Raw genomic sequence first — 140,765 nt, 5'->3', positions numbered from 1 at the left:
AGGGTCTGAGACCAGTTATTCCCTTAAAGGTACATACACAACAGGTACCAGTGATGAAAGACTTAAGTTATGTGCAGAGACTAGAGAGGCTGCGTTGTTCTCGTTAGAGCAGAGAAGCTTAAGGGGAGATTTGAGAGAGGTGATTAAAAAGTTGAAGGATTTGGGGAGATTTAAGAAGAACAATCTGTTTCCGGTGACCAGAGGGCAGGTTACCTGAATTCACAGATTTACAGTATTTGGATATGAAGCAGAAGTGACAGGAGGAAGCATTAATACAGTGAATTTTTTATGATCTGTAATGCACTGCCTGAAAGGGTAGAGGAAGCAGATTTAGTACTAACATTTAAAAGGTAATTGGATAAACACTTGGAAATAAAAAAATATGCTGGGCTATGGGGAAACAGCAGGAATGTGGGATTAATTGGTTCATTCATTCAAAGGCTTGATGGGCCGAATGCCCCCTACTGTGCCGTAATATTCTATGATTCTATGATCTCGACCTCCATGGCGTCACCTATAGGCGAGAGATGCAAAGGTCTGCACAGCTCTGCTTCAGTGGGATCTTGTTCCCCAGAGATGGGCTGTAATGCCCTGTCTGAGGCCACATTCGCTGCTATTTGCCAGCAGCGGGTTGTTGAAGAGAGCTGCTTTTCGCGGCCTCACTCATTCTGGGCTCTGGAAAACAGCAACAAAAGGATAGATTTGTTGCCGTGTTTGAAATGCAGCTTAAAACAGTTGTTATTAACCGAGGCAGCCCTGCAAGATCTTATAATGATCTCTCACAAATCAACTGAAACCAGTCAGAATGTAAATATCATTCTACATTTCCAAAATAAACGGTGTGAGTTTCATTATGGAAACATGGAGAGTGTCTGGTGTGGCTCTCTCCTGAAATATCCATGTTACAGCGAACCAACTCTCCTGCAATCAGTGCAGCCTCCCATCCGGCCTTTCGGGGTCTTGTCTGTTAAGACAAATTCTGATTTCCGTGAAGCCCGTCTCAGGTGTTTATATATTTTTGATGTGCCTGCTCTCCGACCACAGGGTACATGGTGGGAATACCAGCCGGGCCCAGCTGGCAATGTTTGCGGCACATTTGTCTTCAGTCATTTAAACCTGAAACTAAGACATTAAGGTGAAGATTACCCGATCGGTAATGGAACCATCAATTATTTGAGCTGACAGTTGACAGTGTCAACTGATTGTGTCACAGAGACCCAACCTTTCCAAACTGTAAAACCATTTCACCAAGCTACAACCTCAGCTTACAGCGACCAATAAGGATCGATGATGTATTGCAAATTACTTTCGGTCTGATGTCGATAAGCGGAGCACTGGAAACTGCATTTTATACATTCCGAATTCTAATGTACTGTCACCTCAGCCCACAGTTCTTTGCCCGTTTCCAGCCCTCTTTTAAATTTTGATGACATCCATCGTATATCCAAGTTTGCTGATGGCACTAAGTTAGGCGGCACAGTAAGTAGTGTAGGTGTGAGCAGAAAATGCAAAGGATAGATGAACTGAGTGGGCAAAACTGTGGCCGAAGATGTTCGACGTGGAGAACTGTGAGATCATCCACTTTAGACCTGAGAAATACAGATCAGAGTATATTGAGAACGCTGAGAAGTTAGGAACTGTGGAGGAGCAGTAAGTATTAAAAGTCCACGGAGATTAATTAGTTCAAACTACTGGACAGGTACAAAAGAAAATGAAAGGTTCATGGAATTGTAGCCTTCATCTCAAGTTAACGGTAATACAGGGTGGTGGAACTTCTGCTGGATGTCTGCAGGAAAATAGGGAAATGGTACAGGGGGAGTAGTAGTCTTAGTGATTAAGGGTGAAATCACATCAATGCTAAGGGAGGATATAACGAGAGATAAGCAGGCAATGGAGACTTTATGCGTAGAATTAAAAGCTAGGAAAAGATTAAAGACTTTAGTGGGAGTTCTGTAGAGGCCCCCTGGTCGCAGCTGTGAAAAGCTAGATTTTATAAATACAGAATTTGGACAAGCGTGTAGCAAAGGCAGAGTGGTCTTAACGGTGGATTTTAATTTTCATATATATTGAGATAAGCAGACTAGCACCAATCATAATGTCAGTGAATTTATTTCGTTCGTCCAAAATAGCTTTCTACAACAATATGTCCTAGAACCAACAAGGGGGCTGGCCATATTAGATTTAGTGACGCGTAACAAGTCAGATTTATTAAACAGAGTAAAAGTGCGTGAACATTTATATTATAGTGATCATAACATGATTGCGTTCAATGTAGTGTTTGAACGGGAGAAACGCGAAACAGTTACTAACATTCTAGATTTGGATGAAACCGATTTCAACGGAATGAGACAGAGACTGTCCACATTAAACTATACAAATCTGTTAATAGTTAAAATGAGAGAAGATCAGTGGGAGGTGTTCATAATAAATTGAATATGGTACAGAAGCAGCTTATACCCCTGAGGGGCAAGAAATCTACTGCCCAAAAGACAGGCATGGATGAATAAAGAGATAAGAAACCGCGTTAAAATAAAATAAAAAGCATACATAAATGCAAAACAGAGCACAGATCCTGGCGAATGGGAAAGATACAAAGAACAGATAGTAAGAGCAGACAGTAAGAGCTACAAAGAGGGCGTATGAACAGAAAGAGACTGGTGAAATGGGCAGACACATGGCAGATGAATGTTAACGCTGAGAAGTGCAAAGTGATATATTGTGGTCGGAAGAATGAGGAGAGGCAATATAAACTAAATGGTACCATTTAATGGGGCCGATTATTTCCTTTTATCGGCTCCCTCTGGAGATCACTGGCCCCGAAACTGCTCACAATGCTCTCCACTGCAATTTGTTAACCAGCTCTAAATGATACAATTTTAAAGAGGGTGCAGGAACAGGGACACATGGGGTGCGTGCACACAAACCTTTGAAGGTGGCAGGTCAAGGTGAGAAGGCTTTTAAAAATAATTTGGGATCCTTTCTTTTATTAATAGATGAATAGAGCATAAAAGCAAGGAAAGTATGCTACACATTTAAAAAGCACTGGCGAGGCCTCAGCTGGAGTATTGCGTTCAATTCTGGGCACCACGCTTTAGGAAAGAAGTCAAGACCTTCGAGTGAGTGCAGAATTGATTTACTGGAATGTTACCAGGGATGGGGCACTTCATTTATGCCAAGATACTAGAGAAGCTGGGATTGTTCTCCTTAGAGCAGAAAACTTCAAGAGGAGATTTCATAGAAATGTTCAAAATTATGAATGGTTTTGATAGAGATAAAAAGGAAAAATCTTATAAAGTCTCATTAAAAGTGATGAAATTTTGCCAGGTGCAGATGAGGATCGAACCTGACCCCAAGACCGCTTGATTTCTCGATTCAAACCTTTTAGTTCCTTGATTCGAAAGTGGGCGGTGGACACGCGAAACTGTTGCCTTATCCTAACTGTGCGTGGTATTTAAAAGTACTCACGTTTTTGGCTCAGCTTCACTCGTATGTGCCTCCCGTCCGTGTGGATCCTGTTCGTGATGCCAATTGTTGTGGACTATTTTAAATCAACGCCCGTCACAAGGTTTTAGATTGATGGTCAAGTCGTCTTTATTGCACGCATGGGGAAACAGTCTGCTCTGTCTTAGCCTGACCTTTCCAGATTGTTACAGAGAACACTACGATTTTATACATCACAATAAGCATGGCCACCTCATGTTAAATTCATTCCTGCCACCTGATCGGATCTTGACCTGCATGCACCTTCAAGGATTGGTTACGAATCTTAATATAAACATGTATAAGCTGCCTCTTCAATGAATCATTCAAACTGCTGAATGCCAATTAAAAGATACGTTGGAATGTAACCTAAGTAATAACGTTCTTATGGGCAGTTGAAATGCTGGACGTTTGTCTCCATTTAATTGTTTTATATGTCTCCAAAGGTCAGCTATCTTTGACCGCATCTTTATGAATGTGGTCTTTCATGGTAGTCCCTGTCTTCCTTATACTATTCAGTGAAACTACCAGCGATGTCAGTTTAACTCTTTCCCAACTGCAATGGGTACAGGGTTATTGACTATGGGAATTGTGTGTAATCTGTCAATGACCCTGCATTGTGAGTATAAGTCACTGACCTTGGGCCTTGTGTGTATAGAATCACTGACCCCGGGCATTGTTGGTACACTGGGCATTGTGGGTAATGGGTCACTAACCCTGAAATGTAGGTATAGGTCACTGACACTGGGCATTATGGGTATAGAATCACTGACCCGGGGCATTGTTGGTACAGGGTCAGTGACACTGGGCATTGTGGGTAATGGGTCACTATCCTTGAATTGTGGGTATAGGTCACTAACCGTGGGCATTGTGGGTATAGAAACACTGACCCGGGTCATTGTGGGTACGGGGTCACTGACCATGGCATTGTGGGTACAGTGTCACTGACGTTGCGCATTGTGGGTAGATAGACACTGACGCTGGGCATTATGGGTACAGGCTACTGACCATGGGCATCGTGGGTTTTGGTCACTGACCCCGGGCATTGTGTGTACAGGGTTACTGACCCTGGGCATTGTGGATACAGAGACACTGACCCTGGGCATCGTGGGTTTAGGGTCACTGACCCTGGGCATTGTGGGTGCAGGGTCAGTGACACTGGGCATTGTGGGTAATGGGTCACTTCCCCTGAATTGTGGGTACAGCTCACTGGCCCTGGGCACTGTGGGTACAGGTACACTGACCATTGGTATTGTGGGTACAGGGGCACTGCCCATGGGCATTGTGGGTACTGAGTCACTAACAATGAGCATTTTGGGTACAGGGTCACTTACACTAGGCATTGTGGGTACAGTTTCATTGGCCCTGGGAATTTTGGGTACAGTTTCACTGGCCCTGGGCATTGTGGGTACAGGATCACTGACCCTGGGCATTGTGGGTACAGAGTCACTGACCCTGGGCATTGTGGGTACAGGATTACAGGCCCTGAGCATTGTGGGTGCAGGGTCACTGACACTGGGCATTGTGGGTACAGGGTCACTGACCCTGGGCACCGTGGTTACATGGTCACTTACCCTGGGCTTTGTGGATACAGCGTCACTGTCCCTCAGCACTGTGGGTACAGGGTTACTGCCCCTGAGCATTGTTGGTTTAGGGTCACTGACTCTGGGCATTGTGAGTTTATTGTCACTGAACGTGGGCATTAATGGTTTAGTTTCACTGGATAGACACGAGGGGTTGAATAGCCTCCGCCTGTTCTTCTGCTTCGATGTTTTCAGATTTGCAACAAATCTGTACATTTTGACTGTTAATGTTAATTGCACCGCTCGCTCCATAAATAAATGTTAAAGTGCAGGAACTGAAAAGAGCTCCCATCATTTTTCCAGCCCACGATCTCTTTAACTGTTAATGTTAATTCCACCGCTCGCTCTGTTAATAAAACTTAAAGTGGGGGACTGACAAGAGCTCCCGTCCTGTTTCCAGCCCACGATCTCTTTAACTGTTAACAATCTCCCGGGCTGGAAAATAATCCCACCCAGGCCTCAGTAACTGCTGCAGAGATTTCAGCAATCCTGTCCCTCGTGTATTTCCCACATTTTAAAATTTCCCAATTCTTCGAGGGGTGTTTGGGAACAGGGGTGAAATCCTTGGTTAAAACCCGACCATTTAATTCTGGAGAAATCCATCTGTTGTTCCTATTTCCTGGTGTTTTTTGTCAGTAATAACTTGTGGGAGCGGAATTGGAATCCAGTCCGCTGTTTGTTCCATCCGCTGTTCCTGTTCTCTCTCGATGTCTCTAAAAGATGATTCACTGTTTGTATCGGGAATCGAGATCCGATCAGTCCTGTGATGGACAGGCCTGTTGAGTATTACAAGCATTATCTATTTTTATTTCACGTTAGAATCCGTCTCTGAAACACGGAGACACAGGGACTGCTGCTCAATCTGCTACAGGGACACTTCCATGAGCCGCTGAAACGTTTGACAAATAACTAACCTCAGACAGAAGCAAAATACAGCAGATGCGGGAAATCGGAAATAAAAAAAAAAATGCTGGAAACTCTTGGCAGCTCAGGAAATGTGTTCTGATGAAAGGTCATGGACATAAATCGTTAACTCTGTTTCTCTCTCCACAGATGCTGCCTGGCCTGCTGAGTATTTCCAGTATTTTCAGTTTTTATAAATAATTAACCTCCCGGTCTCCCGAAGTGGAAACATTGTCCGTTCTGAGTTTCGAGCTGCAAAACTGACTCAAATGTCGTCCGAATCCCTGTCTGTAAAAGTTGTGTAATAATGTTCATAAAACCAATCATTAGAAAGGCTTAAAGCCTTGGTTCACGTTAACTCTGATTACCCTAAAGAGCAAAGAGATTAAAAGAAAACCGCCGAGAGCCTCGTCAGAGAATCATACAATAATACAACAACAGCAGCTTGCATTTATGTAGCGCCTTTAACAAAGTAAAACATTCCAACTCGCTTCACAGGAGCGGTTTCCAACACAATGTGGTACCGAGCCACATAAGGAGATATTGGGGCCGATGGGCAAAGGTTGGTCAAAGAGGGGGTTTGAAGGAGCGTCTTGGAGGAGGAAAGAGAGGTGGAGAGGCGGAGAGGTTTAGGGAGGGATTTCCAGAGCTTAGGGCCGAGGCAGCTGAAAGCACGGCCGCCAATGGTGGAGCGATTAAATTGGGGATGTGCAAGAAGCGAGAATTGGAGGAGCGCAGAGATCTCGGAGGGTTGTAGGGCTGGAAGAGGAGAAAACTTAAAAATGTCAAATTAAATGTCACAAAATCGCCCCAGGCGCAGTTGTGGGTCGAAACCCATGACGTTTAGTTTACAAGACAGATGCCTTACCACTTGGCCACCACGCCGTGTATCAGAATTTCACTTGAGCTTCATTGGTACCGAACCCCGAATTATTTCAATCAGCTTGAAACAGAACAGGCACTTGTATACAGAAATAAAATTAGATAGTAGAGCCGCCAAATAACTGCCTCATTTACATGAATCATTTAATAAAACCTTTCAGAGAATCAGAGAGTCATACATCACAGAAGGAGGCCATTTGCCCCGTCGTGCTCTTGAAAGAACAATCCAATTATTCCCAGCTCTTTCCCCATACCCCTGAAAATTTTTCCAATTCAAGTATTTATCCAATTCCCTTTTGCAAGTTACTACTGAATCTGCTTCCACCACCATTTCAGGCAGAACATTACAGATGATAAGAACTCGCAATGTTAAAAAATCTCCTCATCTCCCCTCTGGATCTTTTGCCAATTACATTCAATCTGAGTCCTCTGTTGTCCTCTGGGTGTTGCCAGGAATGGAGAATTTTGGCCCTGAGGAAAGATTGGATAGGCTGGAGTTGTTTTCTTTGGAACAGAGGAGGTGGAGGGGAGACTTAATTGAGGTGTATAAAATAATGAGAGGCCGAACTAGAGTGGATAGGAAGCACCTATTTCAGTTAGCTGAGAGGTCAATAACAAGGAGGCATAGATTTAAAGTAATTGTTAGAACGATTAGAGGAGAGTTGAGGAGAACTTTTTTCATCCAAAGGCTGGCGGGTGTCTGTAACTCATTGTCTGAAATGCTGGTAGAGGCAGAATCACTCACCATATTTGAAAAGTACTTCGATATGCACTTGATGTGCCGTAAACTGCAAGGCTATGGGCCAACAGTTGGAAAGTGGGATTAGGCTGGATCGCTCTTTCGACCCGAGCCGATGCCCTCCTTCTGTGCCGTACATTTCTAAGGTTCTATGATTCTAACAGGTAATGAGTTCTCCGAGGTGTCCTGGGCATATCTGTGTCCAACAGCCAACAGCACTAGTGGGATCTTGCTGTGTAGAAATTGGCTGCCATGTTTTCCTACATTATAAGCAGTGAGTATGCTTCAAAAAGTACTTCATTTTCTGTAAAGCAATTTAACAAAATTGCCATTCATGGGATGTGGGTGTCGCTGGAAAACCATCATTTATTGCACAGCCCTAATTGCCCTTGAGAAGGTGGTGCTGAGTGCCTTTTTGAACCACTGCAGTCCGTGAGGTGAAGGTACGCACAGTGCTGTTAGGGAAAGTGTTCCCGGATTTTGACCCAGCGACAATGAAGAAACATCGATATATTTCAAGGTCAGGATGGTGCATGCCTTGGAGGTGGTGGTGTTCCCATGCACTAACAGCTTTTGTCCTTCTATGAGATACAGGTCGTGGTTTTGGGAGGTGCTGTGGAAGAAGCTTTGGCACTTGTGTAGCGCGATTGTAACTTTCCACGTATCAGCCCAAGCCTGAATGTTGTCCACGTCTTGCTGCATGCAGGCCAGGATTGCTTCATTATCTGATGAGATGAGAATGGAACCATTGCTGACCATCCCCACTTCTGATCTTATGATAGAGGGAAGGTCATTGATGGAGCAGGTGAAGATTAACTCCTGGAGTGATGTCCCGGTGCTGACATGATTGACCTCCAACAACCACAAGCATCTTCCTTTATGCTAGGTATGTCTCCAGCAGTGGCGTTTCCACGCCCCGCCCCCCGCGTCCCCGCAGAAATTACATTGACTTCAATATTACTCGGGCTCCGTGATGCAACACTTGGTCTAATGCTGTTTTGATGCTAAGAGCAATCACTCTCAGCTCGCCTTTAGAATTGAGCTCCTTTCTCCATGTTAGGATCAAGGATGTAAAGAGGTCTGGGACCTAGTGGTCCCGTCGGGACACAAACTGAGCATTGGTGAGCAATTGGGATGTCCCAAAGTCGTGAAAAGTGCTTTAGGAGTGCGAGTTCTCTTTTAACTATTTAGAAACGACTAACACTTGCGTGATGATTATTTGTAGGAACAGATGGTCATCGAGCTGGGTGCTCTTGTGCACCAGTCGCTGAAGGTAAGCATGCAGGTGCAGCAGGCGGTTAAGAAGGCAAATGGTATGTTGGCCTTCGTAGCAAAAGGGTTCGAGTACAAGAACAAGGATGGCTTGCTGCAGTGGTACAGGGCCTTGGTGAGACCGCACCTTAAATATTGTGTGCAGTTTTGGTCACCTTACCTGAGGAAGGACGTTCTTGCCATGGAGGGAGTGCAGCGAAGATTCACCAGGCTGATACCTGGGATGGCAGGAATGGCGTACGAGGAGAGATTGTGTCAATTGGGCTTATACTCACTGGAGTTTAGAAGATTGAGAGGGGATCTCATCGAAACCTATAGCATTCTGTCAGGTCTGGACAGAGTAGATGCAGAAAGGATGTTTCTGATGGCCGGGGAGTCCAGAACCAGGGGTCATAGTCTAAGGATAAGGGGTAAGCCATTTAGGACTGAAATTAGGATGAATTTCATCACCCAGAGAGTGGTGAACCTGTGGAATTCTCTGCCACAGAGGGCGGTGGAGGCCAGTTCATTAAATATATTCAAGAAAGAGTTGGATATATTTCTGGAGGCTAAAGGGATCAAGGGATATGGGGAGAAGGCAGGGACAGGTTACTGAATTTGGATGATCAGCCATGATCTCATTGAATGGCGGAGCAGGCTCGAAGGGCCGAATGGCCTACTCCTGCTCCTATCTTCTATGTTTCTATGTTTCTATGTTAACCCCACCTTCCCCTCCCCACAGAACCTGCCAGGGTGTACCAACATGGCCCGTTTATAAATGTTGATATTAAATAAATGGTTCCTTCTATACTCATTAATGACTTAGAAAACACAATACAGAGCCAAATATCCACGTTTGCCAATGTTGCAAAGGTTGGTGGTACGGTAAGGCGTGTAGGGAGCAGCATATAATTACAAAGATAAATAGATAGATTAAGTGAATGGGCAAAACAGTGGCTGATGGATTTCAACGCAGGTAAGTATGCAGTCATTCATTTTAGACCAAAATAGCAGACCCGATTATTAATTACATGGTGCACAGCTCGGAACAGCGGAGTTCCAAAGTGATTTCGGCTCCATGTTCACAGACCACTAAAATGTAGCAGTAAGGTACAGAAATAATCAAAAAATCTCACAGCATGTTAGGCTGTATAACGAGGGGCTAGAAAATATAGGAGAGGAAGTTATTCTACGGGTATACAGAGATCTGGTTAGACCACATCTGGAGTTCTGTGTACAGCTCTGGGCACCGTCCGATAAAAGGATAGATTGACCTTGGAGGAAGTGCGGTGCACATTCACCAGAACGTTACCAGCGCTCCAATGGTTAACATATGAGGAGAGATTACATAAACTGGGCTTGTATTTCCTGGAATATAGAAGGTTGTGGCATTTGATTGAGGTTTTTAAGGTTTTGAAACGCATTGATAAGGTAGATAGAGAGAATACTTTTTTTGCCATTGGTGGGGGAGGCTAGGACAAGGGGACAGAATCGAAAAATCAGAGGCAGGCCATTCGGGAAAGAAGTTAGGAAGCATTACTTCACACGAAGGTTGGTAGCAGTGTGGAACTCTCTCCCACAAAATAGCAGTACATGCCATCTCTGCTAAACCTGCGTTAAAATGATATGCAGTCAGTGCAGATGGATGGAGTTAAGACGCAGCTCAGCCATGAAGTAATTGAATGGCGAATAGGCTCGAGGGGCTGAATGGACTCTTCCTGTTGCTATGTTCAGAACACCAATGTAAATGAAGAAACGCTGTTTGAAGGGTTCAATTGGCTTCTTATCAAAATATGCATTGGTTTTACTTTCAATCGCCATTGGCTAAGCATCTACCTGAAGTGGAAGATCGAACCTACGCTGACAAACGTCCATTAGATACTAAGCCCAACACGTTAGCTACGCGGTGTCTTCGGCTGAGAGGCAAATAATAGGCGAGGAATCTTCGTTCTTTTCGGCATACTCTCATGGGATCCGAAGCCCCGGTTTAAAGTCTTACTAGAAAGACGGCACCGCCGACAGTGCAGCACTCCCTCAGTACTGCAATGGAGTGTCAGCCTGGATTATGTGCTCAAGCCTCTGGATCATTCTGTGTCTGTTTAAACCGGCAGCACTCACAGTCCCGGATCTTTCCCTTTTTTGAAAAGTAGAGCGATTTCAGCTTGGATGACCGAATTGTTCAGTTTAACAAAATGCGGCGTGGTTCGTCCGGGGTTTGAACGTGGTACCGCTCGCATTTTAAACCGTGAAAATCCCAAAGCAACAATCAATGCCCCTAGACCAATGAGCCGCCGATGCTAATCATCTATTTGCATTGAGTTTCACTGCGCTGGTCCGAACCCAGCTCGCAGAGGACTTGTTTATTCAGTTGAAATATGTTTATCCTTTACTCAATCCACTTCATTTTTCGAACAGCTTCCTTGAATCTGATCACAATTCTCCCCATAAAAAGAGATTTAGTAGCATCAGCAGCCGTGTGGCCTCATGGCTAAGGCATCTGACTTCGGCTGCGAATTCTTCAGTTATCAAAAGATTGCAGGTTCGAGTTCTGTCACGGTCATTTAATTATCTGGGCACACTTTTTCCATTCTGAATCTGGCTTCAAACCGACCATTTTTGAAAGTCCCTCACCTGAAGTAACATTAAGCTAATTGTACATTTTCAACATTGTAGATATGTGTGCACGGACAGGATAAGTGGTGAAGTTGACTTTCTTTCAGGGTATTTCTGCTTAGATGCAAAAAGCAGGAAATGGAATGTCTGAGAGCGCTGCATCGGTGAGACGGGTTGGCCGAGAGGTTAAGGCAATGGACTGCTAAAACAGTAGGTGAGACGAGATTGGGATTCAAAGCCCCGCGTGCAGCGCAAAATGGCATTAGCAGTCCATTGCCTTACCCTCTCGGCCACCTCGTTGCAGAAATGCACCGCGTTCAGCCTTTCCCTTTCCTGCGTTTTGCATCTAAACAGAAATACACTGAAAGCACTTTGCGTCCAAGAATAAACCGAGCATCGTACATTTTCTGCATTGCAGATCTGTGTGCACGGGCAGGATAAGCGGCGAAGTGGACTTTCTTTCAGGGTATTGCTGCTTAGATGCAAAAAGTAGGAAATGGAACGCCTGAGAGCGGTGCGTGGGCGCGACGAGGTGGCCGAGAGGTTAAGGCGATGGGCGGCTAATCCATTGTGCGCTACACGCGTGTGTTCGAATCTCATTCTCGTCGTAACTGGGGTACATGTTTGATGCTGATACACTTTCACAGCATTTCACTGAATCTTGCTTAAAATAGGCTTTGAAAGACAAATCCATCAAAACTGCACTGGTGCTTCTGGTGTGTGCCCTTGCATTGCTCACATCTTGTTAAAATTATAAGAGACCACTGGAATTCTTCAACTATTTGAATGAAGGTGGAGCAAAGATCGAGAATTGGAGATTGGGAACCCTCTCTTCCTTCCTCTGAGATTGGCACCGAATGAAAGACTAGCGGCAACAGAGACAAATGATTAGGGAGCTGAAACATAAATTTCTCCTTTAGGAGGCAAGGTAATTTCAAAAATATTGATCAAACTATATGTCGAGATTTTCTGTTTTAGCATCTTTGGTTGAGAGATAAATAATGGGCGAGAAATCCTTGCTCTTTTCGTCATTCTCTCATGGGATCCGAAGCCCCGGTTTAAAGTCTTACTTGAAAGACAGCACAGCCGACAGTGCAGCACTACCTCAGTAATGCACTGGAGTGTCAGCCTGGATTATGTGCTCAAGTCTCTGGAGTGGGGCTTGAGTTTGCTACCGCTGAGCCACGGCTGACACCAAAACTCAGTTCATTTGGCTGGAGTGAAATGACGGAGATAAAGGGAAAAATGATAATGGAGTAAACTTTCAACTTGGCACCGTAGAATAAACCGGGCATCATAATCGGCCACCATTTATAGAAACTGCCTGATTTATGTTTCCAGCGATTTCAGAAGGAATGATAATCAGGTGCATCGGTGAGACGAGGTGGCCGAGAGGTTAAGCCGTTGGACTGCTAATCCATTGTGTGCTGCACGCGTGGGTTTGAATTCCAACTTCGTCTTTACTGTGTTACATGTTTGATGCTGATACACGTTCCAAGTATTATCACTGAATCTTACTTGAAATGCAATTTCGTGAAAACTGCACTGGTGTTGCTGGACTGTGCCGCTGCATTGCTAATATCTTGTTAAAATTGAAGCATTCCAATGGAATTCCTCAGCTACCTTGAAATAAGGTGGAGCAGAGATCGCGAATCGAAGATTGAGAACCCTCTCTTTCTTCTTCTGAGATTGGCACCGAATGAAAGACTAGCGGCAACAGATGCAAATGATTACGGAGCAGAAACATAAATTTTCTCATGGGATCTGAAGCCCCAGTTTAACGTCTTACTAGAAAGACGGCACTGCCGACAGTGCAGCACTACCTCAGTACTGCCCTGGCGTGTCAGCCTGGATTATGCACTCATGTCTCTGGAGTGAGGCTTGAGTATGCTACCGCTGAGCCATGGCTGACACCAAAACTCAGTTCATTTGGCTGGAGTAAAATGACGGAGATAAAGGGAAAAATGATAATGGAGTAAACTTTCAACTTGGCGTCCAAGATGAAACCGGGCATCTTTTCCTCAATCCACTTCTTTTTTCGAGCAGTTTCCTTGAACCTGCTCACAATTCGCCCCATAAAAAGCGATTCAGAGGCAGCAGTGGCCGCATAGACTAATGGATGAGGCGTCTGACTTCGGTTGCAAATTCTTCAGTTATCAGAAGATTGAAGGTTCAAGTCCTACAAAGGTCGTTTAATTATCTGGGCGACACTTTTTATATTCTGAATCTGGCGTGAAACCGGCCATTTTTGACAGTCCCTCATCTGAAGTAACGGAAGGCCTGTTGCTTACATTAAGCTGATTGTACATTTTCAACATTGTAGATCTGTGTGCACGGGCAGGATAAGCGGTGAAGTTGAATCTCTTTCAGGGTAGTTCTAATTAGATGCAAAAAGCAAGAAATGGAATGTCTGAGAACATTGCGTCAGTGAGACGAGGTGGCTGAGAGGTTAAGGTGATGGCCTGCTCATCCATTGTGTCTCTGCACGAGAGAGTTCGAATCCCATTCTCGTCGTTACGGCATTACATGTTTGATGATGATGCACTTTCTACACATTTCACTGAATCTTACTTGAAATGCAATTTCGTGAAAATTGTACTGGTGTTGCTGGTCTGTGCTCCTGCATTGCTCATATCTAATCAAAAAATTTCTCAAGCCACCTTGAATGAAAGTGGAGTATGAGATCGCGAATCGGAGATGGAGAACACTTTTTCCCTTCCTCTGAAATTGGCACCGAATGAAAGACCAGAGGCAAATGATTAGGGAGCAGAAACATAAATTTCTCCTTTGGGGGCAATTTAATTTCAAAAATATTTATCTAACTTAATGACGAGATTTTCTGTTTTTGGGGCTTTGGTTGAGAGATAAATAATGCGTGAGAAAGCCTCGTTCTTTTCAGCATTCTCTCATGGGATCTGAAGCCCCAGTTTAACATCTTACTAGAAGGACGGCACTGCCGACAGTGCAGCACGACCTCAGTACTGCCCTGGAGTGTCAGCCTGGATTATCCACTCAAGTCTCTGCAGTGAGGCTTGAGTATGCTACCGCTGAGCCACAGCCGACACCTAAACTCAGTTCATTTGGCTGGAGTAAAATGACGGAGAGAAAGGGAAAAATGATAATGGAGTAAACTTTCAACTTGGCGTCCAAGATTAAACCGGGCATTGTTTTAGAAACAGCCCGATTTATGTTGCCATAGATTTCATAAGCTTTGAAAATCAGGACTGTCTGTAATGGGCGGGGTCGCGGTCAGTTGCGAATCATTCTGGGTCTGTTTAAACCGGCAGTGCTCACAGTCCCGGATCATTCTGTGTCTGTTTCAAATGGCAGAGCTCACAATCTCCGATCATGCTGTTTATTTAGAAGCAGAGCGATTTCAGTTTTGATGACCGAGTTGTTGAATTTAACAAAATGTGTCAGGGCTCGTCCGGGATTTGAACCCGCGACCTCTCGCAGTTTAATCGTAAAATACCCAAAGCGAAAATCATACCCCTAGACCAACGAGCCGCCGATGTCATTTCCCATTTGCATTGAGTTTCACTGCGCTGGTTCGAATCCAGCTCACAGAGGACCTGTTTATTCAGTTGAAATAGTTTTATCTTTTCCTCAATCCACTTCTTTTTTCCAGCAGTTTCCTTGAACCTGCTCACAATTCGCCCCATAAAAAGTGATTCAGTAGCATCTGCGGGCGCATAGACTAATGGATAAGGCGTCAGACTTTGGTTGCAACTTCTACAGTTATCAGAAGATTGAAGGTACAAGTCCTATAAATGTTGTTTAATTATATGGGCGACACTTTTTATATTCTGAATCTGGCGTGAAACCGGCCATTTTTGACAGACCCTCATCTGAAGTAATGGAAGGCCTGTTGCTTACATTAAGCTGATTGTACATTTTCAACATTGTTGATCTGTGTGCACGGGCAGGATGAGCGGTGAAGTTGAATTTCTTTCAGGGTAGTTCTAATTAGATGCATAAAGCAAGAAATGGAATGTCTGAAACCATTGCATCGGCGCGACGAGGTGGCCGAGAGCTTAAGGCCGATGGACTGCTAATACATTGTGCTTTTCACGCGTGGGTTCGATTCTCATTCTCGTCGTTACTATATTACACGTTTGATGCTGATGCATTTTCCAAGCATTTCACTGAATATTACTTGAAATACAATTTCGAGAAAATTGCACTGGTGTTGCTGGTCTGTGTCCCTGCATTACTCATATCTTGTTAAAATTAAAATATTCCAAGAAATTCCTCAACCCACCTTGATTGAAAGTGGAGATGAGATCGTGAATCGGAGACTGAGAACACTCTCTTCCTTCTTCCTTCCTCTGAGATTGGCACCGAATGAAAGACTAGCGGCAACAGAGGCAAATGATTAGGGAGCAGAAAGATAAATTTCTCCTTTGGGGGCAATTTAATTTCAAAAATATTTATCAAACTTAATGACGAGATTTTCTGTTTTAGGGTCTTTGGTTGAGAGATAAATAATGCGCGAGAAATCCTCGTTCTTTTCAGCATTCTCTCATGGGATCTGAAGCCCCAGTTTAACATTTTACTAGAAAGACGGCACTGCCGACAGTGCAGCACGACCTCAGTACTGCCCTGGAGTGTCAGCCTGGATTATGCACTCAAGTCTCTGGAGTGAGGCTTGAGTTTGCTACCGCTGAGCCACGGCTGACACGTAAACGCAGTTCATTTGGCTGGAGTAAAATGACGGAGAGAAAGGGAAAAATGATAATGGAGTAAACTTTCAACTTGGCGTCCAAGATTAAACCGGGCATCGTTATAGAAACAGCCCGATTTATGTTGCCATAGATTTCATAAGCTTTGAAAATCAGGCCTGTCTATAATGGGCGGGGTCGCGGTCAGTTGCGAATCATTCTGGGTCTGTTTAAACCGGGAGTGCTCACAGTCCCGCATCATTCTGTGTCTGTTTGAAATGGCAGAGCTCACAATCTCGGATCATGCCGTTTTTTTAGAAGCAGAGCGATTTCAGCTTTGATGACCGAGTTGTTGAGTTTAACAAAATGTGTCGGGGCTCGTCCGGGATTTGAACCCGGGACCTCTCGCATTTTAATCGTGAAATGCCCGAAGCGAGAATCATACCCCTAGACCAACGAGCCGCCGATGTCGTCCTCCCATTTGGATTGAGTTTCACTGGGCTGGTGCGAATCCAGCTCACAGAGGACCTGTTTATTCAGTTGAAATATTTTTATCCTTTCCTCAATCCACTTCTTTTTTCAAGCACTTTCCTTGAACCTGCTCACTCGCCCCATAAAAAGAGATTCAGTGGCATCACTGGACGCATAGACTAATGGATAAGGCGTCTGAATTCGGTTGCATAATTCTTCAGTTATTTGAAGGTTCAAGTCCTACAAAGGTCGTTTAATTATCTGGACGACACTTTTTATATTCTGAATCTGGCGTGAAACCGACCATTTTTGACAGTCCTCACCTGAAGTAACGGAAGGCCTGTTGCTTACATTAAGCTGATTGTACATTTTCAACAATGTAGATCTGTGTGCACGGGCAGGATAAGCGGTGAAGTTGAAAGTCTTTCAGGGTTGGGATCGCATCCTCGTTGTTACTGTGTTACATGTATTTAAAAAAAAAAAATTAATCATTGATGGTATTTGGGCGGCGCTGGCTAGGCCTGCATTTAGTGGCCATCCCTAATTGCCCTTGAGAAGATGGTGGTGAGCAGTCTTCTTGAACTGCTGCAGTCCATATGGTGTAGTTACACCCACAATGCTGTTAGGAAGGGATTTCCAAGATTTTGGCCCAGCGACAGTGAAGGAACGGCGATACAATTCCAAGTCAGGATGGTGTGTGGCTTGGAGGGGAACTTGTAGGTGGTGATGTTCCCATGCGTCTGCTGCCCTTGTCCTTCTAAGTGGTAAAGGTCGCGGGTTTGGAAGGTGCTGTTGAAGGAGCTTTGGCGAGTTGCTGCAGTGCATCTTGTAGACGGTACACACTGCAGCCAAAGTGCGCCAGTGGTGGAGGGAGTGAATGTTGAAGGTGGTGGATGGAGTGCCAATCAAGCGGGCTGCTTTATCCTGAATGGTGTGGAGCTTCTTGAGTGTTGTTGGAGCTGCACTCATCCAGGCAAGTGGAGAGTATGCCATCACACTCCTGACTTGTGCCTTGTAGATGGTGGAAAGGCTTTGCGGAGTCAGGAGGTGAGACACACGCCGCAGAATTCCCAGCCTCTCGCCTGCTCTTGTAGCCACAGTATTTATATGGCTGGTCCAGTTCAGTTTCTGATCAATGGTATCCCCCAGGATGTTGATAGTGGGGGATTCAGCGATGGTAATGCCATTGAATGTCAAGGGGAGATGGTTAGAGTGTCGCTTGTTGGAGATGGTCATTGCCTGGCACTTGTGTGGTGCGAATGTTACTTGCCACTTGTCAGCCCAAGTCTGAATGTTGTCGAGGTCTTGCTGCATATGGACACGGACTGCGTCGGTATCTGACGAGTCTCGAATGGTGCTGAACTGTGTGCAATCATCAGCGAACATCCCCACTTCTGACCTTATGATGGAGGGAAGGTCATTGATGAAACCGCTGAAGATGTTTTGGCCTAGGACACTGCCCTGAGGAACTCCTGCAGTGATGTCATGTGATTGAGATGAATGACCTCCAACAACCACAGTCAACTCCGTTTGTGCAAGGTATGATTCCAACCAATGGAGAGTTTTCCCCTTGATTCCCATTGACTTCAGTTTTGCAGGTTTCTCTGGTTGTGTTTATCTTTCATTCTTCATCTATGAGCTGTTTCTGAATCCGTGAGTTTGTGCTGCTTTGTGGGTGAGCGGCAGACATGTAGACATGTGCTGTTCGCTCTCCCAGATTGAGAATGTGGAAAATGTGGAGCAGTCTTCTGAAAACAAGCGGATTTACATATTTACCTCACAGTTTCTGCACATCTGGGACTGAATTCCCGCTTTTAATTATAAAATCGCGGAATTTTTAACAGTTATTATTTTAAATCTTCTGCAATGTCGCCAAACTGAGGGAATTGGGGATTTTTGATTCAAGAGCGGGGGCTCATCCGGGATTTGGGTCCTCGCCTCTCGCTTTTAAATCAATGGATTTTTCTGTGCGAGAATCATACCGCTAGACGCTATCTTTCAATGTCTCACGTCTCTGTGTCTTGTCTCTCTGTGTTTTCCACTGATGGACGTCTCAGGCTTCCTTCAACTGCCAAGTCTGATCTAACCTGCCGCACCAGCAGGAAAGGGTAAAGAAAGAAACAATGACTGAGACGGCAGGGAACGTCTTTAAAAAGTGAAATTCGAATTTTCAGACCGAAACCGGTGAAGTAAGGATGATATTGTTGACTTGAAATATTTCGGGTACCACTTGATATTGCGGTACATTATATAGGAACTCGAGATTGGAAGGACAGAAGCAGTCTGAAAGAAATCATACACCTTCGTTTACCAGCGGCTTGTTTGTCTCGGAGTTTGAATCTCGTTCGAGGGGTTTCATTGGTTTCTATGGGAGAGGTTCCCAGGTTCAAATGATGTCTTTGTACAGTTGCAGAATGTGCACAGATTGAAGCTGACATGATAATTGTTTACAACTCAACTGACCTCATTGGCGATTCTCAGTCCTTGAAAGACATCAATGTGGTTTTGCTTTAAAAGTTCATCACCAAAACCTGACTGAACAGCGACTCTGGCGGGACTCAAACCCTCAAATTTTAAATGACCTTTCACAACCATTACACTAGAAGTCCAATGCGCTACCCATTGTGCAACAAAGCCGATTACAGCTAGTGATTCTGAATCGGTGAGATTGAGCTTCTTTGTGGGCGACCGGGAGACTTGAAGATATGTTCAGATGATTTCCCTGTTAATAATTTCCAGCTCCGTCTTTTCCCAAAGTTTATACAAACGAATTAATGAGAGGATCAGATGCATCGCTCGGGGAAAATCGTCCACTAAACATTGAAAGCTGACAGTATTTATTGTGAGCGGTTTAGATTTACACTGGTATAAAAGTCGCTGCGATCTGGGCGTGATTCGAGCAGGCGGTCTTATGATCTGGAGTCAGCCGGGTTACCGAAATTCGGATTTCCAGCATCTGCAGTATTTTGCAATCGTCCCGAAATCCTGTTGCGTCTCAAATGTACACTCTCGGGAGCCACAAGCCTACATTTCGTTGTACTGCACTTGTGCACTAACAATGACAATAAAAGTTGATTTGATTTTGATTTGATTTGATTGATATAGGGTGGTATTTTAAGATACCACGTCATCAATTCTAATTGTGTGACACATGAAGGCTTTCAAACCCCCACCAGCTCCCGCGGGTTGTCGGACAGCCTTGAGAAGCAGCATTCCCTATCAGCACCCGTATCCCACTTGCTTCTGCCGCCTGCTGCCAGGAATCTGCAACAAATCCAATTGCAGAGACAGGGCGCAAAGAATCATCAGGGAAACAGGCATGAACTCCAAATCCAAATTAGCGGGACACGATCAGAGGGACAGCTAATGTTCTGGGGTGTGAACTTCGGTCAGAGCTGCAAACAAATAGGTGTAAGAGAGAGCGAATCTATTTCCTCTGTTGGGAAGGTCCAGCACAATGGGGCATAACCGTAAAATTAGAGCAACCCCGTTCTGTGATGATGTAAGGAAGCGCTTCTTCACACAGAGGGCAGTGGGAATCTGGAACTCTATTCCCGAAACACCTGTTCAGGCTGGGGGTCAATTGATAATTTCAAAATGAAATCGGTAGGTTTGTGTTCGGCGAGGATGTGAAGGTTTATGGAATCATCGCAGGTAGATGGAGTTCAGATACTGATCTACCATGATCTAATTCAATAGGGGAGCATGCTCGAGGGCCTGAATGGCCTCCTGCTGATTCTATGTTCCTATGACAGTAACAGGACAAAAACATCAACAGCTGCAAACATACGGCGCATTTTATTCATATTTAACAGCAAAAATATCCGTGTCGTGCGCAACTATGCTGTGGTCAGAAAAAATACGCGAAGCCGACGTGTGGCGCTGTGATCGTATCATGGTTAGTGCCCTGCATTCTGGCCGCAGTAACCTCGGTTCAAACTTAAATCACATCACAGCTCGCTTTGCATCTTCTGTCCTCTGCGGCACCTGCTAATGGAACAGACTGAAAAATCAATCTTTACGACATGAAAAATGATGTTTTGTTGGCGGTGAAAACCTATTCACTCCTTTTAAACCCCACGCTCTCACATGCCTGAGCTTGATGCTCCATAATTGAAACCCGCCTCTTCTCCCAGCTTTCCCTTCTTCAACAATCAGTAGCCGTTCTTTACTTGCCTCCTTACATTTCATTGTCACTTGCCTGCGGTATTACCTAAATCTAATATTCACTTTCATGTGGTTACGTGGTTAAGTTCTCTCTGCTACCACCGCGGTTCATGTGGGCACATGTCCCATTTGCACCAGTGTACAACCAGTCGATACACTTAGATCTGTGTGACCACTTGACAGATAAGTGCTGCGAAAGCAGGACTGGACTTTAGAAGGACAGCGGCCGGATTGTTCACGAAATTTCCTTAGAGAATCTTGTGATATCTTGTTAACTGAAGAAGTGGGTTTTGTTTTGATGCTGGCTGGCGCTTTTCCCAAATCTTTTGCAGTGCATGAGCGACAGGCAGCGCTACCTAGCTGCCAACGGGGGTTTAAATATGAGCTATTGGCCTGCTGTTATGTTGCAGTTAGATCGGAAGTGTTCTGTCTTAATCTTAACAAGTCTTTTGAAGTGTGTAATTGAAATAAATAGAGGATAAATGGAAAGATCGCTAGAGGGTGAAAGCAGCGATTACAGGAGGTTGGCCATAATTGAAATGTTTTTGAATGCCCGTGGCACGGGACCCTGTGTTCTTTATGAAGAGTGGGAGCAGGGATAAAGATTAACAGAAATAAAATGTACTGACTTGTTGCGAATCAGAAAACTGCACTGGTCTGTTATCGGTAAATGTTTGAAATTAAATTCATTTCCAAAGGATAAAGTTAACCCTTTCTTCCAGCTCCCTCATCATTTGCTTTTTCCGTTAATCTTTCAAGTGGTGTAAGAACATAAGAAGGTAAGAAATAGGAACAGGAGTAGGCCATTCGGCTCTTCGAGCCTGCCCTGCCATTCATTGAGATCTTGGCTGATTTCTGCCTCAAATCCATTCACCGGCCCTATCGGCATATCGCTTAATGCCCTTACTAGTCAGAAAACTATCGAATTCTATTCTGAATATACCCAATGAAAGAGCCTCCACATCCAACTGGGCTAGAGAATTCCAAATATCCACCACCCTCTGTGTGAAGAAATGTCTTCTCACCTCATTCCTAAATGGCCTACCCTTTATCCTGAGACTGTGGCCCCTGGTTCTAGACTCCCCAGCCTTGGAAAATATTCTCCCAGCATCCACCCTATAATAATATTGCATGCTCCAAAGAGATCCCCTCTCATTGTTCTGAATTCAAGAGAATATAGGCCTAGTTTACTCAATCTCTTCTCATAGGATGGTCCTGCCATCTGAGGAATCAAGTTCATGAATCTTCGATGCAGCCCCTCTATGGCAAGTATATGCTTCCATAGGAAAGGAGATCAAAATTGTACACAGTACTCCAGGTGTGGCCTCACCAATGCCCTATATATTTGGAGTAAGACTTCTTCACTCCTGTACCCAAACCTTCTTGTAATGAAGGCCCGCATACCAATTGCCTTCCTAATGACTTGCTGCACCTGCACATTAACTTTCAGTGACTGGTATACAAGGACACCCACGTCCCTTTGATCATCTGCATTCCCCAATTGTTCACCTTTCTGTTTTTTCGAACAAAGTGGATACCCTCACATTTATCCACATTATCTTCCATCTGCCATGTTCTAGCCCACTCACTGAGCCTGTATAGATCCCCTTGAAGCCTCCTCACTTCCTTTTCGCAATCGACCCTGTCACCTAGCTTTGTATCACCAGCAAATTTGGAAATGTTATATATAGTCCCCTCATCCAAATCATTGATATAGATGGTGAATAGGTGGGGCCCAAGCACCGATCCTTGTGGTACCCGACTAGTCAATGCCTGCCATCCTCAAAACGACCCGTTTATCCCTGCTCTTTGATTTATGTCTGTTAACCAGTGTAAAGCCCGTGTAGATTGGAGTTCGCTCTCAGATTTTCCCATCAACGTGAAAATGAAAAACGAGGAGGCGAGGATTGCCCTGAACAGCAGAGCTGGGCACTGACTCTATTTCGATTGGTGCAGGAGTTGTTCTGTTCCTCTAATATTTCCTTCACCTTGAAAAAGCCTGTTATAACTCACAGGCATTAATGGGCGGTTTTATTAAATGTTGGAGAGTTTCCATCAAATAGACTGGAATAAATCTGCAAAAAGACGAGGTTAGGACTGGAACTGATAAGATGTCGATCACAGAGTTAAAATCAAAGTCAGCCTCGTTGTCCAATGAGGCCGGAAGCCACGAACAAGGAGGAAGGGAATGAAGCAAGGAGGGAAGGAAGGGAGGAAGGAGGAAGGCGCTCTCGATTCCATCTTCTTTCCATTAGAGCTGGGTGAAGCATTAGGTTGAGAAATTGGGAGAATTTTAGCAAAGGGAGAGAAAATATCGTCTAACTTGGGGACTGTAACATTTTCAGGCCACGTATCTTCCAACTGGATTAACAGTCCTGGGACTTTAACCTCTCACCAACCTCGAACTAACATTATTATCCAAAAGGAGTCATCCAAAAGTCCTTTTTATTTCAGTATTTCTGTTTCCAAACGGTAGAAACAACCGTTAATAAAGGCCCTTTACAGCACGCATGTCCTGCCCGTCCTCCCAGATTGACAATGTGGAAAATGTGGAGCAGGCTTCTGGAAATAAATGGATTTACATATTTACCTCAGAGTTTCGGTACTTCTGGGACTGAATTCCTGCTTTAAATAATAAAATTGCCGTTTTCTTGCGATGTACTGAACACACGCTGATTTTCAGGCAGTTATTATTTGAAGACTTGTTGAAAATCTCCTGGCCGAGGAAAGTGCTTCTATTAAAGTATTGGGGCGCGTCCGGGATTCGAACCAAGTACCACTTGCACTTTAATTGATGTGAAGTCCCAAAACGTAAAACACACTTCCAAAGCAAAGAGCCACTAATCCTGCACAGAATGGTTAATCTCAGCAATGATAATTTCACATACATAAAGCAGATATTGTAGATCAGAGACAGCGTTAAGGGAAATTAGAGAAGCGTGCAATAAGGGCACAGCAGTTATCATGGGTGACTTTAATCTACATATAGATTGGGCTAACCAAATTAGTAACAATACTGTGGAGGAGGAATTCCTGGAGTGTTTACGGGATGGTTTCCTGCACCAATATGTCGAGGAACCAACCAGAGATCAGGCCATCTTAGACTGGGTATTATGTAACGAGAAAGGATTAATTAGCAATCTTGTTGTACGAGGCCCCTTGGGTCGGAGCGATCATAATATGATAGTCTGAGGCGCGAGTTGGGTAGGATTGATTGGAGAATGTCACTCAAATGTTGACGGTGGATATGCAATGGCAAACATTCATAGATGAACTACAGAATTTGTTCGTCCCAGTTTGGCATAAAAATAAAACAGAAAGGTGACTCAACCATGGCTAACAAGGGAAGTTAGGGATAGCATAAGATCCAAGGAGAGGATATATAAATTGGCCAGAAAAAGCAGTAAACCTGTGGATTGGGAGCAGTTTAGGATTCAACAAAGGGGGACAAAGGGATTAATTAAGAAGGGGAAAATAGAATATGAGAGTAAGCTTTCAGGGAACATAAAAACTGACTGTAAAAGCTTTTATAGATATGTGAAGAGAAAAAGATCGGTGAAGTCAAGCGTAGGTCCCTTGCAGTCAGAATCAGGGGAATTTATAATGGGGAACAAAGAAACGGCTGACCAATTAAATACATATTTTAATTCTTTCTTCACAAAGGAGGAAACAATAACATCCCAGAGATGTCGGGGAACAGAGGGTCTGACGAAAGGGAGGAACTGAAAGAAAGCAGCATTTGTAGGGAAATGGTGTTAGGGAAATTGATGAGATTGAAGGCCGATAAATCCCCAGGACCTGATAATCTACATCCTAGGGTACTTAATGAACTCGCCCAAGAAATAGTAGATGCATTGCTGATCATCTTCCAACATTTGATGGAATCTGGAACAGTACCCATGGATTGGAGGGTAGCTAATGTTACCCCACTATTCAAAAAAGGTGGTAGAGAGAAAACGGGGAAGCCTGAAATCGGTAGTGGGGAAAACGCTAGAGTCCATTATAAAAGATGTAATAGCATGGCACTTGGAAAACAGTGGCAGGATCGGACAAAGTCAACATGGATTTACAAAAGGTAAATCCTGCTTGACTAATCTACTGGAATTTTTTGAGGATGTAACTGGTAAAATAGATCAGGGAGAACCAGTGGATGTGGTGTATTTGGACTTTCAGAAGGCTTTCAATAAGGTCCCGCATAAGAGATTAGCGTGTAAAGTTAAGGCACATGGGATGGGGGCAAGGTATTGACTTGGATAGAGAACTGGTTGGCAGACAGAAAGCAAATAGTTGGAATAAACAGGTCTTTTTCCGAGTGGCAGGCAGTGTCTAGTGGGGTACCGAAGGGATCAGTCCTTGGACCCCAGCTATTCACAATATATATCACTGAGCTAGAAAAGGGAATTTGATGTAATATCTCCAAATTTGCAGATGACAAAAGCTGGGTGTGCGTGTGTGCTGTGAGGAGGATGCCGAGTAACTCTAGGATGATTTGGACAGGTTGGGTGATTGGCCAGAAGCATGGCAGATGCATCAATTCGTGGATAATTGCGAGGTTATCCACTTTGGTGGCAAAAATAGGAAGGCAGATTATTATCTGAATGGCAATAGATTGGGAGAAGGGGAAGTGCAACGAAACCTGGGTGTCCTCGTGCATCAGTCGCTGAAGGTACGCATGCAGGTGCAGCAGGCAGTTAAGAAGGCAAATTGTATGTTGGCCTTCGTAGCGAGAGGGTGTGAGTACAGGAACAAGGATGTCTTGCTCTAGTTGTACAGGGCCTTGGTGAGATCACATCTTGAGTATTGTGTGCAGTTTTTGTCAAGTTGTCTGAGAAAGGATGTTCTTGCCATGGAAGGAGTTCAGCGAAGATTCACCAGGCTGATACCTGGGATGGCAGGAATGACGTATGAGGAGAGATTGGGTCGATTGGGCTTATACTCGCTGGAGTTTAGAAGAATGAGAGGGGATCTCATTGAAACTTATAAAATTCTGACAGGACTGGACAGACTAAAGGCAGGAAGGATGTCCCCGATGATCGGGGAGTGCAGAACCAGGGGTCACAGTCTAAGGATAAGGGGTAAGCCATTTTGGACAGAAATGAGGAGGAATTTCTTCACCCAGAGTTTGGTGAACCTGTGGAATTCTCTACCACAGAAGGCAGTAGAGGCCAATTCAATAAATATATTCAAGAAGGAGTTGGATATATTTCTTAAGGCAAAAAGGATCAAGGGGTATGGGCAGAAAGCAGGGACCGGGTACTGAATTTGGATGATCAGCCATGATTGCATTGAATGGTGGAGCAGGCTCGAGGGGCGGAATGGCCTACTCCTGCTCCTATCTTCTATGTTTCTATGTTAAAACTCAAATATTGCTCAAATGCTTCAAAATGTGAATATGACATTAAATGTGTTTAAATACAGTGGGGGATTTAAATCAGATTCGGTGCCATTGGATTCCAAGGTGATCTTCCCTGTACGATAACAACTTCTCTTTTGACTCCACTCATTTCCTCCAAATCAAAGGTGTTGCTATGGGTACCCGCATGGGTCCTAGCTATGCCTGCCTTTTCGTGGGACATGTGGAACACTCTTTGTCCAGTCCTACTCGGGTCTCCTCCCTCACCAGTTTTTCCGGTACATTGATGACTGTATTGGTGCCGTTTCTTGCTCTCGCCCTGAACTGGACATTTTCATTCATTTTGCCTCCAATTTCCACCCTTCCCTCACCTTCACATGGTCCTTCTCCGAATCTTCCCTTCCCTTCCTCGACTTCTCGGTCTCCATCTCTGGGGATAGGTTGTTGACCAAAATTCACGACAAGACCATTGACTGCCACAGCTACCTGGACTTCAATTCCTCCTCACCCCGCCTCCTGTAAGGACTCTATTCCATTCTCCCAGTTTCTCCATCTCCGCCGCATCTGCTCCAATGGTGCCACCTTCCACCCCAGTACTTCCGACATGTCTTCCTTTTTCCAAAACCGAGTAATCCCCTCTACCTTGGTTGACACGGCCCTCGACCGTGTCCATTCTATCTCCCGCACTTCTGCCCTCACCCCTGCCCCTCCATCCCGGAACCATGATAGGGTTCCCTTGTCCTCACCTTTCACCCCACCAGCCTCCACATTCAATGGCTCATCCTCCACCACTTCCGCCATCTCCAACGTGATCCCACCACCAAACACATCTTCCTGTCACCTCCCCTTTCAGCATTCCCTAGGGACCGCTCCCTCCATGATACCCTAGTCCACTCCTCCATCACCCCCAACAACCCTTCCCCTTCACCCGGCACCTTCCCGTGCAAGTGCAGGAGATTCAATACCTGCCCTTATACCTCCCTCCTTCCCACTGTCCAGGGCCCCAAACACCCCTTCCAGGTTAACAGCGATTTACTTGTACTTCTTGCAATCTGGTATACTGTATTCGCTGCTCACGATGTGGCCTCCTCTACATTGGGGAGACCAGATGCAGATTGGGTGACTGCTGTGCAGAACACCTCTGTTCCATCCATAAGGATGACCCCGAACTTCCAGTCGCCTGTCATTGTAATTCACCGCTCCATTCCCACTCAGACCTCACCATCCTCGGCCATTTGCATTGTTCCATGGAAGCAAAGCGTAAGATCGAGGAACAGCACTTCATCTTCCGATTAGGCACTTTACAGCCTTCCAGACTCAACATAGAGTTAAAAAATTTCAGATTATAACCTCGGCCCCATTACATTTTTACTTATATTTTTTATCCACACCTTTATTTTTGCCCTCCCCCCTTTTTTTCTCTTCCACATGGCAGCTGTCTCCCATTCTGCCAGCGCATTTCACACCTAATCTCGAGCCATCTTTTGTCTCCACTACTCCTATCAGCATCTCGTCCCGATTTTTATATCTCCTAATGTCTCTTCACTTCTCTTTTGTTCTCTCCCAACCTGGCATTTTAATAGAGAAACAGCTCAGAACAACAATTGTAATCTATAAATACTCTTACCCTGCGATACCGATTCCATTCCATGTCGAAGAGTTAAAATTAAGAAAACTGTTTATTTATTATATACATCTCATTAGACTGTGTGAGAAGTTTGTTGTTATCGTCATTAATCAACCAGTAAGCCACATGGTTAACGAATCATGGGCAACATTTTAAAACGTTTTTTTGTTTTGCATGTGATGAATTTTCATCGGTTCTCATTTTGCAGACTGTATTTTAGGAGTTGGGTAAAAATGTTCAGTGTTTATGACACCAGGATCTGCTGCAGCCTTTGATAAATTCACCAGCTCGCTAACACATGAGAGTAACTCCTGCTTCACTCTTTCATTTAAACCCAGCCAATGCACCACAATTAAACAACATTGCACCCCCGCACGATCAGACAACCTGAAATGTGCAAGTAAATGAGCACGGATAACTAATTCACATCAAGCGCAGCTCTAGTGGCGCAATCGGCTAGCGCGCGGTACTTATATAACAGTACAGGCTTGGAGAAATGCTGAGGTTGTGAGTTCAAGCCTCACCTAGAGCAGCTAATGTTTTTGTGGTGTGATACTTCGACCGGAGCAGAAGGTACAATGGTGTTTCCGCAAACCATCCACTTATTAGCTGTTCCACGTGGGCACTTCGGTTGCTCAGGCCCACCGTGTTCCAATAAGGGATTTGAGTATTAAAGGAGCCCTATATAAAGAAGTCGATTTAGGAAAAGATAAACATATTTCAAATTAATGAACTCGACCTCTGCGAACTGGGTTAGAAGAGAACTATTAGAGAAACCTAATGCAACTTCAGACAAAAATCGACGGCTCCTTGGTCTTGGGGCATGATTTTCGCTTAGGGATATTTCGCAAATTAAAATGCGAGAGCTTTTGGGTTCACATCCCAGATGAGCCCCGCCGCATTTAGGTAAAACTCCCCAACTCGGTCATCACAACTGGAATCGCTTTTCTTTAAAATAGACTAACGCACTAAATGATCCGGGATTGTGAGCGCACCCGGTTTAAACAGACACAGAGTGATCTTTGACTGACCACGACCCCCTCCATTAGAGACAGGCCTGATTATCATTGCTTATGAAATCGATGGAAACATAACTCGGGCGGTTTTTATAAAGGGCGGCCGATTACGATGCGCGATTTTTCTAGGGCGCCAAGTTGATGTTTGACTCCATTATCATTTTTCCCTTTATCTCCATCATTTCACTCCAGCCGAATGAACTGAGTTTAGGTGTCAGCCGTGGCTCAGCGGCAGCAAACTCAAGCCCCACTCCAGAGACTTGAGCACATAATCCAGGCTGACACTCCAGTGCAGTACTGAGGTAGTGCTGCACTGTCGGTGGTGCCGTCTTTCCAGGAAGACGTTCAACCGAGGCCTCAGATCCCATGAGAGTATGCCGAACAGAATGCGGATTTCTCCCCATTGTCCTGCCCATTATTTATCTCTCAACCAAAGACACTAAAACAGAAAATCTCCTCATTAAGTTTGATAAATATTTTTGAAATTTCATTTTCTCCTAAACGATAAAGTTATTTTTATGCTCCCTAATCATTCGGCTTTGTTCCCAGTAGTTTTTCATTTGGTGCCAATCACAGAGGAAGGAAGAGAGGTAGAGATGGTTCTCAATCTCCGATTCCCGCTCTACCTTCATTCGAGAACTCCAGTGGTCTGTTTTAATTTGAACAAGATATGAAGAGTGCAGGGGCACAGACCAGAATCACCAGTGTGATTTTGACGAGATTGCGATTACAAAGCCTATTTGATGCAAAATTCAATAAAATGCTCGGGATGTTTATCAGCAGCAAACGTGTAATGGAATAACGACGAGAACAGGATTCAAACCCACGTGTGCAGATCACAATGGATTACACTGCGCTCAACACTTGCCAGGGACATGGGGAGAAAGCAAGGACATGGTACTGAAATTGGATGATCAGCCATGATCTCATTAAATGGCAGAACAGGCTCGAGAGGCCGAATGGCCTACTCCTGCTGCTATCTTCTAATTTCTATTTCCTGCTATTTGCTTCGAAGCAGAAATACTCTGAAAGAAAGTCCCCTTCACCGCTTGTCCTGCCCGTGCACACAGACCTACAATGTTGAAAATGTACAAGCAGCTCATATAAGCAAATGGCCTTCCGTATCTTCAGGTGAGGGGCTGTCAGAAATGGTCGGTTTGAAGGCAGATTCAGAACAGGGAAGAAAAGGTTTCACCCAGTTACTTAAACGGCCGGGAGAGGACTCGATTCCGCAATAATCTGGCTAACTGGAAGATTCGCACCAAAGTCAAACCCCAGAGGTCTGATTCTCTCTCAGAGAATTTCGCTGATTAAATAAATGCGAGAGATCCCGGGTTCAAATCCCGGGTTCAAGTCGCGGACCTGAACCCCGCCAACCTTAACAACAGAGTTGTAGTGTCCATGTGTAGATAAAGACACTGAAGACAGGAGTTGGTTCATAGGTATTTACTAAGCAAGTCTGGGGGGGGTTTCTAAAGGATATACACAATACACAGGCTTATATAGCCCAAGTGGCAATTACCGGCATTACGCACACCTGGGGCTCTTAAAGGCACATACACCACAATTACACTTAAAGGCACATACACCACAATTCCTCCCCTTCTAGCTAACTAGTACATCATATTTTAAGTAATGATTAATTACATGTTATATGCAAAATAATATACATTGCTGTATTAATTAATTATAAGTTAGTCTCTCAGGAGGCTTCCTGACTCGGTCCAGATAACGCCTCGGGGGTGTAGTAGTTTCTGGTGGTGTAGTAGGTTCTTCTGGCAAGGCTGATTTGGCTTGAATGCCAGTGTCGGGTTCATCGGGTTCCAGTCTCACCGGATCGGAGGTAGATATGGGTATCTCTACTTCATCGTTAGATGTATAGAGTGGTGGTGTAGGTTGTCCCATTTCGGATGACTTGATGATTTGGTCAGCATGGCGCCTTCTTATGCTTTCTCCGATGTCCACGGTATACATCAGTGGTCCTAGTCGTGTGCAGATAGTTCCAGGCTGCCATTTCTTGGTACGGTAGTCCCAGGCCAAAACCGGTTGGCCTATCTGGAAGGCCCTAGTTGGCCTTTCATTCATACCATGAAACTGCCGGTTCTCCACGTCCCTTCTGATGTTGGGCTTGACCAAATCCAGCCGGCATCTTAGGTTTCTATTCACAGAATCACAGAATCACAGAAACCCCACAGTGCAGATAGAGGCCATTTCGGCCCATCGAGCCTGCACCGACACATATCCCACCCGATCCCCGTAACCCCTTCACCAACACATATCCCACCCTATCCCCACGTATTTAATCCCCCTTACACTAAGGGTCAATTTATCATAGCCAATCAACCTAACCCGCACATCTTTGGACTGTGGGAGGAAACCGGACCACCGGGAGAAAACCCACGCAAACACGGGGAGAATGTGCAAACTCCACACAGACAGTCACCCGAGGCCGGATTCGAACACCGGGTCCCTGGCGCTGTGAGGCAACAGCTGTAGAACATCATGGAAGGAGTTTGGTTGGTAACCATATGTGTTGCATTCCTATATGCAAATAAGAAGTTATCCACCTTGTGCTGAAGTTTTATGTCTTCATTACCCATGGCCTTTATGGCCTTCTTGAAGGCCTGGACAAACCTTTCAGCCAATCCATTGGAGGCGGGATGGTATGGGGCGGACGTGTAGTGCTTTACCCCATTGTTCTTTAAGAGCTTTCTGAATTCTTCGGACACAAATTGCGGTCCATTATCAGAACATATCTGTTCTGGCAGCCCATTCCTGGCAAATATGGTCCTTAATACTGTGATGGTTTTTTCCGTGGTGGTGGAGGACAACTTTATTACCTCCGGCCAATTGGAGTGTGCATCAACTGCGATTAAGAACATTGAGTCCATAAATGGAACAGCAAAGTCGAAGTGCACCCTTTGCAAGGGAGATGAGGGCCACTCCCATGGATGTAGAGGGGCCTGTGGTGGAGCATTTTGGACCTTCTGGCATCCTAGGCAGCTCTTGGTCATGTCTTCGATGTCTCCATCGATACCTGGCCACCATACAAACGCCCTAGCTAGGTTCTTCATTTTCACTTCACCCAGATGCCCCTCGTGAAGCTCCTTTAGCACTTTATCCTGGAGTTTGGGTGGAATCACCACTCTGGATCCACACCTCAAGGTTCCTCGGCACACTGACAGCTGTTCTCATCTTTGCGAGAATGCTGGCAACAGTGGTTCGCCATGTGCTGGCCATCCCTTCACTGTTAAATTGTGGACCCGTGAGAGAGTAAGGTCATTTCTTGTCTCCCTTTCAATGGCAGAATTTGTCACCGGTAGACATTCCACTATGGTAGAGTGGAATATCTCTACCGGGTCCACTGTAGGTGCCTCTTCCATCGTTGGCAATGGTAGGCGCGATAAACCGTCAGCATTCCCATGCTGTTTTGAACCTTTGTATTCAATGTTGTATTGGTGTGCCCCTAGAAAAAGGGACCACCTCTGTAGTCTTTGTGCCGTCATAATGGGGACACCTTTTTTAGGGCTGAATATGGAGATGAGGGGTTGATGGTCAGTCAGCAAGGTAAATTTTTGTCCGTGTAGGTAATGGTTGAATTTTTTCACTCCCCATACCAGCCTGAGTGCTTTCCTGTCTATTTGTGCTTGTTATGCTCAGCTGAGTTTAATGAGTGTGACGCAAAAGCTATCGGCCGTTCTGAGCCATCAGGGAATCTATGGGACAATACCGCTCCTCTGCCGTAAGGGGATGCATCGCACGCCAGTCTGATTGGTAGTGATGAGTTGTAATGAGCCAAAATTTTCTCGGATGTGATTAAGTCTTTACATTTATGGAAGGCACGTTTACAGTCTTCGTTCCATTTCCAAATCACTCCTGTCTGTAGAAGATCATTAAGAGGGTGTAGAATAGTTGATAAGTTCGGTAAAAATTTATGATAGTAATTTATTAATCCCAGCAATGACCTTAATTGTGAAACATTTTCAGGTGCTGGGGCTTTTATAACTGCTTCAATTTTTTCAGGTGACTTATGCAACCCTTCCTTATTAATTATGTGACCACAATATGATATCTGATTTTGGAAAAATTCGCACTTGGGGCGATTTGCTCATAGGCCCCGTTCTTTCAGCCTAGTGAGCACCTGCTCCAAATTGGCAAGGTGCTCGTTGTCGTTTTCTCCTGTTATAAGGATGTCGTCTAGGTAGGATTGAGTCCCTGGAATCCCTTGCGGGACTTGCTCCATAGCTCTTTGCCAGATAGCTGGAGCTGATGCTACTCCAAAAACCAGTCGATTGTACTGGTACAGGCCTTTGTGTGTGTTTATTGTGAGATACTTTTTGGAGGTCTCCTCAACCTCCATCTGTAGATATGCCTGTGCCAAGTCAATTTTTGTGAAACGTTTCCCTCCGGATAGTGAGGCGAAAATATCTTCTATCCTCGGAAGAGGATACTGTACCATGTGAAGGACCGGGTTTACAGTCACCTTAAAGTCCCCACAGATGCGAATTTTTCTCTGTTCCTCAGAGTTATTTTTCAATGCTTTTTTCATGACTGGAACGATGGGTGTTGCCATTCGCTCCAATCTATTTTGGATAATACGCCTGCCTTTTCCAAATTCTCCAGCTCTGCCTCGACTGCCGGACGTATTGCGTATGGCACCGGTCTTGCATTAAAAAATTTGGGAATTGCTGCATCGTCCACTTTTATTGAGGCGGTGATGCCTTTCAAGGTTCCTAGTTTCTCTTGAAACACTTCTTTGGCGTTGGCCAAGATGTCTTTTAATCGTTCAGGTATGATGTCATCATTGTTTTTTTCCTTACTGGTCACCGTCAGTGCCTGAATGGAGTGCCAGTCTAAACATATCTTCCTTATCCATTCACGTCCCAACAACGGTGGACCACCATCTTGTAGAATGTATAAATACAACTTTTGTATTTCTTTGCCGTTGTATACCACAGGCACACTTATTTTTCCTTTGGGGTATACTTTCTGCCCCGTATATGTTTTTAAGATAATGGATGTGTCTTTTAGAGGTATATGCAAAAATAGCCTCTCGTAATCTCGTCGATTTATTACGGTTAGGGCTGACCCTGTATCTAGCTCTGTAGTGTCCGTGTGTAGATAAAGAGACTGAAGACAGGAGTTGGTTCATAGGTATTTACTAAGCAAGTCTGGGGGGGGTTTCCAAAGGATATACACAATACACAGGCTTATATAGCCCAAGTGGCAATTACCGGCATTACGCACACCTGGGGCTCTTAAAGGCACATACACCATAATTGCTCTTAAAGGCACATACACCACAATTCCTCCCCTTCTAGCTAACTAGTACATCATATTTTAAGTAATTATTAATTACATATTATATGCAAACTAATATACATTGCTGTATTAATTAATTATAAGTTAGTCTCTCAGGAGGCTTCCTGGCAAGGTCCGGATAACGCCTCGGGGGTGTAGTAGTTTCTGGTGGTGTAGTAGGTTCTTCTGGCAAGGCTGATTCGGCTTGAAGGCCAGTGTCGGGTTCATCGGGCTCCGGTATCACCGGATCGGAGGTAGATATGGGTATCTCTACTTCATCGTTAGATGTATAGAGTGGTGGTGTCGGTTGTCCCTTTTCGGATGACTTGATGATTTGGTCAGCATGGCGCCTTATTATGCTGTCTCCGATGTCCACGGTATACATCAGTGGTCCTAATCGTGTGCAGATAGTTCCAAGCTGCCATTTCTCGGTACGGCAGTCCCGGGCCAAAACTGGTTGGCCTATCTGGTAGGCCCTAGTTGGCCTTTCATTCATGCCCTGAAACTGCCGGTTCTCCACGTCCCTTCGGATGTTGGGCTTGACAAAATCCAACCGGCATCTTAGCTTTCTATTGTAGAACATCATGGCGGGAGTTTGGTTAGTAACCATATGCGTTGCATTCCTATATGCAAGTAAGAAGTTATCCACCTTGTGCTGAAGTTTTATGTCTTCATTACCCATGGCCTTTATGGCCTTCTTGAAGGCCTGGACAAACCTTTCAGCCAATCCATTGGTGGCGGGATGGTATGGGGCGGACGTGTAGTGCTTTACCCCATTGTTCTTTAAGAGCTTTCTGAATTCTTCGGACACAAATTGCGGTCCATTATCAGAACATATCTGCTCCGGCAGCCCATTCCTGGCAAATATGGTCCTTAATACTGTGATTGTTTTTTCCGTGGTGGTGGAGGACATCTTTATTACCTCTGGCCACTTGGAGTGTGCATCAATGGCGATTAAGAACAGTGAGTCCATAAATGGACCAGCAAAGTCGATGTGCACCCTTTGCCAGGGAGATGAGGGCCACTACCATGGATGTAGAGGGGCCTGTGGTGGAGCATTTTGGACCTTCTGGCATCCTAGGCAGCTCTTGGTCATGTCTTCGATGTCTCCATCGATACCTGGCCACCATACAAACGCCCTAGCTAGGTTCTTCATTTTCACTCCACCCAGATGCCCCTCGTGAAGCTCCTTTAGCACTTTATCCTGGAGTTTGGGTGGAATCACCACTCTGGATCCACACATCAAGGTTCCTCGGCACACTGACAGCTGTTCTCTTCTTTGCGAGAATGCTGGCAACAGTGGTTCGCCATGTGCTGGCCATCCCTTCACTGTTAAATCATAGACCCGTGAGAGAGTAGGGTCATTTCTTGTCTCCCTTTCAATGGCAGAATTTGTCACCGGTAGACATTCCACTATGGTAGAGTGGAATATCTCTCCTGGGTCTACTGTAGGTGCCTCTTCTATCGTTGGCAACGGTAGGCATGATAAACCGTCAGCATTCCCATGCTGTTTTGACCCTTTGTATTCAATGTTGTTTTGGTGTGCCCCTAGAAAAAGGGACCACCTCTGTAGTCTTTGTGCCGTCATAATGGGGACACCTTTTTTTGGGTTGAATATGGAGATGAGGGGTTGATGGTCAGTCAGCAAGGAAAATTTTTGTCCCTGTAGGTACTGGTTGAATTTCTTCACTCCCCATACCAAGCTGAGTGCTTCCCTGTCTATCTGGGCATAGTTACGCTCAGCTGAGTTCAATGAGCGTGACGCAAACCTATCGGCCGTTCCGAGCCATCAGGGAATCTATGGGACAATACCGCTCCTCTGCCGTAAGGGGATGCATCGCACGCCAGTCTGATTGGTAGTGATGGGTTGTAATGAGCCAAAATTTTCTCGGATGTGATTAAGTCTTTACATTTATGGAAGGCACGTTTACAGTCTTCGTTCCATTTCCAAATCACTCCTGTCTGTAGAAGATCATTAAGAGGGTGTAGAATAGTTGATAAGTTCGGTAAAAATTTATGATAGTAATTTATTAATCCCAGCAATGACCTTAATTGTGAAACATTTTCAGGTGCTGGGGCTTTTATAACTGCTTCAATTTTTTCAGGTGACTTATGCAACCCTTCCTTATTAATTATGTGGCCACAATATGATATCTGATTTTGGAAAAATTCGCACTTGGGGCGATTTGCTCGTAGGCCCCGTTCTTTCAGCCTCGTGAGCACCTGCTTCAAATTGGCAAGGTGCTCGTTGTCGTTTTCTCCTGTTATAAGGATATCGTCTAGGGAGCGTTGAGTCCCCGGAATCCCTTGCAGGACTTGCTCCATAGCTCTTTGCCAGATAGCTGGAGCTGATGCTGTTCCAAAAACCAGTCGATTGTACTGGTACAGGCCTTTGTGTGTTTTTATTGTGAGATACTTTTTAGAGGTCTCCTCAACCTCCATCTGTAGATATGCCTGTTCCAAGACAATTTTTGTGAAACGTTTCCCTCCGGATAGTGAGGCGAAAATATCTTCTATCCTCGGAAGAGGATACTGTACCGTGGGAAGGACCAGGTTTACAGTCACCTTAAAGTCCCCACAGATGCGAATTTTTTTCTGTTCCTCAGAGTTATTTTTCAATGCTTTTTTCATGACTGGAACGATGGGTGTTGCCCATTCGCTCCAATCTATTTTGGATAATACGCCTGCCTTTTCCAAATTCTTCAGCTCTGCCTCGACTGCCGGACGTATTGCGTATGGCACCGGTCTTGCCTTAAATTTTTTTGGAATTGCTGTATCTTCCACTTTTATTGAGGCGGTGATGCCTTTCAAGGTTCCTAGTTTCTCTTGAAACACTTCTTTGGCGTTGGCCAGATGTCTTTTAATCGTTCAGGTATGATGTCATCATTGTTTTTTTCCTTACTGGTCACCGTCAGTGCCTGAATGGAGTGCCAGTCTAAATGTATCTTCCTTATCCATTCACGTCCCAACAACGGTGGACCACCATCTTGTAGAATGTATAAATACAACTTTTGTATTTCTTTGCCGTTGTATACCACAGGCACCCTTATTTTTCCTTTGGGGTAGACTTTCTGCCCCGTATATGTTTTTAAGATAATGGATGTGTCTTTTAGAGGTATATGCGAAAATAGCCTCTCGTAATCTCGTCGATTTATTACGGTTAGAGCTGATCCTGTATCTAGCTCCATTTTAACTGGGGACCCTGCTATTGTGAGGGTAACCCAAATGGTTTGGTAATCCTCTTTGGCAAGTACATTATGTAATTTGAGACAGCTTAGTCTCTTGTTTCCGGAGTCGCTATCGCTATTCTGGTCTTCGGAGCTATTGTCCGTCATCATTTGTACCTTCCTGTACTTTTCTTTATTGATTTTTTTGTTTTCTGTCAGTGGATTTATTTTGTCCAGATTGGCATACCCGTGCAATGTGTCCAATCTTACCACATTGTCTGCATGCTTTGCCCTTGAACCAGCAGTCCCTTTGGTTATGGGTGGATCTGCCGCAGCGATAACATCTTCCGAACTCCTGTGTCATTTTATGGGTGCCGAAGTCCTGTGTCTCTTGTTGTATCTCTGCAGCTCCTTTTGCTGCTGCTTCGTATGATACAGCCATACTGAAAGCTTTGTCCAATGTTAAATCTTTTTCAGAAAGCAGTCTTTTTTGTGTTCCTTCACTTAAGAGACCGCAAACAAATTTGTCTCGAAGATAATCCGATAGTCCTGCTCCGAATTGGCAGTACTTTGATAGCTTTCTTAATTCGGTTAGGTAATCAGCGTTACTTTCATTCTTGTGTTGATTTCTCTTGAAGGACTTGAATCGTTCCGCTATCAACAGCGGTGTTGGGTTTAAATGCTCCTGCAGGGTGTCAACAATTTCTTTAAAAGTCTTGTCCTTTGGTTTGGCTGGAGTGATTAAATTTCGTAACAGCCCGTATGTCTTCGCGCCCATTAAGTTCAGAAGTACTGAAGCTTTTTTTTCATCTGTTATTCCATTTGCAGTGCAATAAACCTCTACACTTTCCACGTATGTGGTCCAATCTTCTATTTCGCCATCTAAAGCCGCAATATTACCAGATTTAGGCATTTCAGAAAAGATATGGCGCTTCCCGCGCTTCTTTTTTTTTTTCTCTGTAGCAACGATATGGCACTTCCCGCGCTTTCCCGCCAATGCTACCGATAACAACGCTGTTTTACTGTGGTTTCCGTTTATTCACTGTTGGAGACTCGTTCCCGACGGAGGTCTAAACGCTGACCTGCTTGCCGCGCCGGCCGTCTCCCGAGTGCACCCTCCCAGTCCGTTATTGCTTGCCTCCGATTTCGCTGCCTGTCTCAGCTGTAGAGCCCGCCGCTAGGAGCTCCAGCCTGACGCCCAGGAAGGATTAGCGCAGTACCTGCCACCAGCTTGGCCAGCTGGTGAAACCACAGTTTCTTTTACTTCCTTGAATCTTCTGGATGCTGGAGGAATCGATGTCCTTGAGGTGCTGCCGAATTGCAGCTAAGTCCGTTTCCACTTCATCGCCACTGTAGTGTCCGTGTGTAGATAAAGACACTGAAGACAGTAGTTGGTTCATAGGTATTTGCTAAGCAAGTCTGGGGGGGGGGTTCTAAAGGTTATACACAATACACAGGCTTATATAGCCCAAGTGGCAATTACCGGCATTACGCACACCTGGGGCTCTTATAGGCACATACACCACAATTACTCTTAAAGGCACATACACCACAAGAGTCATCACAGCTAAATTCGCATTCCTGTTAAAAAGACTTATACAATTGATGATCCGTGACTGTGCACTCACCCGATTTAATCATAGGGTCGTAATCGCACAGACGGAGGTAATTCGGCCCAACGAGCCAGTGCCGGTTCTCTGTAGTGCAATCAATTCAGTACCATTCCCTCGCACTATCGCCGTATTTCTGCAAGTTTATTTCCCTCAAATGCCTATCCAGACTCCCCTTGAAAACATTCAGTGTCTCTGATTCCACCACTTCCAATGGCAGTGAATTGCAGGTGATCGCCAGTGCGTAATTTTGCTTCTTCACACTCCCCTGTATCTCTTGCCTATACTCTTAAGTCCCCTAGTCCTTGTACCATTAACTAGAGGGAAAATACATTCCCGGTCTCGCCTATCGAAACCCATCATTATCTTGTACACCTCTATCAAATCACTCATCAACCTCCTTTGCTCTAATGAAAACAAATCCAGCTTCTCCAACCTGTCCTTGTAGCTAAGATTCCCCCATCCCCAGAACCATTCTGGTAAATCTCCTTCGCACCCTCTCAAGGGCCTTCACATCCTTCTTAAAGTGTGGTGACCAGATGAGACGCAATACTCCAGTTGTGGCCTAGCCAGCGCTCCATAAAAACTCAGCATAACTTCTCTACTTTTGTACTCAATACCTCTATATATGAAGCCCAAGATCACAAATGCTTTGTTAACCACTCTCTCAATATGTCCTGCCACCTTCAGGGACCTATGCACATTAACTCCCAGGTCCCTCTGTCACTGCACACTATTTAAAACTGTGCCTTTAAGTGTATATTCCCTCTCCCTGTTCGTTCTGCCAAATAATAATAATTCAACTTTATTTTCATTGTACAATGCACAAGTACCTGAACAACGAAATGTGATCTTGCAAGCTCCCATGAGTCCAGTACAAATAACATTAAACGTAAATAGCACCATCCTGGGAGAAGCAAAGCCACTGTGTCTGTGCGCGCCGCCATTCCATTTCCACTATTCCTCCTGTCTGTCAATCTTCAGCCCAACGCCCGGGCCTGCTCACCAGCTGCCCCTCCCGGGGCTGTTTCCGTGACCTTCTCACCAACTGCCCCTCCTTGGGGCTCCTTCGGTGACCTTCTGCACCTGGTCTTCCCTGACGGTCACTCTTCCAGGTATTAACCAGGCCTGACTCTGCTTAGATTTCCAAGCTTTGCCAGTCCCCATTCCCATCTGCAACTTGTCTGCCCGTTCTGTTAGCCTTTTTATGTCCTGTTGTAGTCGATTGGCATCATCATCACTGTTTGCCACACCCCCAAGTTTGGTGTCATCTGCGAATTTAGAAACTCTACTCTGTATTCCAATATACAGGTCATTTATATATATAAAAAAAGGCAGTGGCCCCAGCACTGACCCTTGGGGAACACCACTGTCTACCATCCTCCAATCTGAAGTACAGCCATTTACCACAACTCTCTGTTTTCTGTCCTTAAGCCAATTCATTATCCAAGCTGCCACTGACCCACCTATTCCATGAGCCTCAATTTTGTTAACCAGCCTTTTATGTGGTACTTTGTCAAACGCCTTCCGAAAACCCATGTAGACAACATCCATTGCATTCCCTTCATCAATCCTCTCTGTTACTTCATCAAAACATTCAATTACATTAGTCAAGCATGTTCTGCATTTTACACATCTGTGTTGGCGCTACTTAATCAGCTTAAACTTCCCCAAGTGCCCGTCAAGTTTTTTCCTTGATTATTGTTTCTAAATCTTTACCCACCACTGATGTTAAACTGACCGGCCTGTAGTTATTGGATCATCCTTAAACCCTTTCTTGAAAAATGGTGTCACAATTGCCACTTTCAAGTCCTCAAGCACCTCCCCCGCATCTATGGAAGATTGGAAAATTATGGCAAGCCTTCCTTGTCTCTAATAGGCCGCACCCCGCCTCTTACTACCCGCTTACTGTTTACATGCCAGTAGATTTTTGGGTTCCATTTTATGTATCACGCCATTCTACTCTCATACTCCCTTTGCCATTCTTATTTGTATCTTCACATCCCCTCTCAACTTAGTATATTTGGTTTGATTTTGCCTTGAACAATTCGCCTGATATGCACCATAGTACATCTTTTCTTGTTTAAACAGAAAGGAGGTTGTATGATGCATTTAAAGTAAACATCCCCTTTAAACAGATAAAGAATGATCTAGGAATGCCAGCACATCCCTTTTAAACTGAAACAGAATGATCCTGGCCTGACAGAACATCACTTTTAAGCAGAGACAGAATGATCCTGGCCTGACAGCACATCACTTTTAAAGAGACACAGAATAACCCGGGACTGGCAGCACATCCCGTTTAAACAGATACAGAATGATCCGGTACTGACAGCTCATCCCTTTTAAACAGGTACAGAATGATCCGGGACTGACAGCACATCCATTTTAAACAGACACAGAATGATCCGGGACTGACAGCGCACCCTTCTAAACAGACACAGAATGATCCGGTACTGACAGCACATCCCTTTTAAACAGACACAGAATGATGCGGGACTGGCAGCACATCCCTTTTAAACAGACACAGAATGATCCGGGACTGACAGCACATCCCTTTTAAACAGACACAGAATGATGCGGCACTGACAGCACATCCCTTTTAAACAGACACAGAATGATCCGGGACTGACAGCACATCCCTTTTAAACAGGTACACAATAATGCGGTTTATTCTTGGGCCCCAAGTTGAAGATTTAATCCACTGCCATTTTTTTGTCTTCGCCATTTCACTCGAGCCGAATGAACTGAGTTTCGGTGTCAGCCGTGGCTCAGCGGCAGCAAACTCAAGCCCCACTCCAGAGACTTGAGCACATAATCCAGGCTGACACTCCAGTGCAGTACTGTAGGAGTGCTGCACTGTCGACCGTACCGTCTTTCTTAAAAGACGTAACACCGAGGCCTCAGATACCAGGGCACTATTTCGAAAAGAATGAGGATTTCTCCCCAGTGCACTGGCCATTATTTATCTCTCAACGAAAGAAAAAAAAAACCAGATAATCTGGTCATTAATGTTGATAAAATCTTTTGAAATTGCATTTGTTCCTAAACGTTAAAATTATGTTTCTGCTCTCTAATCATTTGTTTTCCCGCTAGCCTTTCATTTGGTTTCAATCTCAGAGGAAGGAAGAGAGAGGAAAAGGTGTATCTGTGATTCGCGATTTCTGTTCTATGTTTGTGCAATGAGTCCGTGTTTATTTTAGTATTCGCATGAACAGCGCAGAGGCACAGACTGAAAAGACCAGTGTGGCCAGCAATGATGAGAATGGGATTCGTCCCCACGAGTCCAGAGCACAATGGATTAGTCCGAATGGCCATCGGTTTCAATGGTCGGTTTTAAGCTGGATTCAGAGCAGAGAAGAACAAATTCCGCCCAGTGAGTTAACAGATCGCGCCCCACTCCGCTGCTCTGCCCCATAGTCCGACAAGATATTCCATTCCGCCTATATATTAGTAATTTAAGCCTTGTGATGAGCTAAATGTAGCATGCTTGGGAGGAAAATGTGCATCTGGACAGCAGGATCTGTAGGGTTTTTATTTTAGCTCTCTTCCAACAATTTAAATTCTCAAATCGCTGACCCTGTTTATTATTGGTGATGACGGTTTCGTGATATTTAATTTGCTGCAAGTTCAGCAAGACCAGAAAAATCGCAGTTATCATTACAATAAAACAAAACTTCCGATATTTAACGGTAATGTAAGATATTGAGAACAGTATGGAATATTCTGCAGGATAATGACAATAAACAGCTGGAACATTGTGTTCTGCTTCCACAAGACACAGATCAGCCTTAGCCTGTGCTCCCTGCCCGCCGGCTGCAGGAACCTTGTCTCCAGATTATAAACTGATTCTACGTTGCAGATAAATATTCAGGATAGAGACTAAATACAGCGGGTGGGATCAAATATATAAAGCAGTTATTTTACACCAGAGACAGCGATAGATGTCCTATATTGCTCAAATGCATCAATATGTGAATATGACATTAAATGTGTTTAAATACAGTGGGGGACTTAAAGTAGATTCGGGGTCAGTAATTTCCAAGGTGATCTTTCCTGTGTCTCTCTTGCCTCTCTCCCTCCTTCCTCCGTTGGGATCACAGGTGTTTTTGCACAGAATTGAACCTAAATCATTCAAGTTCGAATATTGTAATTGTTGCATCACAATAATCAAAATCTTGTTAGAAATGTTGGCTCATTAGTTCGCCAGTGTCAGAGCAAGAATAGTCTGACCCCTCATTTATTTCATGTAAGACACAAACACAGGTATTCATTCAGAATCAACCCACAGATTGAAACTGAGACAAACACAGTGAGATACAGACAACATCGGGATACATGGCGGAATAGACAGGAGAGGTGGATCAATAAAAAACGGCCTCAGCCTCAAACAGACAGTGACAGGTAGGTGATAGATATCAGTGAGAGGAGGCGACAGAATTGAGGTCGGATTTGGCTTCGTGGCTTAGCTGGTTAAAATGCCTCTTTAATAAATAGGTAGATCCGGGGTTCGACTCCCACCCGGGCCTTTTTCTTTGTCCGAATGACTCTCCAGGGGTGAGTTTCTTCTCGTGTGAAAGGGATACAATCCTTTTAACTGTAGCTGCGGCTGCACTAGTTCCCATTATGGATTAAGACTCCATTCGATGCGGGTCGTGGGTCGAATTTCACTGGTGTCAAAATTTCTGGCAGTGCTGATTTTGGGGTCTTCACCAAAAATCGATCTTTTCTAAGCAGTGCCGTGCGTGAGTTGGCTGTGGTTAGAGCAGAGCTGGCGCAGCTGATGTGTGATGCCAGGATCGTTCAGTGCTCAGTGCTCTGCGTTGTGGCCACAGCAACCTTACTTCGAATCTAAATCAATGTATAGCTCGCTTTATATCCTCTGTTCGCTGCGGCACCTGCTGAAAGAAGACAGCAAGAAATCAATCTTCTCTACATCAAACAGCATTTTTTTTATTGATGGTGAAAAGTTATTTACTCCTTCAAACCCTGCGCGCTCACATGCCTGAGCTTGATGCTCCATAATTCAAACCCGCCTCTTCTCCAAGCTTTTTCTTCCGTCCACAATCTATTGCCCTCCTTTACTTTCCTCCTTCCGTTTCTTTGTCACTTTCCTGCGGCATTACCTTAATCTAACATTCACTTTCACTACTTAAACCGTTAAGTTTGCTCTGCTACCACCGCTGTTCCTGGCGGCACATGTCCCATTCACAGCAATCTGAATTGATGCTTTGAAACCAGTCGATACATTTAGAACTGCGGGACCGCATGACAGACATGCATTTAGAAAGCAGGGCTGGCTTTTGGAAGCAAAACAACCGGATTGCACAAGAAATGTTCTTGGCCTAATGGAAAAAGCATCTGACGGTAATTGCTAACTGTAATTGGGATTGCTGTCAGTAGCGGATCATTCTATGTCTGTTTAAAACGGGTTTGCTCACATGCTTTGGTGTTTCATAGCTGCGAGAAGTCCCGGGTTGAAATCCCGGAACAGCCACCCTCGCTTTTAGTCAAAACTCAGCTTCTTACAGCTGATCGACATTTCAGAAAACATAAATACTTTCCATTAAAAACATGAGATTTCGTGTCATTTTTCCCATATATTTCGAAATCACAGAGCTTCATTTAAGCAACTGAAAACCAACCAACTGAGAAAAGTTAAAGGCTCCCAGGTGTATTCTGCTCGGTGTCTCATTGGAGTTATTACATCCGTGTTCGATTCCGGCCAATGCAGGACCTTTACATTTTGCTTTCTGCACCCATGAGCTCGACTGAATTGGGATAAACTTACATTCAGCGTCAATCTACTTGAAACACCCTCTGCCCTGAATATTAGTCAGTCCTGCTTCCTCTAGCGCTGAAAGGGTGTGACAAGCTTGCTTGTGAATTGGTCCTATGGGTGCCAAATTCAAACCATACAGGGTTCTGTACTGGCCGGGAATCAAACCGGTGTGTCCAGCCTGCCTGGCCTGATTAAAAGGGGTGTGCACCTCATCTTTCGATCAGGCACATTACTGCCTTCCTGAATTAATGGAATGCCTTTTGCTTACAGAAGCTGATTCTACATTTTCAGCCTTGTCGATCTGGGTGCACGGGCAGGACAAGCGGTAAAGGGGGCTTTCTTGCGGAATATTTCTGTTTGGATGCAAAAAGCAGGAAATGGAATGGCTGTGTTGTCGTAGACGGGAGACGAGAGGTTAAGAGGATGGAATGTTAATCCATTGGGCTTATTTATTGTGTTGAATGTTTGATGCTGATAAACCTTCCCAGCATTTGACGGAATCTTACGTAAAATTAGCTTTAAATTCTAATCGCGTCCAAACCACTGGTCTTGACCGCTTCATTGTTCATACCTTGTTTAAATTAACACGGAGCATTGGAATTCTTCACCTTCTCCAATGAAGGTGAAACAGAGACCGCGAATCGGAGATCTTTATTCCTTCTTCCTTCAGTTCGTTCGGCTGGAGTGAAATGACGGAGGTAAAAAAAGATGACATCCAAACAGAAACAATTTGCACGAAAGTCCTCTTCACTGCAAGTCCTGCCCGGATCCACAGCATTGAAAATGTACAGTCAGCTTCTCTGAACAAATGGAATTTAGATATTTCCGTTACATGAGGTCAGTGATTGTTAGAAATGGTCCGGTGTAAAACAGGTCCGATCCAGGTTGGAACCCTGTGTACAAACCGACCGTGGCAGACTGGAAACTACAATTTTCTGATAACTTTATAATACACATCAAACTTAAACACCTTATCCATTATGTGATGCGGTTTTTATTTTCTGATTTCTTATTGTTCTTGAAATTCCACTGAATTAACTGACGGCGGAATAGTGTTCACTCCACGTGATTGGCTCGGCTCATCCTTGGGCCGAGAGGCGAGTGGTGAAAACAAATTCTGCAACTGAATCATTAATATTCTTCAAGGATGGGAAACTGCCCCCTACAAGTCCGGTCACACAAGTGGCCGCAGTCCCATTCCACTTTCATGATGCTTAATCCCCTCTGAGCTGGACCGACGAACCATTGTCAAGAAGGAGGCTCATCGTCTGCTCAGCAGAAAAGTCAATCTGCTGGAGGTCCAGCTCTGCCGGACTGCATGTTCTTTCAGACAGCTTTCCAACTGGACACAGGCATCCAACTGCCGTGCGAGCATTGCTGACTAGTTCAAGTCAACAATATCAGACTCTCTTTACAAGACTAGTTTTGAATCTACTACCTGTATTATCAAATAAGATATTGCAAAATGAATAGCTCATCGTTGTCGTCTGTCTCCGCATCCTCTTATAATACACTCTAGAATAGTCAACTGTACTGAAAATATTGCGTTATTTTACTGTGACAGCGAAAAATCATTTGAGTGAAGATATTGGCCACGAGGTTTCACCATTTCTTGTCCTATATACGTGGCTGGAGAGATGGTGCAGGAGGGAGGGCTTTAGATTCCTGAGGCATTGGGACCATTTCTGGGGAAGGTGGGGCCTGTACAAGCTGAACGGGTTACACCTCAAGAGAGCCAGGACCAACATTCTCGTGGGGAGGTTTGCTAGTGCTGTTGGGCAGTGTTTAATCTAGCTTGCCAGGGGGATGTGCACCAGAATATAGGAGCAGAAAAGAGGAATAAGGTGCATAAAAGAGTGAGTGTGTTGGATAGTACTAGAGAAGAAAGTAGTACCAGAGTCGGAAGTAGTACAATATTAGATAGGAGCAGTATAAGAAAGACTACGAAAAATAAAAAAATGGGTTTAGAATGCATGTACGTAAACACACAAAGTGTGGTGAATAAGGTTGGTGAGCTACAAGCACAATTTCCTTGACCAGTATCTTCTTGGCCCAAGTAGGAAGGAGGCTTTGTTGGATCTGATGCTGGAGAATAAGGTGTGCCCGTTCGACCAAGTGCCTGTGGGAGAACGCTTGCGTACGAGTGATCATTGTATCATAAGATTTAGATTAGCAATGGAGAGGAGCAAGGAACAATCTGGAGTGGAACTTCTAAACTGGAATAGGGCTAACTTCAATGGGAAGCGAAAGGATCCAGCCAGATTAAAATGGAACCAAAGGGTGATAGGAAAAACTGTAAAGGAGCAATGGGTGATCTTTAAGGAGGAGATGTTCCAAGTACAGGCTAGATATATGCAAACAAGAGGGAAGGGTAAGGGAACTAAAGCAAGGGTTCCTTGGATGACGAGGGAGATAGAGAAGATGATGAAACCAAACAAGAGGCTGTATGATGAATGTCAGGTGCATTCTTCAACGGTGAATCATGGATTTATGGAAGGCGATTGACAAAGTACCACATAGAAGGCTAGTTGATAAAATTGAGACTCATGAAATAGGTAGTTCAGTGGCAGCTTGGATAAGAAATTGGCTTAAGGACAGAAAAGATCTGCAGTTCTCTTCCATTTTTCTTTTTTTCCTCCATATAACTTGATTCCCTTACCAAACAACACCGTGTAGGGCTCAGTTTGGAATCTACAATTGACCTCCAGCATCCAAAGCCTTTTCAGATAGAGAGTTCTGGATTTCTAAAAACCTTTGGGAGAAAAGTTGCTTTCGAATTTAATTTCTAAATGGCCCGGCTCTAATTTTGAGGTTATGACCGTTGTCTTTGATTTCCGAACCAGTGGAACTAGTTGAACTCTATCTACACTAATAATCCATTTATCATGTTCAACCGATCACCCCTCAATCTTTTAAACTCAAGTGAACAGAAAGCAACTTTATACAATCAATCCTCATAATTTAACGCTGTAAGTCTTGGTGTTAATCTGGTAAATCTGCACTGCACAACTCCAAGGCCAATATGCCCTTCCTGCGTGCCGTGCCCAGAACAGAACACAATACTCCAGATTTGGCCCAACTAGAACTTTGTAAACTGGAGAATATCTTCCTCCTCTTTAGTATTTCAGCCCTCTTGAGGTAAAGGCCAACCTGCTTTGGAAAGGGTGCAGAGGAGAACCACTAGACTAATTCCCAGTATAAAACAGCTTAGTTGTCAAGATCGGCTGAACGAGTTGCGTGTCGACACTTTACAGAAGCCTAGACTGAGGGTTGATATGATCGAAGTTTATAAGATGATGAAGAGTAGGTTTTGTTCCAGTTCACAATTTGTTCCAATTAAATATTTGAGAGAGGAGCAGGGGTGACTCTTTTAAGTTGTATAAGGCCAGATTTTGATCAGATGTCTGGAGGTAGTTCTTCTCCCAGAGAATAGTGGAACTCTGGAACAATCTCCAGGCTCGAGCAGTGGACACCGATTCGCTGAATTTCTTCATGTGAGAGCTGGACCTGTTTCTGGCTGTGGCAGATTCGCCTCGTACAACAGCTCTGTACTGCGAGGAATACAGGGCCAGAGTGATTTCCTCGACTAATTCCGCTCACCTAGATGCATCAGAGGAATTTCCCCGAATAGAAACTGAGATGGAATGGACACAAGCTGTCTGAAATGGTGGCAGATAAATTCTACACAGGCTGAACGGCTACTTTGCCAGCGGCTCGTTGTTTTGGTGGTGTGGTTCTCGCTAAAGGGTTTCACTGATTGATATGTGAGAGGTCTCATGTACAAATCCCGGAAAAGAGCAATATTTTCCCAATTTGTAGTGAAACACTATCAGTTTATGGCGCAGCGCAACCCATCTCGCCTCGTGCTTGCTGCAACATTTACATATTAAAAATGATGCACGCCTTTAATGCATCATTATTATGATTCGCGTTCCCATTAATGTCAGGTTCCATAATGATAATTGATCATACGCTGCCATTCAGCGATTCTGGTTTGTCTAAAGTTAGACTGATAATGAAAAAGTCCTCGTTGGCTCCGGGTTTCAATAGCCTGCCACGTGCCTATAATATCAGAGTCGCCCAGTTATTCACACAGAAATTGTTGCCCTGCCAATCCAGGTCAGTAAGCACAGGGTTAATGGCTGGACGGGACTCGTGCGAGTAAGGACTCGGGCAGGCAGGATTACCTCAGTTCTCCGAAGGATAGAACGTAGGAGGCCGGCCAGGCGTGCATTGGAACAGTCAAGTCTGTTGTGTTCTGTTCTAAGCACCGCACGCAGGATTGATATATTGCCCTTGGAGTGGTGCAGTGCAGATTTACCAGGTTAATACCGAGGTTTACAGGGTTATGTTTAAAGGATTAATTGTATAAACTTGGCTTCTGTTGTCTTTAATTTAGTAGATTGATTGGTGAGCTGATCATGGTGTTTAAAGTGTTAAATGGTTTAATAGTGTAAATAGAGTTAAACTAATTCCTCTGACTAGGGAATCAAGTACAAGGGGGGAAAAATTTAAACTGCAGCTGCTCCATTCAAAAGTCAAATCAGAAAGCATCTTTACACATAAAGGTTTGTAGGAATTTGAAACTCTCTTCCCGATAAGTCCATGGGGGTCAATTGTTGTTTCCAAGACTGAGATTGACACGTTGTTGTTAGGTAAGGGGATCAAGTTATATGGAGAAACGGCAGAAAAATGTAGCTGAGTTGAAGACCAGCCTTGGTCTAATGTAATGTCGGAGCAGGTACAAGGTTGAAAAGACTACTCACGCTCTAAGTTTGTGAATTCTGTTCTCTTCCTTCTCAGATAACTTTAGCCTACATTAGCTGTCAGCAGACTGGATCAAGAAATCGTCTTTTCACTCCTTCTACTCTTTAAGGTCGCATCCCCACCCTTTGTTCTCCTCTTCCAGTTCTGGCAGAGCTAGAAGCAGAGGAGGTCGAAGTTGCACTCGGTTCAACCGTACACAGCAGTACTGCGCAGCAGCCAGCAGAGGGAGCAGGTACTGCAATACTGAACAGCGGCCAGTGGAGGGAGCAGCAGTATCAGGTGGTGTAATACTGCACAGCGGCCATAGGAGGGAGCAGCAGTACCAGGTGGTGCAGTACTGCACAGCGGCCAGAGGAGGGAGCAGCGGTACCAAACACACCTCGATCCTTTCGAACAAACATACACGGGGGGAGGGATTTTACCCCTACCCGCTGGATGGAAATTATTAGCCTAGAACGGAGGCATGTGCGACATGGTAATGCAGAGATCTACAAGAATGTAACTCGTGTGGAATACCAGATTAGATTGTGGGAGAAATAACAAGAAGAAACAGCCTCAAAAGTAAAACTAAACTCATTAGGACAATGATCAACACTTAGAATGGACTCCAGGAAGAGCGGTGGCGGTGAAAACCCCGGAATGATTTAGGAAAAAACTGGATTAAACAATGAGGTGAAGACTACGAATGCTCTGGAGGGCTGTATTAGAATGGGCTGAATGGCCTTTCTCACGGGTAAGGATCTTGTGATCATTGTGGGTAGGTGTGAAAACTGTGTCCTTCCCAGTGTCAATCATTATTTATCTTAATGACTGTCTGTATACTGAATAAAGCTGGGACATCAATCATTCTGGCCAATTTTTATACCTCAGTCAACATAACAAAAAATACCAGATGATCTGGTCATTATCACATTGCTGTTTGTGGGAGCTTGCTGTGCGCAAATAGGCTGCCGCATTTTCTACATTACAACAGCGATGTACAACAGTACTTCATTGGCTGTAAAGTTCTTTGCGACGTCCGGATGTGGTAAAAGGCGTCCAATAAATGCAAGTCTTTCGTTCATTTATCTACTTCAGTGAGATGAAAATCCAGAACTGGTTGAGTATCGCATTCAACTTCCAGAAAAAACTCGTTGATAGAAAGTGTAGACCGTAGAGATTGCCTTTGATCTGAAATATTTGCCCTGATCTCTTCCCAAAACACTTGCGATTCACGTGGATTGATTTGGAAACTTCTCTTTTATCTTTCCAAATGTTACAAAGGGAATTCAAGTACAAAAGTCGCAAGCAAAGTGAGGCCTCGTCCCGGATTTGAACGCGGGCCCTCCCGCAAACTTTATATTCAGTCACAGCTAAAACAAGAATCATACCACAAGACCAATGAGCTGCTGGTACGCGTATGCATACTTAAAGCCTTTCCAAAATCAAGCCATGTGTTGGCCGTTCTTGATAAGCAGAGCACTTGAGACCGAGACAGCTCTGACATTGCCTTCTCTACCTGTCTTCTAAAGTGCCACACTGCTCCACTCAGTCAGTTAATGAGCTGTTAGGACGGTAATGTATCCAGGCAGCAGCTGCCCATCCCGAGAGCAGCAGCAGGTTTCTGCATTAGTTTGGCGCGAGGCCTCAGATTTGGGCAATGTTTCAGCAAAGGCAGTGAGAAGACATGCAGGCAGCGAGTGACGCAACAATCGCCCCGGAAGTGACCATTCGTTTCTGTGACTGTGGCAAGTTTTGTTTGGGCAGGGGGTTCAGTTCATAGCCCCACCCATTTCCTCCCCCACCCATCGTGATTTCTGCCACATTTGCACATTCAGGACCGGGCCCGGGCAGATTCATCCATGTCTCACCCCGGGGCGCTGAGGCTCCTACCACCCCTGATTATCAATTAACCCATCTGTAAATTAAAACCTAAAAAACTGCTTTACAAAGCACAGGTGCGGACGGAGACGCTGTGGTCTTCTGACAAAATCTCAGCCCCATCAGACAGATTTTTTTGTCTATAAAGATCAAAGCAGTTCCTATGTGTCCCAGACAGCTTCGATTCAGACCAATAAGCTTACTCAGACCTAGACTGTACCTACCCTGACATAGGGAGCATCATCACAGGCGCATACTTTCCTAGACGGGACCAGACAGCTCCTACCCTGACACAGGGAGCACCATCACAGGCAGAGATTTTCCTAGGCGGACCCAGGCAGCTCCTACCCTGATACAGGGAGCACCATCACAAGCACAGACATTCATACACAGTCCCAGGGAGCTCCTTCCTTGACTAAGGGGGCACCATCACAGGCACAGACTTTCCTACACAGACCCACGGAGCTCCTACCCTGACACAGGGAGCACCACTACAGACACAGACTGTCCTACACAGACCCACTCAGCACCTACCCTGATCCAGGGAGCGCCACCACAGGCACAGACTTTCATACACAGACCCACTCAGCACCTACCCTGATCCAGGAAGCACCATCACAGGAACCGACTTAACTACACTGACCCAGGGAGTTCCTACACTGACACAGGGAGCACCGACACAGGCATAGACTTCCCCACACAGAACCAGATAGCTCCTACCCTGATCCGGGGAGCACCTGTACAGACCAAATAACAGCTGCACTGACCCATTCGCTCCTACATAGAAAAAACAATTCCTACAATGACACAGCCAGCACCTGTACATGAGCCCCTACAATGACATTGACACTTCCTGCACGGGCATGGTCAGTTCCAAGAAAGGCACAGAATGTTCCTACACGGACCCAGACATTCATATGCAGACCCAGACTGCTCCTACACAGACCCAGACATTCCTACGCAGACCCAGACAGCTCCGACACAGACCCAGGCATTCCTACACAGACCCAGACAGCTCCTACACAGACCCACACATTCATACACAAATCCAGACAGCTCCTGCACAGACCCAGACAGTCCTACACAGACCCAGACATTCATACACAAATCCAGACAGCTCCTGCACAGAACCAGACATTCCTACACAGACCCAGACATCTTCTTAATAGAAACCAAAGCAAAATGCTGCTGTTGCTGGAACTCTGAAATATAAGCAGGAAATGCTGGATATACTGAGCAGGTCTGTCAGCATCTGTGGAGAGAGAAGCAGTAGATATTGCTGGTTGATTGCCTTTCGTCAGCTTCTTCATATACCCTGGTTACTCCTACAAAAACCTAGAAAGAACCTACACTGACTCAGGTATAACATACAGAGCCAAACCATTCCTACCCTGACACAGACAGCTCGTACACAGATTCAGATATAACATACAGACTCAGACAGCTCCTCTCCTGACACAGACAGCCCTTACATAGACCCATATATAATATACAGACCAGACAGCTCGTACCCTGACACAGACAGCTCTTACACAGACCCAGATATACATACAGAACCAGACAGCTCCTACCCTGACACAGCCAGATCTTACACAGACACAGATATAACATACAGACCCAGACAGCTCCTACCCTGACACAGACCGCTCTTACACAGACCCAGATATAACATACGGAACCAGACAGCTCCTACGCTGACACAGACAGCTTTTACACTGACCCAGATATAACATACAGACCCAGACAGCTCCTACCCTGACGCAGACCGCTCTTACACAGACCCAGATATAACATACGGAACCAGACAGCTCCTACGCTGACACAGGCAGCTTTTACACTGACCCAGCTATAACATACAGACCCAGACCGCTCCTAACCTGACACAGAGAGCTTTTACACACGTAAATACCTCTGTTTATAGAGTATGCTAAGTAAAGGGGGCAGTCCAGCTGTTGGGTCTGTAGCCACATCCCGATACATAGTAGGGGTGGAATACCCATTCGTCCGGTGGCCTTTAATGTGACTCAAATGCTAACATGGATGCACCACCAGAACCAGACTAACGTACCGTGTGAGGAGGCAGTTGGGAACAGTACTGCCATCAGGGGTGCGATCCGTCAGAACCCTTTTACTGGAATGAATTGTTCCGCCCTCAGGACGGCGGGTTATGAAATGACCGAGTTTGAGGGATGGTACTTTCCAACCTATAATAACAGTGTAAACCCCCCTTATCTGGTACTAACCAATACCAGCGGAATGGGAAACTCAAAGATGGGAATATGTATTATGCGTAACATAAAGAAAGGTGGTGTCCCGGTAGGAAACAGTAGCTGCTATAAGATCATTAACTGCAGTACCGGGCCCAATGGGACGAACCAAGCGAACAGGATTCTGATTCCCCCCCCCCGACCAGGGTACCAGGAATCCGTTATCGTAACGGGACCAGGCACATACAATTGGGAGCAGGATCCTGGTAACCCAAGCCCTGGGTTAGATAATTTAAAGGCATACAACGGCACATACTTTATATGTGGCCACAAAGCCTACCCGTGGCTGCCCCGGTCTTGGACCGGGTCTTGCTATTTGGGGTATGCGTGCTCACATATGTCTACCATCTGTCCTCCCTAAATGGACCACTATCAATACGGAGCCAAGCGTGACATTACAGAGACCGAGAGGTATTTCGCCATTTTATTCCCTGGTTATGGGGTAGGCAGAGTCATAAAGGAAATCCAGCTTGTGGCGTCATTATTAGAGTCAGTAACTAATGACACCGAGGAGGCATTCACATTTATAAGTGATGAGATGACAGCGATACGAACCGTTGCCTTACAGAACCGAATGGCAGTGGATTACTTGCTAGCAGAGAGGGGTGGTACATGTGCCCTGATAGGGCAGGAGTGTTGTACTTACATCCCAGATAGTTTAGAGAATATCACAAGCTTGGTAAACCATATGAGGGAGGAAGTGAAGAAACTCAATACTGATCCTGGAACAGGATGGTTGGAATGACTAGGACTAACAGGATGGGGTCCATGGATAATGCATACAATGGTAATTATCGTCACGATATGCGTTGCTATATGCTGCCTGTTAACCATTGTAAACGCTTGTTGCAAAATGGCAATGACTGAACTATCACTTATGGAAGAGGACAAGGCGGATGATCCTGAGCCGCCTGACGTCCCCGGGATGAGGCAGTGGTTGTAAGAACAACACTGTGAAGAAAGAAGATTGATGGTCAGCTGGAACAAGAAGATCGTGATCCAGGACCAAAAGGAGGGATTGTTAAGGAGAATTTCAGTATTAAGGACTTTGCAAAGACTGTCGGGATACTTGATATTAAAACTGGCTAACAAGGGGCCCCCGAGCTCGCACGTGGGCAGGGGTGAGGTAATTGTCAGCTGCAGTTTTATTGCTGAACATTTGTGGTCACCTTGCAACGATGAACAGTCTGGAACCATTGTTTACTTCTGCTTATCTCGTCTGCGGCCAGAGGTCCCAAAAGGTTTTAACCTATGGCCATCGCTTGCTTAAGAATAGATAACCGTTTGCTCAAGAATAGATAACCGTTTTAGATGTCACGGGGGATCGCTGTGATTATGTAATCAATCGTCTAAGTTGTTTTGACTCCTGTATAAAGGTAGGAGCCTTGTGTGTGTAAAACGAGAGACTTGGTGATCACACAAGGCGTGTGTAACGGTTTCTCCCAGAGCTCTGCAATAAAGCATTCTTTTACTTTGCCATCCAACTCGTAGTCGGAGTTTTATTGACTCTAAAAAGCTTCTGTTGGGTATCGCGTCGACCTCGAATATCACCTGGCCCGCTTAACCCCAAATTAGCTACAACAGTATTATGTAATGAGAAAGGATTAATTAGCAATCTTGTTGTGCGAGGCCCCTTGGGGCGGAGCGATCATAATATGATAGATTTCTTCAGTAAGATGGAGAGTGAAGCATTTGACTCAGAGACTAGGGTCCTGAATTTAAATAAATGAAACTACGATGGTATGAAGTGCGAGTTGGCTAGGATGGATTGGGGAATGTTACTTAAAGGGTCGACGGTGGATAGGCAATGGCAAACATTTAAACATCGCATGGATGAACTACAGAATTTGTTAATCCTGTTTGGCAAACAAATAAAACAAGAAAGGTGACTCAACCATGGCTAACTAGGGAAATTAGGGATAGCATAATATCCAAGCAGGGGACATATAAACTGGCCAGAAAAGGCAGCAAACCTGAGGATTGGGACCTCTTTAGGATTCAGCAAAGGAGGACAAAGGGATTAATTAAGAGGGGGGAAATAGAGTATGAGAGTAAGCTTCAGGGAACATTATAACTGACTTTAAAAGCTTCTATAGATATGTGAAGAGAATAAGATTGCTGAAGTCAAGCATAGGTCCCTTGCAGTCAGAATCAGCGGAATTTAAAATGGGGAGCAAAGAAATTGCAGACCATTTAAATACATACTTTGATTCTGTCTTCACAAAGGAGGCCACAGATAACCTCCCAGAGATGTCGGGGAACATAGGCTCTAATGAGAGGGAGGAACTGAATGAAATCAGTATTTCTAGGGAGATGGTGTTAGGAGAAATGACATGATTGAAGGCCGATAAATCCCCAAGGCCTGATAATCTACATCCGAGGGTACTTAAGGAAGTGGCCCTAGAAATAGTAGATGCATTGCTGATCATCTTGCAAAATTATTTATAGACGCTGGAACAATTTCCATGGATTGGAGTGTATCTAATATAAATCCACTATTTAAAAACGGTGGTAGAGAGAAAACGGGGAACTTTAGACCAATGAGCCTGACATCGGTAATGGGGAAAATGCTGGAGTCCATTATAAAAGATGTAATAGCAGAGCACGTGGAAAACAGTGAAAGGATCGGACAAACTCATCATGGATTTACAAAAGGTAAATCCACTGGAATATTTTGAGGATGTAACTGGTAGAATACATAAGGGAGAAACAGTGGGTGTGGTGTATTTGGCCCTTCAGAAGGCTTTCGATAAGGTCCCGCATAAGAGATTATTGTGTAAAGTTAAAGCACATGGGATTGGGGGTAAGGTACTGAATTGGATAGATAACAGGTTGACAGACAGGAAGCAAAGTGTTGGATTAAACGTGTCTTTTTCTGTGTGGCAGGCAGTGACAAGTGGGCTACCGCAGGGATCAGTCCTAGGACCCCAGCTAATTACAATATATATTAATGATCTAGACAAGGGAACTTGATGTAATATCTCCAAGTTTGCAGACGACACAAAGCTGGGTGGGCGGGTGTGCTGTGAGGAGGATGCAGAGCAACTCCAGGTTGATTTGGACAGGTTGGGTGATTGGTCAGTAGCATGGCAGATGCACATTAACGTGGATAAATGCGAGGTTATCCACTTTGGTGTCAAAAACAGGAAGGCAGATTATTATCTGAATGGCAATAGACTGGGAGAAGGGGAAGTGCAGCGAGACCTGGGTTTCAGTGTGCACCAGTCGCTGAAGGTATGCAAGCAGGTGCAGCAGGCGGTTAAGAAGGCAAATGGTATGTTGGCCTTCGTAGCGAGAGGGTTTGAGTAGAGGAACAAGAATTTGTTGCTGCAGTTGTACAGGGCCTTGGTGAGACCTCATCTTGTGTATTGTGTACAGTTTTGGTCGCCTTATCTGAGGAAGGATGTCATTGCCATGGAGGGAGTTCAGCGAAGATTCAACAGGCTGATACCTGGGAAGACAGGAATGACGTAAGAGGAGAGATTGGGTCGATTGGGCTTATACTCGCTGGAGTTTAGAAGAATTAGAGGGGATCTCATTGAAACTTATAAAATTCTGACAGGACTGGACAGACTAGATGCACGAAGGATGTTTCCGATGGTCGGGGAGCCCATAACCAGGGGTCACAGTCTAAAGATAAGGGGTAAGCCATTTAGGACAGAAATGCGGAGGAATTTCTTCACCCAGAGAGTGGTGAACCTGTGAAATTCTCTTCCACAGAAGGCAGTGGATGCCAATTAATTAAATATATTCAAGAAGGAGTTCGATATATTTCTTAAGTCTAAAGGCATCAAGTAATATGGTGAGAAAGCAGTGATAGGGTACTGAATTTGGATGATCAGCCATGATCGCATTGAATGGCGGAGCAGACTCGACGGGCCGAATGGCCTACTCCTATCTTCTATGTTTCGATGTAAAAATCTGTTCCATTTCCTGCTTTTTTCCAGTTCTCACAAAAGATCAGTGACCTGAAATTTTAACTCTGTTTCTCTGTTCACAGATGCTGCCTGACCTGTTGAGTATTTCCAGCATTTTCTGTTTTTATTCCTGCAACATTATCCAGTGATTTCCTCACTGAGGCAAGTAAAACGTTTCATTTCATTTGGTCCTCGCCAACTGTTGCTGGAAGGACGAGTGACCTGGATTCAATCTCCACGGATTTTACTGTCGCTGTGCTCGGTGTATGAGGAGGCTTCGCCGGGCCATATTGTATCTTGCTTCCTAAGGATGGAGAGTAATGCGCTGCATTCACTGCACTGGGGTCCCCCAGGGGTGGGTATTGTCACCATCGCTTGTCATCATTTTATATAACTGACCTGGACTTGGGGATTGGGATTAAATTCCAAAGTGTGCTGATGGTTTGGCAACGTCGTAAATATTGAGCAGGACAGTATTCAGCTTCGGGATCTTTGATTTTATTAATAGGGAAATAGAGTACACAAGCAAGGGATCTACGCTCAAACTTCATAAAACACCATTTAGGCACAAGCTGGTGTATTTAAAACAGAAATACACAGTTTCCTAGAAGTAAAGGGAATTAGGGGTTACGGGGAGCGGGCAGTGAATTGGACATGAGTCTAGGTTCAGATCGGTCATGGCATTGTGGGTAGTGGAGCGGGCCCAGGGGCCGTGTAGCCTGGTCCTGCTCCTACTTCTTGTGTTCTAATTCTGTGTTAGATTTCAGGAGGTGGTTCTATTCACAGGGATTAGTGGAGACCTCGGGAACAGGCTGCCAGCTAGGAGTCCTTCAAGAGTAAATTGGGCCTTATCCTGGCTGGAGTGGGGATCACCTTTTACAGAAGGTAAGTACTAAGAACATAAGAACATAAGAAATAGGAGCAGGGGTAGGCCAATCGGCCCCTCGAGCCTGCTCCGCCATTCAATAAGATCATGGCTGATCTGATCCTAACCGCCAATCCACTATCACAGAACCATCTCCTGAATCTAACAGAATTAGACACACGAAATAGGAGCAGGATCAGGCTACACGGCCCTGGGCCCGCTCCGCTACCCACAGGGCCATGACCGATCCGAACCTAGACTCATGTCCAAATTCCTGCCCGCTCCCCGTAACCCTTAATTCCCTTTACTTCTAGGAAACTGTCTATTTCTGTTTTAAATTTATGTAATGATGTAGCTTCTACAGCTTTTTGGAGCAGCATATTCCATGGACCTACCACCATCTGAGTGAAGAAGTTCCTCCTCATCTCATTTTTGAAAGAGCAGTCCCTTATTCTAAGACTATGCCCCCTAGTTCTAGTTGCACCCAGCATCGGGAACATCTTCCCCACATCCACCCGATCCAACCCCTTCACAATCTTATATGTTTCAATAAGATCGCCTCTCATTCTTCTGAACTCCAATGAGTAGAGTCCCAATCTACTCAACCTCTCCTCATATGTCCATCCCCTCATCTCCGGGATTAACCGAGTGAACCTTCTTTGTACTGGCTCGAGAGCAAGTATGTCCTTTCTTAAGTATGGACACCAAAACTGTACGCAGTATTCCAGGTGCGGTCTCACCAATACCTTGTACAACTGAAGCAATACCTCCCTATTTTTATATTCTATCCCCCTAGCAATGAAATCCAACATTCCATTGGCCTTCTTAATCACTTGCTGCACCTGCATACTAACCTTTTGAGTTTCGTGCACCAGGACCCCCAGATCCCTTTGTACTTCAGTACTTTCAAGTTTCTTGCCATTAAGATAATAACTTGCTCTCCGATTTTTCCTGCCAAAGTGCATAACCTGACACTTTCCAGTATTGTATTCCATCTGCCAAATCTCTGCCCACTTACTTAGCCTGTCGATGTCCCCTTGCAAGTTTTTTATGTCCTCCTCACTCACTACTTTCCCTCCCATCTTAGTATCATCTGCAAACTTTGATATGTTACACTCGGTCCCCTCGTCCAAATCGTTAATATAGATTGTAAAGAGTTGGGGACCCAGCACTGACCCCTGTGGAACACCACTAGTTACTGTTTGCCAGTCTGAGAATGAACCATTTATCCCAACTCTCTGCCTTCTGTTAGATAGCCAATCCTCTATCCATGCCAGAATATTACCCCCAATCCGGTGATATTTTATCTTAAGCAATAATCTTTTGTGTGGCCCCTTGTCAAATGCCTTTTGGAAGTCTAAATATACTACGTCCACTGGTTCCCCTTTATCCACCCTATACGTTACTTCCTCAAAGAACTCCAGCAAATTTGTCAAACTTGACTTCCCCTTCATAAAACCATGCTGAATTTGTCCTATTAAATTATGATTATCCAAATGTCCTGTTACTGTCTCCTTAATAATGGACTCCAAACTTTTACCTACCACAGATGTTAGGCTAACCGGTCTATAGTTTCCAGCCTTCTGTCTACTGCCCTTTTTAAATAAGGGTGTTACATTAGCAGTTTTCCAGTCTGCCGGGATCTTTGCTGAGTCTAGGGAGTTTTGGAGAATTATTACCAATGCATCCACAATCCCTACTGCCACTTCCCTCAAGACCCTAGGATGTAAGCCATCAGGTCCAGGTGATTTATCCACATTGATTCCCATTATTTTACGGAGTACCACTTCCTTAGTGATTTTGATCGTGTTAGCTCCTCCCCCCCTTGAGCCCCCTGTTTGTCCAGTGTTGGGATATTCTTAGTGTCTTTTACTGTAAAGACTGATGTAAAATATTCATTCAGTGTTTTTGCCATCTCCATATTTCCCACCATTAATTTCCTGGTCTCATCCTCTAAGGGACCAAAATTTACTTTAGCCACCCTTTTTCTTTTTATATAACTATAAAAACTCTTACTATCTGTTTTTATATTTTTTGCTAATTTACTTTCATAATCCATCTTCCCTTTCTTAATCAATCTTTTTGTTATTTTTTGCTGTCTTTTAAAGTTTTCCCAATCCTCTATCCTCCCACTAGATTTGGCTACCTTATATGCCCTTGTTTTTAGTCGAATAATATCCTTAATTTCTTTACTTAGCCACGGATGGCTGTCTTTTCTTTTGCACCCTTTTCTTCTCAGTGGAATATATATTTTTTGGAAGTTGTAAAATAACTCCTTAAATGTACACCACTGATCATGCATCGTCTTACCCTTTAATCTATTTTCCCAATCCACTCTACTCAATTCCGCTCTCATACCTTCATAGTCTCCTTTATTCAAGCTTAGCACGCTTGTTTGAGATCCAACCTTCTCACCCTCTAATTGAATATGGAATTCAACCATGTTATGGTCACTCATTCCAAGGGGATCCTTTACTAGGACATTTTTAATTAATCCCATCTCGTTACACAGGACCAGATCTGAGGTTGCTTGCCCCCTGGTCGGTTCAGTTACATACTGCTCAAGAAACCCATCCCTAATAAACTCAATGAACTCATCCTCAAGGCTGCCCTGCCCAATTTGATTTGTCCAATTAATATGATAGTTAAAATCCCCCATAATTATAGATGTTCCCTTATTACAAGCCTCAACTATTTCCTGATTGATACTCCGTCCAACAGAGTTGCCACTGTTCGGAGGCCTATAGATTACGCCCACTAGTGTTTTTTTCCCCTTATTATTCCTTACCTCCACCCAAACTGTTTCATTATACTGATCTTTTGACCCAATATCATTTCTCTGTATTACAGTGATTCCTTCCTTTATTAACATAGCCACCTCACCTCCCCTTCCTTCCTGCCTGTCCTTCCTGATCGTTAAATAACCTGGTATGTTTAATTCCCAGGCATTGTCACCCTGCAGCCATGTTTCTGTGATGGCCACAAGATCATACCCATATGTAGTTATTTGTGGCATTAAGTCATCTATTTTGTTACGAATGCTACGTGCATTCAGATAGAGAACTTTCAAAGATGTTTTGTGACACTTAGTTCCTGCTTTTGCCCTTTTTATTACTTTACCTTTTACTCCATACCTTCTGCCCCTTCCTGACACGCTCTGGTTTTTAATTTCCCCACTGCTACCTAAGTCTATGACCTTCTCTGTTGTCATTTTTATTATTTGCTCTCTAGGAACCTCCCCCCCGCCCCACTAGTTAGTTTAAAGCCCTCTCTACAGCCCTAGTTATATGATCCGCCAGGACTCTAGTCCCAGCACTGGCCGAGTGCAGCCCGTCCCAACGGAACAGCTCCCTCCTGCCCCAGTACTGGTGCCAGTGTCCCAGGAAGCAAAACCCATTTCTCCCACACCAGTCTTTGAGCCATGCATTTAACTCACTAATTTTATTTGTCCTAGCCAAATTCGCTCGTGGCTCAGTTAATAATCCAGAGATTATTACCCTTGTGGTTCTGGTTTTTAAATTGGCCCCTAGCTGCTCAAACTCCCGCAGCAGAACCTCCTTCCTTGCCCTATCAATATCGTTGGTACCAACATGGACCACGACAACTGGATCCTCCCCCTCCCACTCCAAATTTCTCTCCAGTCCAGAGGAGATGTCCTTAACCCTGGCACCGGGTATGCAACACAGCCTTCGGGACTCTTGCTCTCGGCTGCAAAGTACTCTATCTATCCCCCTAATGATACTATCCCCTACCACTACAACATTTATTTTAACTAACCCAACTTGAATGGCCATCTGCTCCACGGTACTGTGGCCAGGTTGCTCATCCTCCCTGCAGTCCCTGCTCCTGTCCCCACAGGGAGTAAGAGCCTCGAACCTGTTGGACAAGTGCAAGGGCTGCGGCTCCTCCAACACTACCTCCTGGATCCCCGTACCTGCCTCAATTCTAGTCACACCATCCTGACCCTGGCCACGGACTACATCTGAATTAATTAATCTAATTGGTGTGACTACCTCGTGATACACGGAGTCCAGGTAACTCTCCCACTCGATCTGTTCAGTACTTTATTTAAAGAGATACTCGGAGCTCTGCTTCACAGGGTGCCGACTGTTTAAGTCATTCTCAGTCCCACTGTTCCTATTAATAACACTTTTTGCTGTTAACTGCTGCTTGATACAAACTGACCGGGAAATAGGGAATTTCTCCTCGGTGCTGGGGATCCGACTTGGATTCGGCTGTACCCGATAAATCCACAATGTTATTGTCACTGCCGCTGCACTGGATTAAAGGAAGGGACCGGACCAGAAATGATTTTAAATTATTACTGACAAATCAGGGTAAAAAGTGAAAGGATACAACCTGCTTCTCTGCGGGGTTGACTCACAGCCAGCTCCAGTCTCTGTCTCTCACTTTGTCTCCCGCTTTATCCGTCTGATTGAGAGTCTGTCTTATTCCCCAGCCCTTCATTTGCTGAGTGCAGATCTTCCGACCCGCCTGACTGACTAACTACTGTGAATCAGGGTCAGCCTATTTATGGGCCTGAATGGCCACATTTGTGAGTTGCTGCCATCGCTCTGTGTCACGGGGCTGTCGCTGTCTCTCAGGATGTCAATACACCCACACCCTCGACACACCGCCTTTGATGGTCGGACGCAGGTTTGTTCAGTTTGTACTCGCAACTCCCTCGGCAGTTTAATGAGGACTTCTTCCCTGTGTGACTTGTGTAGTTTTGATCAGTGAAATGTTTGTGAAAGGGGTCGGAGGAGCAGGATTGAGATTTTCAGTGTGGGACACAAGTGATGGTGTTTAATGGAGAAGTAATACAATCTCTGTCGGTGCAGAGAGAGGCGACTCAGCGATTCACCTTTTCCCTGAACACGTCCTCTGACTTGTGGTTATTAAACCGGGCAGGGCTTTCCGTGGCGTAGTGGTTATCACGTTCACCACACACCAGAAATGTCCCTCGTTCAATCCCGGGCGTGAAACATTATCTGGGACTTGCTCTCGATGAATTTCCAGCAGCGAAGAATGAAGCCTTTGATTTCATCCCCACCACGAACTCTGTTCCTTAACACTAATTCCATCCCTCTCCCTAACATTTTTTGAGGCTGAACCACACTTTTCGCATCCTTTGTGTCATACTTGACCCTGAAATGAGCTGCCGACCACATATCCGCTGCATAACAGCGACTGCCTACTTCCACCTCCGTAACATTGCCCGTCTCCGCCCTTGCCTCAGCTCATCTACTGCATGAAACCCTCATCCATGACTTTGTTACCTCTAGACATGTCTATGTCAATGCACTCCTGGCTGGCCTCCCACATTCCACCCTATGACACTTGAGGACATCCAAAACTAGGCTGTCCGTGTTCTAATTCGCACCAAGTCCCGTTCGCCCATCAACCCTTTGCTCGCTGACCTACATTGGCTCCCGGTTAAACAGCGCATCGATTTCAAAAGTCTCATCCTCGTTTTCAAATCCCACCATGACATCGCCTCTTCCTATCTCTGTAATCACCTCCAGCCCCATAAATCCCCGCAATATCTGCGTTCCTCTAATTCTGCCCTCTTGAGTATCCCTGATCATAATCGCTCTGCCTTTAGTGGCCGTGCCTTCTGTTGCCTAGGCCCTAAGTGATGGAATTCCCTGTCTGAACCTGTTCACCTCGGTACTTCTCTTTCCCACTTGAAGACGATCCTTAAAACCTATCGCTTTGTGCATTCTTTGGGGCATGTGAAATAATTTACCCTTATGTGGATCGGTGTCAAATGTTTTGACTTAAAATACTCCTGTGCAGCGCCTTGGGACATTTAACTACGTCAAAGGCGCTGTGTAAATACAAGTTGTTGTTGTTATTGTTGATGAGAGCCACCGAGACCCGGATGTACTCTCCAGATAACGAAGCCCCTCGGTCCTGCTCCGAAATTTAGCTGATATTTTGTTGGAAGTTTGACGACAAGAATATGTGTGATACTGTCCATCAGGGCAATAGTAATTGAACATCCTTTATGGAAGGTCTCACTCCTGCAGTGTTGAAGTTCGGCGGTTATATTATTCTATATCTTTGTGTGCTCGGTCAGGATTTGGTCAGTGTGCCAATTTCTGTGCGATCAGTAAGGTTTTGGTCAATGGATCAGTTTCGTTGTGTTCGGTCAGGTTGTGGTCAGTGGGTCAGTTTCAGTGTGTTCAGTCAGTTTGTGGTCAGTGGACCTGTTTCTATAATTGTGGATATGATTGTCTGTACGTAATTCCCAACAACGTGTTCAGGTGCTTCCTTGTTTGTGTTCAATAATGTAGGAAGCATGTGAGATTACACATCTTCTCGTTTGTGCCAAAGGCTTAGTCACTGCCTTGAAATCGAATCTATTTCCTGCACATTATTCTTTGCCTGATAGTTGCTGGTTTAACAGTTAAAACTGGACCCAACATCCCTCCTCTCAATAAGTAATACTGTAAAGGCTCTTTTAAAACTCTCACCTGTTCTTGCAACACGATGGCCCTGAGTGCCCACAGGTAACAGCTATTTAGAAGAAAACACCAATTATACCTTCTGCTTCGGTCGAAATATCACACTGCAAAGGCATTGGCAGTTTTAGGGGAGGTTGGAACTCACAACCTCGGCATTTCTCAAGCCTGCACTGTCATATAAGTACCTCATACTGACCGATTGCGCCACTGGAGTCGCACAAGTGCTCATTTACTTGCACATCTCCAGTTGTTTAATAGTGCGGGGGGCAGGAGCCCTGGTTAATGTTGTTTATTGGAGGAGCATTGGCTGGGGTTATATGATAGCGTGCAGCAGAAGTTACTCTCATGCATTCGCGAGCTTGTGAACTTACCAAAGGCTGCACCAGATTTCTGGCGCCATAAGCACAGAATATTTTTACCCAACTTCTGAAATACAGTCGGTAAAATGAGAACCGATGAAAATTTATCACATGCAAAACACAAAAAGCTTTTTAAAGATTTGCCTGTGACTCGGAGTATTTCGGTCAGTCCGAAACAGAAAGTTATCGCTTCATTAATGGCGGTTACAACAAACTATTGCACGGTTTAATGAGCTTTGCGTATTTAATAGAATAAACAGTGTTCTAAAAGTTAATAGAACCAATGTCGCACGAATAAGAACATTTATAGATGACAGTTCTCTTCTGAGCTGTTTCTCTCCTTATTTAGAGAGCAACGGTTTCCGAAGTGAAGCGGTTATCACTTCCGTCTAAAGTACATCAGGTCCCCGGTTCAATCATTTCTTGCAGGTAGAGATCAATAAAATATATTAACAGCCGCGCGGTATTCTCCTTTTCTCGATACAGTTCTGTCCACACTCAAACCTTACAGAGACACCGAGAGTGTGAGAGATCATTGCAGGATCCTGCAGCGCTACCTCTGTTAATAGCAACAGTTTGGAGCCTCATTTCAGACGCGGCCACAATCCCATGATTTTGTTTGCTGTTCCCCAACTGCCGGAGTGACTGAGGCCGCGACAGCAGCGAAGTTCAGGCCGCCTGTCCGGCCCCGCTCTCACCCAGCGCCCGCTGCCAGCGAAAAGCAGCGATTGCAGCCTCAGAGAGCATAAACTGCCCATCGCTGCGAAACAAGATATCACTGAAGCAGAGGAGAGCAGAGATTTGCATCTGTAGCGTGTAGGTGAGGATGGTCGAGGTTGATATCGATCGACTCATTGGCCCAGAAATTCGGGTCAGGGGCTTCCCGCGGGTGTAAGCCCCCGACCTGCTCTTACCTTGCACGCCGGCCGTGAAGCTGTGGGCCCCCGTGGAATTCCGATCCGGGGCCTGCTCCAGCTTCCGGCGCGCAGTGCTTGTGTATCCCATGGGCGCAGTTAGTTCGAAGCATCCCCTGGGATCACGTGGGCCATGGGGAGCAAATGGGAGCAGGGAATGCTCCATTCATAAGATTGACAGGAAGACCTGTCAAAAGTTATAAATACTATGGCCCCAAAACAGCACTAAATCGTCAAATAAATTTGAAAAATCTTCACATTTTTTAAATAAACTATAATTTACATGAAATAACTATTTTATACACTAATTTAAATTTTTGAAAAAAATAATTTCATTTTCTAACGGGGCTAAAAATAAACTTACCTTGCTTTAAAGTATTTAAAAAATAATAAACCTGTGGAAAATATGTTTCAATTTTAATTAGTTCACCACTTCCCTTGTAAAAAGCAGGCCTTGTGACTGCTTTTTAAATGTCTAACTTCTGCAGGCTTCCCCTCCCGGGAAAACCTGCAAAAAAAGTAACTTCGCTGCGCACGCGCAGCCGCTCCTGCGCACGCGTTCGACCACTGAACCTCTTCGTTCAGGGGAACGGAAGTGCCGGTTTCCCGGGCATGCAGGAAACCGGCACTTCCATTGGGCTTACAGGTGAGTGCCCCGTGCATACTCACCCGTGGAGACCCGAATTTCTGGGCCACTGTTGTTGGAACCGATGAAATTGAATCTCTTTCTCCGGCAGTTGTTGCAGGTTTACGTATGCAAAGTGTCCTCGAGGTGCAATCGACAAATTTGAAGATGCCGTGTAGGGCAACAAGTTGAAGCATCAGCACAGTAAATGCCGAGAACAAATTAAACAGTAGCTCAAGCTGATGAGCCTTGCACTGACGGAAATCCTGGACGGAGATTTAGAGGAAGCGACAGTATGAAGGGCTGTACTGCGATTCTAACACTTCTCCAAACACATTCCGGCAAGTCATCGACAGTCAAAAGAGGGCTTGGAACGGGAATGGAACTGCGGCCACATGTGACAGAGCATTGGGAATGTAAAACTGCTGTCTCCAATCGTCTGTTTACCTGAATCAGACAAAATGTAATGGACAATACATGACAAATCCATTTGAATTTATGTTTGATAACCAGTTGATTGGATCTGTATTCTAGACAGAGTGACACTTAAGTCTACGGGTATGAATCTCGCTTTGGGGATTGTAGATGGAAATTTGCGCAAGGTCCCGCGTGAGCCCCTTTTTAACGTCGCCTTCTAAAATTTGACTTGTGCCCAAAACTTGTTCTAATCCGCCTAAGAAATAATCGGTCAGGACACAAATCATTCTCCAACAATCTCCAGCGTCTTTGGTGGAAGTACAATGCAAGCTGCCATGGAAATATCATGGCTTTAAAGACAATCAATTAAAGTATTTTTTAGCAAACAATCACCTGTGATGGTTGTAGGTATATTGGTGTGTGATGATATTAGATACCAATGTATTTGTGAGTTTATATTGTGTTAGATGTAAATGGTTTTGCACCTCTGTTCGTTATAAATATATTTAGATGTATCTGTATTATTTATTAATGTATTGGGTGGGGGAATCTGTGTCAGTTATGAATTTATTTTTGAGCGCTGCAAATGTCCCGTCCGGCCCCATTCTACCTTCTCATTGCCCCAAGTGGGACACGGCAGAACATCTGTTAGATTCGGATTAAACTTTTCATTTTATTGATACTTAGAAAATTTGAGGTTTTGAAAGTAATAACTCTGCATCCATCAGCCTCTCGGATACCTCTGGAGCGTCCTTTATTCTGTCTGATAGGCCCTGAGCATCCCTAAACCGCTCTAGAAACTCCTAAGCATCCCTTACACTGTCTGTTACTTCCGGAGTGTCCCTTACCCTGCCTGATACTTCCGGAGCGTCCCTTAACCTATCTGATATATCCGGAACGTCCATTAAACTCTCTGGTACTACTGGAGCGTACCTTACCCTGTCTGGTACATCCGGAGTGTTGCTTAGATATCTGATACATCCGGAGCCTCCCTTACCCTGTCTGGTACAACAGGAGAGTCCGTTACCCTCTCTGGTAAATCCGGAGTGTCCCTTAAACTGTCTGGTACATCCGGAGCGTCGCTTAGATATCTGATACACCCGGAGCGTCCCTTAGCCTGTCTGGTACAACTGCAGCGTACCTTACCCTGTCTGGTGATTCCGGAGCGTCCCTTAAACTGTCTGTTATATTCAGAGTCCCCCTTACCCTGTCTGTTACATCCGGAGCGTCCCTTACTCTCCTTCATAACTCCTGAGTTTCCATTATCCTTTTTGATAACTAGTTTGAAAACATTGCATATTTCACCCTTCATCCGCAGCTATGTAATGCTTCCCGTCGCTCATGCTCCTCAACTGTTTAGGGAAAAGCGCCGACTACCAGGTAAACAACCCGAGTTCTTCAGATAGCCTCCCCAGTGCACTTCATTTCCTTAGGAATTTTCTTGTATAATCGGGCAGCGTTGAATCCAAAGGCAGGCCCTGCTTTCGCAGAGCTTGACTGTCGAGCGGTCCCGCGGGTCTAAATGTATCGACTGGCTTCAAGGCACCAACTCAGGTTGGGGCGAATGGAACATGTGCCCCCTGGAACAGCGGTGGCAGCAGAGCACACTTGGCAGTGTAAGTTGGTGAAAGTGAATGTTAGATGCAGGTAATACCGCAGGAAACTTTCAATGAAATTGAAGGAGGAAAGTAAAGGAGAGGCTATTGATTGAGGAAGGAAGAAAAATCTGTGCCGTGTCTAGCAATCGAGCTGAAGTTGCTGCGGCCACAACGCAGAGTACTAACCAACTAAACGATCATTGCGCCACACATCAACCACTGCAACTCTGACCACAACAATGTAATGCACGGCACTGCTGAAAAAAGATGGATTGTTGGTGAAGGCCAAAATCAGCACCACCAGAAATTAGGACAGCGGTGAAATTCGACCCAGGCCCCGCAGCGACTGGAGCCTTCATCCAGATGGGAACTAGTGCAGACGCAGTGGCATTTAAAAGGATTTTAGCTTTTTCACACGAGCGTCTTAAATAAAACAAAGGCCCCGTTGGGAGTCGAACCCAGGGTTTCCTGTTTATTAGACAGACGCTTTGACCAGCTAAGCCACGTGACCGAATCCCGAGACCATGTCTCGCCTCCACTCACTGATGTTAATCAGCTACCGGTCACTGTCTTCTGGAGTCTCAGGCCGTTTTTGTATTTCACCAGCTCTCTTGTCTATTTGCCATGTCTCCCGATGCTGTCTGTATCTCCCGCTTTGTTTATCTCAGTGTCAATCTGTGAATTGATTCTGAATGAATACCTGTATTTCCGTCTTACATGAAATAAATGAGGGCATCAGTCAATTCCTCCTCTTACACTGGGGAACTAATGAGCCAACATTTATAACATGATATTGCTTATTGTGATGCAGCAAATAGAATATTCCAACGTGAAAGATTCAGGTTCAATTCTGTGCAAAAAGAAACTTTGACCCCAACGTGTTTGCAAAATGCCGCCTTTTAGTTTGACGTCACAAACGCCACCATTGCACCTCAAGGTGATTCATAACTAATAAACAGAGAAGTCAAGCAGTGAAACGGTATTTGTAAACAGGGTTGTGAGACTGTGGAAAGCACTGGCTCAGAGCAGCAGTTTTAAAACAAGGTTTAAAAACCGGCAGCGTGTGGGCGGAAGGGGAGAGAGAGGCAAGAGAGCCACAAGTGTGATCACCTTGGAAACCATTGGCCCCGAATCTGCTTTAAATCCCCCCTCTGGATTTAAACACATTTAATGTCATATTCACAAATTGATGCATTTGAACAATATATGAGATTTAACGCTGTCTCTGATGTAAAATAACTGCTTTATGCATGTGAAATTATCATTGCCGAGATTAAACACTCATTGCAGGGTTAGCGGCTCTTTGTTCTGGGGTGAGATTCTTGTTTTGGGAATTTACAAAAATTTTAAATGCAAAAGATCCCGGGTTCCAATCCCGGGCAGCGCCCTAACATTTTAATAGAACCAGTTCCCCCGGCCTGGAAACATTCCACAAGTCTTCAAATAATACCGGCCAGAAAATCAGCCTGTGTTCAGTACATCACAAGAAAACGGCAATATTATTCTTTAAAGCAGGAATTCAGTCCCAGAAGTGCCGAAACTGTGAGGTAAATATGTAAATCCGTTTATTTACAGAAGCCTAATCCGCATTTTCCACATTGTCAATCTGGGAGCTCGGCAGGACGTGCGGTAAAGGGGACTTTATTCAAGATTGGTTCTGCCGTTTGCAAACAGAAATACTGAAATAAAAGGGATTTTTGGATGACTCCTTTTGGATAATAATGTTAGATCGAGGTTGGTGAGTGGTTATATTCGCAGGACTGTTAATCTGTTTGGAAGATACGTGGCCTGAAAATATTACTTTCCCCAAATAAAAATCTTTTCTCTCCCTGTTTGTTAAAATTCCCCCACTTTCTCAAACTAATATATCACCCAGCTCTAATGGAACAAAGATCGAATCGAGAGCTAATTCCTCCTTCCTCCCTTCCTTCCCTCTGTCCTTCATTCCCTTCCTCCTTGTTCGCGGTTTCCTGCCTCATTGGAAAATGAGCCTGACTTTGATGTTAACTCTGTGATCTATATCTTATCATGGTGTGGAGATGCTGGAGTTGGACTGGGGTGGACAAACGTAAGAAGTCACACAACACCAGGTTATAGTCCAACAGCTTTATTTGAAGTCACAAGCTTTCAGAGCGCTGCTCCTTCGTCAGGTGAAGTGGAGAGACGCATAAAGACACAGCTTATATAGTCAGAGACTAATGTCAGATGTTTATAGGTAATCTTTCTAACTGCCATTTATCACAAGGTGATCACCAGCAGCAGCAACCAAACCACCCCCGGTACCACGGTTGAAACCACAGGGAGGTCCATCGTCAACCTATCGGACCTCACCCTTCAACCAGACGAAATTGAAGCTCTCAGCCGAGGGCTCAATTTCTGCCCCATCACCAAAATGGACTCTCACTTCCTCCTTCTGAGATTGGAACCGAATGCGGGAACAGGGGCAAATGATTAGGGAGCAGAAACATAAATTTCTCCTTTAGGAGGCAATGCAATTTCAAAAATATTTATCAACGTTAATGACGAGATTTTCTCTTTTAGTTTCTTTGGTTGAGAGGTAAATTATGGGCGAGAAATCCTCGTTCTTTTCGGCATACTCTCATGGGATCTGAGACCCCGGTTTAACATCCTACCAGAAAGACGGCACTACCTCAGTACTACACTGGAGTGTCAGCCTGGATTATGTGCTCAATTCTCTGGAGAGGGGCTTGAGTTTGCTACCGTTGAGCGAGGGCTGACACCTACACTCAGTTCATTTGGCTGGAGTGAAATGTCGGAGATAAAGGGAATAATTATAATGGAGTAAACCTTCAACTTGGCGTCCAGGAAAAACCGGGCATCGTAATCGGCCGCTCGGTAAAGAAACAGCCCGACTTATGTTGCCATCGATTTCATAAGCATTGAAAATCAGGCCTGTCTATAATGGGCGGGGTCGTGGTCAGTTGCGAATCATTCTGGGTCTGTTCGAACCGGGAGTACTCACAGTCCCGGATCATTCTGTGTCTGTTAAAAACGGCAGAGCTCCCAGTCCCGGATCATTCCGGTTTTTTTTAAAGAAGAGCGATTTCAGCTTTGATGACCGAGTTGTTGAGTTTAACAAAACGTGCGAATCCAGCTCACAGAGGACCTGTTTATTCAGTTGAAATATTTTTATCTTTTACTCAACCCACTTCTTTTTTCGAACAGTTTCCTTGAACCTGCTCACAATTCGCCCCGTAAAAAGAGTTCCACCGGCATCAGCGGACGCACAGATTAATGGATAAGACGTTTGACTTCCGTTCCAAATGCTTCAGTTATCAGAAGATTGAAGATTCGAGTCCAACCACGGTCGTTTAGTTATCTGGGTGACACTTTTTATATTCTGAATCTGGCGTTAAACCGACCATTTTTGACAGTCCCTCACCTGAAGTTGAATTTCTTTCAGGGTAGTTCTACTTAGATGCAAAATGCAAGAAATGGAATGTCTGAGAGCAGTGTATCGGTGAGAAAAGGTGGCCGAGAGGTTAAGGCGATGGACTGCTAATCCATTGTGCTTTACAAGCGTGGGTTAGAATCCAATCCTCGTCGCTGTTATATTACACGTTTGATGCTGATGCACTTTCTAAGCATTTTACTGAATCTTACTTGAAATACAATTTCCTGAAAATTGCACTTGTGTTGCTAGTCTGTGCCTCTGCATTGCTCATATCTTGTTAAAATTAAAATATTCCAAAAAATTTCTCAACCCACCTTGAATGAAAGTGGAGATGAGATCGCGAATCGGAGACTGAGAACCCTCTCTTCCTTCTTCCGTCCTCTGCGATTGGCACCGAATGAAAGACTAGCGGCAACACAGGCAAATGATTAGGGAGCAGAAGCATAAATTTCTCCTTTGCGGGCAATTTAATTTCAAAAATATTTATCAAACTTAATGACGATTTTTCTGTTTTTGGGACTTTGGTTGAGAGATAAATAATGCGCGAGAAATCCTCGTTCTTTTCAGCATTCTCTCATGGGATCTGAAGCCCCAGTTTAACATCTTACTAGAAAGACGGCACTCTCGACAGTGCAGCACTACCTCAGCACTGCCCTGGAGTGGCAGCCTGGATTATGTGCTCAAGTCTCTGGAGTGAGGCTTGAGTTTGCCACCGCTGAGCCACGGCTGACACCTAAACTCAGTTCATTTGGCTGGAGTAAAATGACGGAGATAAAGGGAAAAATGATAATGGAGTAAACTTTCAACTTGGCGTCCAAGATTAAACCGGGCATCGTTTTAGAAACAGCCCGATTTATGTTGCCATAGATTTCATAAGCTTTGAAAATCAGGCCTGTCTATAATGGGCGGGGTCGTGGTCAGTTGCGAATCATTCTGGGTCTGTTTAAACCGCGAGTGCTCACAGTCCCGGATCATTCTGTGTCTGTTTGGAATGGCAGAGCTCACAATCTCGGATCATGCCGTTTATTTAGAATCAGAGCGATTTCAGCTTTGATGACCGAGTTGTTGAGTTTAACAAAATGCGCCAGGGCTCGTCCGGGATTTGAACCCGAGACCTCTCGCATTTTAATCGTGAAATGCCCAAAGCGAGAATCATACCCCTAGACCAACGAGCCGCCGATGTCATTTCCCATTTGCATTGAGTTTCACTGCGCTGGTGCGAATCCAGCTCACAGAGGACCTGTTAATACAGTTGAAATATTTTTATCTTTTCCTCAATCCACTTCTTTTTTCGAACAGTTTCCTTGAACCTGCTCACAATTCGCCCCATAAAAAGAGATTCAGCGGCATCAGCGGCCGCATAGACTAATGGATTAGGCATCTGACATCTGTTGCAAATTCTTCAGTTATCAGAAGATTGAAGGTTCAAGTCCTACAAAGGTCTTTTAATTATCTGGGCGACACTTTTTATATTCTGAATCTGGCGTGAAACCGGCCATTTTTGACAGTCCCTCATCTGAAGTAACGGAAGGCCTGTTGCTTACATTAAGCTGATTGTACATTTTCAACATTGTAGATCTGTGTGCACGGGCAGGATAAGCGGTGAAGTTGAATTTCTTTCAGGGTAGTTCTAATTAGATGTAAAAAGCAAGAAATGGAATATCTGAAAGCAGTATATTGGTGAGACGAGGTGGCCGAGAGGTTAAGGCGATGGACTGCTAATCCATTGTGCTCTGCACGCGTGGGTTCGAATCCCATCCTCGTCGTTACTGTATTACACGTTTGATGCTGATGCACTTTCCAAGCGTTTCACTGAATCTTACTTGAAATACAATTTCGTGAAAATTGCACTGGTGTTGCTGGTCTGTGCCCCTGCATTGCTGATATCTTGTTAAAATTAAAATATTCCAAGAAATTTCTCAACCCACCTGTGGAGATGAGATCGTGAATCGGAGATTGAGAACCCTCCCTTCCTTTGAGATTGGCACCGAATGAAAAGACTAGCGGCAACAGAGGCAAATGATTAGGGAACAGGAACATAAGTTTCTCCTTTGGAATTTTAAAAATATTTATCAAACTTAAAGACGAGATTTTCTGTTTTTGGGTCTTTGGTTGAGAGATAAATAATGCGCGAGAAATCCTCGTTCTTTTCAGCATTCGCTCATGGGATCTGAAGCCCCAGTTTAACATCTTACTAGAAGGACGGCACTGCCGACAGTGCAGCACTACCTCAGTACTGCCCTGGAGTGTCAGCCTGGATTATGCACTCAAGTCTCTGGAGTGAGGCTTGAGTATGCTGCCGCTGAGCCACGGCTGACACCTAAACTCAGTTCATTTGGCTGGAGTAAAATGAAGGAGATAATGGGAAAAATGATAATGGAGTAAATTTTCAACTTGGTGTCCAAGATTAAACCGGGCATCGTTTTAGAAACAGCCCGATTTATGTTGCCATATATTTCATAAGCTTTGAAAATCAGGCCTGTCTATAATGGGCGGGGTCGCGGTCAGTTGCGAATCATTCTGGGTCTGTTTAAACCGCGAGTGCTCACAGCCCCGGATCATTCTGGGTCTGTTTGAACCAGGAGTGCTCACAGTCCCGGATCATTCTGTGTCTGTTTGAAATGGCAGAGCTCACAATCTCGGATCATGCCGTTTTTTTAGAAGCAGAGCGATTTCAGCTTTGATGACCGAGTTGTTGAGTTTAACAAAATGTGCCAGGGCTCGTCCGGGATTTGAACCCGGGACCTCTCGCATTTTAATCGTGAAATGCCCAAAGCGAGAATCATACCCCTAGACCAACGAGCCGCCGATGTCATTTCCCATTTGCATTGAGTTTCACTGCGCTGGTGCGAATCCAGCTCACAGAGGACCTGTTAATACAGTTGAAATATTTTTATCTTTTCCTCAATCCACTTCTTTTTTCGAGCAGTTTCCTTGAACCTGCTCACAATTCGCCCCATTAAAAGAGATTCAGCGGCATCAGCGGCCGCATAGACTAATGGATTAGGCATCTGACTTCTGTTGCAAATTCTTCAGTTATCAGAAGATTGAAGGTTCAAGTCCTACAAAGGTCTTTTAATTATCTGGGCGACACTTTTTATATTCTGAATCTGGCGTGAAACCGGCCATTTTTGACAGTCCCTCATCTGAAGTAACGGAAGGCCTGTTGCTTACATTAAGCTGATTGTACATTTTCAACATTGTAGATCTGTGTGCACGGGCAGGATAAGCGGTGAAGTTGAATTTCTTTCAGGGTAGTTCTAATTAGATGTAAAAAGCAAGAAATGGAATATCTGAAAGCAGTGTATTGGTGAGACGAGGTGGCCGAGAGGTTAAGGCGATGGACTGCTAATCCATTGTGCTCTGCACGCGTGGGTTCGAATCCCATCGTCGTCGTTACTGTATTACACGTTTGATGCTGATGCACTTTCCAAGCATTTCACTGAATCTTACTTGAAATACAATTTCGTGAAAATTGCACTGGTGTTGCTGGTCTGTGCCCCTGCATTGCTCATATCTTGTTAAAATTAAAATATTCCAAGAAATTTCTCAACCCACCTTGAATGAAAGTGGAGATGAGATCGTGAATCGGAGATTGAGAACCCCTTCTTCCTTCCTTTGAGATTGGCACCGAATGAAAAGACTAGCGGCAACAGAGGCAAATGATTAGGGAACAGGAACATAAATTTCTCCTTTGGAATTTCAAAAATATTTATCAAACTTAAAGACGAGATTTTCTGTTTTTGGGTCTTTGGTTGAGAGATAAATAATGCGCGAGAAATCCTCGTTCTTTTCAGCATTCGCTCATGGGATCTGAAGCCCCAGTTTAACATCTTACTAGAAGGACGGCACTGCCGACAGTGCAGCACTACCTCAGTACTGCCCTGGAGTGTCAGCCTGGATTATGCACTCAAGTCTCTGGAGTGAGGCTTGAGTATGCTGCCGCTGAGCCTCGGCTGACACCTAAACTCAGTTCATTTGGCTGGAGTAAAATGACGGAGATAATGGGAAAAATGATAATGGAGTAAATTTTCAACTTGGTGTCCAAGATTAAACCGGGCATCGTTTTAGAAACAGCCCGATTTATGTTGCCATAGATTTCATAAGCTTTGAAAATCAGGCCTGTCGAAAATGGGCGGGGTCGCGGTCAGTTGCGAATCATTCTGGGTCTGTTTAAACCGCGAGTGCTCACAGCCCCGGATCATTCTGTGTCTGTTTGAAATGGCAGAGCTCACAATCTCGGATCATGCCGTTTTTTTAGAAGCAGAGCGATTTCAGCTTTGATGACCGAGTTGTTGAGTTTAACAAAATGTGCCAGGGCTCGTCCGGGATTTGAACCCGGGACCTCTCGCATTTTAATCGTGAAATGCCCAAAGCGAGAATCATACCCCTAGACCAACGAGCCGCCGATGTCATTTTCCATTTGCATTGAGTTTCACTGCGCTGGTGCGAATCCAGCTCACAGAGGACCTGTTAATACAGTTGAAATATTTTTATCTTTTCCTCAATCCACTTCTTTTTTCGAGCAGTTTCCTTGAACCTGCTCACAATTCGCCCCATAAAAAGAGATTCAGCGGCATCAGCGGCCGCATAGACTAATGGATTAGGCATCTGACTTCTGTTGCAAATTCTTCAGTTATCAGAAGATTAAAGGTTCAAGTCCTACAAAGGTCTTTTAATTATCTGGGCGACACTTTTTATATTCTGAATCTGGCGTGAAACCGGCCATTTTTGACAGTCCCTCATCTGAAGTAACGGAAGGCCTGTTGCTTACATTAAGCTGATTGTACATTTTCAACATTGTAGATCTGTGTGCACGGGCAGGATAAGCGGTGAAGTTGAATTTCTTTCAGGGTAGTTCTAATTAGATGTAAAAAGCAAGAAATGGAATATCTGAAAGCAGTATATTGGTGAGACGAAGTGGCCGAGAGGTTAAGGCGATGGACTGCTAATCCGTTGTGCTCTGCACGCGTGGGTTCGAATCCCATCCTCGTCGTTACTGTATTACACGTTTGATGCTGATGCACTTTCCAAGCATTTCACTGAATCTTACTTGAAATACAATTTCGTGAAAATTGCACTGGTGTTGCTGGTCTGTGCCCCTGCATTGCTCATATCTTGTTAAAATTAAAATATTCCAAGAAATTTCTCAACCCACCTTGAATGAAAGTGGAGATGAGATCGTGAATCGGAGATTGAGAACCCTCCCTTCCTTTGAGATTGGCACCGAATGAAAAGACTAGCGGCAACAGAGGCAAATGATTAGGGAACAGGAACATAAGTTTCTCCTTTGGAATTTCAAAAATATTTATCAAACTTAAAGATGAGATTTTCTGTTTTTGGGTCTTTGGTTGAGAGATAAATAATGCGCGAGAAATCCTCGTTCTTTTCAGCATTCTCTCATGGGATCTGAAGCCCCAGTTTAACATCTTACTAGAAGGACGGCACTGCCGACAGTGCAGCACTACCTCAGTACTGCCCTGGAGTGTCAGCCTGGATTATGCACTCAAGTCTCTGGAGTGAGGCTTGAGTATGCTGCCGCTGAGCCACGGCTGACACCTAAACTCAGTTCATTTGGCTGGAGTAAAATGACGGAGATAATGGGAAAAATGATAATGGAGTAAATTTTCAACTTGGTGTCCAAGATTAAACCGGGCATCGTTTTAGAAACAGCCCGATTTATGTTGCCATAGATTTCATAAGCTTTGAAAATCAGGCCTGTCGAAAATGGGCGGGGTCGCGGTCAGTTGCGAATCATTCTGGGTCTGCTTGAACCGCGAGTGCTCACAGCCCCGGATCATTCTGTGTCTGTTTGAAATGGCAGAGCTCACAATCTCGGATCATGCCGTTTTTTTAGAAGCAGAGCGATTTCAGCTTTGATGACCGAGTTGTTGAGTTTAACAAAATGCGCCAGGGCTCGTCCGGGATTTGAACCCGGGACCTCTCGCATTTTAATCGTGAAATGCCCAAAGCGAGAATCATGACCCTAGACCAACGAGCCGCCGATGTCATTTCCCATTTGCATTGAGTTTCACTGCGCTGGTGCGAATCCAGCTCACAGAGGACCTGTTAATACAGTTGAAATATTTTTATCTTTTCCTCAATCCACTTCTTTTTTCGAACAGTTTCCTTGAACCTGCTCACAATTCGCCCCATAAAAAGAGATTCAGCGGCATCAGCGGCCGCATAGACTAATGGATTAGGCATCTGACTTCTGTTGCAAATTCTTCAGTTATCAGAAGATTGAAGGTTTAAGTCCTACAAAGGTCATTTCATTATCTGGGCGACACTTTTTATATTCTGAATCTGGCGTGAAACCGGCCATTTTTGACAGTCCCTCATCTGAAGTAACGGAAGGCCTGTTGCTTACATTAAGCTGATTGTACATTTTCAACATTGTAGATCTGTGTGCACGGGCAGGATAAGCGGTGAAGTTGAATTTCTTTCAGGGTAGTTCTAATTAGATGTAAAAAGCAAGAAATGGAATATCTGAAAGCAGTAAATTGGTGAGACGAAGTGGCCGAGAGGTTAAGGCGATGGACTGCTAATCCGTTGTGCTCTGCACGCGTGGGTTCGAATCCCATCCTCGTCGTTGCTGTATTACACGTTTGATGCTGATGCACTTTCCAAGCATTTCACTGAATCTTACTTGAAATACAATTTCGTGAAAATTGCACTGGTGTTGCTGGTCTGTGCCCCTGCATTGCTCATATCTTGTTAAAATTAAAATATTCCAAGAAATTTCTCAACCCACCTTGAATGAAAGTGGAGATGAGATCGTGAATCGGAGATTGAGAACCCTCCCTTCCTTTGAGATTGGCACCGAATGAAAAGACTAGCGGCAACAGAGGCAAATGATTAGGGAACAGGAACATAAGTTTCTCCTTTGGAATTTCAAAAATATTTATCAAACTTAAAGATGAGATTTTCTGTTTTTGGGTCTTTGGTTGAGAGATAAATAATGCGCGAGAAATCCTCGTTCTTTTCAGCATTCTCTCATGGGATCTGAAGCCCCAGTTTAACATCTTACTAGAAGGACGGCACTGCCGACAGTGCAGCACTACCTCAGTACTGCCCTGGAGTGTCAGCCTGGATTATGCACTCAAGTCTCTGGAGTGAGGCTTGAGTATGCTGCCGCTGAGCCACGGCTGACACCTAAACTCAGTTCATTTGGCTGGAGTAAAATGACGGAGATAATGGGAAAAATGATAATGGAGTAAATTTTCAACTTGGTGTCCAAGATTAAACCGGGCATCGTTTTAGAAACAGCCCGATTTATGTTGCCATAGATTTCATAAGCTTTGAAAATCAGGCCTGTCGAAAATGGGCGGGGTCGCGGTCAGTTGCGAATCATTCTGGGTCTGCTTAAACCGCGAGTGCTCACAGCCCCGGATCATTCTGTGTCTGTTTGAAATGGCAGAGCTCACAATCTCGGATCATGCCGTTTTTTTAGAAGCAGAGCGATTTCAGCTTTGATGACCGAGTTGTTGAGTTTAACAAAATGCGCCAGGGCTCGTCCGGGATTTGAACCCGGGACCTCTCGCATTTTAATCGTGAAATGCCCAAAGCGAGAATCATGACCCTAGACCAACGAGCCGCCGATGTCATTTCCCATTTGCATTGAGTTTCACTGCGCTGGTGCGAATCCAGCTCACAGAGGACCTGTTAATACAGTTGAAATATTTTTATCTTTTCCTCAATCCACTTCTTTTTTCGAACAGTTTCCTTGAACCTGCTCACAATTCGCCCCATAAAAAGAGATTCAGCGGCATCAGCGGCCGCATAGACTAATGGATTAGGCATCTGACTTCTGTTGCAAATTCTTCAGTTATCAGAAGATTGAAGGTTTAAGTCCTACAAAGGTCATTTCATTATCTGGGCGACACTTTTTATATTCTGAATCTGGCGTGAAACCGGCCATTTTTGACAGTCCCTCATCTGAAGTAACGGAAGGCCTGTTGCTTACATTAAGCTGATTGTACATTTTCAACATTGTAGATCTGTGTGCACGGGCAGGATAAGCGGTGAAGTTGAATTTCTTTCAGGGTAGTTCTAATTAGATGTAAAAAGCAAGAAATGGAATATCTGAAAGCAGTATATTGGTGAGACGAAGTGGCCGAGAGGTTAAGGCGATGGACTGCTAATCCGTTGTGCTCTGCACGCGTGGGTTCGAATCCCATCCTCGTCGTTGCTGTATTACACGTTTGATGCTGATGCACTTTCCAAGCATTTCACTGAATCTTACTTGAAATACAATTTCGTGAAAATTGCACTGGTGTTGCTGGTCTGTGCCCCTGCATTGCTCATATCTTGTTAAAATTAAAATATTCCAAGAAATTTCTCAACCCACCTTGAATGAAAGTGGAGATGAGATCGTGAATCGGAGATTGAGAACCCTCCCTTCCTTTGAGATTGGCACCGAATGAAAAGACTAGCGGCAACAGAGGCAAATGATTAGGGAACAGGAACATAAGTTTCTCCTTTGGAATTTCAAAAATATTTATCAAACTTAAAGATGAGATTTTCTGTTTTTGGGTCTTTGGTTGAGAGATAAATAATGCGCGAGAAATCCTCGTTCTTTTCAGCATTCTCTCATGGGATCTGAAGCCCCAGTTTAACATCTTACTAGAAGGACGGCACTGCCGACAGTGCAGCACTACCTCAGTACTGCCCTGGAGTGTCAGCCTGGATTATGCACTCAAGTCTCTGGAGTGAGGCTTGAGTATGCTGCCGCTGAGCCACGGCTGACACCTAAACTCAGTTCATTTGGCTGGAGTAAAATGACGGAGATAATGGGAAAAATGATAATGGAGTAAATTTTCAACTTGGTGTCCAAGATTAAACCGGGCATCGTTTTAGAAACAGCCCGATTTATGTTGCCATAGATTTCATAAGCTTTGAAAATCAGGCCTGTCGAAAATGGGCGGGGTCGCGGTCAGTTGCGAATCATTCTGGGTCTGCTTAAACCGCGAGTGCTCACAGCCCCGGATCATTCTGTGTCTGTTTGAAATGGCAGAGCTCACAATCTCGGATCATGCCGTTTTTTTAGAAGCAGAGCGATTTCAGCTTTGATGACCGAGTTGTTGAGTTTAACAAAATGCGCCAGGGCTCGTCCGGGATTTGAACCCGGGACCTCTCGCATTTTAATCGTGAAATGCCCAAAGCGAGAATCATGACCCTAGACCAACGAGCCGCCGATGTCATTTCCCATTTGCATTGAGTTTCACTGCGCTGGTGCGAATCCAGCTCACAGAGGACCTGTTAATACAGTTGAAATATTTTTATCTTTTCCTCAATCCACTTCTTTTTTCGAACAGTTTCCTTGAACCTGCTCACAATTCGCCCCATAAAAAGAGATTCAGCGGCATCAGCGGCCGCATAGACTAATGGATTAGGCATCTGACTTCTGTTGCAAATTCTTCAGTTATCAGAAGATTGAAGGTTTAAGTCCTACAAAGGTCATTTCATTATCTGGGCGACACTTTTTATATTCTGAATCTGGCGTGAAACCGGCCATTTTTGACAGTCCCTCATCTGAAGTAACGGAAGGCCTGTTGCTTACATTAAGCTGATTGTACATTTTCAACATTGTAGATCTGTGTGCACGGGCAGGATAAGCGGTGAAGTTGAATTTCTTTCAGGGTAGTTCTAATTAGATGTAAAAAGCAAGAAATGGAATATCTGAAAGCAGTATATTGGTGAGACGAAGTGGCCGAGAGGTTAAGGCGATGGACTGCTAATCCGTTGTGCTCTGCACGCGTGGGTTCGAATCCCATCCTCGTCGTTGCTGTATTACACGTTTGATGCTGATACACTTTCCAAGCATTTCACTGAATCTTACTTGAAATACAATTTCGTGAAAATTGCACTGGTGTTGCTGGTCTGTGCCCCTGCATTGCTCATATCTTGTTAAAATTAAAATATTCCAAGAAATTTCTCAACCCACCTTGAATGAAAGTGGAGATGAGATCGTGAATCGGAGATTGAGAACCCTCCCTTCCTTTGAGATTGGCACCGAATGAAAAGACTAGCGGCAACAGAGGCAAATGATTAGGGAACAGGAACATAAGTTTCTCCTTTGGAATTTCAAAAATATTTATCAAACTTAAAGATGAGATTTTCTGTTTTTGGGTCTTTGGTTGAGAGATAAATAATGCGCGAGAAATCCTCGTTCTTTTCAGCATTCTCTCATGGGATCTGAAGCCCCAGTTTAACATCTTACTAGAAGGACGGCACTGCCGACAGTGCAGCACTACCTCAGTACTGCCCTGGAGTGTCAGCCTGGATTATGCACTCAAGTCTCTGGAGTGAGGCTTGAGTATGCTGCCGCTGAGCCACGGCTGACACCTAAACTCAGTTCATTTGGCTGGAGTAAAATGACGGAGATAATGGGAAAAATGATAATGGAGTAAATTTTCAACTTGGTGTCCAAGATTAAACCGGGCATCGTTTTAGAAACAGCCCGATTTATGTTGCCATAGATTTCATAAGCTTTGAAAATCAGGCCTGTCGAAAATGGGCGGGGTCGCGGTCAGTTGCGAATCATTCTGGGTCTGCTTAAACCGCGAGTGCTCACAGCCCCGGATCATTCTGTGTCTGTTTGAAATGGCAGAGCTCACAATCTCGGATCATGCCGTTTTTTTAGAAGCAGAGCGATTTCAGCTTTGATGACCGAGTTGTTGAGTTTAACAAAATGCGCCAGGGCTCGTCCGGGATTTGAACCCGGGACCTCTCGCATTTTAATCGTTAAATGCCCAAAGCGAGAATCATGACCCTAGACCAACGAGCCGCCGATGTCATTTCCCATTTGCATTGAGTTTCACTGCGCTGGTGCGAATCCAGCTCACAGAGGACCTGTTAATACAGTTGAAATATTTTTATCTTTTCCTCAATCCACTTCTTTTTTCGAACAGTTTCCTTGAACCTGCTCACAATTCGCCCCATAAAAAGAGATTCAGCGGCATCAGCGGCCGCATAGACTAATGGATTAGGCATCTGACTTCTGTTGCAAATTCTTCAGTTATCAGAAGATTGAAGGTTTAAGTCCTACAAAGGTCATTTCATTATCTGGGCGACACTTTTTATATTCTGAATCTGGCGTGAAACCGGCCATTTTTGACAGTCCCTCATCTGAAGTAACGGAAGGCCTGTTGCTTACATTAAGCTGATTGTACATTTTCAACATTGTAGATCTGTGTGCACGGGCAGGATAAGCGGTGAAGTTGAATTTCTTTCAGGGTAGTTCTAATTAGATGTAAAAAGCAAGAAATGGAATATCTGAAAGCAGTATATTGGTGAGACGAGGTGGCCGAGAGGTTAAGGCGATGGACTGCTAATCCATTGTGCTCTGCACGCGTGGGTTCGAATCCCATCCTCGTCGTTACTGTATTACACGTTTGATGCTGATGCACTTTCCAAGCATTTCACTGAATCTTACTTGAAATACAATTTCGTGAAAATTGCACTGGTGTTGCTGGTCTGTGCCCCTGCATTGCTGATATCTTGTTAAAATTAAAATATTCCAAGAAATTTCTCAACCCACCTGTGGAGATGAGATCGTGAATCGGAGATTGAGAACCCTCTCTTCCTTCTTCCTTCCTTTGAGATTGGCACCGAATGAAAAGACTAGCGGCAACAGAGGCAAATGATTAGGGAACAGGAACATAAGTTTCTCCTTTGGAATTTCAAAAATATTTATCAAACTTAAAGACGAGATTTTCTGTTTTTGGGTCTTTGGTTGAGAGATAAATAATGCGCGAGAAATCCTCGTTCTTTTCAGCATTCTCTCATGGGATCTGAAGCCCCAGTTTAACATCTTACTAGAAGGACGGCACTGCCGACAGTGCAGCACTCCCTCAGTACTGCCCTGGAGTGTCAGCCTGGATTATGCACTCAAGTCTCTGGAGTGAGGCTTGAGTATGCTGCCGCTGAGCCACGGCTGACACCTAAACTCAGTTCATTTGGCTGGAGTAAAATGACGGAGATAATGGGAAAAATGATAATGGATTAATTTTCAACTTGGTGTCCAAGATTAAACCGGGCATCGTTTTAGAAACAGCCCGATTTATGTTGCCATAGATTTCATAAGCTTTGAAAATCAGCCCTGTCGAAAATGGGCGGGGTCGCGGTCAGTTGCGAATCATTCTGGGTCTGTTTAAACCGCGAGTGCTCACAGCCCCGGATCATTCTGTGTCTGTTTGAAATGGCACAGCTCATAATCACGGATCATGCCGTTTTTTTAGAAGCAGAGCGATTTCAGCTTTGATGACCGAGTTGTTGAGTTTAACAAAATGCGCCAGGGCTCGTCCGGGATTTGAACCCGGGACCTCTCGCATTTTAATCGTGAAATGCCCAAAGCGAGAATCATACCCCTAGACCAACGAGCCGCCGATGTGATTTCCCATTTGCATTGAGTTTCACTGCGCTGGTGCGAATCCAGCTCACAGAGGACCTGTTAATACAGTTGAAATATTTTTATCTTTTCCTCAATCCACTTCTTTTTTCGAACAGTTTCCTTGAACCTGCTCACAATTCGCCCCATAAAAAGAGATTCAGCGGCATCAGCGGCCGCATAGACTAATGGATTAGGCATCTGACTTCTGTTGCAAATTCTTCAGTTATCAGAAGATTGAAGGTTCAAGTCCTACAAAGGTCTTTTAATTTTCTGGGCGACACTTTTTATATTCTGAATCTGGCGTGAAACCGGCCATTTTTGACAGTCCCTCATCTGAAGTAACGGAAGGCCTGTTGCTTACATTAAGCTGATTGTACATTTTCAACATTGTAGATCTGTGTGCACGGGCAGGATAAGCGGTGAAGTTGAATTTCTTTCAGGGTAGTTCTAATTAGATGTAAAAAGCAAGAAATGGAATATCTGAAAGCAGTGTATTGGTGAGACGAGGTGGCCGAGAGGTTAAGGCGATGGACTGCTAATCCATTGTGCTCTGCACGCGTGGGTTCGAATCCCATCCTCGTCGTTACTGTATTACACGTTTGATGCTGATGCACTTTCCAAGCATTTCACTGAATCTTACTTGAAATACAATTTCGTGAAAATTGCACTGGTGTTGCTGGTCTGTGCCCCTGCATTGCTGATATCTTGTTAAAATTAAAATATTCCAAGAAATTTCTCAACCCACCTGTGGAGATGAGATCGTGAATCGGAGATTGAGAACCCTCTCTTCCTTCTTCCTTCCTTTGAGATTGGCACCGAATGAAAAGACTAGCGGCAACAGAGGCAAATGATTAGGGAACAGGAACATAAGTTTCTCCTTTGGAATTTCAAAAATATTTATCAAACTTAAAGACGAGATTTTCTGTTTTTGGGTCTTTGGTTGAGAGATAAATAATGCGCGAGAAATCCTCGTTCTTTTCAGCATTCTCTCATGGGATCTGAAGCCCCAGTTTAACATCTTACTAGAAGGACGGCACTGCCGACAGTGCAGCACTCCCTCAGTACTGCCCTGGAGTGTCAGCCTGGATTATGCACTCAAGTCTCTGGAGTGAGGCTTGAGTATGCTGCCGCTGAGCCACGGCTGACACCTAAACTCAGTTCATTTGGCTGGAGTAAAATGACGGAGATAATGGGAAAAATGATAATGGAGTAAACTTTCAACTTGGTGTCCAAGATTAAACCGGGCATCGTTTTAGAAACAGCCCGATTTATGTTGCCATAGATTTCATAAGCTTTGAAAATCAGGCCTGTCGAAAATGGGCGGGGTCGCGGTCAGTTGCGAATCATTCTGGGTCTGTTTAAACCGCGAGTGCTCACAGCCCCGGATCATTCTGTGTCTGTTTGAAATGGCACAGCTCATAATCTCGGATCATGCCGTTTTTTTAGAAGCAGAGCGATTTCAGCTTTGATGACCGAGTTGTTGAGTTTAACAAAATGCGCCAGGGCTCGTCCGGGATTTGAACCCGGGACCTCTCGCATTTTAATCGTGAAATGCCCAAAGCGAGAATCATACCCCTAGACCAACGAGCCGCCGATGTGATTTCCCATTTGCATTGAGTTTCACTGCGCTGGTGCGAATCCAGCTCACAGAGGACCTGTTAATACAGTTGAAATATTTTTATCTTTTCCTCAATCCACTTCTTTTTTCGAACAGTTTCCTTGAACCTGCTCACAATTCGCCCCATAAAAAGAGATTCAGCGGCATCAGCGGCCGCATAGACTAATGGATTAGGCATCTGACTTCTGTTGCAAATTCTTCAGTTATCAGAAGATTGAAGGTTCAAGTCCTACAAAGGTCTTTTAATTATCTGGGCGACACTTTTTATATTCTGAATCTGGCGTGAAACCGGCCATTTTTGACAGTCCCTCATCTGAAGTAACGGAAGGCCTGTTGCTTACATTAAGCTGATTGTACATTTTCAACATTGTAGATCTGTGTGCACGGGCAGGATAAGCGGTGAAGTTGAATTTCTTTCAGGGTAGTTCTAATTAGATGTAAAAAGCAAGAAATGGAATATCTGAAAGCAGTATATTGGTGAGACGAGGTGGCCGAGAGGTTAAGGCGATGGACTGCTAATCCATTGTGCTCTGCATGCGTGGGTTCGAATCCCATCCTCGTCGTTACTGTATTACACGTTTGATGCTGATGCACTTTCCAAGCATTTCACTGAATCTTACTTGAAATACAATTTCGTGAAAATTGCACTGGTGTTGCTGGTCTGTGCCCCTGCATTGCTGATAACTTGTTAAAATTAAAATATTCCAAGAAATTTCTCAACCCACCTGTGGAGATGAGATCGTGAATCGGAGATTGAGAACCCTCTCTTCCTTCTTCCTTCCTTTGAGATTGGCACCGAATGAAAAGACCAGAGGCAAATGATTAGGGAACAGGAACATAAGTTTCTCCTTTGGAATTTCAAAAATATTTATCAAACTTAAAGACGAGATTTTCTGTTTTTGGGTCTTTGGTTGAGAGATAAATAATGCGCGAGAAATCCTCGTTCTTTTCAGCATTCTCTCATGGGATCTGAAGCCCCAGTTTAACATCTTACTAGAAGGACGGCACTGCCGACAGTGCAGCACTCCCTCAGTACTGCCCTGGAGTGTCAGCCTGGATTATGCACTCAAGTCTCTGGAGTGAGGCTTGAGTATGCTGCCGCTGAGCCACGGCTGACAGCTAAACTCAGTTCATTTGGCTGGAGTAAAATGACGGAGATAATGGGAAAAATGATAATGGAGTAAATTTTCAACTTGGTGTCCAAGATTAAACCGGGCATCGTTTTAGAAACAGCCCGATTTATGTTGCCATAGATTTCATAAGCTTTGAAAATCAGGCCTGTCGAAAATGGGCGGGGTCGCGGTCAGTTGCGAATCATTCTGGGTCTGTTTAAACCGCGAGTGCTCACAGCCCCGGATCATTCTGTGTCTGTTTGAAATGGCACAGCTCATAATCTCGGATCATGCCGTTTTTTTAGAAGCAGAGCGATTTCAGCTTTGATGACCGAGTTGTTGAGTTTAACAAAATGCGCCAGGGCTCGTCCGGGATTTGAACCCGGGACCTCTCGCATTTTAATCGTGAAATGCCCAAAGCGAGAATCATACCCCTAGACCAACGAGCCGCCGATATGATTTCCCATTTGCATTGAGTTTCACTGCGCTGGTGCGAATCCAGCTCACAGAGGACCTGTTAATACAGTTGAAATATTTTTATCTTTTCCTCAATCCACTTCTTTTTTCGAACAGTTTCCTTGAACCTGCTCACAATTCGCCCCATAAAAAGAGATTCAGCGGCATCAGCGGCCGCATAGACTAATGGATTAGGCATCTGACTTCTGTTGCAAATTCTTCAGTTATCAGAAGATTGAAGGTTCAAGTCCTACAAAGGTCTTTTAATTATCTGGGCGACACTTTTTATATTCTGAATCTGGCGTGAAACCGGCCATTTTTGACAGTCCCTCATCTGAAGTAACGGAAGGCCTGTTGCTTACATTAAGCTGATTGTACATTTTCAACATTGTAGATCTGTGTGCATGGGCAGGATAAGCGGTGAAGTTGAATTTCTTTCAGGGTAGTTCTAATTAGATGTAAAAAGCAAGAAATGGAATATCTGAAAGCAGTATATTGGTGAGACGAGGTGGCCGAGAGGTTAAGGCGATGGACTGCTAATCCATTGTGCTCTGCACGCGTGGGTTCGAATCCCATCCTCGTCGTTACTGTATTACACGTTTGATGCTGATGCACTTTCCAAGCATTTCACTGAATCTTACTTGAAATACAATTTCGTGAAAATTGCACTGGTGTTGCTGGTCTGTGCCCCTGCATTGCTGATAACTTGTTAAAATTAAAATATTCCAAGAAATTTCTCAACCCACCTGTGGAGATGAGATCGTGAATCGGAGATTGAGAACCCTCTCTTCCTTCCTTTGAGATTGGCACCGAATGAAAAGACTAGCGGCAACAGAGGCAAATGATTAGGGAACAGGAACATAAGTTTCTCCTTTGGAATTTCAAAAATATTTATCAAACTTAAAGACGAGATTTTCTGTTTTTGGGTCTTTGGTTGAGAGATAAATAATGCGCGAGAAATCCTCGTTCTTTTCAGCATTCTCTCATGGGATCTGAAGCCCCAGTTTAACATCTTACTAGAAGGACGGCACTGCCGACAGTGCAGCACTCCCTCAGTACTGCCCTGGAGTGTCAGCCTGGATTATGCACTCAAGTCTCTGGAGTGAGGCTTGAGTATGCTGCCGCTGAGCCACGGCTGACAGCTAAACTCAGTTCATTTGGCTGGAGTAAAATGACGGAGATAATGGGAAAAATGATAATGGAGTAAATTTTCAACTTGGTGTCCAAGATTAAACCGGGCATCGTTTTAGAAACAGCCCGATTTATGTTGCCATAGATTTCATAAGCTTTGAAAATCAGGCCTGTCGAAAATGGGCGGGGTCGCGGTCAGTTGCGAATCATTCTGGGTCTGTTTAAACCGCGAGTGCTCACAGCCCCGGATCATTCTGTGTCTGTTTGAAATGGCACAGCTCATAATCTCGGATCATGCCGTTTTTTTAGAAGCAGAGCGATTTCAGCTTTGATGACCGAGTTGTTGAGTTTAACAAAATGCGCCAGGGCTCGTCCGGGATTTGAACCCGGGACCTCTCGCATTTTAATCGTGAAATGCCCAAAGCGAGAATCATACCCCTAGACCAACGAGCCGCCGATATGATTTCCCATTTGCATTGAGTTTCACTGCGCTGGTGCGAATCCAGCTCACAGAGGACCTGTTAATACAGTTGAAATATTTTTATCTTTTCCTCAATCCACTTCTTTTTTCGAACAGTTTCCTTGAACCTGCTCACAATTCGCCCCATAAAAAGAGATTCAGCGGCATCAGCGGCCGCATAGACTAATGGATTAGGCATCTGACTTCTGTTGCAAATTCTTCAGTTATCAGAAGATTGAAGGTTCAAGTCCTACAAAGGTCTTTTAATTATCTGGGCGACACTTTTTATATTCTGAATCTGGCGTGAAACCGGCCATTTTTGACAGTCCCTCATCTGAAGTAACGGAAGGCCTGTTGCTTACATTAAGCTGATTGTACATTTTCAACATTGTAGATCTGTGTGCACGGGCAGGATAAGCGGTGAAGTTGAATTTCTTTCAGGGTAGTTCTAATTAGATGTAAAAAGCAAGAAATGGAATATCTGAAAGCAGTATATTGGTGAGACGAGGTGGCCGAGAGGTTAAGGCGATGGACTGCTAATCCATTGTGCTCTGCACGCGTGGGTTCGAATCCCATCCTCGTCGTTACTGTATTACACGTTTGATGCTGATGCACTTTCCAAGCATTTCACTGAATCTTACTTGAAATACAATTTCGTGAAAATTGCACTGGTGTTGCTGGTCTGTGCCCCTGCATTGCTGATAACTTGTTAAAATTAAAATATTCCAAGAAATTTCTCAACCCACCTGTGGAGATGAGATCGTGAATCGGAGATTGAGAACCCTCTCTTCCTTCCTTTGAGATTGGCACCGAATGAAAAGACTAGCGGCAACAGAGGCAAATGATTAGGGAACAGGAACATAAGTTTCTCCTTTGGAATTTCAAAAATATTTATCAAACTTAAAGACGAGATTTTCTGTTTTTGGGTCTTTGGTTGAGAGATAAATAATGCGCGAGAAATCCTCGTTCTTTTCAGCATTCTCTCATGGGATCTGAAGCCCCAGTTTAACATCTTACTAGAAGGACGGCACTGCCGACAGTGCAGCACTCCCTCAGTACTGCCCTGGAGTGTCAGCCTGGATTATGCACTCAAGTCTCTGGAGTGAGGCTTGAGTATGCTGCCGCTGAGCCACGGCTGACAGCTAAACTCAGTTCATTTGGCTGGAGTAAAATGACGGAGATAATGGGAAAAATGATAATGGAGTAAATTTTCAACTTGGTGTCCAAGATTAAACCGGGCATCGTTTTAGAAACAGCCCGATTTATGTTGCCATAGATTTCATAAGCTTTGAAAATCAGGCCTGTCGAAAATGGGCGGGGTCGCGGTCAGTTGCGAATCATTCTGGGTCTGTTTAAACCGCGAGTGCTCACAGCCCCGGATCATTCTGTGTCTGTTTGAAATGGCACAGCTCATAATCTCGGATCATGCCGTTTTTTTAGAAGCAGAGCGATTTCAGCTTTGATGACCGAGTTGTTGAGTTTAACAAAATGCGCCAGGGCTCGTCCGGGATTTGAACCCGGGACCTCTCGCATTTTAATCGTGAAATGCCCAAAGCGAGAATCATACCCCTAGACCAACGAGCCGCCGATGTGATTTCCCATTTGCATTGAGTTTCACTGCGCTGGTGCGAATCCAGCTCACAGAGGACCTGTTAATACAGTTGAAATATTTTTATCTTTTCCTCAATCCACTTCTTTTTTCGAACAGTTTCCTTGAACCTGCTCACAATTCGCCCCATAAAAAGAGATTCAGCGGCATCAGCGGCCGCATAGACTAATGGATTAGGCATCTGACTTCTGTTGCAAATTCTTCAGTTATCAGAAGATTGAAGGTTCAAGTCCTACAAAGGTCTTTTAATTATCTGGGCGACACTTTTTATATTCTGAATCTGGCGTGAAACCGGCCATTTTTGACAGTCCCTCATCTGAAGTAACGGAAGGCCTGTTGCTTACATTAAGCTGATTGTACATTTTCAACATTGTAGATCTGTGTGCACGGGCAGGATAAGCGGTGAAGTTGAATTTCTTTCAGGGTAGTTCTAATTAGATGTAAAAAGCAAGAAATGGAATATCTGAAAGCAGTATATTGGTGAGACGAGGTGGCCGAGAGGTTAAGGCGATGGACTGCTAATCCATTGTGCTCTGCACGCGTGGGTTCGAATCCCATCCTCGTCGTTACTGTATTACACGTTTGATGCTGATGCACTTTCCAAGCATTTCACTGAATCTTACTTGAAATACAATTTCGTGAAAATTGCACTGGTGTTGCTGGTCTGTGCCCCTGCATTGCTGATAACTTGTTAAAATTAAAATATTCCAAGAAATTTCTCAACCCACCTGTGGAGATGAGATCGTGAATCGGAGATTGAGAACCCTCTCTTCCTTCTTCCTTCCTTTGAGATTGGCACCGAATGAAAAGACTAGCGGCAACAGAGGCAAATGATTAGGGAACAGGAACATAAGTTTCTCCTTTGGAATTTCAAAAATATTTATCAAACTTAAAGACGAGATTTTCTGTTTTTGGGTCTTTGGTTGAGAGATAAATAATGCGCGAGAAATCCTCGTTCTTTTCAGCATTCTCTCATGGGATCTGAAGCCCCAGTTTAACATCTTACTAGAAGGACGGCACTGCCGACAGTGCAGCACTCCCTCAGTACTGCCCTGGAGTGTCAGCCTGGATTATGCACTCAAGTCTCTGGAGTGAGGCTTGAGTATGCTGCCGCTGAGCCACGGCTGACAGCTAAACTCAGTTCATTTGGCTGGAGTAAAATGACGGAGATAATGGGAAAAATGATAATGGAGTAAATTTTCAACTTGGTGTCCAAGATTAAACCGGGCATCGTTTTAGAAACAGCCCGATTTATGTTGCCATAGATTTCATAAGCTTTGAAAATCAGGCCTGTCGAAAATGGGCGGGGTCGCGGTCAGTTGCGAATCATTCTGGGTCTGTTTAAACCGCGAGTGCTCACAGCCCCGGATCATTCTGTGTCTGTTTGAAATGGCACAGCTCATAATCTCGGATCATGCCGTTTTTTTAGAAGCAGAGCGATTTCAGCTTTGATGACCGAGTTGTTGAGTTTAACAAAATGCGCTAGGGCTCGTCCGGGATTTGAACCCGGGACCTCTCGCATTTTAATCGTGAAATGCCCAAAGCGAGAATCATACCCCTAGACCAACGAGCCGCCGATGTGATTTCCCATTTGCATTGAGTTTCACTGCGCTGGTGCGAATCCAGCTCACAGAGGACCTGTTAATACAGTTGAAATATTTTTATCTTTTCCTCAATCCACTTCTTTTTTCGAACAGTTTCCTTGAACCTGCTCACAATTCGCCCCATAAAAAGAGATTCAGCGGCATCAGCGGCCGCATAGACTAATGGATTAGGCATCTGACTTCTGTTGCAAATTCTTCAGTTATCAGAAGATTGAAGGTTCAAGTCCTACAAAGGTCTTTTAATTATCTAGGCGACACTTTATATATTCTGAATCTGGCGTGAAACCGGCCATTTTTGACAGTCCCTCATCTGAAGTAACGGAAGGCCTGTTGCTTACATTAAGCTGATTGTACATTTTCAACATTGTAGATCTGTGTGCACGGGCAGGATAAGCGGTGAAGTTGAATTTCTTTCAGGGTAGTTCTAATTAGATGTAAAAAGCAAGAAATGGAATATCTGAAAGCAGTGTATTGGTGAGACGAGGAGGCCGAGAGGTTAAGGCGATGGACTGCTAATCCATTGTGCTCTGCACGCGAGGGTTCGAATCCCATCCTCGTCGTTACTGTATTATACGTTTGATGCTGATGCACTTTCCAAGCATTTCACTGAATCTTACTTGAAGTACAATTTCGTGAAAATTGCACTGGTGTTGCTGGTCTGTGCCCCTGCATTGCTGATATCTTGTTAAAATTAAAATATTCCAAGAAATTTCTCAACCCACCTGTGGAGATGAGATCGTGAATCGGAGATTGAGAACCCTCTCTTCCTTCTTCCTTCCTTTGAGATTGGCACCGAATGAAAAGACTAGCGGCAACAGAGGCAAATGATTAGGGAACAGGAACATAAGTTTCTCCTTTGGAATTTCAAAAATATTTATCAAACTTAAAGACGAGATTTTCTGTTTTTGGGTCTTTGGTTGAGAGATAAATAATGCGCGAGAAATCCTCGTTCTTTTCAGCATTCTCTCATGGGATCTGAAGCCCCAGTTTAACATCTTACTAGAAGGACGGCACTGCCGACAGTGCAGCACTCCCTCAGTACTGCCCTGGAGTGTCAGCCTGGATTATGCACTCAAGTCTCTGGAGTGAGGCTTGAGTATGCTGCCGCTGAGCCACGGCTGACAGCTAAACTCAGTTCATTTGGCTGGAGTAAAATGACGGAGATAATGGGAAAAATGATAATGGAGTAAATTTTCAACTTGGTGTCCAAGATTAAACCGGGCATCGTTTTAGAAACAGCCCGATTTATGTTGCCATAGATTTCATAAGCTTTGAAAATCAGGCCTGTCGAAAATGGGCGGGGTCGCGGTCAGTTGCGAATCATTCTGGGTCTGTTTAAACCGCGAGTGCTCACAGCCCCGGATCATTCTGTGTCTGTTTGAAATGGCACAGCTCATAATCTCGGATCATGCCGTTTTTTTAGAAGCAGAGCGATTTCAGCTTTGATGACCGAGTTGTTGAGTTTAACAAAATGCGCCAGGGCTCGTCCGGGATTTGAACCCGGGACCTCTCGCATTTTAATCGTGAAATGCCCAAAGCGAGAATCATACCCCTAGACCAACGAGCCGCCGATGTGATTTCCCATTTGCATTGAGTTTCACTGCGCTGGTGCGAATCCAGCTCACAGAGGACCTGTTAATACAGTTGAAATATTTTTATCTTTTCCTCAATCCACTTCTTTTTTCGAACAGTTTCCTTGAACCTGCTCACAATTCGCCCCATAAAAAGAGATTCAGCGGCATCAGCGGCCGCATAGACTAATGGATTAGGCATCTGACTTCTGTTGCAAATTCTTCAGTTATCAGAAGATTGAAGGTTCAAGTCCTACAAAGGTCTTTTAATTATCTGGGCGACACTTTTTATACTCTGAATCTGGCGTGAAACCGGCCATTTTTGACAGTCCCTCATCTGAAGTAACGGAAGGCCTGTTGCTTACATTAAGCTGATTGTACATTTTCAACATTGTAGATCTGTGTGCACGGGCAGGATAAGCGGTGAAGTTGAATTTCTTTCAGGGTAGTTCTAATTAGATGTAAAAAGCAAGAAATGGAATATCTGAAAGCAGTATATTGGTGAGACGAGGTGGCCGAGAGGTTAAGGCGATGGACTGCTAATCCATTGTGCTCTGCACGCGAGGGTTCGAATCCCATCCTCGTCGTTACTGTATTATACGTTTGATGCTGATGCACTTTCCAAGCATTTCACTGAATCTTACTTGAAATACAATTTCGTGAAAATTGCACTGGTGTTGCTGGTCTGTGCCCCTGCATTGCTGATATCTTGTTAAAATTAAAATATTCCAAGAAATTTCTCAACCCACCTGTGGAGATGAGATCGTGAATCGGAGATTGAGAACCCTCTCTTCCTTCTTCCTTCCTTTGAGATTGGCACCGAATGAAAAGACTAGTGGCAACAGAGGCAAATGATTAGGGAACAGGAACATAAGTTTCTCCTTTGGAATTTCAAAAATATTTATCAAACTTAAAGACGAGATTTTCTGTTTTTGGGTCTTTGGTTGAGAGATAAATAATGCGCGAGAAATCCTCGTTCTTTTCAGCATTCTCTCATGGGATCTGAAGCCCCAGTTTAACATCTTACTAGAAGGACGGCACTGCCGACAGTGCAGCACTCCCTCAGTACTGCCCTGGAGTGTCAGCCTGGATTATGCACTCAAGTCTCTGGAGTGAGGCTTGAGTATGCTGCCGCTGAGCCACGGCTGACAGCTAAACTCAGTTCATTTGGCTGGAGTAAAATGACGGAGATAATGGGAAAAATGATAATGGAGTAAATTTTCAACTTGGTGTCCAAGATTAAACCGGGCATCGTTTTAGAAACAGCCCGATTTATGTTGCCATAGATTTCATAAGCTTTGAAAATCAGGCCTGTCGAAAATGGGCGGGGTCGCGGTCAGTTGCGAATCATTCTGGGTCTGTTTAAACCGCGAGTGCTCACAGCCCCGGATCATTCTGTGTCTGTTTGAAATGGCACAGCTCATAATCTCGGATCATGCCGTTTTTTTAGAAGCAGAGCGATTTCAGCTTTGATGACCGAGTTGTTGAGTTTAACAAAATGCGCCAGGGCTCGTCCGGGATTTGAACCCGGGACCTCTCGCATTTTAATCGTGAAATGCCCAAAGCGAGAATCATACCCCTAGACCAACGAGCCGCCGATGTGATTTCCCATTTGCATTGAGTTTCACTGCGCTGGTGCGAATCCAGCTCACAGAGGACCTGTTAATACAGTTGAAATATTTTTATCTTTTCCTCAATCCACTTCTTTTTTCGAACAGTTTCCTTGAACCTGCTCACAATTCGCCCCATAAAAAGAGATTCAGCGGCATCAGCGGCCGCATAGACTAATGGATTAGGCATCTGACTTCTGTTGCAAATTCTTCAGTTATCAGAAGATTGAAGGTTCAAGTCCTACAAAGGTCTTTTAATTATCTGGGCGACACTTTTTATATTCTGAATCTGGCGTGAAACCGGCCATTTTTGACAGTCCCTCATCTGAAGTAACGGAAGGCCTGTTGCTTACATTAAGCTGATTGTACATTTTCAACATTGTAGATCTGTGTGCACGGGCAGGATAAGCGGTGAAGTTGAATTTCTTTCAGGGTAGTTCTAATTAGATGTAAAAAGCAAGAAATGGAATATCTGAAAGCAGTATATTGGTGAGACGAGGTGGCCGAGAGGTTAAGGCGATGGACTGCTAATCCATTGTGCTCTGCACGCGAGGGTTCGAATCCCATCCTCGTCGTTACTGTATTACACGTTTGATGCTGATGCACTTTCCAAGCATTTCACTGAATCTTACTTGAAATACAATTTCGTGAAAATTGCACTGGTGTTGCTGGTCTGTGCCCCTGCATTGCTGATAACTTGTTAAAATTAAAATATTCCAAGAAATTTCTCAACCCACCTGTGGAGATGAGATCGTGAATCGGAGATTGAGAACCCTCTCTTCCTTCTTCCTTCCTTTGAGATTGGCACCGAATGAAAAGACTAGCGGCAACAGAGGCAAATGATTAGGGAACAGGAACATAAGTTTCTCCTTTGGAATTTCAAAAATATTTATCAAACTTAAAGACGAGATTTTCTGTTTTTGGGTCTTTGGTTGAGAGATAAATAATGCGCGAGAAATCCTCGTTCTTTTCAGCATTCTCTCATGGGATCTGAAGCCCCAGTTTAACATCTTACTAGAAGGACGGCACTGCCGACAGTGCAGCACTCCCTCAGTACTGCCCTGGAGTGTCAGCCTGGATTATGCACTCAAGTCTCTGGAGTGAGGCTTGAGTATGCTGCCGCTGAGCCACGGCTGACAGCTAAACTCAGTTCATTTGGCTGGAGTAAAATGACGGAGATAATGGGAAAAATGATAATGGAGTAAATTTTCAACTTGGTGTCCAAGATTAAACCGGGCATCGTTTTAGAAACAGCCCGATTTATGTTGCCATAGATTTCATAAGCTTTGAAAATCAGGCCTGTCGAAAATGGGCGGGGTCGCGGTCAGTTGCGAATCATTCTGGGTCTGTTTAAACCGCGAGTGCTCACAGCCCCGGATCATTCTGTGTCTGTTTGAAATGGCACAGCTCATAATCTCGGATCATGCCGTTTTTTTAGAAGCAGAGCGATTTCAGCTTTGATGACCGAGTTGTTGAGTTTAACAAAATGCGCCAGGGCTCGTCCGGGATTTGAACCCGGGACCTCTCGCATTTTAATCGTGAAATGCCCAAAGCGAGAATCATACCCCTAGACCAACGAGCCGCCGATGTGATTTCCCATTTGCATTGAGTTTCACTGCGCTGGTGCGAATCCAGCTCACAGAGGACCTGTTAATACAGTTGAAATATTTTTATCTTTTCCTCAATCCACTTCTTTTTTCGAACAGTTTCCTTGAACCTGCTCACAATTCGCCCCATAAAAAGAGATTCAGCGGCATCAGCGGCCGCATAGACTAATGGATTAGGCATCTGACTTCTGTTGCAAATTCTTCAGTTATCAGAAGATTGAAGGTTCAAGTCCTACAAAGGTCTTTTAATTATCTGGGCGACACTTTTTATATTCTGAATCTGGCGTGAAACCGGCCATTTTTGACAGTCCCTCATCTGAAGTAACGGAAGGCCTGTTGCTTACATTAAGCTGATTGTACATTTTCAACATTGTAGATCTGTGTGCACGGGCAGGATAAGCGGTGAAGTTGAATTTCTTTCAGGGTAGTTCTAATTAGATGTAAAAAGCAAGAAATGGAATATCTGAAAGCAGTGTATTGGTGAGACGAGGTGGCCGAGAGGTTAAGGCGATGGACTGCTAATCCATTGTGCTCTGCACGCGAGGGTTCGAATCCCATCCTCGTCGTTACTGTATTACACGTTTGATGCTGATGCACTTTCCAAGCATTTCACTGAATCTTACTTGAAATACAATTTCGTGAAAATTGCACTGGTGTTGCTGGTCTGTGCCCCTGCATTGCTGATAACTTGTTAAAATTAAAATATTCCAAGAAATTTCTCAACCCACCTGTGGAGATGAGATCGTGAATTGGAGATTGAGAACCCTCTCTTCCTTCTTCCTTCCTTTGAGATTGGCACCGAATGAAAAGACCAGAGGCAAATGATTAGGGAACAGGAACATAAGTTTCTCCTTTGGAATTTCAAAAATATTTATCAAACTTAAAGACGAGATTTTCTGTTTTTGGGTCTTTGGTTGAGAGATAAATAATGCGCGAGAAATCCTCGTTCTTTTCAGCATTCTCTCATGGGATCTGAAGCCCCAGTTTAACATCTTACTAGAAGGACGGCACTGCCGACAGTGCAGCACTCCCTCAGTACTGCCCTGGAGTGTCAGCCTGGATTATGCACTCAAGTCTCTGGAGTGAGGCTTGAGTATGCTGCCGCTGAGCCACGGCTGACAGCTAAACTCAGTTCATTTGGCTGGAGTAAAATGACGGAGATAATGGGAAAAATGATAATGGAGTAAATTTTCAACTTGGTGTCCAAGATTAAACCGGGCATCGTTTTAGAAACAGCCCGATTTATGTTGCCATAGATTTCATAAGCTTTGAAAATCAGGCCTGTCGAAAATGGGCGGGGTCGCGGTCAGTTGCGAATCATTCTGGGTCTGTTTAAACCGCGAGTGCTCACAGCCCCGGATCATTCTGTGTCTGTTTGAAATGGCACAGCTCATAATCTCGGATCATGCCGTTTTTTTAGAAGCAGAGCGATTTCAGCTTTGATGACCGAGTTGTTGAGTTTAACAAAATGCGCCAGGGCTCGTCCGGGATTTGAACCCGGGACCTCTCGCATTTTAATCGTGAAATGCCCAAAGCGAGAATCGTACCCCTAGACCAACGAGCCGCCGATGTGATTTCCCATTTGCATTGAGTTTTACTGCGCTGGTGCGAATCCAGCTCACAGAGGACCTGTTAATACAGTTGAAATATTTTTATCTTTTCCTCAATCCACTTCTTTTTTCGAACAGTTTCCTTGAACCTGCTCACAATTCGCCCCATAAAAAGAGATTCAGCGGCATCAGCGGCCGCATAGACTAATGGATTAGGCATCTGACTTCTGTTGCAAATTCTTCAGTTATCAGAAGATTGAAGGTTCAAGTCCTACAAAGGTCTTTTAATTATCTGGGCGACACTTTTTATATTCTGAATCTGGCGTGAAACCGGCCATTTTTGACAGTCCCTCATCTGAAGTAACGGAAGGCCTGTTGCTTACATTAAGCTGATTGTACATTTTCAACATTGTAGATCTGTGTGCACGGGCAGGATAAGCGGTGAAGTTGAATTTCTTTCAGGGTAGTTCTAATTAGATGTAAAAAGCAAGAAATGGAATATCTGAAAGCAGTATATTGGTGAGACGAGGTGGCCGAGAGGTTAAGGCGATGGACTGCTAATCCATTGTGCTCTGCATGCGTGGGTTCGAATCCCATCCTCGTCGTTACTGTATTACACGTTTGATGCTGATGCACTTTCCAAGCATTTCACTGAATCTTACTTGAAATACAATTTCGTGAAAATTGCACTGGTGTTGCTGGTCTGTGCCCCTGCATTGCTGATAACTTGTTAAAATTAAAATATTCCAAGAAATTTCTCAACCCACCTGTGGAGATGAGATCGTGAATCGGAGATTGAGAACCCTCTCTTCCTTCTTCCTTCCTTTGAGATTGGCACCGAATGAAAAGACTAGCGGCAACAGAGGCAAATGATTAGGGAACAGGAACATAAGTTTCTCCTTTGGAATTTCAAAAATATTTATCAAACTTAAAGACGAGATTTTCTGTTTTTGGGTCTTTGGTTGAGAGATAAATAATGCGCGAGAAATCCTCGTTCTTTTCAGCATTCTCTCATGGGATCTGAAGCCCCAGTTTAACATCTTACTAGAAGGACGGCACTGCCGACAGTGCAGCACTCCCTCAGTACTGCCCTGGAGTGTCAGCCTGGATTATGCACTCAAGTCTCTGGAGTGAGGCTTGAGTATGCTGCCGCTGAGCCACGGCTGACAGCTAAACTCAGTTCATTTGGCTGGAGTAAAATGACGGAGATAATGGGAAAAATGATAATGGAGTAAATTTTCAACTTGGTGTCCAAGATTAAACCGGGCATCGTTTTAGAAACAGCCCGATTTATGTTGCCATAGATTTCATAAGCTTTGAAAATCAGGCCTGTCGAAAATGGGCGGGGTCGCGGTCAGTTGCGAATCATTCTGGGTCTGTTTAAACCGCGAGTGCTCACAGCCCCGGATCATTCTGTGTCTGTTTGAAATGGCACAGCTCATAATCTCGGATCATGCCGTTTTTTTAGAAGCAGAGCGATTTCAGCTTTGATGACCGAGTTGTTGAGTTTAACAAAATGCGCTAGGGCTCGTCCGGGATTTGAACCCGGGACCTCTCGCATTTTAATCGTGAAATGCCCAAAGCGAGAATCATACCCCTAGACCAACGAGCCGCCGATGTGATTTCCCATTTGCATTGAGTTTCACTGCGCTGGTGCGAATCCAGCTCACAGAGGACCTGTTAATACAGTTGAAATATTTTTATCTTTTCCTCAATCCACTTCTTTTTTCGAACAGTTTCCTTGAACCTGCTCACAATTCGCCCCATAAAAAGAGATTCAGCGGCATCAGCGGCCGCATAGACTAATGGATTAGGCATCTGACTTCTGTTGCAAATTCTTCAGTTATCAGAAGATTGAAGGTTCAAGTCCTACAAAGGTCTTTTAATTATCTAGGCGACACTTTATATATTCTGAATCTGGCGTGAAACCGGCCATTTTTGACAGTCCCTCATCTGAAGTAACGGAAGGCCTGTTGCTTACATTAAGCTGATTGTACATTTTCAACATTGTAGATCTGTGTGCACGGGCAGGATAAGCGGTGAAGTTGAATTTCTTTCAGGGTAGTTCTAATTAGATGTAAAAAGCAAGAAATGGAATATCTGAAAGCAGTGTATTGGTGAGACGAGGTGGCCGAGAGGTTAAGGCGATGGACTGCTAATCCATTGTGCTCTGCACGCGTGGGTTCGAATCCCATCCTCGTCGTTACTGTATTATACGTTTGATGCTGATGCACTTTCCAAGCATTTCACTGAATCTTACTTGAAATACAATTTCGTGAAAATTGCACTGGTGTTGCTGGTCTGTGCCCCTGCATTGCTGATATCTTGTTAAAATTAAAATATTCCAAGAAATTTCTCAACCCACCTGTGGAGATGAGATCGTGAATCGGAGATTGAGAACCCTCTCTTCCTTCTTCCTTCCTTTGAGATTGGCACCGAATGAAAAGACTAGCGGCAACAGAGGCAAATGATTAGGAAACAGGAACATAAGTTTCTCCTTTGGAATTTCAAAAATATTTATCAAACTTAAAGACGAGATTTTCTGTTTTTGGGTCTTTGGTTGAGAGATAAATAATGCGCGAGAAATCCTCGTTCTTTTCAGCATTCTCTCATGGGATCTGAAGCCCCAGTTTAACATCTTACTAGAAGGACGGCACTGCCGACAGTGCAGCACTCCCTCAGTACTGCCCTGGAGTGTCAGCCTGGATTATGCACTCAAGTCTCTGGAGTGAGGCTTGAGTATGCTGCCGCTGAGCCACGGCTGACAGCTAAACTCAGTTCATTTGGCTGGAGTAAAATGACGGAGATAATGGGAAAAATGATAATGGAGTAAATTTTCAACTTGGTGTCCAAGATTAAACCGGGCATCGTTTTAGAAACAGCCCGATTTATGTTGCCATAGATTTCATAAGCTTTGAAAATCAGGCCTGTCGAAAATGGGCGGGGTCGCGGTCAGTTGCGAATCATTCTGGGTCTGTTTAAACCGCGAGTGCTCACAGCCCCGGATCATTCTGTGTCTGTTTGAAATGGCACAGCTCATAATCTCGGATCATGCCGTTTTTTTAGAAGCAGAGCGATTTCAGCTTTGATGACCGAGTTGTTGAGTTTAACAAAATGCGCCAGGGCTCGTCCGGGATTTGAACCCGGGACCTCTCACATTTTAATCGTGAAATGCCCAAAGCGAGAATCATACCCCTAGACCAACGAGCCGCCGATGTGATTTCCCATTTGCATTGAGTTTCACTGCGCTGGTGCGAATCCAGCTCACAGAGGACCTGTTAATACAGTTGAAATATTTTTATCTTTTCCTCAATCCACTTCTTTTTTCGAACAGTTTCCTTGAACCTGCTCACAATTCGCCCCATAAAAAGAGATTCAGCGGCATCAGCGGCCGCATAGACTAATGGATTAGGCATCTGACTTCTGTTGCAAATTCTTCAGTTATCAGAAGATTGAAGGTTCAAGTCCTACAAAGGTCTTTTAATTATCTGGGCGACACTTTTTATATTCTGAATCTGGCGTGAAACCGGCCATTTTTGACAGTCCCTCATCTGAAGTAACGGAAGGCCTGTTGCTTACATTAAGCTGATTGTACATTTTCAACATTGTAGATCTGTGTGCACGGGCAGGATAAGCGGTGAAGTTGAATTTCTTTCAGGGTAGTTCTAATTAGATGTAAAAAGCAAGAAATGGAATATCTGAAAGCAGTATATTGGTGAGACGAGGTGGCCGAGAGGTTAAGGCGATGGACTGCTAATCCATTGTGCTCTGCACGCGAGGGTTCGAATCCCATCCTCGTCGTTACTGTATTACACGTTTGATGCTGATGCACTTTCCAAGCATTTCACTGAATCTTACTTGAAATACAATTTCGTGAAAATTGCACTGGTGTTGCTGGTCTGTGCCCTTGCATTGCTCATATCTTGTTAAAATTAAAATATTCTAAGAAATTTCTCAACCCACCTTGAATGAAAGTGGAGATGAGATCGTGAATCGGAGATTGAGAACCCCTTTTTCCTTCCTTTGAGATAGGCACCGAATGAAAAGACTAGCGGCAACAGAGGCAAATGATTAGGGAACAGGAACATAAATTTCTCCTTTGGAATTTCAAAAATATTTATCAAACTTAAAGACGAGATTTTCTGTTTTTGGGTCTTTGGTTGAGAGATAAATAATGCGCGAGAAATCCTCGTTCTTTTCAGCATTCGCTCATGGGATCTGAAGCCCCAGTTTAACATCTTACTAGAAGGACGGCACTGCCGACAGTGCAGCACTACCTCAGTACTGCCCTGGAGTGCCAGCCTGGATTATGCACTCAAGTCTCTGGAGTGAGGCTTGAGTATGCTGCCGCTGAGCCACGGCTGACACCTAAACTCAATTCATTTGGCTGGAGTAAAATGACGGAGATAATGGGAAAAATGATAATGGAGTAAATTTTCAACTTGGTGTCCAAGATTAAACCGGGCATCGTTTTAGAAACAGCCCGATTTATGTTGCCATAGATTTCATAAGCTTTGAAAATCAGGCCTGTCGAAAATGGGCGGGGTCGCGGTCAGTTGCGAATCATTCTGGGTCTGTTTAAACCGCGAGTGCTCACAGCCCCGGATCATTCTGTGTCTGTTTGAAATGGCAGAGCTCACAATCTCGGATCATGCCGTTTTTTTAGAAGCAGAGCGATTTCAGCTTTGATGACCGAGTTGTTGAGTTTAAGAAAATGTGCCAGGGCTCGTCCGGGATTTGAACCCGGGACCTCTCGCATTTTAATCGTGAAATGCCCAAAGCGAGAATCATACCCCTAGACCAACGAACCGCCGATGTCATTTCCCATTTGCATTGAGTTTCACTGCGCTGGTGCGAATCCAGCTCACAGAGGACCTGTTAATACAGTTGAAATATTTTTATCTTTTCCTCAATCCACTTCTTTTTTCGAGCAGTTTCCTTGAACCTGCTCACAATTCGCCCCATAAAAAGAGATTCAGCGGCATCAGCGGCCGCATAGACTAATGGATTAGGCATCTGACTTCTGTTGCAAATTCTTCAGTTATCAGAAGATTGAAGGTTCAAGTCCTACAAAGGTCTTTTAATTATCTGGGCGACACTTTTTATATTCTGAATCTGGCGTGAAACCGGCCATTTTTGACAGTCCCTCATCTGAAGTAACGGAAGGCCTGTTGCTTACATTAAGCTGATTGTACATTTTCAACATTGTAGATCTGTGTGCACGGGCAGGATAAGCGGTGAAGTTGAATTTCTTTCAGGGTAGTTCTAATTAGATGTAAAAAGCAAGAAATGGAATATCTGAAAGCAGTGTATTGGTGAGACGAGGTGGCCGAGAGGTTAAAGCGATGGACTGCTAATCTATTGTGCTCTGCACGCGTGGGTTCGAATACCATCCTCGTCGTTACTGTATTACACGTTTGATGCTGATGCACTTTCCAAGCATTTCACTGAATCTTACTTGAAATACAATTTCGTGAAAATTGCACTGGTGTTGCTGGTCTGTGCCCCTGCATTGCTGATAACTTGTTAAAATTAAAATATTCCAAGAAATTTCTCAACCCACCTGTGGAGATGAGATCGTGAATCGGAGATTGAGAACCCTCTCTTCCTTCTTCCTTCCTTTGAGATTGGCACCGAATGAAAAGACTAGCGGCAACAGAGGCAAATGATTAGGGAACAGGAACATAAGTTTCTCCTTTGGAATTTCAAAAATATTTATCAAACTTAAAGACGAGATTTTCTGTTTTTGGGTCTTTGGTTGAGAGATAAATAATGCGCGAGAAATCCTCGTTCTTTTCAGCATTCTCTCATGGGATCTGAAGCCCCAGTTTAACATCTTACTAGAAGGACGGCACTGCCGACAGTGCAGCACTCCCTCAGTACTGCCCTGGAGTGTCAGCCTGGATTATGCACTCAAGTCTCTGGAGTGAGGCTTGAGTATGCTGCCGCTGAGCCACGGCTGACAGCTAAACTCAGTTCATTTGGCTGGAGTAAAATGACGGAGATAATGGGAAAAATGATAATGGAGTAAATTTTCAACTTGGTGTCCAAGATTAAACCGGGCATCGTTTTAGAAACAGCCCGATTTATGTTGCCATAGATTTCATAAGCTTTGAAAATCAGGCCTGTCGAAAATGGGCGGGGTCGCGGTCAGTTGCGAATCATTCTGGGTCTGTTTAAACCGCGAGTGCTCACAGCCCCGGATCATTCTGTGTCTGTTTGAAATGGCACAGCTCATAATCTCGGATCATGCCGTTTTTTTAGAAGCAGAGCGATTTCAGCTTTGATGACCGAGTTGTTGAGTTTAACAAAATGCGCCAGGGCTCGTCCGGGATTTGAACCCGGGACCTCTCGCATTTTAATCGTGAAATGCCCAAAGCGAGAATCATACCCCTAGACCAACGAGCCGCCGATGTGATTTCCCATTTGCATTGAGTTTCACTGCGCTGGTGCGAATCCAGCTCACAGAGGACCTGTTAATACAGTTGAAATATTTTTATCTTTTCCTCAATCCACTTCTTTTTTCGAACAGTTTCCTTGAACCTGCTCACAATTCGCCCCATAAAAAGAGATTCAGCGGCATCAGCGGCCGCATAGACTAATGGATTAGGCATCTGACTTCTGTTGCAAATTCTTCAGTTATCAGAAGATTGAAGGTTCAAGTCCTACAAAGGTCTTTTAATTATCTAGGCGACACTTTATATATTCTGAATCTGGCGTGAAACCGGCCATTTTTGACAGTCCCTCATCTGAAGTAACGGAAGGCCTGTTGCTTACATTAAGCTGATTGTACATTTTCAACATTGTAGATCTGTGTGCACGGGCAGGATAAGCGGTGAAGTTGAATTTCTTTCAGGGTAGTTCTAATTAGATGTAAAAAGCAAGAAATGGAATATCTGAAAGCAGTGTATTGGTGAGACGAGGTGGCCGAGAGGTTAAGGCGATGGACTGCTAATCCATTGTGCTCTGCACGCGTGGGTTCGAATCCCATCCTCGTCGTTACTGTATTATACGTTTGATGCTGATGCACTTTCCAAGCATTTCACTGAATCTTACTTGAAATACAATTTCGTGAAAATTGCACTGGTGTTGCTGGTCTGTGCCCCTGCATTGCTGATATCTTGTTAAAATTAAAATATTCCAAGAAATTTCTCAACCCACCTGTGGAGATGAGATCGTGAATCGGAGATTGAGAACCCTCTCTTCCTTCTTCCTTCCTTTGAGATTGGCACCGAATGAAAAGACTAGCGGCAACAGAGGCAAATGATTAGGAAACAGGAACATAAGTTTCTCCTTTGGAATTTCAAAAATATTTATCAAACTTAAAGACGAGATTTTCTGTTTTTGGGTCTTTGGTTGAGAGATAAATAATGCGCGAGAAATCCTCGTTCTTTTCAGCATTCTCTCATGGGATCTGAAGCCCCAGTTTAACATCTTACTAGAAGGACGGCACTGCCGACAGTGCAGCACTCCCTCAGTACTGCCCTGGAGTGTCAGCCTGGATTATGCACTCAAGTCTCTGGAGTGAGGCTTGAGTATGCTGCCGCTGAGCCACGGCTGACAGCTAAACTCAGTTCATTTGGCTGGAGTAAAATGACGGAGATAATGGGAAAAATGATAATGGAGTAAATTTTCAACTTGGTGTCCAAGATTAAACCGGGCATCGTTTTAGAAACAGCCCGATTTATGTTGCCATAGATTTCATAAGCTTTGAAAATCAGGCCTGTCGAAAATGGGCGGGGTCGCGGTCAGTTGCGAATCATTCTGGGTCTGTTTAAACCGCGAGTGCTCACAGCCCCGGATCATTCTGTGTCTGTTTGAAATGGCACAGCTCATAATCTCGGATCATGCCGTTTTTTTAGAAGCAGAGCGATTTCAGCTTTGATGACCGAGTTGTTGAGTTTAACAAAATGCGCCAGGGCTCGTCCGGGATTTGAACCCGGGACCTCTCGCATTTTAATCGTGAAATGCCCAAAGCGAGAATCATACCCCTAGACCAACGAGCCGCCGATGTGATTTCCCATTTGCATTGAGTTTCACTGCGCTGGTGCGAATCCAGCTCACAGAGGACCTGTTAATACAGTTGAAATATTTTTATCTTTTCCTCAATCCACTTCTTTTTTCGAACAGTTTCCTTGAACCTGCTCACAATTCGCCCCATAAAAAGAGATTCAGCGGCATCAGCGGCCGCATAGACTAATGGATTAGGCATCTGACTTCTGTTGCAAATTCTTCAGTTATCAGAAGATTGAAGGTTCAAGTCCTACAAAGGTCTTTTAATTATCTGGGCGACACTTTTTATATTCTGAATCTGGCGTGAAACCGGCCATTTTTGACAGTCCCTCATCTGAAGTAACGGAAGGCCTGTTGCTTACATTAAGCTGATTGTACATTTTCAACATTGTAGATCTGTGTGCACGGGCAGGATAAGCGGTGAAGTTGAATTTCTTTCAGGGTAGTTCTAATTAGATGTAAAAAGCAAGAAATGGAATATCTGAAAGCAGTATATTGGTGAGACGAGGTGGCCGAGAGGTTAAGGCGATGGACTGCTAATCCATTGTGCTCTGCACGCGAGGGTTCGAATCCCATTCTCGTCGTTACTGTATTACACGTTTGATGCTGATGCACTTTCCAAGCATTTCACTGAATCTTACTTGAAATACAATTTCGTGAAAATTGCACTGGTGTTGCTGGTCTGTGCCCCTGCATTGCTGATATCTTGTTAAAATTAAAATATTCTAAGAAATTTCTCAACCCACCTTGAATGAAAGTGGAGATGAGATCGTGAATCGGAGATTGAGAACCCCTTTTTCCTTCCTTTGAGATAGGCACCGAATGAAAAGACTAGCGGCAACAGAGGCAAATGATTAGGGAACAGGAACATAAATTTCTCCTTTGGAATTTCAAAAATATTTATCAAACTTAAAGACGAGATTTTCTGTTTTTGGGTCTTTGGTTGAGAGATAAATAATGCGCGAGAAATCCTCGTTCTTTTCAGCATTCGCTCATGGGATCTGAAGCACCAGTTTAACATCTTACTAGAAGGACGGCACTGCCGACAGTGCAGCACTACCTCAGTACTGCCCTGGAGTGCCAGCCTGGATTATGCACTCAAGTCTCTGGAGTGAGGCTTGAGTATGCTGCCGCTGAGCCACGGCTGACACCTAAACTCAATTCATTTGGCTGGAGTAAAATGACGGAGATAATGGGAAAAATGATAATGGAGTAAATTTTCAACTTGGTGTCCAAGATTAAACCGGGCATCGTTTTAGAAACAGCCCGATTTATGTTGCCATAGATTTCATAAGCTTTGAAAATCAGGCCTGTCGAAAATGGGCGGGGTCGCGGTCAGTTGCGAATCATTCTGGGTCTGTTTAAACCGCGAGTGCTCACAGCCCCGGATCATTCTGTGTCTGTTTGAAATGGCAGAGCTCACAATCTCGGATCATGCCGTTTTTTTAGAAGCAGAGCGATTTCAGCTTTGATGACCGAGTTGTTGAGTTTAAGAAAATGTGCCAGGGCTCGTCCGGGATTTGAACCCGGGACCTCTCGCATTTTAATCGTGAAATGCCCAAAGCGAGAATCATACCCCTAGACCAACGAACCGCCGATGTCATTTCCCATTTGCATTGAGTTTCACTGCGCTGGTGCGAATCCAGCTCACAGAGGACCTGTTAATACAGTTGAAATATTTTTATCTTTTCCTCAATCCACTTCTTTTTTCGAACAGTTTCCTTGAACCTGCTCACAATTCGCCCCATAAAAAGAGATTCAGCGGCATCAGCGGCCGCATAGACTAATGGATTAGGCATCTGACTTCTGTTGCAAATTCTTCAGTTATCAGAAGATTGAAGGTTCAAGTCCTACAAAGGTCTTTTAATTATCTAGGCGACACTTTATATATTCTGAATCTGGCGTGAAACCGGCCATTTTTGACAGTCCCTCATCTGAAGTAACGGAAGGCCTGTTGCTTACATTAAGCTGATTGTACATTTTCAACATTGTAGATCTGTGTGCACGGGCAGGATAAGCGGTGAAGTTGAATTTCTTTCAGGGTAGTTCTAATTAGATGTAAAAAGCAAGAAATGGAATATCTGAAAGCAGTGTATTGGTGAGACGAGGTGGCCGAGAGGTTAAGGCGATGGACTGCTAATCCATTGTGCTCTGCACGCGTGGGTTCGAATCCCATCCTCGTCGTTACTGTATTATACGTTTGATGCTGATGCACTTTCCAAGCATTTCACTGAATCTTACTTGAAATACAATTTCGTGAAAATTGCACTGGTGTTGCTGGTCTGTGCCCCTGCATTGCTGATATCTTGTTAAAATTAAAATATTCCAAGAAATTTCTCAACCCACCTGTGGAGATGAGATCGTGAATCGGAGATTGAGAACCCTCTCTTCCTTCTTCCTTCCTTTGAGATTGGCACCGAATGAAAAGACTAGCGGCAACAGAGGCAAATGATTAGGAAACAGGAACATAAGTTTCTCCTTTGGAATTTCAAAAATATTTATCAAACTTAAAGACGAGATTTTCTGTTTTTGGGTCTTTGGTTGAGAGATAAATAATGCGCGAGAAATCCTCGTTCTTTTCAGCATTCTCTCATGGGATCTGAAGCCCCAGTTTAACATCTTACTAGAAGGACGGCACTGCCGACAGTGCAGCACTCCCTCAGTACTGCCCTGGAGTGTCAGCCTGGATTATGCACTCAAGTCTCTGGAGTGAGGCTTGAGTATGCTGCCGCTGAGCCACGGCTGACAGCTAAACTCAGTTCATTTGGCTGGAGTAAAATGACGGAGATAATGGGAAAAATGATAATGGAGTAAATTTTCAACTTGGTGTCCAAGATTAAACCGGGCATCGTTTTAGAAACAGCCCGATTTATGTTGCCATAGATTTCATAAGCTTTGAAAATCAGGCCTGTCGAAAATGGGCGGGGTCGCGGTCAGTTGCGAATCATTCTGGGTCTGTTTAAACCGCGAGTGCTCACAGCCCCGGATCATTCTGTGTCTGTTTGAAATGGCACAGCTCATAATCTCGGATCATGCCGTTTTTTTAGAAGCAGAGCGATTTCAGCTTTGATGACCGAGTTGTTGAGTTTAACAAAATGCGCCAGGGCTCGTCCGGGATTTGAACCCGGGACCTCTCGCATTTTAATCGTGAAATGCCCAAAGCGAGAATCATACCCCTAGACCAACGAGCCGCCGATGTGATTTCCCATTTGCATTGAGTTTCACTGCGCTGGTGCGAATCCAGCTCACAGAGGACCTGTTAATACAGTTGAAATATTTTTATCTTTTCCTCAATCCACTTCTTTTTTCGAACAGTTTCCTTGAACCTGCTCACAATTCGCCCCATAAAAAGAGATTCAGCGGCATCAGCGGCCGCATAGACTAATGGATTAGGCATCTGACTTCTGTTGCAAATTCTTCAGTTATCAGAAGATTGAAGGTTCAAGTCCTACAAAGGTCTTTTAATTATCTGGGCGACACTTTTTATATTCTGAATCTGGCGTGAAACCGGCCATTTTTGACAGTCCCTCATCTGAAGTAACGGAAGGCCTGTTGCTTACATTAAGCTGATTGTACATTTTCAACATTGTAGATCTGTGTGCACGGGCAGGATAAGCGGTGAAGTTGAATTTCTTTCAGGGTAGTTCTAATTAGATGTAAAAAGCAAGAAATGGAATATCTGAAAGCAGTATATTGGTGAGACGAGGTGGCCGAGAGGTTAAGGCGATGGACTGCTAATCCATTGTGCTCTGCACGCGAGGGTTCGAATCCCATTCTCGTCGTTACTGTATTACACGTTTGATGCTGATGCACTTTCCAAGCATTTCACTGAATCTTACTTGAAATACAATTTCGTGAAAATTGCACTGGTGTTGCTGGTCTGTGCCCCTGCATTGCTGATATCTTGTTAAAATTAAAATATTCTAAGAAATTTCTCAACCCACCTTGAATGAAAGTGGAGATGAGATCGTGAATCGGAGATTGAGAACCCCTTTTTCCTTCCTTTGAGATAGGCACCGAATGAAAAGACTAGCGGCAACAGAGGCAAATGATTAGGGAACAGGAACATAAATTTCTCCTTTGGAATTTCAAAAATATTTATCAAACTTAAAGACGAGATTTTCTGTTTTTGGGTCTTTGGTTGAGAGATAAATAATGCGCGAGAAATCCTCGTTCTTTTCAGCATTCGCTCATGGGATCTGAAGCACCAGTTTAACATCTTACTAGAAGGACGGCACTGCCGACAGTGCAGCACTACCTCAGTACTGCCCTGGAGTGCCAGCCTGGATTATGCACTCAAGTCTCTGGAGTGAGGCTTGAGTATGCTGCCGCTGAGCCACGGCTGACACCTAAACTCAATTCATTTGGCTGGAGTAAAATGACGGAGATAATGGGAAAAATGATAATGGAGTAAATTTTCAACTTGGTGTCCAAGATTAAACCGGGCATCGTTTTAGAAACAGCCCGATTTATGTTGCCATAGATTTCATAAGCTTTGAAAATCAGGCCTGTCGAAAATGGGCGGGGTCGCGGTCAGTTGCGAATCATTCTGGGTCTGTTTAAACCGCGAGTGCTCACAGCCCCGGATCATTCTGTGTCTGTTTGAAATGGCAGAGCTCACAATCTCGGATCATGCCGTTTTTTTAGAAGCAGAGCGATTTCAGCTTTGATGACCGAGTTGTTGAGTTTAAGAAAATGTGCCAGGGCTCGTCCGGGATTTGAACCCGGGACCTCTCGCATTTTAATCGTGAAATGCCCAAAGCGAGAATCATACCCCTAGACCAACGAACCGCCGATGTCATTTCCCATTTGCATTGAGTTTCACTGCGCTGGTGCGAATCCAGCTCACAGAGGACCTGTTAATACAGTTGAAATATTTTTATCTTTTCCTCAATCCACTTCTTTTTTCGAGCAGTTTCCTTGAACCTGCTCACAATTCGCCCCATAAAAAGAGATTCAGCGGCATCAGCGGCCGCATAGACTAATGGATTAGGCATCTGACTTCTGTTGCAAATTCTTCAGTTATCAGAAGATTGAAGGTTCAAGTCCTACAAAGGTCTTTTAATTATCTGGGCGACACTTTTTATATTCTGAATCTGGCGTGAAACCGGCCATTTTTGACAGTCCCTCATCTGAAGTAACGGAAGGCCTGTTGCTTACATTAAGCTGATTGTACATTTTCAACATTGTAGATCTGTGTGCACGGGCAGGATAAGCGGTGAAGTTGAATTTCTTTCAGGGTAGTTCTAATTAGATGTAAAAAGCAAGAAATGGAATATCTGAAAGCAGTATATTGGTGAGACGAGGTGGCCGAGAGGTTAAAGCGATGGACTGCTAATCTATTGTGCTCTGCACGCGTGGGTTCGAATACCATCCTCGTCGTTACTGTATTACACGTTTGATGCTGATGCACTTTCCAAGCATTTCACTGAATCTTACTTGAAATACAATTTCGTGAAAATTGCACTGGTGTTGCTGGTCTGTGCCCCTGCATTGCTGATATCTTGTTAAAATTAAAATATTCCAAGAAATTTCTCAACCCACCTGTGGAGATGAGATCGTGAATCGGAGATTGAGAACCCTCTCTTCCTTCTTCCTTCCTTTGAGATTGGCACCGAATGAAAAGACTAGCGGCAACAGAGGCAAATGATTAGGGAACAGGAACATAAGTTTCTCCTTTGGAATTTCAAAAATATTTATCAAACTTAAAGACGAGATTTTCTGTTTTTGGGTCTTTGGTTGAGAGATAAATAATGCGCGAGAAATCCTCGTTCTTTTCAGCATTCTCTCATGGGATCTGAAGCCCCAGTTTAACATCTTACTAGAAGGACGGCACTGCCGACAGTGCAGCACTCCCTCAGTACTGCCCTGGAGTGTCAGCCTGGATTATGCACTCAAGTCTCTGGAGTGAGGCTTGAGTATGCTGCCGCTGAGCCACGGCTGACAGCTAAACTCAGTTCATTTGGCTGGAGTAAAATGACGGAGATAATGGGAAAAATGATAATGGAGTAAATTTTCAACTTGGTGTCCAAGATTAAACCGGGCATCGTTTTAGAAACAGCCCGATTTATGTTGCCATAGATTTCATAAGCTTTGAAAATCAGGCCTGTCGAAAATGGGCGGGGTCGCGGTCAGTTGCGAATCATTCTGGGTCTGTTTAAACCGCGAGTGCTCACAGCCCCGGATCATTCTGTGTCTGTTTGAAATGGCACAGCTCATAATCTCGGATCATGCCGTTTTTTTAGAAGCAGAGCGATTTCAGCTTTGATGACCGAGTTGTTGAGTTTAACAAAATGCGCTAGGGCTCGTCCGGGATTTGAACCCGGGACCTCTCGCATTTTAATCGTGAAATGCCCAAAGCGAGAATCATACCCCTAGACCAACGAGCCGCCGATGTGATTTCCCATTTGCATTGAGTTTCACTGCGCTGGTGCGAATCCAGCTCACAGAGGACCTGTTAATACAGTTGAAATATTTTTATCTTTTCCTCAATCCACTTCTTTTTTCGAACAGTTTCCTTGAACCTGCTCACAATTCGCCCCATAAAAAGAGATTCAGCGGCATCAGCGGCCGCATAGACTAATGGATTAGGCATCTGACTTCTGTTGCAAATTCTTCAGTTATCAGAAGATTGAAGGTTCAAGTCCTACAAAGGTCTTTTAATTATCTAGGCGACACTTTATATATTCTGAATCTGGCGTGAAACCGGCCATTTTTGACAGTCCCTCATCTGAAGTAACGGAAGGCCTGTTGCTTACATTAAGCTGATTGTACATTTTCAACATTGTAGATCTGTGTGCACGGGCAGGATAAGCGGTGAAGTTGAATTTCTTTCAGGGTAGTTCTAATTAGATGTAAAAAGCAAGAAATGGAATATCTGAAAGCAGTGTATTGGTGAGACGAGGTGGCCGAGAGGTTAAGGCGATGGACTGCTAATCCATTGTGCTCTGCACGCGAGGGTTCGAATCCCATCCTCGTCGTTACTGTATTATACGTTTGATGCTGATGCACTTTCCAAGCATTTCACTGAATCTTACTTGAAATACAATTTCGTGAAAATTGCACTGGTGTTGCTGGTCTGTGCCCCTGCATTGCTGATATCTAATTAAAATATTCCAAGAAATTTCTCAACCCACCTGTGGAGATGAGATCGTGAATCGGAGATTGAGAACCCTCTCTTCCTTCTTCCTTCCTTTGAGATTGGCACCGAATGAAAAGACTAGCGGCAACAGAGGCAAATGATTAGGGAACAGGAACATAAGTTTCTCCTTTGGAATTTCAAAAATATTTATCAAACTTAAAGACGAGATTTTCTGTTTTTGGGTCTTTGGTTGAGAGATAAATAATGCGCGAGAAATCCTCGTTCTTTTCAGCATTCTCTCATGGGATCTGAAGCCCCAGTTTAACATCTTACTAGAAGGACGGCACTGCCGACAGTGCAGCACTCCCTCAGTACTGCCCTGGAGTGTCAGCCTGGATTATGCACTCAAGTCTCTGGAGTGAGGCTTGAGTATGCTGCCGCTGAGCCACGGCTGACAGCTAAACTCAGTTCATTTGGCTGGAGTAAAATGACGGAGATAATTGGAAAAATGATAATGGAGTAAATTTTCAACTTGGTGTCCAAGATTAAACCGGGCATCGTTTTAGAAACAGCCCGATTTATGTTGCCATAGATTTCATAAGCTTTGAAAATCAGGCCTGTCGAAAATGGGCGGGGTCGCGGTCAGTTGCGAATCATTCTGGGTCTGTTTAAACCGCGAGTGCTCACAGCCCCGGATCATTCTGTGTCTGTTTGAAATGGCACAGCTCATAATCTCGGATCATGCCGTTTTTTTAGAAGCAGAGCGATTTCAGCTTTGATGACCGAGTTGTTGAGTTTAACAAAATGCGCCAGGGCTCGTCCGGGATTTGAACCCGGGACCTCTCGCATTTTAATCGTGAAATGCCCAAAGCGAGAATCATACCCCTAGACCAACGAGCCGCCGATGTGATTTCCCATTTGCATTGAGTTTCACTGCGCTGGTGCGAATCCAGCTCACAGAGGACCTGTTAATACAGTTGAAATATTTTTATCTTTTCCTCAATCCACTTCTTTTTTCGAACAGTTTCCTTGAACCTGCTCACAATTCGCCCCATAAAAAGAGATTCAGCGGCATCAGCGGCCGCATAGACTAATGGATTAGGCATCTGACTTCTGTTGCAAATTCTTCAGTTATCAGAAGATTGAAGGTTCAAGTCCTACAAAGGTCTTTTAATTATCTAGGCGACACTTTATATATTCTGAATCTGGCGTGAAACCGGCCATTTTTGACAGTCCCTCATCTGAAGTAACGGAAGGCCTGTTGCTTACATTAAGCTGATTGTACATTTTCAACATTGTAGATCTGTGTGCACGGGCAGGATAAGCGGTGAAGTTGAATTTCTTTCAGGGTAGTTCTAATTAGATGTAAAAAGCAAGAAATGGAATATCTGAAAGCAGTGTATTGGTGAGACGAGGTGGCCGAGAGGTTAAGGCGATGGACTGCTAATCCATTGTGCTCTGCACGCGTGGGTTCGAATCCCATCGTCGTCGTTACTGTATTATACGTTTGATGCTGATGCACTTTCCAAGCATTTCACTGAATCTTACTTGAAATACAATTTCGTGAAAATTGCACTGGTGTTGCTGGTCTGTGCCCCTGCATTGCTCATATCTTGTTAAAATTAAAATATTCCAAGAAATTTCTCAACCCACCTTGAATGAAAGTGGAGATGAGATCGTGAATCGGAGATTGAGAACCCCTTCTTCCTTCCTTTGAGATTGGCACCGAATGAAAAGACTAGCGGCAACAGAGGCAAATGATTAGGGAACAGGAACATAAATTTCTCCTTTGGAATTTCAAAAATATTTATCAAACTTAAAGACGAGATTTTCTGTTTTTGGGTCTTTGGTTGAGAGATAAATAATGCGCGAGAAATCCTCGTTCTTTTCAGCATTCGCTCATGGGATCTGAATCCCCAGTTTAACATCTTACTAGAAGGACGGCACTGCCGACAGTGCAGCACTACCTCAGTACTGCCCTGGAGTGTCAGCCTGGATTATGCACTCAAGTCTCTGGAGTGAGGCTTGAGTATGCTGCCGCTGAGCCACGGCTGACACCTAAACTCAGTTCATTTGGCTGGAGTAAAATGAAGGAGATAATGGGAAAAATGATAATGGAGTAAATTTTCAACTTGGTGTCCAAGATTAAACCGGGCATCGTTTTAGAAACAGCCCGATTTATGTTGCCATATATTTCATAAGCTTTGAAAATCAGGCCTGTCGAAAATGGGCGGGGTCGCGGTCAGTTGCGAATCATTCTGGGTCTGTTTAAACCGCGAGTGCTCACAGCCCCGGATCATTCTGTGTCTGTTTGAAATGGCAGAGCTCACAATCTCGGATCATGCCGTTATTTTAGAAGCAGAGCGATTTCAGCTTTGATGACCGAGTTGTTGAGTTTAACAAAATGTGCCAGGGCTCGTCCGGGATTTGAACCCGGGACCTCTCGCATTTTAATCGTGAAATGCCCAAAGCGAGAATCATACCCCTAGACCAACGAGCCGCCGATGTCATTTCCCATTTGCATTGAGTTTCACTGCACTGGTGCGAATCCAGCTCACAGAGGACCTGTTAATACAGTTGAAATATTTTTATCTTTTCCTCAATCCACTTCTTTTTTCGAGCAGTTTCCTTGAACCTGCTCACAATTCGCCCCATTAAAAGAGATTCAGCGGCATCAGCGGCCGCATAGACTAATGGATTAGGCATCTGACTTCTGTTGCAAATTCTTCAGTTATCAGAAGATTGAAGGTTCAAGTCCTACAAAGGTCTTTTAATTATCTGGGCGACACTTTTTATATTCTGAATCTGGCGTGAAACCGGCCATTTTTGACAGTCCCTCATCTGAAGTAACGGAAGGCCTGTTGCTTACATTAAGCTGATTGTACATTTTCAACATTGTAGATCTGTGTGCACGGGCAGGATAAGCGGTGAAGTTGAATTTCTTTCAGGGTAGTTCTAATTAGATGTAAAAAGCAAGAAATTGAATATCTGAAAGCAGTGTATTGGTGAGACGAGGTGGCCGAGAGGTTAAGGCGATGGACTGCTATTCCATTGTGCTCTGCACGCGTGGGTTCGAATCCCATCGTCGTCGTTACTGTATTACACGTTTGATGCTGATGCACTTTCCAAGCATTTCACTGAATCTTACTTGAAATACAATTTCGTGAAAATTGCACTGGTGTTGCTCGTCTGTGCCCCTGCATTGCTCATATCTTGTTAAAATTAAAATATTCCAAGAAATTTCTCAACCCACCTTGAATGAAAGTGGAGATGAGATCGTGAATCGGAGATTGAGAACCCCTTCTTCCTTCCTTTGAGATTGGCACCGAATGAAAAGACTAGCGGCAACAGAGGCAAATGATTAGGGAACAGGAACATAAATTTCTCCTTTGGAATTTCAAAAATATTTATCAAACTTAAAGACGAGATTTTCTGTTTTTGGGTCTTTGGTTGAGAGATAAATAATGCGCGAGAAATCCTCGTTCTTTTCAGCATTCTCTCATGGGATCTGAAGCCCCAGTTTAACATCTTACTAGAAGGACGGCACTGCCGACAGTGCAGCACTCCCTCAGTACTGCCCTGGAGTGTCAGCCTGGATTATGCACTCAAGTCTCTGGAGTGAGGCTTGAGTATGCTGCCGCTGAGCCACGGCTGACAGCAAAACTCAGTTCATTTGGCTGGAGTAAAATGACGGAGATAATGGGAAAAATGATAATGGAGTAAATTTTCAACTTGGTGTCCAAGATTAAACCGGGCATCGTTTTAGAAACAGCCCGATTTATGTTGCCATAGATTTCATAAGCTTTGAAAATCAGGCCTGTCGAAAATGGGCGGGGTCGCGGTCAGTTGCGAATCATTCTGGGTCTGTTTAAACCGCGAGTGCTCACAGCCCCGGATCATTCTGTGTCTGTTTGAAATGGCACAGCTCATAATTTCGGATCATGCCGTTTTTTTAGAAGCAGAGCGATTTCAGCTTTGATGACCGAGTTGTTGAGTTTAACAAAATGCGCCAGGGCTCGTCCGGGATTTGAACCCGGGACCTCTCGCATTTTAATCGTGAAATGCCCAAAGCGAGAATCATACCCCTAGACCAACGAGCCGCCGATGTGATTTCCCATTTGCATTGAGTTTCACTGCGCTGGTGCGAATCCAGCTCACAGAGGACCTGTTAATACAGTTGAAATATTTTTATCTTTTCCTCAATCCACTTCTTTTTTCGAACAGTTTCCTTGAACCTGCTCACAATTCGCCCCATAAAAAGAGATTCAGCGGCATCAGCGGCCGCATAGACTAATGGATTAGGCATCTGACTTCTGTTGCAAATTCTTCAGTTATCAGAAGATTGAAGGTTCAAGTCCTACAAAGGTCTTTTAATTATCTAGGCGACACTTTATATATTCTGAATCTGGCGTGAAACCGGCCATTTTTGACAGTCCCTCATCTGAAGTAACGGAAGGCCTGTTGCTTACATTAAGGTGATTGTACATTTTCAACATTGTAGATCTGTGTGCACGGGCAGGATAAGCGGTGAATTTGAATTTCTTTCAGGGTAGTTCTAATTAGATGTAAAAAGCAAGAAATGGAATATCTGAAAGCAGTGTATTGGTGAGACGAGGTGGCCGAGAGGTTAAGGCGATGGACTGCTAATCCATTGTGCTCTGCACGCGTGGGTTCGAATCCCATCGTCGTCGTTACTGTATTATACGTTTGATGCTGATGCACTTTCCAAGCATTTCACTGAATCTTACTTGAAATACAATTTCGTGAAAATTGCACTGGTGTTGCTGGTCTGTGCCCCTGCATTGCTCATATCTTGTTAAAATTAAAATATTCCAAGAAATTTCTCAACCCACCTTGAATGAAAGTGGAGATGAGATCGTGAATCGAAGATTGAGAACCCCTTCTTCCTTCCTTTGAGATTGGCACCGAATGAAAAGACTAGCGGCAACAGAGGCAAATGATTAGGGAACAGGAACATAAATTTCTCCTTTGGAATTTCAAAAATATTTATCAAACTTAAAGACGAGATTTTCTGTTTTTGGGTCTTTGGTTGAGAGATAAATAATGCGCGAGAAATCCTCGTTCTTTTCAGCATTCGCTCATGGGATCTGAAGCCCCAGTTTAACATCTTACTAGAAGGACGGCACTGCCGACAGTGCAGCACTACCTCAGTACTGCCCTGGAGTGTCAGCCTGGATTATGCACTCAAGTCTCTGGAGTGAGGCTTGAGTATGCTGCCGCTGAGCCACGGCTGACACCTAAACTCAGTTCATTTGGCTGGAGTAAAATGAAGGAGATAATGGGAAAAATGATAATGGAGTAAATTTTCAACTTGGTGTCCAAGATTAAACCGGGCATCGTTTTAGAAACAGCCCGATTTATGTTGCCATATATTTCATAAGCTTTGAAAATCAGGCCTGTCGAAAATGGGCGGGGTCGCGGTCAGTTGCGAATCATTCTGGGTCTGTTTAAACCGCGAGTGCTCACAGCCCCGGATCATTCTGTGTCTGTTTGAAATGGCAGAGCTCACAATCTCGGATCATGCCGTTATTTTAGAAGCAGAGCGATTTCAGCTTTGATGACCGAGTTGTTGAGTTTAACAAAATGTGCCAGGGCTCGTCCGGGATTTGAACCCGGGACCTCTCGCATTTTAATCGTGAAATGCCCAAAGCGAGAATCATACCCCTAGACCAACGAGCCGCCGATGTCATTTCCCATTTGCATTGAGTTTCACTGCGCTGGTGCGAATCCAGCTCACAGAGGACCTGTTAATACAGTTGAAATATTTTTATCTTTTCCTCAATCCACTTCTTTTTTCGAGCAGTTTCCTTGAACCTGCTCACAATTCGCCCCATTAAAAGAGATTCAGCGGCATCAGCGGCCGCATAGACTAATGGATTAGGCATCTGACTTCTGTTGCAAATTCTTCAGTTATCAGAAGATTGAAGGTTCAAGTCCTACAAAGGTCTTTTAATTATCTGGGCGACACTTTTTATATTCTGAATCTGGCGTGAAACCGGCCATTTTTGACAGTCCCTCATCTGAAGTAACGGAAGGCCTGTTGCTTACATTAAGCTGATTGTACATTTTCAACATTGTAGATCTGTGTGCACGGGCAGGATAAGCGGTGAAGTTGAATTTCTTTCAGGGTAGTTCTAATTAGATGTAAAAAGCAAGAAATGGAATATCTGAAAGCAGTGTATTGGTGAGACGAGGTGGCCGAGAGGTTAAGGCGATGGACTGCTAATCCATTGTGCTCTGCATGCGTGGGTTCGAATCCCATCGTCGTCGTTACTGTATTACACGTTTGATGCTGATGCACTTTCCAAGCATTTCACTGAATCTTACTTGAAACACAATTTCGTGAAAATTGCACTGGTGTTGCTGGTCTGTGCCCCTGCATTGCTCATATCTTGTTAAAATTAAAATATTCCAAGAAATTTCTCAACCCACCTTGAATGAAAGTGGAGATGAGATCGTGAATCGGAGATTGAGAACCCCTTCTTCCTTCCTTTGAGATTGGCACCGAATGAAAAGACTAGCGGCAACAGAGGCAAATGATTAGGGAACAGGAACATAAATTTCTCCTTTGGAATTTCAAAAATATTTATCAAACTTAAAGACGAGATTTTCTGTTTTTGGGTCTTTGGTTGAGAGATAAATAATGCGCGAGAAATCCTCGTTCTTTTCAGCATTCGCTCATGGGATCTGAAGCCCCAGTTTAACATCTTACTAGAAGGACGGCACTGCCGACAGTGCAGCACTACCTCAGTACTGCCCTGGAGTGTCAGCCTGGATTATGCACTCAAGTCTCTGGAGTGAGGCTTGAGTATGCTGCCGCTGAGCCACGGCTGACACCTAAACTCAGTTCATTTGGCTGGAGTAAAATGAAGGAGATAATGGGAAAAATGATAATGGAGTAAATTTTCAACTTGGTGTCCAAGATTAAACCGGGCATCGTTTTAGAAACAGCCCGATTTATGTTGCCATATATTTCATAAGCTTTGAAAATCAGGCCTGTCGAAAATGGGCGTGGTCGCGGTCAGTTGCGAATCATTCTGGGTCTGTTTAAACCGCGAGTGCTCACAGCCCCGGATCATTCTGTGTCTGTTTGAAATGGCAGAGCTCACAATCTCGGATCATGCCGTTTTTTTAGAAGCAGAGCGATTTCAGCTTTGATGACCGAGTTGTTGAGTTTAACAAAATGTGCCAGGGCTCGTCCGGGATTTGAACCCGGGACCTCTCGCATTTTAATCGTGAAATGCCCAAAGAGAGAATCATACCCCTAGACCAACGAGCCGCCGATGTCATTTCCCATTTGCATTGAGTTTCACTGCGCTGGTGCGAATCCAGCTCACAGAGGACCTGTTAATACAGTTGAAATATTTTTATCTTTTCCTCAATCCACTTCTTTTTTCGAGCAGTTTCCTTGAACCTGCTCACAATTCGCCCCATTAAAAGAGATACAGCGGCGTCAGCGGCCGCATAGACTAATGGATTAGGCATCTGACTTCTGTTGCAAATTCTTCAGTTATCAGAAGATTGAAGGTTCAAGTCCTACAAAGGTCTTTTAATTATCTGGGCGACACTTTTTATATTCTGAATCTGGCGTGAAACCGGCCATTTTTGACAGTCCCTCATCTGAAGTAACGGAAGGCCTGTTGCTTACATTAAGCTGATTGTACATTTTCAACATTGTAGATCTGTGTGCACGGGCAGGATAAGCGGTGAAGTTGAATTTCTTTCAGGGTAGTTCTAATTAGATGTAAAAAGCAAGAAATGGAATATCTGAAAGCAGTGTATTGGTGAGACGAGGTGGCCGAGAGGTTAAGGCGATGGACTGCTAATCCATTGTGCTCTGCACGCGTGGGTTCGAATCCCATCGTCGTCGTTACTGTATTACACGTTTGATGCTGATGCACTTTCCAAGCATTTCACTGAATCTTACTTGAAATACAATTTCGTGAAAATTGCACTGGTGTTGCTGGTCTGTGCCCCTGCATTGCTCATATCTTGTTAAAATTAAAATATTCCAAGAAATTTCTCAACCCACCTTGAATGAAAGTGGAGATGAGATCGTGAATCGGAGATTGAGAACCCCTTCTTCCTTCCTTTGAGATTGGCACCGAATGAAAAGACTAGCGGCAACAGAGGCAAATGATTAGGGAACAGGAACATAAATTTCTCCTTTGGAATTTCAAAAATATTTATCAAACTTAAAGACGAGATTTTCTGTTTTTCGGTCTTTGGTTGAGAGATAAATAATGCGCGAGAAATCCTCGTTCTTTTCAGCATTCGCTCATGGGATCTGAAGCCCCAGTTTAACATCTTACTAGAAGGACGGCACTGCCGACAGTGCAGCACTACCTCAGTACTGCCCTGGAGTGTCAGCCTGGATTATGCACTCAAGTCTCTGGAGTGAGGCTTGAGTATGCTGCCGCTGAGCCACGGCTGACACCTAAACTCAGTTCATTTGGCTGGAGTAAAATGACGGAGATAATGGGAAAAATGATAATGGAGTAAATTTTCAACTTGGTGTCCAGGATTAAACCGGGCATCGTTTTAGAAACAGCCCGATTTATGTTGCCATAGATTTCATAAGCTTTGAAAATCAGGCCTGTCGAAAATGGGCGGGGTCGCGGTCAGTTGCGAATCATTCTGGGTCTGTTTAAACCGCGAGTGCTCACAGCCCCGGATCATTCTGTGTCTGTTTGAAATGGCAGAGCTCACAATCTCGGATCATGCCGTTTTTTCAGAAGCAGAGCGATTTCAGCTTTGATGACCGAGTTGTTGAGTTTAACAAAATGTGCCAGGGCTCGTCCGGGATTTGAACCCGGGACCTCTCGCATTTTAATCGTGAAATGCCCAAAGCGAGAATCATACCCCTAGACCAACGAGCCGCCGATGTCATTTCCCATTTGCATTGAGTTTCACTGCGCTGGTGCGAATCCAGCTCACAGAGGACCTGTTAATACAGTTGAAATATTTTTATCTTTTCCTCAATCCACTTCTTTTTTCGAGCAGTTTCCTTGAACCTGCTCACAATTCGCCCCATAAAAAGAGGTTCAGCGGCATCAGCGGCCGCATAGACTAATGGATTAGGCATCTGACTTCTGTTGCAAATTCTTCAGTTATCAGAAGATTAAAGGTTCAAGTCCTACAAAGGTCTTTTAATTATCTGGGCGACACTTTTTATATTCTGAATCTGGCGTGAAACCGGCCATTTTTGACAGTCCCTCATCTGAAGTAACGGAAGGCCTGTTGCTTACATTAAGCTGATTGTACATTTTCAACATTGTAGATCTGTGTGCACGGGCAGGATAAGCGGTGAAGTTGAATTTCTTTCAGGGTAGTTCTAATTAGATGTAAAAAGCAAGAAATGGAATATCTGAAAGCAATATATTGGTGCGACGAGGTGGCCGAGAGGTTAAAGCGATGGACTGCTAATCTATTGTGCTCTGCACGCGTGGGTTCGAATCCCATTCTCGTCGTTACTGTATTGCACGTTTGATGCTGATGCACTTTCCAAGCATTTCACTGAATCTTACTTGAAATACAATTTCGTGAAAATTGCACTGGTGTTGCTGGTCTGTGCCCCTGCATTACTCATATCTTGTTAAAATTAAAATATTCCAAGAAATTTCTCAACCCACCTTGAATGAAAGTGGAGATGAGATCGTGAATCGGAGATTGAAGAACCCTCCCTTCCTTTGAGATTGGCACCGAATGAAAAGACTAGCGGCAACAGAGGCAAATGATTAGGGAACAGGAACATAAGTTTCTCCTTTGGAATTTCAAAAATATTTATCAAACTTAAAGACGAGATTTTCTGTTTTTGGGTCTTTGGTTGAGAGATAAATAATGCGCGAGAAATCCTCGTTCTTTTCAGTATTCTCTCATGGGATCTGAAGCCCCAGTTTAACATCTTACTAGAAGGACGGCACTGCCGACAGTGCAGCACTACCTCAGTACTGCCCTGGAGTGTCAGCCTGGATTATGCACTCAAGTCTCTGGAGTGAGGCTTGAGTATGCTGCCGCTGAGCCACGGCTGACACCTAAACTCAGTTCATTTGGCTGGAGTAAAATGACGGAGATAATGGGAAAAATGATAATGGAGTAAATTTTCAACTTGGTGTCCAAGATTAAACCGGGCATCGTTTTAGAAACAGCCCGATTTATGTTGCCATAGATTTCATAAGCTTTGAAAATCAGGCCTGTCGAAAATGGGCGGGGTCGCGGTCAGTTGCGAATCATTCTGGGTCTGTTTAAACCGCGAGTGCTCACAGCACCGGATCGTTCTGTGTCTGTTTGAAATGGCAGAGCTCACAATCTCGGATCATGCCGTTTTTTTAGAAGCAGAGCGATTTCAGCTTTGATGACCGAGTTGTTGAGTTTAACAAAATGTGCCAGGGCTCGTCCGGGATTTGAACCCGGGACCTCTCGCATTTTAATCGTGAAATGCCCAAAACGAGAATCATACCCCTAGACCAACGAACCGCCGATGTCATTTCCCATTTGCATTGAGTTTCACTGCGCTGGTGCGAATCCAGCTCACAGAGGACCTGTTAATACAGTTGAAATATTTTTATCTTTTCGTCAATCCACTTCTTTTTTCGAGCAGTTTCCTTGAACCTGCTCACAATTCGCCCCATAAAAAGAGATTCAGCGGCATCAGCGGCCGCATAGACTAATGGATTAGGCATCTGACTTCTGTTGCAAATTCTTCAGTTATCAGAAGATTAAAGGTTCAAGTCCTACAAAGGTCTTTTAATTATCTGGGCGACACTTTTTATATTCTGAATCTGGCGTGAAACCGGCCATTTTTGACAGTCCCTCATCTGAAGTAACGGAAGGCCTGTTGCTTACATTAAGCTGATTGTACATTTTCAACATTGTAGATCTGTGTGCACGGGCAGGATAAGCGGTGAAGTTGAATTTCTTTCAGGGTAGTTCTAATTAGATGTAAAAAGCAAGAAATGGAATATCTGAAAGCAGTATATTGGTGAGACGAGGTGGCCGAGAGGTTAAGGCGATGGACTGCTAATCCATTGTGCTTTGCACGCGAGGGTTCGAATCCCATCCTCGTCGTTACTGTATTACACGTTTGATGCTGATGCACTTTCCAAGCATTTCACTGAATCTTACTTGAAATACAATTTCGTGAAAATTGCACTGGTGTTGCTGGTCTGTGCCCCTGCATTGCTCATATCTTGTTAAAATTAAAATATTCTAAGAAATTTCTCAACCCACCTTGAATGAAAGTGGAGATGAGATCGTGAATCGGAGATTGAGAACCCCTTTTTCCTTCCTTTGAGATAGGCACCGAATGAAAAGACTAGCGGCAACAGAGGCAAATGATTAGGGAACAGGAACATAAATTTCTCCTTTGGAATTTCAAAAATATTTATCAAACTTAAAGACGAGATTTTCTGTTTTTGGGTCTTTGGTTGAGAGATAAATAATGCGCGAGAAATCCTCGTTCTTTTCAGCATTCTCTCATGGGATCTGAAGCCCCAGTTTAACATCTTACGAGAAGGACGGCACTACCTCAGTACTGCCCTGGAGTGTCAGCCTGGATTATGCACTCAAGTCTCTGGAGTGAGGCTTGAGTTTGCTGCCGCTGAGCCACGGCTGACACCTAAACTCAGTTCATTTGGCTGGAGTAAAATGACGGAGATAATGGGAAAAATGATAATGGAGTAAATTTTCAACTTGGTGTCCAAGATTAAACCGGGCATCGTTTTAGAAACAGCCCGATTTATGTTGCCATAGATTTCATAAGCTTTGAAAATCAGGCCTGTCGAAAATGGGCGGGGTCGCGGTCAGTTGCGAATCATTCTGGGTCTGTTTGCACCGCGAGTCCTCACAGCCCCGGATCATTCTGTGTCTGTTTGAAATGGCAGAGCTCACAATCTCGGATCATGCCGTTTTTTTAGAAGCAGAGCGATTCCAGCTTTGATGACCGAGTTGTTGAGTTTAACAAAATGTGCCAGGGCTCGTCCGGGATTTGAACCCGGGACCTCTCGCATTTTAATCGTGAAATGCCCAAAGCGAGAATCATACCCCTAGACCAACGAGCCGCCGATGTCATTTCCCATTTGCATTGAGTTTCACTGCGCTGGTGCGAATCCAGCTCACAGAGGACCTGTTAATACAGTTGAAATATTTTTATCTTTTCCTCAATCCACTTCTTTTTTCGAGCAGTTTCCTTGAACCTGCTCACAATTCGCCCCATAAAAAGAGATTCAGCGGCATCAGCGGCCGCATAGACTAATGGATTAGGCATCTGACTTCTGTTGCAAATTCTTCAGTTATCAGAAGATTGAAGGTTCCAGTCCTACAAAGGTCTTTTAATTATCTGGGCGACACTTTTTATATTCTGAATCTGGCGTGAAACCGGCCATTTTTGACAGTCCCTCATCTGAAGTAACGGAAGGCCTGTTGCTTACATTAAGCTGATTGTACATTTTCAACATTGTAGATCTGTGTGCACGGGCAGGATAAGCGGTGAAGTTGAATTTCTTTCAGGGTAGTTCTAATTAGATGTAAAAAGCAAGAAATGGAATATCTGAAAGCAGTATATTAGTGAGACGAGGTGGCCGAGAGGTTAAGGCGATGGACTGCTAATCTATTGTGCTCTGCACGCGTGGGTTCGAATCCCATTCTCGTCGTTCCTGTCTTACACGTTTGATGCTGATGCACTTTTCCAAGCATTTCACTGAATCTTTCTTGAAATACAATTTCGTGAAAATTGCACTGGTGTTGCTGGTCTGTGCCCCTACATTGCTCATATCTTGTTAAAATTAAAATATTCCAAGAAATTTCTCAACCCACCTTGAATGAAAGTGGAGATGAGATCGTGAATCGGAGATTGAGAACCCTCTTCTTCCTTCGTACTTCCTTTGAGATTGGCACCGAATGAAAAGACCAGCGGCAACAGAGGCAAATGATTAGGGAACAGGAACATAAATTTCTCCTTTGGAATTTCAAAAATATTTATCAAACTTAAAGACGAGATTTTCTGTTTTTGGGTCTTTGGTTGAGAGATAAATAATGCGCGAGAAATCCTCGTTCTTTTCAGCATTCGCTCATGGGATCTGAAGCCCCAGTTTAACATCTTACTAGAAGGACGGCACTGCCGACAGTGCAGCACTACCTCAGTACTGCCCTGGAGTGTCAGCCTGGATTATGCACTCAAGTCTCTGGAGTGAGGCTTGAGTATGCTGCCGCTGAGCCACGGCTGACACCTAAATTCAGTTCATTTGGCTGGAGTAAAATGACGGAGATAATGGGAAAAATGATAATGGAGTAAATTTTCAACTTGGTGTCCAAGATTAAACCGGGCATCGTTTTAGAAACAGCCCGATTTATGTTGCCATAGATTTCATAAGCTTTGAAAATCAGGCCTGTCGAAAATGGGCGGGGTCGCGGTCAGTTGCGAATCATTCTGGGTCTGTTTACACCGCGAGTGCTCACAGCCCCGGATCATTCTGTGTCTGTTTGAAATGGCAGAGCTCACAATCTCGGATCATGCCGTTTTTTTAGAAGCAGAGCGATTTCAGCTTTGATGACCGAGTTGTTGAGTTTAACAAAATGTGCCAGGGCTCGTCCGGGATTTGAACCCGGGACCTCTCGCATTTTAATCGTGAAATGCCCAAAGCGAGAATCATACCCCTAGACCAACGAGCCGCCGATGTCATTTCCCATTTGCATTGAGTTTCACTGCGCTGGTGCGAATCCAGCTCACAGAGGACCTGTTAATACAGTTGAAATATTTTTATATTTTCCTCAATCCGCTTTTTTTTCGAGCAGTTTCCTTGAACCTGCTCACAATTCGCCCCATAAAAAGAGATTCAGCGGCATCAGCGGCCGCATAGACTAATGGATTAGGCATCTGACTTCTGTTGCAAATTCTTCAGTTATCAGAAGATTGAAGGTTCAAGTCCTACAAAGGTCTTTTAATTATCTGGGCGACACTTTTTATATACTGAATCTGGCGTGAAACCGGCCATTTTTGACAGTCCCTCATCTGAAGTAACGGAAGGCCTGTTGCTTACATTAAGCTGATTGTACATTTTCAACATTGTAGATCTGTGTGCACGGGCAGGATAAGCGGTGAAGTTGAATTTCTTTCAGGATAGTTCTAATTAGATGTAAAAAGCAAGAAATGGAATATCTGAAAGCAGTATATTGGTGAACCGAGGTGGCCGAGACGTTAAGGCGATGGACTGCTAATCTATTGTGCTCTGCACGCGTGGGTTCGAATCCCATTCTCGTCGTTACTGTATTGCACGTTTGATGCTGATGCACTTTCCAAGCATTTCAGTGAATCTTACTTGAAATGCAATTTCGTGAAAATTGCACTGGTGTTGCTGGTCTGTGCCCCTGCATTGCTCATATCTTGTTAAAATTAAAATATTCCAAGAAATTTCTCAACCCCCCTTGAATGAAAGTGGAGATGAGATCGTGAATCGGAGATTGAGAACGCTTCTTCCGTCCTTTGAGATTGGCACCGAATGAAAAGACTAGCGGCAACAGAGGCAAATGATTAGGGAACAGGAACATAAATTTCTCCTTTGGAAATTCAAAAATATTTATCAAACTTAAAGACGAGATTTTCTGTTTTTGGGTCTTTGGTTGAGAGATAAATAATGCGCGAGAAATCCTCGTTCTTTTCAGCATTCTCTCGTGGGATCTGAAGCCCCAGTTTAACATCTTACTAGAAGGACGGCACTGCCGACAGTGCAGCACTACCTCAGTACTGCCCTGGAGTGTCAGCCTGGATTATGCACTCATGTCTCTGGAGTGAGGCTTGAGTATGCTGCCGCTGAGCCACGGCTGACACCTAAACTCAGTTCATTTGGCTGGAGTAAAATGACGGAGATAATGGGAAAAATGATAATGGAGTAAATTTTCAACTTGGTGTCCAAGATTAAACCGGGCATCGTTTTAGAAACAGCCCGATTTATGTTGCCATAGATTTCATAAGCTTTGAAAATCAGGCCTGTCTATAATTGGACGGGGTCGCGGTCAGTTGCGAATCATTCTTGGTCTGTTTAAACCGCGAGTGCTCACAGTCCCGCATCATTCTGTGTCTGTTTGAAATGGCAGAGCTCACAATCTCGGATCATGCCGTTTTTTTTAGAAGCAGAGCGATTTCAGCATTGATGACTGAGTTGTTGAGTTTAAGAAAATGTGCCAGGGCTCGTCCGGGATTTGAATCCTGGACCTCTCGCATTTTAATCGTGAAATGCCCAAAGCGAGAATCATACCCCTAGACCAACGAGCCGCCGATGTCATTTCCCATTTGCATTGAGTTTCACTGCGCTGGTGCGAATCCAGCTCACAGAGGACCTGTTAATACAGTTGAAATATTTTTATCTTTTCCTCAATCCACTTCTTTTTCGAGCAGTTTCCTTGAACTTGCTCACAATTCGCCCCATAAAAAGAGATTCAGCGGCATCAGCGGCCGCATAGACTAATGGATTAGGCATCTGACTTCTGTTGCAAATTCTTCAGTTATCAGAAAATTGAAGGTTCAAGTCCTACAAAGGTCTTTTAATTATCTGGGCGACACTTTTTATATTCTGAATCTGGCGTGAAACCGGCCATTTTTGACAGTCCCTCATCTGAAGTAACGGAAGGCCTGTTGCTTACATTAAGCTGATTGTACATTTTCAACATTGTAGATCTGTGTGCACGGGCAGGATAAGCGGTGAAGTTGAATTTCTTTCAGCGTAGTTCTAATTAGATGTAAAAAGCAAGAAATGGAATATCTGAAAGCAGTATATTGGTGAGCCGAGGTGGCCGAGAGGTTAAGGCGATGGACTGCTAATCCATTGTGCTCTGCACGCGTGGGTTCGAATCCCATCTTCGTCGTTACGGTATTGCACGTTTGATGCTGATGCACTTTCCAAGCATTTCACTGAATCTTACTTGAAATGCAATTTCGTGAAAATTCCACTGGTGTTGCTGGTCTGTGCCCCTGCATTGCTCATATCTTGTTAAAAGTAAAATATTCCAAGAAATTTCTCAACCCACTTTTATTGAAAGTGGAGATGAGAGCGTGAATCGGAGATTGAGAACCCTCTCTTCCTTCTTCCTTCCTTTGAGATTGGCACCGAATGAAAAGACTAGCGGCAACAGAGGCAAATGATTAGGGAACAGGAACATAAATTTCTCCTTTGGAATTTCAAAAATATTTATCAAACTTAAAGACGAGATTTTCTGTTTTTGGGTCTTTGGTTGAGAGATAAATAATGCGCGAGAAATCCTCGTTCTTTTCAGCATTCTCTCATGGAATCTGAAGCCCCAGTTTAACATCTTACTAGAAGGACGGCACTGCCGACAGTGCAGCACTACCTCAGTACTGCCCTGGAGTGTCAGCCTGGATTATGCACTCAAGTCTCTGGAGTGGGGCTTGAGTTTGCTGCCGCTGAGACACGGCTGACACCTAAACTCAGTTCATTTGGCTGGAGTAAAATGACGGAGTTAATGGGAAAAATGATAATGGAGTAAACTTTCAACTTGGCGTCCAAGATTAAACCGGGCATCGTTTTAGAAACAGCCCGATTTATGTTGCCATAGATTTCATAAGCTTTGAAAATCAGGCCTGTCTATAATGGGCGGGGTCGCGGTCAGTTGCGAATCATTCTGGGTCTGTTTAAACCGCGAGTGCTCACAGCCCCGGATCATTCTGTGTCTGTTTGAAATGGCAGAACTCACAATCTCGGATCATGCCGTTTTTTAGAAGCAGAGCGATTTCAGCTTTGATGACCGAGTTGTTGAGTTTAAGAAAATGTGCCAGGGCTCGTCCGGGATTTGAACCCGGGACCTCTCGCATTTTAATCGTGAAATGCCCAAAACGAGAATCATACCCCTAGACCAACGAGCCGCCGATGTCATTTCCCATTTGCATTGAGTTTCACTGCGCTGGTCCGAATCCAGCTCACAGAGGACCTGTTAATACAGTTGAAATATTTTTATCTTTTCCTCAATCCACTTCTTTTTTCGAGCAGTTTCCTTGAACCTGCTCACAATTCGCCCCATAAAAAGAGATTCAGCGGCATCAGCGGCCGCATAGACTAATGGATTAGGCATCTGACTTCTGTTGCAAATTCTTCAGTTATCAGAAGATTGAAGGTTCAAGTCCTACAAAGGTCTTTTAATTATCTCAGCGACACTTTTTATATTCTGAATCTGGCGTGAAACCGGCCATTTTTGACAGTCCCTCATCTGAAGTCACGGAAGGCCTGTTGCTTACATTAAGCTGATTGTACATTTTCAACATTGTAGATCTGTGTGCACGGGCAGGATAAGCGGTGAAGTTGAATTTCTTTCAGGGTAGTTCTAATTAGATGTAAAAAGCAAGAAATGGAATATCTGAAAGCAGTATATTGGTGAGATGAGGTGGCCGAGAGGTTACGGCGATGGACTGCTTAATCCATTGTGTCTCTGCACGCGTGCGTTCGAATCCCATCCTCGTCGTTACTGTATTGCACGTTTGATGCTGACGCACTTTCCAAGCATTTCACTGAATCTTACTTGAAATACAATTTCGTGAAAATTGCACTGGTGTTGCTGGTCTGTGCCCCTGCATTGCTCATATCTTGTTAAAATTAAAATATTCCAAGAAATGTCTTCAACCCACCTTGAATGAAAGTGGAGATGAGATCGTGAATCGGAGTTTGAGAAACCCTCTCTTCCTTCTTCCTTCCTTTGAGATTGGCACCGAATGAAAAGACTAGCGGCAGCAGAGGCAAATGATTAGGGAACAGGAACATAAATTTCTCCTTTGGAATTTCAAAAATATTTATCAAACTTAAAGACGAGATTTTCTGTTTTTGGGTCTTTGGTTGAGAGATAAATAATGCGCGAGAAATCCTCGTTCTTTTCAGCATTCTCTCATGGGATCTGAAGCCCCAGTTTAACATCTTACTAGAAGGACGGCACTGCCGACAGTGCAGCACTACCTCAGTACTGCCCTGGAGTGTCAGCCTGGATTATGCACTCAAGTCTCTGGAGTGAGGCTTGAGTATGCTACCGCTGAGCCACGGCTGACACCTAAACTCAGTTCATTTGGCTGGAGTAAAATGACGGAGATAATGGGAAAAATGATAATGGAGTAAACTTTCAACTTGGTGTCCAAGATTAAACCGGGCATCGATTTAGAAACAGCCCGATTGATGTTGCCATGGATTTCATAAGCTTTGAAAAACAGGCCTGTCTATAATGGGCGTGGTCGTGGTCAGTTGCGAATCAATCTGGGTCTGTTTGAACCAGGAGTGCTCACAGTCCCGGATCATTCTGTGTCTGTTTGAAATGGCAGAGCTCACAATCTCGGATCATGCCGTTTTTTAAGAAGCAGAGCGATTTCAGCTTTGATGACCGAGTTGTTGAGTTTAAGAAAATGTGCCAGGGCTCGTCCGGGATTTGAACCCGGGACCTCTCGCATTTTAATCCTGAAATGCCCAAAGCGAGAATCATACTCCTAGACCAACGAGCCGCCGATGTCATTTCTCATTTGCATTGAGTTTCACTGCGCTGGTGCGAATCCAGCTCACAGAGGACCTGTTAATACAATTGAAATATTTTTATCTTTTCCTCAATCCACTTCTTTTTTCGAGCTGTTTCCTTGAACCTGCTCACAATTCACCCCATAAAAAGAGAGTCAGCGGCATCAGCGGCCGCATAGACTAATGGATAAGGCGTCTGACTTCGGTTGCAAATTCTTCAGTTATTTGAAGGTTCAAGTCCTACAAAGGTCTTTTAATTATCTGGGCGACACTTTTTATATTCTGAATCTGGCGTGAAACCGGCCATTTTTGACAGTCCCTCATCTGAAGTAACGGAAGGCCTGTTGCTTTCATTAAGCTGATTGTACATTTTCAACATTGTAGATCTGTGTGCACGGGCAGGATAAGCGGTGAAGTTGAATTTCTTTCAGGGTCGTTCTAATTAGATGTAAAAAGCAAGAAATGGAATGTCTGAAAGCCGTACATTGGTGAGACGACGTGGACGAGTGGTTAAGGCGATGGACTGCTAATCCATTGTGCTCTGCACGCGTGGGTACGAATCTAATCCTCGTCGTTACTGTATTGCACGTTTGATGCTGATGCACTTTCCAGGCATTTCACTGAATCTTACTTGCAATGCATTTTCGTGGAAATTGCACTGGTGTTGCTGGTCTCTGCCCCTGCATTGCTCATATCTTGTTAAAATTAAAATATTCCAAGAAATTTCTCAACCCACCTTGAATGAAAGTGGAGATGAGATCGCGAATCGGAGACTGAGAACCCTCTCTTCCTTCTTCCTTCCTCTGAGATTGGCACCGAAACAGTTATCAGAAGATTGAAGGTTTAAATCCTACAAAGGTCTTTTAATTATCTGGGCGACACTTTTTATATTCTGAATCTGGCGTGAAACCGGCCAATTTTGACAGTCCCTCATCTGAAGTATGAATGGGAGAGGTTCCCAGGTTCAAATGATGGCTTTTTACCGTTCCAGAAGGTCGGATTCTCTTTTCTCCAGAGAATGTTTGAGCTCCAGAGGACAGAAGGCACAGGGTTTGTCGACACAACACTCGTGGAGTAAAGAAAATTTTTCCAGCAGGTGCGCAGATTGAAGCTTACATGAGGTGCGCAGGTTGAAGCTGACATGAGGTGCGCAAATTGAAGCTGACATGAGGTGCGCAGATTGAAGCTGACATGAGGTGCGCAGATTGAAGCTGACATGTTAATTAATCACAATTCAAACGGACTCATTGGCGATTTCCATTCCTTGAAGGACATCAATGAACGAGTTGTGGTTTTGCTGCAAAAGTTCATCACTAAATCCTGACTGTACAGCGACTCTGGCGGGACTCCAACCCACAACCTTCCCACCATTAATTAGAAGGCCAACGCGCTATCCATTGACCCACAGAGCCGATTACACTCAAAGATTCTGAATCCGTAAGTTTGAGCTTCTTTATGGGTGAACGCGAGACTTGAAGATATGTTTTGATAATTTCCCTGTAAATCATTTCCACCTCCGTCCTTTCCCGAGGTTTGTACAAACGAATGAATGAGAGGATCAGGCACATCACTCCGAGAAACTCGTCCGCTAAACAGTGAAAAGTGACAGTGTTTATTGTGAGGGGTTTCGAGTTATTCACACACAATCTGGTAAAAAAATTTAGCCGCAACCCAGACACGTCGTCTTATGATCTGGAGTCAGGCGAGTTCCCCAAATCATGTTGTGTCTCCAAAACCCCCATAAAGAGGCGCTTCCTTCATATGTTGGTACTTTGAGACAACACTTCTTAAATCCTAACTGTGTCACACATGAATGCTTTCAAACCCCCGCTAGCTCCCGCGGGGGGTGAGGCAGCCATGAGAAGCAGCATTCCCTGTGAGCGCCCATATCCCGCTCGCTTTTGCCGCCAGCTGCCAGTGATCTACAACAAATCCAAATGCAGAGACAGGGCGCAAAGCATCATCAGGGAAAGAGGCATGGGCTCAAAATATAAATTAGTGGGATAGGATCAGAGGAACAGTTAATGTCCTGGGATGTGGACTTCGGTTAGAGCTGCAGTCAAATAAGTGTGAGAGAGAGAGAGAAACTATTTCCTCTGGTGGGAGGGTCCAGCAGAATGGGAAATAACCATAAAATTAAAGCTATCACGTTCAGAGATAATGTAAGGAAGGGCTTCTTCAGACAGAGGGTCGTGGGAATCCGGAACTCTCTCCTACAAAAGGCTTTTGAGGCCGGGGGTCAATTGACAATTTCTAAATTGAGGTTGATAGATTTTTGTTAGGCAAGGATATGAAGATTTATGGAATCAGAGCAGGTAGATGGAGTTACGACATGATGTAATTGAATGGCGGAGCAGGCTCGATGGTTAAATGGCCACCACCTGTTTCTATGTTCCTATAACTGAAACAGCTGTAAACAACAATTGCATTTTATTCATATTTAGCAGCAAACCTATCCATGCCGTGCGCAACTATGCTGTGGTGAGAGCAAACACCCCGCAACTGATGTGTGCCGCTGTTATCGTAAAGTGACTGGTGATCTGCGTTCTACCCACAGCAACCACGGTTGGAATCCTTATTACAGCACAGCTGGCTTTATATTGTCTGTTCTCTGATAGACCGCTGGGACACATCAGTATTTACCACCTGAAGAAATGTGTCTTATTGGTGATGAAAACCTATTTATTCCTTCAAAACCCTGCGCTCTCACATACCTGTGTTGATGCTCCATAATACAAACCCGCCAACATTATCATCCTTTCACAATCACCAGCCCTCCGTTACTTTCCTCCTTCCATTTCATTGTCACTTTCCTGCGGTGTTGTCTAATCCAACATTCACTTTCAGCTGCTTACGATGTTACGTTTGATCTGCTACCACCGCTGGTTTGGGCACAGGACCCATTCGCACCAATTTACATTAGTGCCTTAGAACCAGTCGATACCTTTAGATCTGTGGGACTGCTCGACAGACAAGGACAGTGGCCCGATTGTTCACAAAATTTTCTTGGGGAATCTTGTGATAGTGGGCTTGTTAACTGAAGGACTGGATTTTATTTTCTTGCTGGTTGGCGCTTTTCCCAAAACTGTTGTGATGCGTGAACGATGGGCAGCATCACCGAGCTGCCAATGAGGGTTGGAATGTGAAACTTTGGCTGGCTGGCGTGGTGCAGTTAGATCGAAAGTATTCCGCCTTAATCTTAACAGGTCTTTTGAAGTGTGCCATTGAACCAATTAACAGACAAATGAAAAGGGCGCTAGTGGATGAACGGAGCGATTACAGGAGGTTGGCCATAATTGAAAGGTTTTTGAAGGCCCATGGCGAGGGACACATTGTTCTTTATGAAGAGTGGGAGCAAAATAAAGTTTAACAGAAATTAATTGTACAGACTTGGTGCCAATCAGAAAACTGCGCTCATCTAAAATCAATAAAAATAAGAAATTAAATGAATTTTCAAATGATAAAGTAAACCATTTTTCCAGCTTCCTAGGCTGCATAGCTCTTTGTTGGCCGTCGTGGACACGATGGGCCAAAATGGCCTCATTCCGTGCTGTAACTTTCTATGATTCTATGATTCCTCATCATTTGCTTTTCCTGTCAATCTTTCAAGCGGTGTAAAGCCAGTGTAGATTGGAGATCGCTCTCAGCTTCTCCCATCGATGTGAAAATGAAACAGGACGAGGCGAGGATTGCCTTGGTATTGATTTGGATAGAGAACTGGTTGGCGGACAGAAAGCAAAGAGTTGAAATAAACGGGTCATTTTCCGAGTGGCAGGCAGTGACTAGTGGGGTACCGCCAGGATCGGTCCTAGGGCCCCAGCTGTTCACAATATATATTAATGATCTGGACGAGGGAATTGGATGTAATATCTCCAAATTTGCAGACGACACAAAGCTGGGTGGGAAGGTATGCTGTGAGGAGGATGTCGTGAAATTCCAGTACGATTTGTACAGGTTGGTTATTGGGCAGAAACATGGCAAATGCACTATAATGTGGATAAATGTGAGGTTATCCACTTTGGTGGCAAAAACAGGAAGGCAGATTATTATTTGCATGGCAATAGATTGGGAGAAGGGGAAGTGCAAAGAGACCTGGGTGTTCTTGTGCACCAGTCGCTGAAGGTAAGCTTGCAGGTGCAGCAGGCGGTTAAGAAGGCAAATGTTATGTTGGCCTTCGTAGCAAGAGGGTTCGAGTACAAGAACAAGGGTGTCTTGCTGCAGTTGTACAGGGCCTTGGTGAGACCGCACCTTGAGTATTGTGTGCAGTTTTCGTCGCCTTACCCGAGGAAGGACGTACTTGCCATGGAAGGAGTGCAGCGAAGATTCACCAGGCTGTTACCTGGGATGGCAGGAATGACGTATGAGGAGAGATTGTGTCGATTGGGCTTATACTCACTGGAGTTTAGAAGATTGAGAGGGGATCTCATCGAAACCTATAAAATTCTGTCAGGCCTGGACAGACTAGATGCAGGAAGGTTGTTTCTGATGGCCGGGGAGTCCAGAAACAGGGGTCATAGTCTAAGGATAAGGGGTAAGCCATTTAGAACTGAAATGAGGAGGAATTTCTTCACCCAGAGAGTGGTGAACCTGTGGAATTCTCTGCCACAGAGGGCAGTGGAGGCCAGCTCATTACGTATATTCAAGAAAGAGTTGGATATATTTCTTAAGGCTAAAGGGATCAAGGGATATGGGGAGAAGGCAGGGACAGGGTACTGAATTTGGATGATCAGCCATGATCTCATTGAATGGCGGAGCAGGCTCGAAGGGCCGAATGGCCTACTCCTGCTCCTATCTTCTATGTTTCTATGTTGCCCCGAACAGCAGAGCTGGGCACTGATTCTATTTCTGATGTCGCAGGAGTTGTTCCTCTAAAGATTCCCCTCACCATTGAAACGACTGTTATAACTCACTGGCTTTAAATGGACGATTTTATTATATGTTGGATAGTTTCAATCAAATAGATTTTAATAAATGTGCAAAAAGCCGAGGTTAGGACTGGAACTGATAAGCTTTTGATCACAGAGTTAACATCAAAATCAGGCTCCTTGCTCAATAAGGCAGGAAAGTGCGAACAAGGAAAGACAGAAAGATTCAAAATTCCGCCACGCGTTTCATGGCCACCGGACGTTCCAAAGTGCATTGCAGCCAATGAAGTACTTTTAAAGTATATTCACTGTTGTAATGTAGGAAACGCGGCAGGCAATGGAATGGAAGGAAGGAAGGAAGCGGGGAAAGATCTATCTGTAATCCGAGATCTCTGTTCCATTAGAACTGGGTGAAATATTAGTTTGAGAAAGTGAGAGAATTTTACACAGCGAGAGGTAAGATTGTCTTACTTGGTTACTGTAAGATTTTCAGGCCAAGTGTCTTCCAACTGGATGAACAGTCCATCACCTTAACCTCTCACCAACCTCCATCTACCTTTATTATCCAAAGAGGGTCGTCCGAAAATCCCTTTTATTTCAATATTTTTGCTTCCAAAGGATAGAAACAACGATTAATAAAGTCGTCCTTACCGCCTCTTCTGCCTGTGCTCCCAGATTGACAATATGGAAACTGTGGAGCTGGCTTCTGGGAATAGACGGATTTTCATATTTACGTCGCAGTTTCTGCACATCTGGGACTGAATTCCCGCTGTTGAAAATAAACTCGTGAGTTTCTTGCGATACAATGGAATTAGGCTCTGCGCTTATTTTCTAACAATTACTGATTTGAAGACTTCTGCAATGTCTCCAGGGTGAGGAAATTGTTGATGTTTGACTAAAGATTCTTTTCAAGCAAGCATCATACCACTGGAGCAATGAGCCGCTGGTAGAAAACCTTTCAACGCTTGGAGTAATACAATCATATAATTCTTAATGTGGTGATGAAAATCATTGGGCCAATCCTTCCCGTGCCGGCTCTCTGCACGAGCTGTCCAATTATTGCCACGTCCCTGCTCTAACACACAGTCCGACCAATGTTTTTCATTCGAAGTGTGTATCAGTAATTTGAGCCGTGCCATGAGCTAAGTGCAGCATGCTTGGGAGGAAAATGCGACTTTGGACTTGAGACTCTGTAGGATTTTTCTATTAACTCTCTTCACTCTTTAGGGTAATCAGAGCTAAGATCAACCAAGGCTTTAAACTTTTCTATCAAATTGGATTTATTAACATTTAAATACAACAAGCTTTGAACTTCCCCAGGCAGAACCGTGAAATGCTTTCTGCAGTGCCTTTAACCAATTGGCCATGCTGAATTGAGAAATATCTGGCGCTGCACTGATTGTTACATAACCATTTCGTTGGTTTGGTGATATTTAATTTGCAGCAAATTCTTAAAGTTGAAAAGAGTCGCAGCGATCATTGCAATAAACTAAACCCTCCGGTATTAAGAGTATGGAATATCCTGCAGGATAATGAAAATAAACAGCAGGAATATTGTGTTCTGCTCCCACGTGACACAGATCAGGCTCAGCCTCTGCTCCCTCCCTGAAACTTTGCTACAATTGTACAGGGTCTTGGTGAGACCACACCTGGTGAACTGTGCACTATTTTGAGTTGCCTTTTATTCTTTCAGTGACAGAAACACGAATACGACTGGAGAATTGAAACGCAAGGTAAGGTGAGCATTGGTGTTTCAGGGGTAGCATTCTCGCCTTCCACGGAGAGACCCGGTTTCGGTTCCCAGTCTCGATGTCAAAGCTAATTACTTAAAGTGTTCTTAGGTTCAATTGCGGTCGCTCTACAGAATTCGATTAAAATGTCCAACAGAGAAAAGAACGGAGTTCATTTAACATTAAGTTCATGCCAAAGCTCGTTCAGTCTGATTACTCACAATGACACATTTCATTCCAAACGATGCTTTTTTATTTATATTTTCGTTGCTGTTTTTGCAACCTTGTAAATTACCGCCCCATCTCCAAACTCCCTTTCCTCTTCAAAACCATTAACATGCTGTCGCCTCCCAATTCCGTGTCCATCTATACCGGAACTCCATGCTTTAATCCCCCAATCACGTTTCCGCCCCACCACAGTACCGAAATTGATCTTATCAAAGTCACAAGTGACATCCTATGCGACTGTGACAAACGATAAACTCCCTCTTCACCATTCTCGAACTCGCTATGGCATTTGACATAGTTCACCATGCTTCTCCAGCACCTCCACGCCGCCATCCAGCTGGATGGGACTGCACACGCCTGGTTCCATTCTTATCTATTCAGTCGTAGCCATAGAATCATCTACAATGTCTTATCCTCCAGCTCCCGCACTATTATCTCTAGAGAGCCCAAGGATCTATGCTTGGTCCCCTTCTGTTCCTCATCAATAAGCTTTCCCTTGGCGACATCATCCGAAACCACAGCGTCAGTTTCCACATATATGCTGATACCCAGTTCTATCTCACCATTGCCGCTCTCCACCCCTCCACTGCCTCTGTTTTGTCATTCTGCTTCTACATAATCCAGTACTGGTTGAGTGGATATTTCTTCTAATGGTGTATGCGGAAGACCAAAGCCATTGATTCCAGACCCCGCCACAAACTCCATTCCCTCGCCATCAACTCTATCCCTCACTCACTCGGCACTGTCTGAGGTTGAAGCAGACTATTCACAAACTTGGTGACATATTTGACCCCGAGAGGAGCTTCTGACAACATATGTGCTCCATCACCAAGACTGCCTGTTTCCACCTCCGGGACATCGCCCAACTCCATCCCTGCCTCAGCTGATCTGCTGCGAAAAAGCTCATCCATGCTTATGTTAACTCTAGACTTGACAATTACAATGCACGCCTGGCCGGTCTCCCACGTTATATCCTCCGTAAATCTGAGATCATCCTGGCTGCCCGAGTCCTAACTCGCACCAAGTCTCGTTCATCCACCACCTCTGTGTACAGAACAGGAAGCTGGGAATCTATGGAAACCCGGAGGGAATGAGAAATTTTTCATTTCGTGTCCAACTTTTGACAAAGCAGAATCGCTGTATGGCATCTTTCTATCAAATATGATTATGGAGCCTGAAATTACAGGCAGCTCGAGTCATAGTAATGAAGGATTAAATGCGTGCATCATTGTTAATACATCAATGTTGCAGCACGCACGATGCGAGATGCGTTGTGTTGCACCATAAACTGACGGCTTTTCACTACAATATTGCGCTCGTTTGGTATTCGAACCTAAGCCCTCTCGCATATCAGTCAGCGAAACGCCTTAGCAAGAATCACAACACCAGAGCAACAAACCACTGGGCACATTGCCGTTCAGCCAGTGTATGATTTCATGGCCAGCCACATCCAATCAGACAGCCTTTGACACCACTTCTGTCCATCCAATCCAAATTCAAAATCCAGCAATACTCGTTGACATAAAGTGTA

The 140,765-nt window shown here is 44.3% G+C and overlaps 40 non-coding genes across 40 annotated transcripts; 16 read left to right on the top strand and 24 right to left on the bottom strand.

Moving 5' to 3' along the window:
• Positions 1 to 16,486: 16,486 nt before the first annotated feature.
• trnap-cgg (transfer RNA proline (anticodon CGG)) lies at positions 16,487 to 16,574 on the bottom strand. Its single transcript is given in 2 exon segments — positions 16,487 to 16,522; positions 16,539 to 16,574. It is a non-coding gene; the product is annotated as a tRNA-Pro (tRNA).
• Positions 16,575 to 28,167: 11,593 nt separating this feature from the next.
• On the top strand, positions 28,168 to 28,262 carry trnai-uau (transfer RNA isoleucine (anticodon UAU)). Its single transcript has 2 exons — positions 28,168 to 28,205; positions 28,227 to 28,262. It is a non-coding gene; the product is annotated as a tRNA-Ile (tRNA).
• A 45,502-nt stretch (positions 28,263 to 73,764) lies between these two features.
• trnas-gcu (transfer RNA serine (anticodon GCU)) lies at positions 73,765 to 73,846 on the top strand. Its single transcript has one exon. It is a non-coding gene; the product is annotated as a tRNA-Ser (tRNA).
• A 951-nt stretch (positions 73,847 to 74,797) lies between these two features.
• On the bottom strand, positions 74,798 to 74,885 carry trnap-ugg (transfer RNA proline (anticodon UGG)). The gene is given in 2 exon segments: positions 74,798 to 74,833; positions 74,850 to 74,885. It is a non-coding gene; the product is annotated as a tRNA-Pro (tRNA).
• A 509-nt stretch (positions 74,886 to 75,394) lies between these two features.
• trnas-gcu (transfer RNA serine (anticodon GCU)) lies at positions 75,395 to 75,476 on the top strand. The gene has a single exon. It is a non-coding gene; the product is annotated as a tRNA-Ser (tRNA).
• Positions 75,477 to 76,397: 921 nt separating this feature from the next.
• trnap-ugg (transfer RNA proline (anticodon UGG)) lies at positions 76,398 to 76,485 on the bottom strand. The gene is given in 2 exon segments: positions 76,398 to 76,433; positions 76,450 to 76,485. It is a non-coding gene; the product is annotated as a tRNA-Pro (tRNA).
• A 6,893-nt stretch (positions 76,486 to 83,378) lies between these two features.
• Positions 83,379 to 83,460, top strand: trnas-gcu (transfer RNA serine (anticodon GCU)). The gene has a single exon. It is a non-coding gene; the product is annotated as a tRNA-Ser (tRNA).
• A 918-nt stretch (positions 83,461 to 84,378) lies between these two features.
• Positions 84,379 to 84,466, bottom strand: trnap-ugg (transfer RNA proline (anticodon UGG)). Its single transcript is given in 2 exon segments — positions 84,379 to 84,414; positions 84,431 to 84,466. It is a non-coding gene; the product is annotated as a tRNA-Pro (tRNA).
• Positions 84,467 to 84,975: 509 nt separating this feature from the next.
• On the top strand, positions 84,976 to 85,057 carry trnas-gcu (transfer RNA serine (anticodon GCU)). The gene has a single exon. It is a non-coding gene; the product is annotated as a tRNA-Ser (tRNA).
• Positions 85,058 to 85,976: 919 nt separating this feature from the next.
• Positions 85,977 to 86,064, bottom strand: trnap-ugg (transfer RNA proline (anticodon UGG)). Its single transcript is given in 2 exon segments — positions 85,977 to 86,012; positions 86,029 to 86,064. It is a non-coding gene; the product is annotated as a tRNA-Pro (tRNA).
• Positions 86,065 to 86,573: 509 nt separating this feature from the next.
• On the top strand, positions 86,574 to 86,655 carry trnas-gcu (transfer RNA serine (anticodon GCU)). Its single transcript has one exon. It is a non-coding gene; the product is annotated as a tRNA-Ser (tRNA).
• Positions 86,656 to 87,565: 910 nt separating this feature from the next.
• Positions 87,566 to 87,653, bottom strand: trnap-ugg (transfer RNA proline (anticodon UGG)). The gene is given in 2 exon segments: positions 87,566 to 87,601; positions 87,618 to 87,653. It is a non-coding gene; the product is annotated as a tRNA-Pro (tRNA).
• Positions 87,654 to 88,162: 509 nt separating this feature from the next.
• trnas-gcu (transfer RNA serine (anticodon GCU)) lies at positions 88,163 to 88,244 on the top strand. The gene has a single exon. It is a non-coding gene; the product is annotated as a tRNA-Ser (tRNA).
• A 912-nt stretch (positions 88,245 to 89,156) lies between these two features.
• On the bottom strand, positions 89,157 to 89,244 carry trnap-ugg (transfer RNA proline (anticodon UGG)). The gene is given in 2 exon segments: positions 89,157 to 89,192; positions 89,209 to 89,244. It is a non-coding gene; the product is annotated as a tRNA-Pro (tRNA).
• A 509-nt stretch (positions 89,245 to 89,753) lies between these two features.
• On the top strand, positions 89,754 to 89,835 carry trnas-gcu (transfer RNA serine (anticodon GCU)). Its single transcript has one exon. It is a non-coding gene; the product is annotated as a tRNA-Ser (tRNA).
• A 912-nt stretch (positions 89,836 to 90,747) lies between these two features.
• trnap-ugg (transfer RNA proline (anticodon UGG)) lies at positions 90,748 to 90,835 on the bottom strand. The gene is given in 2 exon segments: positions 90,748 to 90,783; positions 90,800 to 90,835. It is a non-coding gene; the product is annotated as a tRNA-Pro (tRNA).
• Positions 90,836 to 91,344: 509 nt separating this feature from the next.
• trnas-gcu (transfer RNA serine (anticodon GCU)) lies at positions 91,345 to 91,426 on the top strand. The gene has a single exon. It is a non-coding gene; the product is annotated as a tRNA-Ser (tRNA).
• A 919-nt stretch (positions 91,427 to 92,345) lies between these two features.
• Positions 92,346 to 92,433, bottom strand: trnap-ugg (transfer RNA proline (anticodon UGG)). Its single transcript is given in 2 exon segments — positions 92,346 to 92,381; positions 92,398 to 92,433. It is a non-coding gene; the product is annotated as a tRNA-Pro (tRNA).
• Positions 92,434 to 93,943: 1,510 nt separating this feature from the next.
• Positions 93,944 to 94,031, bottom strand: trnap-ugg (transfer RNA proline (anticodon UGG)). Its single transcript is given in 2 exon segments — positions 93,944 to 93,979; positions 93,996 to 94,031. It is a non-coding gene; the product is annotated as a tRNA-Pro (tRNA).
• Positions 94,032 to 95,541: 1,510 nt separating this feature from the next.
• Positions 95,542 to 95,629, bottom strand: trnap-ugg (transfer RNA proline (anticodon UGG)). Its single transcript is given in 2 exon segments — positions 95,542 to 95,577; positions 95,594 to 95,629. It is a non-coding gene; the product is annotated as a tRNA-Pro (tRNA).
• A 1,510-nt stretch (positions 95,630 to 97,139) lies between these two features.
• trnap-ugg (transfer RNA proline (anticodon UGG)) lies at positions 97,140 to 97,227 on the bottom strand. The gene is given in 2 exon segments: positions 97,140 to 97,175; positions 97,192 to 97,227. It is a non-coding gene; the product is annotated as a tRNA-Pro (tRNA).
• Positions 97,228 to 99,325: 2,098 nt separating this feature from the next.
• On the top strand, positions 99,326 to 99,407 carry trnas-gcu (transfer RNA serine (anticodon GCU)). Its single transcript has one exon. It is a non-coding gene; the product is annotated as a tRNA-Ser (tRNA).
• Positions 99,408 to 100,326: 919 nt separating this feature from the next.
• Positions 100,327 to 100,414, bottom strand: trnap-ugg (transfer RNA proline (anticodon UGG)). The gene is given in 2 exon segments: positions 100,327 to 100,362; positions 100,379 to 100,414. It is a non-coding gene; the product is annotated as a tRNA-Pro (tRNA).
• A 509-nt stretch (positions 100,415 to 100,923) lies between these two features.
• Positions 100,924 to 101,005, top strand: trnas-gcu (transfer RNA serine (anticodon GCU)). The gene has a single exon. It is a non-coding gene; the product is annotated as a tRNA-Ser (tRNA).
• A 4,117-nt stretch (positions 101,006 to 105,122) lies between these two features.
• On the bottom strand, positions 105,123 to 105,210 carry trnap-ugg (transfer RNA proline (anticodon UGG)). The gene is given in 2 exon segments: positions 105,123 to 105,158; positions 105,175 to 105,210. It is a non-coding gene; the product is annotated as a tRNA-Pro (tRNA).
• A 509-nt stretch (positions 105,211 to 105,719) lies between these two features.
• trnas-gcu (transfer RNA serine (anticodon GCU)) lies at positions 105,720 to 105,801 on the top strand. Its single transcript has one exon. It is a non-coding gene; the product is annotated as a tRNA-Ser (tRNA).
• Positions 105,802 to 106,720: 919 nt separating this feature from the next.
• Positions 106,721 to 106,808, bottom strand: trnap-ugg (transfer RNA proline (anticodon UGG)). Its single transcript is given in 2 exon segments — positions 106,721 to 106,756; positions 106,773 to 106,808. It is a non-coding gene; the product is annotated as a tRNA-Pro (tRNA).
• Positions 106,809 to 108,917: 2,109 nt separating this feature from the next.
• Positions 108,918 to 108,999, top strand: trnas-gcu (transfer RNA serine (anticodon GCU)). Its single transcript has one exon. It is a non-coding gene; the product is annotated as a tRNA-Ser (tRNA).
• A 919-nt stretch (positions 109,000 to 109,918) lies between these two features.
• On the bottom strand, positions 109,919 to 110,006 carry trnap-ugg (transfer RNA proline (anticodon UGG)). The gene is given in 2 exon segments: positions 109,919 to 109,954; positions 109,971 to 110,006. It is a non-coding gene; the product is annotated as a tRNA-Pro (tRNA).
• A 3,110-nt stretch (positions 110,007 to 113,116) lies between these two features.
• On the bottom strand, positions 113,117 to 113,204 carry trnap-ugg (transfer RNA proline (anticodon UGG)). The gene is given in 2 exon segments: positions 113,117 to 113,152; positions 113,169 to 113,204. It is a non-coding gene; the product is annotated as a tRNA-Pro (tRNA).
• A 1,504-nt stretch (positions 113,205 to 114,708) lies between these two features.
• Positions 114,709 to 114,796, bottom strand: trnap-ugg (transfer RNA proline (anticodon UGG)). Its single transcript is given in 2 exon segments — positions 114,709 to 114,744; positions 114,761 to 114,796. It is a non-coding gene; the product is annotated as a tRNA-Pro (tRNA).
• Positions 114,797 to 115,305: 509 nt separating this feature from the next.
• On the top strand, positions 115,306 to 115,387 carry trnas-gcu (transfer RNA serine (anticodon GCU)). Its single transcript has one exon. It is a non-coding gene; the product is annotated as a tRNA-Ser (tRNA).
• Positions 115,388 to 116,308: 921 nt separating this feature from the next.
• trnap-ugg (transfer RNA proline (anticodon UGG)) lies at positions 116,309 to 116,396 on the bottom strand. The gene is given in 2 exon segments: positions 116,309 to 116,344; positions 116,361 to 116,396. It is a non-coding gene; the product is annotated as a tRNA-Pro (tRNA).
• Positions 116,397 to 117,908: 1,512 nt separating this feature from the next.
• trnap-ugg (transfer RNA proline (anticodon UGG)) lies at positions 117,909 to 117,996 on the bottom strand. Its single transcript is given in 2 exon segments — positions 117,909 to 117,944; positions 117,961 to 117,996. It is a non-coding gene; the product is annotated as a tRNA-Pro (tRNA).
• A 509-nt stretch (positions 117,997 to 118,505) lies between these two features.
• On the top strand, positions 118,506 to 118,587 carry trnas-gcu (transfer RNA serine (anticodon GCU)). Its single transcript has one exon. It is a non-coding gene; the product is annotated as a tRNA-Ser (tRNA).
• A 921-nt stretch (positions 118,588 to 119,508) lies between these two features.
• trnap-ugg (transfer RNA proline (anticodon UGG)) lies at positions 119,509 to 119,596 on the bottom strand. The gene is given in 2 exon segments: positions 119,509 to 119,544; positions 119,561 to 119,596. It is a non-coding gene; the product is annotated as a tRNA-Pro (tRNA).
• A 2,109-nt stretch (positions 119,597 to 121,705) lies between these two features.
• Positions 121,706 to 121,787, top strand: trnas-gcu (transfer RNA serine (anticodon GCU)). Its single transcript has one exon. It is a non-coding gene; the product is annotated as a tRNA-Ser (tRNA).
• Positions 121,788 to 122,708: 921 nt separating this feature from the next.
• trnap-ugg (transfer RNA proline (anticodon UGG)) lies at positions 122,709 to 122,796 on the bottom strand. The gene is given in 2 exon segments: positions 122,709 to 122,744; positions 122,761 to 122,796. It is a non-coding gene; the product is annotated as a tRNA-Pro (tRNA).
• Positions 122,797 to 125,888: 3,092 nt separating this feature from the next.
• Positions 125,889 to 125,976, bottom strand: trnap-ugg (transfer RNA proline (anticodon UGG)). The gene is given in 2 exon segments: positions 125,889 to 125,924; positions 125,941 to 125,976. It is a non-coding gene; the product is annotated as a tRNA-Pro (tRNA).
• Positions 125,977 to 127,497: 1,521 nt separating this feature from the next.
• Positions 127,498 to 127,585, bottom strand: trnap-ugg (transfer RNA proline (anticodon UGG)). The gene is given in 2 exon segments: positions 127,498 to 127,533; positions 127,550 to 127,585. It is a non-coding gene; the product is annotated as a tRNA-Pro (tRNA).
• Positions 127,586 to 140,765: the final 13,180 nt, after the last annotated feature.

Source organism: Somniosus microcephalus, unplaced genomic scaffold (genome assembly GCF_052327205.1).
Source record: "Somniosus microcephalus isolate GS21.2 unplaced genomic scaffold, FLI_Smic_1.0 unresolved_chr1, whole genome shotgun sequence".
Classification (NCBI taxonomy): domain Eukaryota; kingdom Metazoa; phylum Chordata; class Chondrichthyes; order Squaliformes; family Somniosidae; genus Somniosus; species Somniosus microcephalus.
The sequence above is the reverse complement of the archived record's forward strand: the minus strand, read 5'-3'. Positions and strand labels throughout refer to the sequence as shown.